The 111,360-nt window shown below is 45.2% G+C and overlaps 3 protein-coding genes across 4 annotated transcripts; all 3 read right to left on the reverse strand.

Moving 5' to 3' along the window:
• Positions 1–12,135: 12,135 nt before the first annotated feature.
• On the reverse strand, positions 12,136–35,919 carry LOC140916315 (cytochrome P450 4B1). Its single transcript, XM_073357797.1, has 12 exons — positions 35,355–35,919; positions 33,620–33,761; positions 32,417–32,461; positions 29,834–29,961; positions 28,102–28,226; positions 27,859–28,013; positions 26,935–27,041; positions 22,424–22,614; positions 21,504–21,637; positions 17,445–17,509; positions 16,677–16,759; positions 12,136–15,757 (listed from the first exon to the last, which is right to left on the reverse strand). The coding sequence occupies exons 1-12, from the start codon at positions 35,538–35,540 to the stop codon at positions 15,589–15,591; spliced, it is 1,530 nt and encodes a 509-aa protein (XP_073213898.1). The 5' UTR covers positions 35,541–35,919; the 3' UTR covers positions 12,136–15,588.
• A 7,833-nt stretch (positions 35,920–43,752) lies between these two features.
• Positions 43,753–67,155, reverse strand: LOC140916316 (cytochrome P450 4B1). 2 transcript variants are annotated; one of them, XM_073357799.2, is made up of 12 exons: positions 67,088–67,155; positions 61,745–61,941; positions 60,593–60,637; positions 58,789–58,916; positions 58,225–58,349; positions 56,935–57,086; positions 56,367–56,473; positions 55,233–55,423; positions 53,792–53,925; positions 49,886–49,950; positions 49,086–49,168; positions 43,753–45,276 (listed from the first exon to the last, which is right to left on the reverse strand). In XM_073357799.2, the coding sequence occupies exons 2-12, from the start codon at positions 61,818–61,820 to the stop codon at positions 45,108–45,110; spliced, it is 1,275 nt and encodes a 424-aa protein (XP_073213900.2). In that variant the 5' UTR covers positions 61,821–61,941; positions 67,088–67,155; the 3' UTR covers positions 43,753–45,107. The 2 variants fall into 2 exon arrangements, with proteins under 2 accessions (XP_073213900.2, XP_073213899.2); XM_073357798.2 differs by lacking the exon at positions 67,088–67,155 and adding an exon at positions 64,178–64,505 and having other exon boundaries at positions 61,745–61,886.
• A 10,445-nt stretch (positions 67,156–77,600) lies between these two features.
• LOC140916317 (cytochrome P450 4B1) lies at positions 77,601–105,763 on the reverse strand. The gene is made up of 12 exons (XM_073357800.2): positions 105,404–105,763; positions 102,891–103,029; positions 100,601–100,645; positions 95,773–95,900; positions 93,882–94,003; positions 91,621–91,772; positions 90,624–90,730; positions 89,654–89,844; positions 85,513–85,646; positions 81,423–81,487; positions 79,446–79,528; positions 77,601–78,572 (listed from the first exon to the last, which is right to left on the reverse strand). Exons 1-12 carry the CDS (start codon positions 105,608–105,610, stop codon positions 78,404–78,406), a joined length of 1,542 nt encoding a protein of 513 aa, XP_073213901.2. The 5' UTR covers positions 105,611–105,763; the 3' UTR covers positions 77,601–78,403.
• Between the last annotated feature and the right edge of the window lie 5,597 nt (positions 105,764–111,360).

Genomic DNA, 111,360 nt, shown 5'->3' on the forward strand with positions numbered 1-111,360 from the left:
CTCACCGTCTACGATGATGATGTGACACAATGGGCAGACAAATGGGATGGGATAGAGGACGAGGTAACAGGAACGGCAGGTATGTTTTCATAAATCAGCAGCTTTAGTCCTTGCAGGAGGCCACCAATGCCAGAGGGTCGTGATTTTGGGGCATCAGAGCAGAGGCAGGATCAGTGCAGAGTGGGTGTGAAGCCTTATCCCAGTTTGAATATGAGCTGCTTGTCCCCTTGAGCAGCATAGTCGCAGTTACACACACACTGCCTGGTGGCGTGACCTGAAGTGGATGTTCCAGGAGGCTGATTTAAAAGGGATGAGTCTCGCATAAATCTCTACCGCCCTTAGTCTCTGGCTGGCTGATGGGCGAGAACTCCCGTAAGTGGATGGTGTAAACTTGAGCAGGCTGCTCTAATTTGAAATGTGAAATTGGTCACCACTCAGTGACCTCTAACAATGTCACGCTCCATTCCTGCCTTTCCGCTCATGTCCCTTTGCATGGTCCTACCTCCATCCTACCCTTTTTGGATGAGAGGATTGCCTGGCATGCTGCCCATGGACACGGCAATCCGTTTGCCTTTGGGTTGTATGGAAGTTGGCAATATTCATATCCTAGCCACAGTCACTAAGAGTCTGCTCTCCTCTTGAGACTGCCATTAAGGGCCTGCTAGTGGAGTCTGTGGCAAGATTTCCAATGGGGATTGATTCTGACTGCTGCATACATAAGGTGTGACCCCAGTGAAATCACAGGAGTGACACTGGTTTTATTATTATTGGTCTTACCCTGCAGGTAGGAACCCCAGTAGTTGATCAGGACCTCGCTGTGCGAGGCGCTGCACAAACAGACCAGAAAAATGGTTCTCGCCCCAAAGAGCTTAAATGTTGCTTGGTACTAAGGACTGGGTACTTGGCTGGTATAAACTGGTGATGCCCCATTGACTCTAATGCATTAGCAACCGATGCAAATTGGTGTAGCTCTGCGGCCTTCAGTGAAACAACCCCGGTCCATACCAGCTGAGGATCCGGCCCCCAAAGAAATTTGGAATGTGGCTTTTCAAAGATTACAGAATCAGACCAGAACATTTCCTTGTATTTCAATGATCATTGCAAGAAATAGATCGATGATCTCTGTAAGCAACTTTTTGTTCCGCAGTCCTGTCATTGTAAAAATGAAGATGGGTTTTCACTGCTGCTAGGGTGGAGTATCCTGCATTATAGTCTTTGCATTGTGTGGAAGTTGCTTGGGGGATGATCATACAATCGCGGTGCCTTGAGGCCTTGGTGGATATGAGGTTTGTATCTCAAGAGGCTATTTGGGAGTCAAATGCACATAAAGATGGGGGAAAGTTTGTTTTGTCATAACAATGCGCATGCAAGAATTCCCCAAGGGGGAAAAAAATCAGAGGATCCAAACCACGGGCGGAAGAGAAGAGAAATGGAGCCGCATGTTTTTTAACCCACACACTGCCCCTGGCTTCCATGCATGGCTGCAATTCTGGCAGATGGCCGGACCAACCTGAGGTGAGCATTGCAGCTTGTTTGGAAGAGGTATATGTTCCCCATGTCCTGACGGTGGGCACGTCCTCCATGGCCGGATGGTATCTGGGGCCAGCGCAGGAGTGTGTGTGGCAAAGTGGCTCAAAAAGTTTTTGGTCTCGGTTCAAACCAATGAAAAGCCAGCAGTAAAACCCCATCTAGTGTTGGTTTGTATACCCACAGCAGTCAAACAAACATCCCCTGAGCCGTTCCTTATCACTTTATTACACCTGCTAGAACGGAGAGATTAAAGGGGGTGGGGAAGAGGGGAGAGAAACCATAAGAATCCTGCAGAAAACTGCGTATTGGGATTGTTAATTATTCTCTGGGGTCTCTAATCTTTAACCGGCAAACAGCATCACTAACTGTCTTAAACCTCCTCCTGGAGCACGCTGATAATAAACCATCTGCATGGAGGAACCAGTTATCTGCCCTCCTCCAGCCGCCTGTGACACGGCTGGAGGAGGAGATAATAAATGTGTGGCACGTAATAATGACACGTCTTTTGCGATTATCGGGCTGATACCTAACCTTTTAGCTCCACTGGTTGCGGTTCAAAAACAAAACAAAAAAAGAGAGGGGAATATTCGGTACTAAACACACAGCCCGGTTTCCCTAAGTGCCGCGTTACCATCTCATTAATGCCATCAGAGCTGGCGCTATCTGTGTCTTTAACTGGATTTATGGCACCAAGCCCCCCCCCCCCCCGTAACCCCCATTAATAAATTGCCATTTGATTGTGCAGTCGTCGTAGTCATGGCAATGCAGAGGGAGTGCCGGGAAAGTACAGAAATGTCATCATATTAGAGGGAGTCATTTGGGGTGAACACTTGAGCGATTAGATCTTTATCTCGCCACGCTGACCGCTTCTCACCCTGGTTTTCTTCTCCTCTAGAAGCCGTTGAACGTTGGTTTCAGAAAGAGATGAAGAGCTGTTTAATGTCATGTGAACATGCAGGCATCCAGACGCCCACAGCTTTAAGGCTAGAAAAAGGCTCATCTAATCAGACCTCCTGTATGGCCCAGGCCAGAGAATTTCATCCAGTTGCCCCTCCATTGAGCCCATCAATGAACCAGACATTAGCGTTTTTCGAGGTCATGCCAGAAGCACTGATCTTGCTGCAGGCAAATCTACAAGTCAAGGCAAGTTTGGTCCACGTTGGCTGCAGGAAAAGGCCGTAAATCGGCTTTTAAAAAGGTATTCACCTCATGCCTCTTCCGCAGTAATGACAACACCTGGCACTGCTTACCAGAGTGGGCTGGAAACTTTCAAGATGTTGATCACAAATGGAAATTGTTGTGCAACAAAATATTCTCTGACCGGCTTTCCTTATTACCTGTTATTTCTATATATAACGCCTTTAATCCAAAGGCTGGGGGAGAGTGCCAGAGAGATGCAATGGCAGCATTGAAAATAACAATCAACAACAAAAGTTAACACGGTAATCTTGGCGCACAGCGCATGTCATCCGAGGATCTCCAAGCGCTTCACGACCAGGCATCCACTCAGCCCCATAGCATGGCTGTGAGGTAGCGAAGTGCTGGCCGTTTTCCAGATAATACGGACACACCAAGAAGAACCCACGTTCACACAGTGAGTCAAGAACAGAACTCAAGAGCCGTGACTCCTAGTCGCCTGTTCTACGCTCCAGACAGCAATGCCCTCCCTGCACGCTCATCCCCACATTGAAAGAACCGCGAGGAAGTTCTTAGTTCTCTCTTTTAATCTTAGTTTTCACATTTGAAACCAAGCTGTTGCTCCTGAATATTAAAGGGGCTGGCTGGGTTAGAAGCTGATGGCTGAGTGAAGGGAAAACAACCCTAAATAAATGATGGCAGAGGGGCCTGTCACAGCAAGCATTTCCCCATATCTGTAGGTACCCAGATCAACCCAAACCACAAGAGTCCTTTTATGGAGCCAGATTTTCAGCTGAGGATCTGGCCCATTATTCTTCCCTTGTTCCACTGGACACAGATGGTAATCTCTGCGAGTGACAGCAGGCCTCTGTTTAAGTTATTGTGCTCAGAAAGAGTGGTAACCTCCTCTCTGCTAACTACTGACTGGAGTCTAGATGCCCCATCCCCAAGCAGAGCTGCATATTTGTACTTCGCTTCCTTTCCGGACAAAGGCTCACTGTCAATTTCTTTAACCTACCTGTTAGGGAAGGTGTCTGTCCCATCTCCAGAGATCCCTCAGCCTGGGTCCTTTCTGAATAAACACTGCAAATGATCATGATAGGCCACTGAGTCATTGTGAAATATAAACACACCCTCCAGCTCAGACTGGGTCAGTATTTGGCTGGGCAGCCTCGAAGAGAAACCTAGGGTGATGTTGGGGCACTGTAGTCCCAGGTGGTACTTCTAGGTGAGGATATAGAATGGAGATTCTTCCTGATTCTTGCCATTAAAATCAACCCAGGGCATCACTGTGCTGTTGGAAGTTAGCTCCTCACTATTAGGTAGCCAGCTGTTGCAGCGAGATGTGTGTTTCATGCCTTTTGTAGGAATCAGAGATGGAGTGAGACGATTGCTGAGGCACTCAGATCCAGATACAGAAAGTTAAAGGCCAGAAGGGACCATTAGGCCATCTACTCTCACCTTCTGCAGGACACAGGCTAGGGAATTGCACCCGTCAATTCCTACGCCTGGATGTGAACCGTGTAGGACAGCCTGCTTGTGAATCAATCACAAACTGAGCCCAACTTGGGTGAATGTTTTTTCTTCGTGACTATTCACCAAACCATTTGGACCGAGCCAGTAAACTGCTCTCACGCTGATAACTTTGATCCTCTGCTGTTCGCGATGTGTGATTGGTCATCTATGTCGCATGATATTATTTCTGCGCCCTGACTGGGTGACTGGAACTCCTTATTTCTGGGAACAAGGATTGCAGAAGGATGAATTCTGTTGATCATGAATGAACACCCTTGGTTTGGGGTGAATGTAGATGTGAATGTGAAGACTGGCCTTTCTCCCAGACAGTCATGTGATCACACACCCGGGGGTGTGAACGCTCCCCAAGAGCAAAGCAGAACAAGCAGTGAAATGGTTAAATCAAACAGCCAACTGGTGGCAGAATGCTGTTTCTGCAGGATCCAACAAGCTCTGCCATTTACTGTGTGAAGAAACTCTGCTTCATGCCAATTACCCAACAGTCCCAGCTGCATGTCCCATAGGGGACAGCAGACCAGATGCCTTAGGGGAAAATCTTTTCAAAGCAGCGACCCAGTAATGTATTTTCAAAGGCCTCCAGTAGCTGGTTCAGCCACCCCTGCTGCTCATCATTGAGCCCTTTGAAAATCTACCCCTCCTTATCTAATTCCATCCACCCTGCTGTGAGAGTTGGGTAAAATGAAAAGAAACCAGGATGAGAGGGAGGGCCTGCCGTAGCCACTGAGACAGGAGTCTTGCAGTCCATCAGGGAAACCGTTTCCATGTTATCAGCACAGCTGACTCACTCTGAGGCGGCCTCTTGGGTGGTGCAAAGGGGTGGAGGAGACAGAAAAGAGTCTCAAGCCAAAGGGGACGAATAGGTAATAAATTGCAAAAGGTCTCATGGAAACACCTTCCTTTGCTTTGCAGGCTGCAGACGGGGGGGGGGGGGGGGAAGGACCAGATTCTAATCTCTGAGATCCAGCGTAACCTCCAGGACTTTAGGGGAGCTACTCCAGATTTACGCTGGGGTCAGAGAGATCAGAATCCACGCTTGACTCTTAAAAGGCAGATTCTGCCCCCCCATCCCCTACCAAAAAAATAATTTAAAAAGACATACATTGCATGTGTGCCGCTGACATACTAAAGCATAGGTAGCTCAGAAATGGCCAAGACACTCTAAATAGATTGAAGGAAAGAGACCCAGTTGTCGTTTTGCAGTTAGAACTTTATACTTGGAATAAGAACAATGTATTGGCTTTGTGACCTAGTGGAAGGAGCAGTGGGCTGAGAGTCAGGCACTTCTGAGGAGTAAATCCCCAGCTCTGCACAGTGTGGCGTTGAGCAAGTCATTGCCCAGCTCCATGCCTCAGTTTCCCTCACTTGTACAATGAAGATAACAGATAATACTTTCCTTAGCTACACCAGAGTGTAGTGAAGGTGACAATGGCTTAGCATCAATTTGAACATGGTAAGTGCTACGTAGTAGTGCTGTCAAAACAAAGGAGTGGAAATATGGCCTCTTGGGTTTCCTTCCCAGCTCTCCCTCTGCAACACTAGCTGTGTACCCTTGTCAAATCATTGACCTCTCTGTGCCTCAGTTTCCCTGGACGTGCAATGGCTATTATACTTCTAGTACCTATCTCTCCTTGGGATGCTCTAAGGCTTAATGAATCAGTCACTGCAAAGCACACTAAGATCCTTGCTAGAGTGCACGGTAGATGGGAATTTTGTTATTGACTTCAATGGGCTCAGGATCATGGCCAGTATCCCAACTCCTCAAGTTCTAAAATCATGAGAGCCTTAAAATGCATGAGATTTTTTTCAGAACTATTCCGTTGAGGGCTCCCTTTATTCGCCTTCTGTTTTCTGGCCCTTTCGGGGTTGTGTTTTCAAGGCTTTCTCCACAACCATGAAGCCTAGAAGCTTAGTTGAGGTTCTCAGTTAAGCACCTGACTCCAGGAGTTGGGCCTTCCAGGAAAAACACCAGATATCGTGAGAGCCGGTCAGGGAATTGGCGTGAGATACAGCACATCTCACCTCCAGACTGAATGAGCTGGCACACGGGAGTAACAAATCCCATGGCTGCCTGATGGCATATGAGTAATGAGTTAGTGGTCTCCTTTGATTTCCTAAAGGGCAGCTTGCTATGCCATCAAGTGATGGGAGTGAAGGCTACATCTGAATGTATGTGTGTGGGTGGGGGGGTGAGGGTGTGTGTGGTTTGCAGGTAAAATAAGCCAATGGTAGGTGATTTCTGGTCTGGAAGCAGGGAATAGGTGTAGATAGCAAGACAAGACCTGGGGAAGAGGCCCTGGGAGAATTGTGGGAAGACACTGGCAGCCTTCAACTGCTGGTCATGGCACAAGCCTGTGGCCACACTACAGAGAAGTTATGTTAGCAGCTGATGAGGTGAGTCCAACTGAGGTGTGCCTTGTACCGTTGGTCGTCCCGGCCACCTCGCGTTGGCCCCCTTGCACATAAGGGAGGGAAGTTTTGTGTCTGGACAAGGGTCAAGATGATGGGAACACCAGAGCTTCATGGTAACTTTGTGGTGAGGACAAGCCCTTGGAGGGTTTATTTTCTGAGTCTGAGCTGAGGAAGCTTTACTCTTCCCCCTGACCTGTCCTGTGGCTGAGCCAAGGGCAACCGTCTCCAGGGCTTCCCATTCTCGAGTAACTGAATTCACCCACTGAATACATCCGATGAAGTGAGCTGTAGCTCACGAAAGGTTATGCTCAAATAAATTTGTTAGTCTCTAAGGTGCCACAAGTCCTCCTTTTCTTTTTGCGGATACAGACTAACACGGCTGATACTCTGAAACCCAGAAAATTGGCTTTCAAAAACAATCCAAGAGGATCCAAAGGTTTTCGTGGCAATTTAACATTTGGTCAATCAGCTCTGGTCACCCTAGGGGAGGTGAGTCAATAGTTGAGCTGAGCGAATGATTTGTAATGAATAATTTATCTCATGAATTTCACCTCTCGTTCTCTTCCCAGAGGGTGAACTTTACCTCTGTGCAGAGGGCTTAAATGGGCCTTAAGTGTCGACTGCGATCACCACTTACCAAGCTAATAAATATTGTCTCATTGTTTCCTTTTGCTGCCCTGTCTGTCTGCCTCCGTCCGTTCTCTCTTGTCTTATACTTAGATTGTAAGATCTCTGGGGCAGGGCCTGTCTTTTAGTTCTGTGTTTGTACAGCACCTAGCACAATGGGGTTCTGATCCATGCCCAGGGCTCTTCGGGTAGACTGAAATGCAAATAAGAAATAAGTTACAGAAGGCATTGCGCTGGCTCATCACAGAGGAACAAACGTTGCTCTTCATGGCCACAAACAGATCACAAATTTCTCAGATCGATTCGCTGTTCAGAATTATACCACATTTTCCCACCACACTTTTATTGCTTGTGTTTGAGCTGTGATCTACTGTAGTCCTAGATCAGCGCATCAACCGCACGCATTGTTTCTCTCCCTGGACTGGACATGGGTTAACTCTTTAATGGGGTTTTTCATATGACTGTTCAGAGAGAAAGAGTGAGTTTTAAATGCATGCTCCGGGAACATTAGGATAGCTGAGTTGACATTTTGATTTGCAAGAGGATTTCTGCTATTGAAATGCAGTCACACAAATACTCCGACAACATAAGCAAGCACAAGAAGAGTATGAAGAAGGCCACAATGAATTGATTTAACAATTCAAATGAATGATTATAGAACTATGCAATATTAGCCCAATCACTTTGAATTCAGTGACAAGAGGAGGGCTTTGCAGTATATCTGAATCTCTCTGCTGCCACCTAGTGTTACGTTGTAGATAACAACACAAAACATTGGAATATTTTCAGGCAAATATATTTAAACCTATTTTAAACCTCCAGTTACAATCCTGGTGGTGGACTGGGTACTTTCCCTCCTCCTATCTGAGTCAGAGCTGAATTTGTGCCCCATCAATAATGTCAGGGACCCTGTACTCACTAATTTGCTGAGTCAAACAGATCCTGACCAATTTGTCCTTTTATGGCATTTTTTCTCAGGAGTCAGGGATTAATCTGAGTGTCTTCGATCAGTTCCAGTTTGGCAAATCACATTTGCCTATCGAAAATTTCCTCTGCATGTTGTGATGAGATACATATTCTTTCACATCTTTAGTTAGACTGTTGAGTTGTGTGCTGTTAAACCACCGATGTGCTCCACCCCAGAGGGGGTGGCAGGTAATAGCAGGTTGAAATGATTTCACTGTGGTTTTTTATAAGGACTATTCTGGCCCATGTTGTAATTTTATTAGCAGATCAAACAATATAGCAAATCAAATCAACAAGAACCAAATGTAAGACATACACCTAGGAAAAAAAAATGCAGGGCTTACTTACAAGCCAGGGGCTTTATCCTGGACACAGTGACTCTGAAAAAGACCTGGGGGCCACAGTGGATCGTCAGCTGTGAACATGAGCTGCCTCTAATGTGACACTGTGGCCAAAAGGGCTAATGTGATCCTGGGATGCATAAACAGGGACATATTAAGTAGGCGTCGACAGGTTCTCCTACCTCTGTATTTGGTGCTGGTGTGACCGTGACTGCAAGACTGTGCTGAATTCTGGTGTCCACGTTTCAAGAAGGGGGTTGGAAAAACTGGAGATAGTTCAGAGAAAAGACACAAGACTGATTAAAGGATTGGAAACCAGGCCTTATGATGAAAGACTCAAGTCACTCAATCTACTTGGCAAAGAGGAAGGTTAAGGGGTGACTCAAGCTGTCTAGAAGGACCTACAAGGAGAACAGAAATTGAACCCAGCAGACAAACATCTAACAACTAATGGCTGGATGTTGAAACTAGAGAAATTCAGACCTGAAAGAAGATGTACATTTTTCACAGTGAAGGTGATTAACCGTTGGCTATCTGCAAACATAATTTCCCTAGGGTTGATCGTGTTACTCCTCTGCATCCCTCCCCTGGTTCTCTACCACATCAGACATAAGCTATTTGTCTTCACTTTCAAGGCCCTTCTGGGCTTACCCCCACCCTTCCTTTCATCTCTGATTCAGTGACAAGAGGTAATATCCCATCTCCAATCCCCCTGCTTGTTACATTTCCAAACCCTTCCTTCCCTTTGTGCTTTCTCGCAACCTGCTTCTCGTGCTTGGGAGGAGCTCCCTGTAAACATCTGCAAAACTAAGTCCTCCTACTCCTTCAAATCCCTCCCTAAAATTCACCTTTGCTGTGATGCCTACAAAAAACTTGACAACTGTAAGGTCACTGATGTGCTAAGACAGCTGCCTGTCATGCTGACCAATATCATTTAATTTTTGCCTTGTTTCCCCTCCTCTGTCTGTATCCATCTGTTGTCTCTTATTTCCTACTTACATTGTAAGCTCATTGGGGCAGGGACTGTCTTTTTGTTCTAGGTGCTACAGGAATACCAATAAATAATAATAACTGAAGCAACTTACCAAGGGTTGTGATGGATCCTCCAGTACTGGAATGTTTAAATCTAGAGCAGATATTTTTCTATTTCAAGCCCAGCTCTGAAGCTGAAGCAGGATTAAGACAGGGAAGTCCTAAGGGCTGTGCAGGAGGTCAGACTAGATGCTCATCTACGCTAATTACTGGTTTCTAAAAGCTGGCTGTGTCCTTGTACATTTTCACCGCTTACAGTCACCAACAGGGCCTGATGTATCGAGAGAGTTTCAAACCCTGGGCTGTTTTAAGTAGAGATTCATGGATGCCAAGGCCAGAAGGGACAATTGTGATCAGCTATTCTGACCTCCTGCATTTTGGAGGCAGCAGAGCCTCGCCCAATTAATTCCTAGAGCAGATCTCTTAGAAAAATATCCACTCTCGAGTTAAAAAATTGTCCGTGACGGAGAATCCACCACGATCCTTGATAAATGGTTCCAGTGGGTAATTACTCTCACTGTTAAATAATTAGGCCTTATTTTCAGCCTGAAGTTGTCTAGCTTCAACTTCCAGCCATTGGACGCCTTTTTCTGCTAGACTGAAGAGCCCATTGTTAAATATTTATTCCCCAGGTAGGTATTTGTAGACTGTAATCACGTTACCCCTTAACCTTCTCTTTGTTAAGCCAAATAGATTGAGCTCATTGACTGTAAGGCAGGTTTTCTAATCCTTTAATCATTCTCATGGCTCTTCTCTGGTCCCTCTCCAATTTACCTCCATCCTCCTTAAAGTGTGGGCACCAGAACTGGATACAAGATCCCAGCAGCGGTCGCACCATTGCCATACATGAGATCAATAAATCTTTCTAAGCCTGTTCAAAATTCCCCTGTTTATGCATCCCAGGATGGGCCTGTAACCATGAAATTCAAATCTGGGTGTGAACTTTTTCTTCAAGTTCATCTGGACTCTGGGTGCTGACTTGTGACTGCATTTGCAGAATTACTGAAGATAAAGAAAAATTTCCAGGGGGATGACAGCAAGGGTGAATTTTGCTTTCGTTTTCAGAACAAGGGGGAGAGATAGCTCAGTAATATTTCCATGGTTACTCATGATGCTGGGACACATCACAGACAGTATGGTTGCTCTTCTAGTAGACTGTTGTAAAGGTGCCAAATTCCACAGCAGTTTATGCCCTTCATTTGAGGGAGGCTTGAGAGAAATGTAGGTCAAGGCAGAATTCGGCTCTCAGAAATGGTCTGCACACAAGTTGTATTGTTTTAACTAGACTGGTCTTTGTGTATATTCATGCTGCATTTTGTGCCTGGAATGGCCTCCCCTGTCTCGGTGATTATATAGCCCTCATCACTATCATACAAGAGCACCTCATAATCTCTAGCACTCCTCTGAGGGAGGGAAATATCATTCCTGTTTTACAGAGGGGAAGCTGAGGCACAGGGCAGCTGAAGTCAGTTGCCCGAAGTCACACAGGATGTGAGAGGCAGTGCCAGGAATTGAGCCCTGGTATCCTGAGTGCCTTATCCAGTAGGCCATCCTTCCTCCCTATTCCAAGCAGCTCTCCTGCTCCAGATCCCTCAGCTTGAACCAGGGCATCAGACGGAATCCCAGTCCTGAACTCTGCAGAGATTCTGATCTGGATCCAGACCCGGCTCTGGATTTCACAGCTATGGCTTCTCTCTAAGTATGTAGGGTGGGCTAACGTGAAGAATCAAACATGAACACCCCTCCACCCATCTTTTTGGAGAAGATCAGATTCGGAAGCCAGCCTGGATCCAAAAGTCACATGTAAGCAGATCTCTGTTTAAAGAGCCCCACTGCATTCAATTAGCTGTCCTCCTCCAGTCTCCCCTTGGACACTTCGAACTCCATCTCTTATGCCCACCCATTATTTTTTGGGATACCCCTTCTCTGGGGCACAAGTAGATGTTTATAAAACGCCCTTCATGATGCTCACGAAAGCTGATGCTCAGATAAATGTTTTAGTCTCTCAGGTGCCACAAGTCCTCCTGTTCTTTTTGCGGATACAGACTAACACGGCTGCTACTCTGAAACCTATAAAACACTAGACGCTCTCGGCACCCCCAGTTCGTGCAGCAGGGAAATACTGCACAGGAGTTGAGGGACCTTTGTACCTGGTGTCCGAAACTGGCCGGACTCATGATGTCTCTATTTCTCTCAGTTCAGCGTCATGAAGGGTAAAGACACATCCCACGTTCGTGGTCGGGGCTCTATTAGTGACTTAGGACCCAATTTAAACAAAGCTAACATTTGAAAAGTTTTACCAAGAGTCTGATTTGGGGACAGGGAGAGATTTCCCATTGATTTTTCAAAAAAGAGTTAGACACCTAAGTGTCTCGTTTGCCTTTGAAACTCTTCCCCCGCAAATGAATTAGTTCAAGACAGAAGACTCAGACCCTACCCATGAAATAAATTAAATTCACCGGTGATTGTCTCCGATGGGAGGCAAAGCAGGTCCTGTCACAACACCCGGCACTTCTGTAGCTTACACTTTGACCTGCAAACCCAAGCAAGATGCAAGTTCTGGAGCATTTCCCACTTTATTCCGTTAGCAGTATCCACTGTCGGTTACAGAAATCACAGGTGCAGCTTAGGCCAAAGGTTCTTAGTGCATTGGTTAAGCAGGATGTTAAAACTTCAGTTATTCTGGAAGTCATTATTTTCAGTAGCTCATCTCCTGAAGGGGGCTTTCAGATTACAGCTTTAGAATTGGAGTAAATTAAAGGATTTTTAGCTGGATAGCATGGTGAGACTTCTTAGCTATTTCTCCAACCAGGCTTCTAATACTTAAGGAGTGTGGAATAATGTTTTAGTCTCTGTCCAGGTTTGAGACACGTAACTGGAGTCACAGAGCAGGAATTGATTCTCTACTTCTTAAGTCTGTCTTGACTTGGTGCTTTTCCCACAGGTTAGTCCCAGGCACGAGACACACAGCTTTCCCCATCTGGTTTCAGTCCCTGGACTCAGCTGTAGCCAATGGCCTAAATAAACCTCTAAAGGTGTAGAGATGCCTTTCTCTGACGTAGGGGGTGATTCTGTTTGCCGGAAGCTGGGAATGGGCGAAAGGGGATGGATCACTTGATGATTCCCTGTTCTGTTGATTCCCTCTGGGGCACCTGGCATTGGCCATGGTCGGAAGACAGGCTACTGGGCTAGATGGACCATTGCTCTGACCCAGTATGGCTGCTCTTATGTATGTTATTATATTCTGCCTCTTACTATTGAGCTGTCAGTCCTTGGCTTCTGCTGAACAAGGTCTGAGATGAGCATTGAACTTTCAGCCTGGGCCTTCACCCTGAGTCTGTTTTGTCAGCTACATACTGCCTTGTCTAGTGGCTGGATTTAGCTCTGTTATATTGAACCTCTTATTCTATTGGTCTGTTGTCTTCTAGGAATTTTCTCTCTGACTTCTTCTAAAAGCCTTTGCCGACTGCCCCCAAAGCACCTCTTCTCTTTACCCACTTGGCCAGAAAACACGGTTCAGTGCAGAAAAGGATTTTGAACAAAGACCCCTTTAGTTTGTTGTGGGAAAGGAGCAAATGGCCTTGCTTTATCTAGGAACATCCTGTTCAGTACACTCCTTGGTTCAGTGCAGGACAAACTCAGACTCCTTGCCTTGTGAAAATGGGTTCATACTAAAGCCAGGCCCATTTCAGCAGCAAGCCTATTCAGCTCTCATTTCCCCAGTTTTGAGCCTATGTGTCTAATCTGTAAAGGGTTTGATTTAGATCCAAGCATGACTCTGCAGAGGCGAGAGCCTTTACAATGGAAAAAAAATGGACAAACGTATTCCTATTCACAAGGCACCACAGCCAGCCAGAGAGAGAGAGAACCTCGGTCATCATCTCGCTCTCTTTCCCACATCCAACCAGGAGCTGTTGTGTCTCCCATGCATTCACCCAGCAGGGAGAATGGCTGAAGAGGTGCACAGCTACTTAAAGGGTCAGTTCCACTGTAACAGCCAGTGCCCCTAAGGTATGAGAATTCATTCTATGCCCGCATGGATCCCCCTTTGTTGTCTGTGATGCCTTTATGGGCATAGTCCTTCTCATGCCCACTTTGGGGATACCTGGAGCAGTGACCCCATCTGCTCTTTCCTTTCTTAGGGTAAGAGATTCTTTCAGATCTTGGGACATTTGGGCAACACCGACATCCCTGCAATAATGGCCACATCCAAACCAGAGCGGGAGTTGAACAACATCCTGCTCGTTACAGAACTAGAGAGGAGAAACATAAAGCCAATGGCAAGTTGTTGAACTGGTTTTCCTTTAGGCATAAGCTAGGGAAGGTGAGTGACAAAGTTCGCAGATGGGTAGCTATTAGGGTATACTGCATATTAGGGTTTGCTCGGTCTACAGCTCACAGCCTGAAAAGGATATGTAAAGACATCTTGACCAATTCATAATCTTTCAGCTGCATTCTACAGGGCATGGCTGTATTCAGGGCATTTGACAAGCTAACCTTCCTTCCTCCTTCCTTCTGAATGCAAACTGGTGTCTCATCTGGAAGGGGGTATCTGAGTCTCACCCTGGCAGGCCTTTCCGGCTCCAGGTTGCTCCAGATTTTTCATTCAAAGGCACAGCGTCCGAGATAGCATGGGCATAAGAATGCATAGAATGTTGCTAATCAGCAAACTGGCAGAGTTAGCTGTCACGTTCTCCAAACGAAGGACCCAAAGGCCGTTGAAGTCAATGGGAAGAAGACTCCTACTGACAGACTGGGGATCAGGCTCCAAGTGAGGAGGGAATTGCTGCACCTTTCTCTGGGCTGGAAGGTATCTTGATGTAATTGCTACATGGGAGGGGCAGTTTCCAAGGATGAATGCACAGGGAGAACCCTCAATATCTGTCTAGCATAAACAATGTGACAAGGAAGCTCTACTCTGGGGATCATGTAAGTATCCATCCTGGATTAGAGGGGGAATTAGAGGTATCTTGGCGCCAGCTGAGTGACTTTTTAGGGCCAATCAGAGCCGTGTGTGTAGTCTGAAGGCAGCCTGCATGGATCTTTGATTCTCCATGTTGCATCGTGTCGGTGTTTAAATTACAGAGAGCTCCGAGCCAAGATCTGAGCAGCCTCCACTGGAAGAAAGTTCAGAGTTGGAGCAAAAATTCTCACTGGCCTCTATTGCTGTAGTGGGCCAAACCAAAACTCCAGAGCTTCTCAGTGGGGAGCAGTGTCCACCCACCTCTCGACTGGGAGACTTGGCCCAGCTCACACTTCAATCTTCCCAACCAAGCGTTGATGATAATCCCTCATAAGGGATGAGAGTGGCCTTGGTGGTGGAATTCACACCTCCCTGCAAGGCTGGATGGATAGGAGATCAGTGCAAAACAGACCAATGTGCTTCTGTGTGAGGATAAGGGTTGGGCTCAGTCTACCCTCTGAGCTTAGGCATTAGGGCACATTGCAGTGCACCGGTGTAAATTGTGTCTACACTAGGGGTGCCTAAAATCCCAGTGTAAGGAGGCCTTAAATCCCAGCTAGATCACTGGCTCTCTTCCGATGAGAGCTGCAGAGACACCTGGACTCCTGTCGGGGAAGGAGAGCTAGCTCCGTCGCAGTGCTGCCCTCTACAGTTTGCATTAGGGAACGGACGTGAAATTGCACTCAGAGCTCTGTTTGTACCCTCAGTACCGCGTGAGGGGCTGTGGAAAGGGGAGAAGCGCTGCCCTCGAGCCTGCATAGCTCGGGTCCCAGAGCATGGCGCTGACAGGCAAGAGTGCTCCTTAGCCAGGGAGGGGGCGCTTGGGATGCTTTACTCCCATATCCAGGTCTCCTCCCAACAACATCCCTCCAACTCTGGGGATGGGGAAGGCCCCAGAGAAACCAGCTGGTGCTGAGAATTCAGGAAAGGTTGTGGAACGGGTTGGCTGAAGTGGGGCTATCCCGGGAAACACCCATGGATTGCACTCCCTTGAAAATGAGTCGATCCTACAGACTTCCAGTGCGGAGCTCCATGGTTTCTGCGGTGTCAGGGAAGTTTCCGTAAGAGCAGGTGGATCCCATTGCTGGACTTGAGGATAACCTGAGGTATTTCCTTGGGTGGTTTGGCTGGATCAGGAGACAGCTCAAAGCGGAGCAGAGTCAGGGCGAGAGCCACTTTCAGCTCGTACATGGCAAACTGCTTCCCGATGCAGTTCCTGGAAGAGGGAGGGGAAGCCTATAAGAACTTAGCAATCAACTTTCATTCACAATTGTATCCCAAAGCGCTTTGCTAGCTGAGTGGACCAACCCAGCTCTTTGGGTCAGTGACCATTTCTCATGTGTATGCACAGTAGCTAGCACCATGGGATCCTCATCTCAATTGGGGCTTTTGGCTGCTACTGTAATATAGCCTAGACGAATCCCTTTACCCATCACTGTAGTGCTGCCACTTCTGGGTTAAGACATGGCAGCTGTTTAATAGTGCACAGCAACCACTATCAGGCAGTTTTGGGACAGGTGTGGAAAAAGCTCTTTCCCATTGAACCTGCAAGGAGATTGATACAGTTACTCCCCCACTCTAATGAAAAGTGCCAAGAGATCTTTGCTGACCACAGGGGAGATTTTTCCAAGCCACATATAGAAATTAGGCACCTAGCTCCCATTGGCTTTTAATGTGCTTAACTGCCACACACCTGTGCATGGAATACCTCCCCCTACAAGTGATCCAGAATTCAGTCCCATGAGTGATGGCTCTGGAGTTGCTCTGTAATAATTTAGGGTGATGGTGTGCTGATCGGATTGTTGCAGGGGTTCTCAGATTTTTGTACCGGTGACCCCTTTTACACAGCAAGCCTCTGAGTGTGACCCCCCCTTATACATTAAAAACACTTTTTAATAGATTTAACACCATTATAAATGCTGGAGGCAAAGTGGGATTTGGGGTGGCAGCTGGCAGCTCGCAACCCCCCATGTAATAACCTTGCAACCCGCTGAGGGGTCCCGACACCCAGTTTGAAACCCCCCTGGATTATTGGGATGTTTACTGTGCGAATATATTTGGTGAAACTGAATAGGGGGCGGCTGAGAAAGTGAAGCTGACACGACCCCCCAGAGAGTGAACGAAATATTCCCCACCGTGCTCCGGCTGCGAAGGGCACGAAAGCATGGGAATGCATCTTGGACAAGTTCTCTGGTGAAAACCTCATGGGATCATATACCTGCGGGAAGAGAGTTCAAAGGTCTGTGGCAAAGGCTTTTTGTTCCCAAACTGCAGCGTTGCTTGGTTTGACGCCAGCACTGCGAAGGGGCGGTGATCTCCCCTCCCAGAAGGGGCCAGCACTGTCCCAAATGTGAGCTGTGCGAAGCAGGGAAATGCCATCACCCTGTAAGCTGGGGAGGTGCTGTTGCAACACATCCCCTGTGCAGCCCCCTAGCTAAAGAGTGAGCCCTTGTGCTGGGCCCAGAGTACTACTGCCCCTCACCACAGCTGCCAGGTGACTGGGTGGAGTTGCTGGTACAGCCAAGAGCATCATCTGCTACATTTGCCCCAAAACGCTTTGAATCCTTATTCCACCGGATGTACGTGACTATGTGTAAAAACAGACCGTTCCACACCCTCCTCTGTTGCTCTACGATACTCAGAATCTGTAGGGCAACCTCCTTTTTGCAGATCTATTGCACCTTTCATCTGGACAGATGCTACATGAATAAGATTGCAAAACACCTCGGTAAGGTCAATATTATCCCTGCTTTACAGCTGGGGAAATGCAGGAAGGGAGAAGTAAGAAATCCCTCGCTCAACGAAGTATGGGGCAGAGGCAGGGATAGCACCCATCTCTCTTGGTACCCGGTCCTTTGTTTTAACTACGTGACCACCTCTTCTTTCTGTAAAGTTAAAAGTACCTCTGGATCTTGCCATACAGCTGGGTTCCTATGAAGAGAATAAATATTCACTGCAGCCAGAGAACCTGTAAGAAAAATAAGAAAAATCTTGGTGACCTCACAGGGCAAACATCTATTCAGCAAAACACGCTATTCTGTTAAAGGCCCTTAATCTTCTTCACCAACACACCTGCTGTCTGAGAAATGTCTTGAGTCATTTCTACATACATGTTTTCACTCCCTTTAGCCCTGCAGAGGCAACATTAAACTATGGGAGAATGAGCTGGGTTCCATTCTGACTCACGTATCGCCAGCAAAAGCGATAGGTCTCAAAATGTAATTGTAAGTGGGGAATAGTCATTGAACTGTGTGTTTCTAGTGGGGTCCCGCAGGCCCTAGGCCATTTTTTATCAATGACCTGGAAGAAAAGATAAAATCATCACTGATAAAGTTTGCAGAGGACACAAAGATTGCAGGAGGGGTAAATAATGAAGAGGACAGGTCACTGATTCAGCGTAATCTGGATCGCTTAGTAAACTGGACACAAGCAATCAATATGCTTTGTAATACAGCTAAATGTAAAAGTATACATGTGGGTACAAAGAATATGGGCCGCACTCACAGGATGGGGGACTCTATCCTGGGAAGTGGTGCCTCTGAAAAAGATTTGGGGGTCATTGTATGTTGATAATCAGCTGAACAAGAGTTCCCAGTGTGATGCTGTGGCCAAAAGAGCTAATACGATCCTAAGATGCATAAACAGGGGATTCTTGAGTAGGAGTAAAGAGGTTATTTTTACCTCTGTATTTGGCAGCAGGAGACCACTGCTGGAATACTGTGTCTATTTCTGGGGTCCACAATTCAAGAAGGTTGTTGATAAATTGGAGAGGGTTCAGGGAACAGCCATAAAAATGATGAAAGGATTGGAAAACATGTCTTATAGTGATAAACTCAAAAGAGCTCAATCTATTTAGCTTAAGAATGAGAAGGGTAAGGGGTGATGTGAGTACAGTCTAGACTCTATAAGAACCTACATGAGGAACAAATATTTAATAATGTGCTCTTCAATCTGGCAGAGAAAGGTAAAACACAATCCTGTGGCTGGAAGTTGAAGCTAGACAAATTCAGACTGGAAATAAGATGTAAATTTTTAACAGATAGGCTAATTAACCACTGGAGCAATTTACCAAGGGTCATGGTGGCTTCTCCATCACTGATACTTTTGAAATCAAGATTGGATGTTCTTCTAACAGATAAGCTCTAGGAGTTATTTTGGGGAAGTTCTCTGGCCTGTGTAATATAAGAGGTCAGACTACATGATCACAGTGGTCCTGCAGGTATCTGGGACCGTGTCAGGTGAGTGCTGAGTGCAGACCTTCTATTATTAGCAACGATGTAATGGCAATAGTAAGCGGCGTTGTAATATATTAATCTTCAGCATTCGTGGAGAGAAAGAACTTGGAATGCCACAACGCTATTTTTACGATCACTTGCGTGACAATCATTCTACGTTCAGGGTGAGATTTTCACAGCTCGCATGGCTGCACACTTACATGTTTGGTTTGTGAAAGTGGAGGGCGGGATAATCTGGCCCTTAGTGAATTTCATCTTTTTTATTAATCTTATGCAATAACTAACTCTCTTTTTAAAAAAAATTTACACTCAACAGGCGTGCACGTGCAGGTTATCAACAGAGTCAATAGAGTTTGTGTCAGAAGCAGGGAATGGTTAGAAGATTGGGCAAGAGCACCTAATGATTAGGGAAGAATGACTGACATGCCGGCTGTACTTTGAACCTAGAAGAACAGACTGCAGTTAAAGCCAAGTAACTGGCTGCCTCAGGTGAATATTTCACTAGCATAGTTATTGGGGCTGGGGAACGTCTCCCCTCTCACCTCCTGCGGTGTGTTTATTGCACGAATTAGGAAAACCAGAAGGAGACAGCCACATGACCCCTACAGCCTACAACCCGAAAAAACAGACAAGAGAGACAGGGATGGGGGAAGAGGCAGAACACACAAGGAGAGGAAACAATGTGATGGCGGCAAACAAACACATTAGTTCCATGATTGTATTGATTGACTGATTTTGTGGGGAGGGGTTAGTTAGGAGGGGACCAGTTAAATGGAAGGAAGAGTAGTGAAGGGGGCAGGGCAGAGGAGAAGTGAGCAGGAGGGGCAGATGGGGTGTGAAACGGTAAGGAGACTGAGAGGAGGAAGAGGGAGGGTTGGAGCAAACGGATGATCAGCACAGTGCAGGAAAAGGCAGAGAACATTCTCCAGCTTTGACTGGAATGTCCAAAGGTCCTTGTTTTGGCTGCTTCTGCTCCTACTGGCTTGCATCTCTGGCTGGCTGCTCTGCAGTTCTCCCCCAAGGCCACGTGATGGGGGAAGGGGAGGCACTGCCTGGATTCTAGTGATAGCATGTGTGTAGGGGGGTTTCCTTGCACAGTTCTGGGTCTGGGGGATTCTGAGCCGGGCCCTGTTTCTCCCTCTCCCCGCTAGGGCAGCAGTCCCTGACGTAGTGCTACCCAACTGGCAAGTGGAGAGCATAAAGCCAACAATCCCCTACCTGCAACATATTTTTCTGCAAGTTCCCTGCTCTTTTGTGGGTGCCACTAGAACTGACGCTGCAAGGCGTATGCCTGGGACAGGACAGCACGCGCTGGCCATGGGCACTGCAGGCTGGAATTAAAGGCCATGCTCTGTTTGTTTGCTTTCTGATCGTTTTGAATGTTTTCCATTCATGTAGCATTTTTCAATTGGCAGAATCATACCCACCTCATTGAGTGAAGAGAGGAGTGGCAGCTAGAGAATTTGGTAAGATCAAGACAAGGTGGGTAGAACACTATGCCAGGAAGTACTGGGTGAAATTTACCATGATGTCCTAAATGGTCCATTTTATTCAGCCGAGGTTTGCTTAGGCAATACAGCCCCTATAGTCCTCCATCATTCCCAACATAACAGAAGATAGCAATGATAGGGGTACTCAGTTTGTAAATCTCCTGGGCCTACCCAAAGTGGGTTGAGTCAATGCGGGGGGTCTTTCCACTGGCTTTGAAAGGCTTTGGATCCAGTTCTATAACTGTTGTTCCCATGAAGCTCTCTGCTTTTATTGAGTCAACGAGACCGTGACCTGAGCAATTCCAGCTCAGTCCTACAATGTACGGCCAAGCAGTCTTGTGGTGTGATCTTGTCTGATCTCACAAGCTAAGACAGCTCAGTCTAGAGGTAGTAGAATTGTTCAATGCAAATATTAGTTGTATATTAGGGTGTGCTCTCTCTCTTTCTCGCCCTCCCCCCATTGAATGATTATTAGTAATAAAGGTTTCCATTAGATTGTAAGCTCTTCTGGGCACAGACTCTCTCAAATCATATGTATAATGTCTCATGTGTATGCAATAGTGCCTAGCAAATGGGACTTCCTTCTTGGTTGGTGCTTCTGGATACCTCCAATGTACAAATAATAAACAATAGAAACAATATCTGGGATTTTCAAATGAGTTTAAGGGAATTAGGCACCCAAATTCCATTCAACTCCAGTGAGATTTGGGTGCTTAATTCCCACGGGCTCATTTGAAGCTCTCAGCCAACACTAACAACATTCAGCCAGCTCTGGCTGGTGTCGAGATGGGAGATCACTAAGGCATGCACGTGTGCAGCAAAGGTTGCATCGATTCAAAGCATCCCCTAGACGGACTTAGTTGGCAGGACTCTCATGGAGTCTCAGGAGGAGACTGACACAGCTACTTTCTAGCAAAGTCTCTGAGGTAGGGCAGGCAGCAGTCCCAGCTGCCCTCCCTGGGGTGAATCGGCCCATGGCTCAGGCAGACAGGTTGGTACGGGAAAGTGCAATTTGTAATGGACAATCAAAGAGTCATGTTACAATTTACAATGGAGACAGAATAGGCCATGGGAGCACCACAAACTGCGCAACAAATCCTAGATCTTCACTTGGGTGTCACAGGAGAATTTCTTCCCCTCTTGTTGGCGTGAACCACATTCAGGGACTTCAATGGGAGTGGCGTGCGTGCGGCTGAAGGCAGAACCGGGCCCTTAAGAAGGAAGAGACTAAACAGACCTTCTGGTAAGGTACGTCCATCATGGAACGTGATGGGTTTGCTGAGCAGTCGGGACACTCCAGGTACCGGAGGGTAAAGGCGAAGGCTCTCCTTGATACACATGGTGCTGTAAGTCATTTTGCCAAGGTCATCCCTGAAAGCAACCATAGGTGGAGAGTATGAATGAATAATGGCTCCTACCACTCTGAAAATACTAGCCAGCAGCATCAACATCAGTGGGTGAAACAAACATGCCACACGCCTATTTCTGTTTGAAGACAGGAAAGTGATCTTGTGCCTAAAGCATAGAGGTGACCTAGGCTCTATTCCCTCTGCCACAGACTTCCTGCAACACTGAGTAAGACTCTTGATCTGTCAATGCTCCTGTAAACTTTTTGGGGCAGGAACTGTCTTTTTGCTCCATATTTGTACAGCACCTAGCGCAATGGGGTCCTGGGCCATGAAATAACTATCTGCTTCACAGGATTGTTGTAAGGTGTAATATATTAATTACAAGGTACTTTGATGTGTTTTCATGCTAAATTTAATCCCAAATATTAAGAGTTTGCATTTCAATAAACAGCTGCTGTCAGATTTGTTTTATTCTTAATTCAATTTCAAACTCCAAGGGCCGAATGCAGTCCTAGCGTAACTTAGGGGAACTTCCTCAACTTCAATAGTTTAAAGTTCCTATCCCAATCAAACTGCTGCATTTTATTAATGTAGAGAGAGATCTAAACCAAAGATCTAGAATTGAACAGCCCTTAACACAAGGAAAATTTGGATTTGGCCTTGGATCTGTTCTTCGTAGCATTGCTATACTAAGTGTTGATCCTTCATTGCAGAGCTTGGATACATTTTTTTTTTAATTCCTCAGATTGGATACATAAGAAAATAATCCAAAGCCAAAGGATATTAAACCAGTGAGGTAACATCTCACCATTGGATAGTCTCTCTGTCTTCCAGAATCTCCTTGATCTCTTCCCTGCATCTCTGCTGGTGCTCTGGGTACAGGGCCATGCAGTACAAGAGCCAGGAGATCCCACTGGCTGTGGTATCGTGACCCTCAAACATAAACGTGTCCACCTCGGCACGTAGGTCTTCATCGGATAATCCAGCTCCGTTTTCATCCTAGGAAAGCAGGGAGGTAAATAATCCCCAAACAAGTGTTCATTTCATGAGCAATTTTTGGAGTGAAAAAATACGCCTTGATTACTGGTGAAGTTCCCAGGCTTGATTTGTCTTGTTTACATCAGTGGAAATCAGGTGTCAGTCCACTGAAAGCAATGGAATTATGCAGTATCTACTTAGTGTAAGTGAGATCAGACTCAGGTCCATTGAGTACAAAGGCAGGCGTTCCCCTTTTAGGATTAGGAAGGCAGCAGAGATGGGCTAAGATCCAAGTTACTCAGCAACAGGGTATCAGGTACCAACCTTCAGTGCTTACAAACTGAATATGAGCCAACAATGTGAACCTCTGACCTAGCCCATCCTTGACAGGTGTTTGTCTCAGCAGCCCAGACCACCTACACAGAGCTAAAACCATTCTGGGGTGCATTAGCAGGAGTGTTGTATGTAAGCCATGGGAGGTCATTGTTCCACTCTACTCAGCATTGGTGAGGCCTCCCCTGGAGTATTGTGTCCAGTTCTGGGCACCACATTTTAGGAAAGATGTGGACAAATTGGAAGGAGAGCAACGAAAATGATAAAAAGTTCAGAAAACCTGGGGGCTCTGTGAAGAAAGGTTAAAAAACCTGGGCTTGTTTAGTCTTGAGAACAGAAGACTGAGGCGGGACCTGGTAACAGTCTTCAAATATGTTAAGGGCTGTTACAAAGAGGACGGGGACGAGTTGTTCTCCCTGTGCCCCGGGGGTAGGACAAGTAGTAACAGGCTTAATCCGCAGTTAGATATTAGGAAATACATTCTAACTTTAAGGATAGCTAAACTCAGGAACAGGCTTCCAAGGGAGGTTGTAGAGTCCCCATCATTGGAGGTTTTTAAGAGTAGGTTGGACACACACCTGTCAGGGATGGGCTAGGTCAGAGGTTCCCAACTTGTTTTTGCTGTGACCCCACTTTGGAGATTTGTCTCATACGAGCCCCCTCTTTCTAAGAAACAGTATTTTTGTAGGGGGTGGTATGCCCGGTACTCACAGGGGCCAGCGACGGTCCTCACCACGTAACAGTTGAGGAAGCCTTCTGCTCCCTGCCATGGTCAGGCAATCTCTCAGGGGTGGCAAACTGGGCCACGCTGAAGGGCCAGAGTAAGGAGGGGAGCAGAAAGCTGCACCCTGTGAGTACTGGTCCCCTTGTTAGGGTGGCCTGACATCCTGTTTTTAAAGGGACAGTCTCTGCAGGTGTCCCAACTTTTTCTTAAAAAATGGGCAAATTGTCCCATATTTTCTGTCTCCGCCCCATCAGTACTGGCGGGTCCTGCTGCTGGCCGCATCCCTGCTCACCAGCCGCCCGCCCACCAGTGCTGAGTGGGGGGGTCCAGTGGCCAATGATGGGGGTGGGTGTGCAAGGCTGGTAGTGTGGTAAAGCTGCAGCGAGCAGGTCCGGATGCTCCCCCTGCTGGTCCGCCAGCTGAGCCCCCACTGTGTGCCGGCTCTCGGCCAGTGGGGCCCCGTCTCGTTTCCGGCCAGCAATGGCTGTGAGCTGCGGTGGCTGGTGCGTGCGGGCAGGGGCTAGGCAGCGGCCGGTTACGTGTCACCTCTGCTGCCCACCCATCGGCTCTTGACGTGCTCCCCCTCTTGCTGTCCTCTCCCTTCTTTGCCCCTTCCCCCCCACCCAGCCCTGCTGCTCCTCCATATCCCGCCAGTGGGGTGTGTCCCGTTCCCAGTGCTGTGCAGAGAACCAGCTCCGGGTCGGAGCGCTCAGCTCACCAGCAACCTGGCCAGCAGGCTCCTTCCTTCCCCCCCTGCCTCTGGCTGCACCAGTGCCCCGGGAAAGCTCAAGATGCTCTGGCCTGGGGCGCTGGCCAGGAGGAGCCGAACAACACTGGCATGGGGAAGCCTCTCTCTGCCCCTCAGCTAAACTCTGGCCTGGCGCGGGGTGGGCGAGGGGAAGCTATTTCCCGCCCGTTTGCGCCCCGACCCTGCAGGCTTCTCAGCAGCCCCCCAGGCAGGGGCTTAGCACCCTCTTCACCTGCCCCCACTCCCCACCCTGGGTCCTGCCCCCAGGGAGCGCGGGGCTGCTCCGTCCCCTAGGCACCCTCCCCTGCTGAGCCACCTCCCCGGCCGGGTTCACTGAAGCCCCTGCAGTCAGGTTCCCTGGGCCCTGGTGCACAATGCATCCTTAGGGCTTAACCCCTTTCTGGCTGCACCGTAGCTGGGGAACAGGAGGTGGCTGGGTTATCTCTGTGGCCACCAGCAGCCTGGAGGTGTTAGCTGCCGGACAAGCTGCTTCCAGCCACAGGGGATCAGGGTGGGGGGAAGAGATGAGCTCTGCAAAGACACGAGCCAAATCATCCCTTCTCCCACTCCTCCTCCCCTGCAGCTGGAAGCAGCTCCCGTCCCTTCTGGTGTGAACACCACATTCTGGTGTGAACCTTGGCAGAAATCTGGGGAGGGGGGCATGCGACCCAGCGTGCCCCCCCACGTGTTGCCTCGCAAAGACATGGCGCCAGGTACCAGGAGAAGCGGGTCTGTTCCGGGGGCCCAGCCAGGCATGGAGGACACAGAGCGCAGGGCAGGGAGGGGAGGGTCAGCTGGCCACCCCCCTCCCCATGGGAGAGAGGTGTATGGGAGTGTGTTTGTGTGTCAACTCTCCCTGTGTGAACCCTAAAGCATTAAAGACAAGAAGGTAAATAAAAAGAATCCAACTACACAATATTTCTTTTTAACAGGGGCTCGGTCAACGTGATGTTAATTTGAATGTTTGTACTGCATAGTTCTGATTGATTGTCGGTGAAGTCGCTTAAATACGAGTAATTTTACCAGGTATCCTGTATTCAGCATAGGGAAGTAAAACCCCACCCTTGCTGGACAGTCCCTGGGCATTCAGCATGGCCCCATCCGCTCTCCCTGTGCGGCTTTTGTCCAGCAGGTGACGTGGATGGGGCTCTGTGCCCTGGGGCCCCACTGAAGGGCCAAGGTCAGGAGGGGGTTTGTCTGGCAAGGCGGGGGGGGGACAGTACTCCTGGGGTGCATCCTTCTGTCCCCGGCTCTCTGAGCCCTCCCTGGCGGAGGAGGGTAACTGCTGGTTGGTGGCTGCTGCAGGTACGGCAGTGGGGGAGCGAGTTGGATACGAAGCCTGGTCTCAGCAGCCCAGACCACCTGCACAGAGCCCCACCTTCTTCCCTGCCAGACAGAGCCCCCTCCTGACCCTGGCCCTTCGCATGTCCCCCCAGGTCCTCACGCCCCTCCAATAACCCCATCACAGACACCCCAGGTATACTTAGTCCTGCCTCAATGCAGAGATCAGCCCAACGGGTGGCCCAGGGGCCAGAGCGGGCCCACGGGCCAATTCCATCTGGCCCCGAGGCGTCCACTCCCCCAGCAGCAGCTGCCCAGCATGCAGAGAGCATTGCAGTGACATGCTGCATGTACCAGAGACTATCTGTACAAAATGGCATCCTCTGTGCAGCATGGCCTTGTAAGCACGGTGCGTGAGGTCACGCTACGTGGAGGAGGCCATTTTGTTTCTGTACCTGGCCCGCACAGGTGCCACACAACTGCCCGTATTGCCTGTGTCTCTGAAAAGGTTGAGCCACCCGAGGGCTCTTCCAGCCCTGCATTTCTGTGCTTTTGTGGCAACTATCATGCGCTGCCCACGCTCCTCGCAAGAATTCTTATTCTGTTTATTTTTTTTTATCTACACAAAGAGCAGTTATGTACTTTCAGCCAGGATATATATTTTTTTAAGATTACAAGACAAACAAACAATACAAGGAAGAATAAAAGTAAAATCCCTTGGGGGAAGGGGAGGGAGAGCGAGAGCACAGTGTGTGTCTCCTCCCATCCGGAAGAGTCTGCACTCAACTGAACTCCAAATGGCAGCTGTCTCCGGCAGACCAGCAGGCACGTAGAAATTTAAAGATGTCGTACATAGGAAACCAAAAAGGGAACATTTACCTTGTTACACACAGTATAGACACCACCACCTGCCTGGAATCCTCCCTAGAATATGCCAACCGTCTCATTCACACTTACATGCTGTCATGCCTCTGTTCCTGTACAGATTAACATGCTGAGTGAAAATCAACTCACTGAGAGGAAAGAGTTAATTTTACCCTCACAGCATGGTTACTAGCTGTAGTTATTCATTCACTGAGCACTGTCCTTTGCACACCCTTGCTTGACATTTCTTCCCTTCACTTCCAGCCCCGCTATCAGCTGACAGAATTAGACATGAGGATATATAGGATGGGGAAGCTATTATCAACAATAGCCAGGTGTGTCTGCTGATGACACTTGCTTGGCTGTTTACATTATTATTTCCATCACTCACCTTGGCACACAGAAGAATGTCCAGAAAATCCAAGTACTTCTTCTTCTGGATCTTTTCAAGTTCTTGCTGATCTTGGAGGAATGTCTTTCTCTCTTTTATTACTTTATCTGCATACAAGAGTGGCAAATATATTAGCTACACCTCAACATCACTGTGACCTGTCTGTCTGGAAAGGTCATGCTGCAGAGAAGTCAAAGGATCAGAGTCTGAGGCTCTTCTGCTTAATGCAAATGATGAACTGGACATATAGTAGACCAGTGCAGGAGATGAGGTCTCTTAGAACCAGTAAGACTTTGTATTTCTAAAGTACTATCATTGATGGATAGGTCCATCAATGGCTATTAGCCAGGATGGTCAGGGATAGTGTCCCTAGCCTCTGTTTGCCAGACACTGGGAATGGGTGACAGGGGATGGATCACTTGATGATTATCTGTTCTGTTCGTTCCCTCTGGGGCACCTGGCATTGGCCACTGTTGGAAGACAGGATACTGGGCTAGATGGACCTTTAGTCTGATCAGTATGGCTGTTTTTATGTTCTAATGTCCCTTCCACTGAAGGATCTCTCAGAACATTACAAACAATGGATTCATCATCTCTATTTTGCAGGTGATCAAACTGACCTGTGGAGAGACGAAGTAACTTGCCTGAAGTCCCACAGTAAATGAATGACTGAGCTAGGAATAGAAATCCATCCTCAGTGGAATTTCACTGAAGTTCATGGAATTCCACCAGCATTGGATATGGCCCTAGATCTACTGACTACCAGCCTTGTGCCTCAATTTTAAAACCATTCTTCTTCCCTGGAGAATAAGTTTCTCCAGGGTTTCCATTCATAGACAGACCAACTAACAGTAGGTTAATCCCACCAAACTAGGCAACATTCTACAGACAATAGGAAAAGAAAAGGAGGACACTGGGAAATACCTGTATGCTGGTGTGCTAGTCGGCAGGCCTCCTGAAAGCGACGTCCTTGAGGACTGATTCGATAGATGAAATCATTATGAAATGGGAAAAAGCGGATTCTATGAAACACCAGGTAGGTCAGGTCATAGACTGCTTTGACGTAGTAGTCTGAGTCACTGAAGGAAAAGAACAGTTAAATAAGGCTACTATGGGTCTGGTTGACAAGAACATTTTTGTTAGGATTTGAAAGCACCTGGCACTGACCTGTCAGTCTGGCAGTTGCTATGACAACTGAAGGCACATTTCATGATGCTGTCCAGGGTCATCAAGCTGACATGTTCAAAGAGCTCCACCGACTTATCCACTGTGATCAGCCGTTCCCATTTATCCTAACGGAGGAGAGTGAGATGAGGAGGGATGGGATTCCAGAAAAGGGTTTTGCTGACTATAGAGATCCCATTCAGTGCCCTTTATTTATTTTTGCTGCTTTCCATATCTGCATCCTGCCAAACCCCTGTTGCATGTTAGACCCTGGTCTGTAAACAAGGACTCTGATCTAAAAGGTACAATGTTAGCTGGGATTGGCATTCCCTTTCGGAACCAGATTACAGGATTATTTATTTATGGCTGGAGATCAGGCCAAAGTGAAAAACTAAATCTGAATTCTTCTTTCCCATTCTTTTGGATTGGTAAAATCTGGATTTTGTTGTCCTGGGCCTGAACTAGAAACCAAAATCCAAACACTTCTAAAGCATGTTTGGAACCAGACCTGGGGTGACTCACAGCCATCTCTATAGACAAATTGTTTTCATGATATCCTGAGATTATTTTCAGCAAAGTGAAAAAGAAACTGATCTGTGTAATAGGTTTTTAGGCCATTATTTTTGGCAGGAACTAGATCCAAATTTGAGGGGGGAAGGGAGAATCCACATACAGTGGTGCATTGTTGACCTAACGTATTTTCTATAACGTCTTTCACCACTGGCATATCTAATGCACAGCAGATATAACTGGAAATCAAGGTAAATTAAGACTTGAGTTGATTTTTACTGGTTTCATAATCGATGTGACTCAGCAACAAGTCTCTCCACATATATTAATGTCCTCTGAGCAAAAGTTCATTGACAATTGAACAGATATGCCACGCCAGAAGGATTTGGTTATCTGAGTCCAATCCAGCTGGGTTAAAGGATGTGTCTAAAATTTCTTTGATCTCTGCAACTGAGTGACTGTCTCTAGCAAACTGTTTTATCTGCCAGCATTGTACACAAACTAATGTAAGTTTAGCAACCACCCTTATTAAAAGGCGAGACATAATGGTTATTTCTAGGTGGTTAGAGTACACCTCACATGCTGGTTGAAAAGCTGAAGACATTTGGGGCCAAGTCCAACTCTTGATGTATCTCCACTATAGTCAGGGGAGTTACCCCAGAGATCAATTTGGCTCAGAGACTTTAATTATTATTAGGGACATATGATCCTTGTGAATTCACGGTTTCTAGCTAAAGAGAGTATTTTGAGATAAAAGGACCCTTCCAACAAGCTGGTCTAGTAGAAGTGGGCAGCTCATGGATGGTGCATGATAGTATATGAACTTCATTAGATTCCTTCCTGCCCTCCTCTTCATCTACTCTTCTTTCCCAGTTTCTGTGTTTGTTTTGGGCTCTCTTTTATACAAGCCCAAGTTTAGTTTCTTATCTGGCAGACAGCCTGTTCTCCTCATTTATCTTCTATGTTCACCATCCCCGGGCTGAGAAAAGTTACCGTATCACTTTATTGGAAACCTGGTGACAGAAAAATACCTTGGGCCACATTCTAAACTGATGTTTGCTGAGGTAGCTCCCCTGAATTACAGCAGCTGAGGGTCTGGCCCCTTTACTAAAGGGTTGTAGAGTGTGTGGGAAACAAACTGGTTAGAACATCTCGTTCCACTTTCTTCTAATTGTTCAACATCAGACCCAGTTATTTTCCTGGCTCTGCAGCTGATCATTCCTACCAGCATCACTTTGGTAGACTCTGCCATCAATGAGACATAAGGTTTCAGCACGTCATAGTGAAACCCTGGGGTCAGCAGCCTTCGATGCTGGAACCACTGTGGCCCATGTAAGATCAGTAATCCTTTGCCTGGGGGAATATAAATAGCAAAGAGCCAGTCAGATCCCTTCACAGCACAATGAATTACTCTATCACTCAGAGTAGTCTCGGTGCTTTGAAGAGAGGGAACATTTTAAACAGGAATACTTAATTCCATACCTAAGCAAGTCCTCAGTGGATTGCCTTCTGAGGGATGGTACCATGAGGAAGGAGAGGGAGTCTTAAGAACTTGATGAGGGATTAGAAAGAACACACCATTCGGGAATGGCACTTACTGAAAGAGGGCAGGGGCACAGGGGATCCATATTTGATGTGGTACCATATTGGTATTTTGATAGCAGCCACACAGGGCCCTTAATAAGGCTGAAATTAGTTATGCCCCAGCAAGAATGAAATCTCTGCCACACCAAGTAGAGCTGGGCAAAACCAATTTTCAATGAAAAGGGTAAAAAAACTGAAAACTGAAACTGAAAATATTTTGGTTTTCCAAAATGGGAAATTTGGGTTGTACACTGAGAACTTTATGGGTTTTATTTGATGGCAACCATTTTTTTTGGTTGGAAACCCAACATTTTAGTTATCTGCATTTTTTCCCCAGGTTTTTGACTAAAAGCAGGAATGTTTTGCATGGGAGAGAAAAATTTTGCCAGCAGCTCTACAAATGACACATTTCAGAGTAGCAGCCATGTTAGTCTGTATCCGCAAAAAGAAAAGGAGGACTTGTGGCACCTGAGAGACTAACAAATTTATTTAGTCTCTAAGGTGCCACAAGTCCTCCTTCTCTTTTTACAGATGACATAGGTATTAGCAATGTTAATACCCTGTGCCATGGAATGACACGGTGCAATAAACATCAGGAGCTAGGAACAACAACACTAATGTCCAGAATTACCCTGTGGGGGACAGTATTGTTGACCTGACCCTCTCCCACTTTGTGACAAGACCTAGGCACTATACGCAGCATTGGCAAGAGCAGTAACACAAGAGACCTACAGGCCTGCATCCTGTAAGACTTAGCTTAAGCTAAGAGCATATGCTGGGCTGTGGTATTTTGGCACAGATAACAAACTAGGCCAACCTTTCACCTAGCTCAAGTCCCTAGCTGTCTATTATGTACACATGCCCCCCCCCCCCCACCTGCAAAAGCCCCTAGACAAAACGCTGCCACAAGCAAACCGCAGATCTTGATAAAAAAGGGCATCAGCACAATGCTAATTATAAAGCTGTTTGCCTTGGCTCCTTATAAGGCTTTGTTAACAATGCTTGAGTGATAAAAAAAATTAAGGAAATATATAATTTGACTGAAATGTAAAAACTATATAAGACTGGCATTATAGGGGCAGGACAGAGGGAGACCAGGGTGGCACCTGGGTGTGACCATCTGTCTCCTTCTCCCTGCATGATTGTATTCAAAAATAAAAGGACCTCAGACTGTTTGAGCCAAACAGATGGTGTGACTCGTTTTCCACAACAACCCTGATGCACAGAGTTTGGTTCTACTCAGTAAAATCAGTGTTATGGAACTCAGTGCATATGCACCTTGCTGAGTCTACACACAGTTTGCTCAGTTTACCAGCCCTGTAAACTCAGCTTTGCTTCTGAGAGTCAAGCTGGGTTTTTTCCTTCTTAGGCATCCTCAGTGACACCTGCAAACCCCATTAGACTTCAGTGAGGTTGCAATGGTGGCACTGAGGGCATACTCTGAAGACCATGAAGTTGAACATGTGTAATTGAGGGCATCATTTGCTCTGCACAATCTCTATTGTGCATTGGTTGTGGGGGAAGATAATCACCGCCATCTGAAATATCAGCTACTAGTCACTGTGGAGCAGGATTCTGGATTAAATAGAGAAATGGTCTAGTCTAATATGGTATCTCCTGTGTTTGTCATGTCATCCCTAGTAGATTTCCATAGCAGAATGACAGGTTTCAGAGTAACAGCCGTGTTAGTGACCACTCTCCTTTAGATAAGCTATTACCAACAGGAGAGTGGGTTTGTGTGGGGGGCTAGGGGGGGGGGAGAGAAAACCTGGATTTGTGCTGGAAATGGCCCAACTTGATTATCATACACATTGTAAGGAGAGTGATCACTTTAGATAAGCTATTACAAGCAGGAGAGTGGGGTGGGGGGAGGTATTTTTTCATGCTTTGAGTGCATAAAAAGATCTTCTACACTTTCCACAGTATGCATCTGATGAAGTGAGCTGTAGCTCACGAAAGCTTATGCTCAAATAAATTGGTTAGTCTCTAAGGTGCCACAAGTACTCCTTTTCTCATAGCAGAATGGTCATCTTCTCTGGTTTTATAATAGCAAGGAATAAAGTAAATCAAATTACAAGAGAAGTGTGTGGCCCACCATGAACTGATGAGGCAAGGAAACTGGGGATGAGGGCTGAAACTCTGGGCTAACACTCCAGGGCATAACATGCCCTTGATTCATTCATGAAACTGTTCAAAAGGATGGACGAAGCATGATTCTACATACCAATCCAGGGAATTAAGAATTTGTAGGTTGCAAGACCCTTGGGATCTGTAAAATTCAACAGAGAAGACAAGTACAATGTTAAGAGTTGATACACCATAAAAAAAAATCTAGATGCAGTTCTGGTATGAATTCACTCTTCTAGTCACGGCGAAGGAGCTCAATTAATTAGGAAATGAGTGGTATAGAAGTTAGACAGCTAAATCTTTTAGTGTTATTTAGTATATTAAATATTTAAATAATGTTTCTTTTCATACTATTACTACATTTTAAAGACGGTCTTTTATATACATCTCATTAATTAGATGCACACGGGACTGGGGAGGATGATGGGAAGATGAGATTAGAGATATGGGTGAGGAAAGGGAAGGGAAGGCCATGGAAGCTTTTAAAGTTGAGGAAGGACATTTTGTGCTGGCCGAACAAGAAAGTGAATGGAGATGCTATTGCCCGATCAAGGCTTTGGGCCTGATCTTGAAAGGTATTAATGTGCCAGGTCCAAGCCACATCAGGGATCACATTGACATCAACGATCCACCAGGGCAGCTGTGCTCTTCTGGGATCATGATGCAACTGTTGAATCCAATCTGAGAGATGACCCTCATCCAGACTCTGACCGCATTTAGGATGTGCGGCAAGAACCTCCTTTTTGCAAAAAGCTTTCCCATTCTCATTGGAATAATATTGAGAAATACCTCTAGATAGTAATCTTTTCAGGACAGGGTCTGTCATTTGTTCTGTGTTTGTATAGCATCTAGTCCTAGAACAAAGTGGCCCCGATTTAGTCAAAATCCCTAGTTACTACCACAACAGTAATAATAATAATTAGAGCTTCCTACACTAGAAAGGGAGAACAACTGAAGACTCTGGGAGGTCTCCTAAGAGATGTTCTATGCTGCTTTTCCTAGGAACAACTTAGATACTATGGTGGTGGGTGCTCTAGGAAACCCTAAGACAGACACATTTCTGAGAGTGCAGGTGTTTGGTTCTCATTTCCCGTTGTGGGTGCGTATATAAAGTGCCCCAATTTAACGGTGAAGAGCTAAGCATTTGGGAAGGGTATAAAGGGGGGAATTACAATAGTCGACAGAAGAGACAAGCAGGAAGAAGAGTCTGAATGGTTCTCTGTGGAAATAACACGTGGCCTTTGCAGTGGGAGAGGGCATCAAGTGTGAAGCTTTCTGAAATAAGATCCAATGACCGTACCTCCATGGCCAAACACAGTTTTGGCATAATCAGGGTGGTTGACTACTAAGGTAGCCATGAAACCTCCAATCCATCTGGGGTAAGCATAGGGGTACTTTTTTGCCCAAGACAGCAACTTCTTTAATTCTTCACCTTGAGAAATCTGCAATGATAGCGAAGAGAGAGAGAGAGAGTGCTTAGGGAGAAAGGGGTGAAATCACTTGAGTGTGGAAAGTCTGCACAAGGCCATCTGGGCTGCTCAAGGCCTCTCCGTGGGAGATGGGGAGCAGGTGGAGTGGATTTGCAATGATGGGCTCTACACCTCGAGATGGAGGGAAGATGCTATGCTGGCCCCAAACTGCCTGGGGTAGAGAGGACCAAAATCTACACACAGTGGCTACACAAAAAGAAATGGAGGACTTGTGGCACCTTAGAGACTAACCAATTTATTTGAGCATAAGCTTTCGTGAGCTACAGCTCACTTCATTGGATGAGCTGTAGCTCACAAAACCTTATGCTCAAATAAATTGGTTAGTCTCTAAGGTGCCACAAGTCCTCCTTTTCTTTTTGCGGATACAGACTAACACGGTTGCTACTCTGAAACCAGTGGCTACACAGTTCCAGAGGGAACTGCATTGCAGTCCTGTCTCCTTTGCAAATCACAATGGTAAAGCTTAACACTCCCCTTGCACTGGAGAAATGATGCAGCTGGTTGGAAAATTTGCTATTTTTTCAGAGAAATTTCAAAAATTAAAATTTTTGTCAAACTTTTCCTCTGAATTTTTTAAATAAAAAACTGGAACCCAAAACCTGAAAATGTTGGGGGTGCTTGAAAGCGGTTTTAAGTTACAATTCTTAGGTTTAAAAAAGTTTCAGCTTAAGAAAAACAGTTTCTGGTTTTGCATGAACAAAGGAACACTGTCAAAAATGAAATTTTCCCAGCAAAATTTTTGCTTTAGACAAAAAGCCATTTTTCTGGTCAAAATTGCATGCGGATGAAAAAATATTGACATTGCAAGTGGCAAAGCACTGCAGAATAAGGCTCAACATTTTAAACCAGTGATACTCAGACCTCAGTGGTTCAGGAGCCAAATTAGCAATCAGCATTACCCAAAAGAGTCACAGTCGTGAGAATTCATTGCTTCATTTACTACAGTACTATATATTCATCTTTAAATAGTATGACAGGGGAATATTTAGTTTATATCTATCCATTTATCTATTATTATGATTGCAACTGGATGCAAAAATGCATAAACCCCCAAATGTCTGTATCATGAAACGCTGAAAATGTTTGAAATAAAAATTCCTCATGTTCACACAGACAGCAGGGCTCAGTAGCTGTGAAAACAAACAGAACCAACTTCCTAGAGAGTGGGTGACCCTTAAGTGGAGGCAAGAAACTTTTTTTATGTGGCTCCTATTAAATTTGATCACCAAAGTCCTTATCTTGGAAAGCATGTTTAACTATAAGTGTCAAGTCAAAGGGACTGTTTGCTTGAAGGACTGGAGCTGAAAATTAGACACAATTCTTACTGTGGCTGCATTTTTATTTGTCCCACACAAACATGACACTAACATGTGACCGTGGTGTCTGTTAGCGGGTAGGACAAGAAAACTGCCTCCTGCCAGGATCCTTTCCTAACAAACAGTTTTCACATACCCCACTCACTATATTTACCTTCCCTCTATCTATTCTCTGTTGAAACTAACCTGGATGGTGTATATAGCTGCATAACCCCACGTCTTTCCCTACCTGAGAGTTGTGTCCATACAGCCAGTGGCTGGGGGGACCTGGAAAACTTGCAAAAGCTTTGAGGAGCTGTTGTTTCTTCCGATACAGCTGGATCGCTTTCAGCAGGACGTAGATGAGACAAAACCCAGCAGTCAGGTACAAAAGCAGAGAGGAAGGGTTTGCTATTTTCTCCAGCACAAATGCCATGGTCCTGCAGCTTCTGTGGCAGTGACAGGCTCCGAATCTCTCACCGTGCTCACGTTCCTTTTGTGTCTGGGTTAGCCAATAGTCAAAGCAATATAACTCCCTCCCCTTTCCCACACAAGCTTGTGTGGAACGCTGTATGCCAAGTAACCTACTGAGAATGTACAGGAGAAAGTTCTGAAGTTCTCACCAGCAATTGCCCAGACTTTGCTTGGCAGGAGAAGACCCAACTGTCCTGCGAGTTCATCTGCCCTTTCCCCCTACTTCAGGAACTTAGAGGTTTCCTTAGGGCACTGCTAATTACAGAGGATTGAGAAGAAACTTCCCATGTGGACAGGTTATCCTATCACGGCAGGATTTCTTGCACCTTTCCTCTGAAGTCGCTGGTGCTAGCCAGGATTGTCAGAGAGGAGGATGCCGAACTAAATAGACCTCCGGCCTGATCCAGTCCATATTCCATCCAGTCCTCGGTTGTATGGTAGTTTGTATGTCACAAACTCCCACAGTGCTGCCTAGTGGTCAGGAGGGTGTCAGCAGGTTGTCTTCCCATTGAAAACATGGTGCTGCCTTTCAGCACCCTGCCCCCAGGATTACCCATCCTCTCCTTCAGCACAGGGATCTGTGGAATGGACCCTTGGGCAGTCAAGGTCTACTCCAGAAGGGCTATCACCTTAGGTCAGTGGTCCCCAAACAGTGGGGCACACCCCCCATAGGGGGGCTTGGAGGAACATTCCAGGGGGCATGGTGGGGTCTGGGCCGGCCCCCACTGGAGGTGGGGAGGGAACGCCCCCCCGCACCGCTATGCCCCCGGCTCCACTCTGGCCCTACCCCCTGATGCAGCGCCAGCCCCAGCTGCAGCCCTGCTTCTGGCCCCAGCTGCAGCACCGGCCCTGCTCCCAGCTGGAGCCCTCAGATCCCAGCCCAGCTCCTGACCTTGACTTCTGTGGGAGGCATAGACCAGGAAAGGGGTGGGGCTGACAAAAAAAGTTTGGGGGACCATTGCCGTAAGTGAAGGTCCCTGGTGCTGTAATGTCCTCTGGGAGTGGATAGGAGAGCCCAGGCCTGTGCTCTCCTCTGGATCAGGGCCAAATGGTGAGCAGCTACACTGGACACCTTGGGGCATCAAGCCGCTTCCCCTTCCTACCCCTTTAGCTTCACGGAGTAAGTCACTTCAGCCAAGTCTCTGACCGGCTTGTTACCATCATCAGCACTTATGCTCCTACCATGATGAATGCTGACAATGAGAAAGAAAAGTTCTATGGCGACTTGGACAAACTCATCATGTCTATATCGGCATCAGATACACTGATTATCCTGGGGGGACTTTAATGCGAGGGTTGGCAGTAATATCTGATGGCCTGCCATTGGACAGCATGAGACTGGGAAAGAGAATAGCAATGGAACACTGCTACTTTGTGATTGCATTAAGTGTCAATTTGCAATCCTGTGTACCTTTTCCCGCCTACCAGACAAAAAGAAAATATCATTGGTGCACCCAAGATCCAAACAATGGCCTCTTATCCTCTACATCATTGTCCAGTGGCAAGATCTACAGGATGTACAAATCACTGCAACCATGCGAGGTCAGACTTCTGGAAAGACCATCACATGATCGCTCCAAACTGTTATTAGTAATTCAACCAGAGTCATCATCTAAACCAATCAGATGGCTCAGCATAAAGTGATTACAAGATGAAGTGGAGCTCTGTAATAACATTACAGCATTCTGTCAGACCCTGCTGGATTGACTACCAGTGTTAATGTAAACAGTGAGTGGGCAACTCTTCTCGAGATGGTATATCAAGTTACTCTTTCTATCTTGAGTACAGCAAAACAATATCATCAAGATTGGTTTGATGAGAATGATCTAGAAATTCTACAGTTACTCACTAAAAACATGAGATGCATCATCAAATTCTTGTATGCTTTATCCTTGTAAGCACAGTTATAACATACAGGAATCTGTGTCATGACATCCAATCTAAGATTAGAGACATGCAGGAACAATGGTGGAGCACTATGGCAGATGAAGTCCAAGGCTACGCCAACCACCAGGAGACCAAAGATTTCTCTGCTGCTTTTAAAGACATGTATGGTCCGATGCATACTATTACAGTCCCTTTGAAGAGCGTGGATGGCCTAACACTGATCACTGACAAAGGAGAAATTTTTCAGAGATGGCAACAGCATGCCAGTGATCTTTTGAACATGCTGTCCAACATTACAGACAAGGCACTAATAAGAGTAGTAGAACATCCAATGTGTAATGACAACATGGACACAGCCCCATCCCTTGACGAAGTCCGCACTTCAACCGGTGCCATGTAGAACTGCAGGGCTCCCGGATCTGATGGCATGGCTTCAGAAATATTGGAATATGGAGGTGAGAGCCAGCTGAGGAGACTTCATGAGTTCTTATTCAATATATGGACTACTGAAGACATATCGTATGACTTCCAAGTTACCACCTTTGGTTTGTTAACCCAGGGTTTGAGCGTCCACACGCATTTGTAACCCTAGGTTAGGAATTATAGAACCCCAAACTGGGGCTCCAGTGTCTGCACTGAATTATTCAGGCTCGAGTCCAACCACTCATACCCAGACTTCCTAGTGTCCTCCCAAAATGTGGCTGTTCTAGCCCTTTGGTCATGGTGCACTGTGGGAAAACTTGGCCGTCCATCAAACCTGACTGCCCAGAGGACAAAGAAAGTCAGTCCATGGGATACTTCTGGGGCACTCCCAGAGCACGAGTCCAGTGGGGCCGTGTCTACACTGCAAAGCAATGTGGCCTGAAACCTGGGTCCCATCTTGACTTAGGCTCTGGCCCTCCACCCCCTGGGGTGCTCATGTCCTGAGTCTGAGCATGATTTGTGTATAGATGGAAGGAGGGTTAGGCTTGAGCCTGAGTTCGAACCCTGGGCTTACATGGCAGTGTAGACGCACACTAAAACAACATTAATTAACCCTCACACCCATGGTGAGGCTTAAGCGTAAATTCCTGGGTTTGGGGGGTGTTTGGAACAGGGGTTTTGGTTTTGGCCCTCTATAAAAATGAGGTCCATTGGTGGACCCTGATCAAGTTACAGATCTGTGGTTTGTCTGTTTTACTAATGGGTAACCGGAGGCACTCATACACTGGATTAATCTATATTAAGGCCAGAAGGGGTATCGGATCATTTGCTCTGATCTCCTGTATAACACAGGCCAAAGCATTTTACCCAGGGATTCCTACAGGGGAAGGAATCATCCTTCCCAGCTATGTACATAGATACTAGTGAGGATGATAGACTTGCGGTTGAACAGGGGTGACCTTCATAAGATTGCTTCCACAGTGGAAAAAAGATCTCTGATCTTGCCCTCTAGTACCTCCAGTGCTCTGACGGCTTATTGAAGCAAATCAGTCACATTCCTCAAAGAGTGTGTTTTACCAAATCAGCTATTGGGAGTACAGGGGAGTAGCACTGTATGTAAGGGAGCAGTCTGACTGCTCAGAGGTCCGGTACGAAACTGCAGAAAAACCTGAGTGTCTCTGGATTAAGTTTAGAAGTGTGAGCAACAAGAGTGATGTAGTGGTGGGAGTCTGCTATAGACCACCGGACCAGGGGGATGAGGTAGATGAGGCTTTCTTCCGGCAGCTCGCAGAAGCTACTAGATCGCACGCCCTGGTTCTCATGGGTGATTTTAATCATCCTGATATCTGCTGGGAGAGCAATACAGAGGTGCATAGACAATCCAGGAAGTTTTTGGAAAGCGTAGGGGACAATTTCCTGGTGCAAGTGCTAGAGGAGCCAACTAGGGGGAGAGCTTTTCTTGACCTGCTGCTCACAAACCGGGAAGAATTAGTAGGGGAAGCAAAAGTGGATGGGAATCTGGGAGGCAGTGACCATGAGTTGGTTGAGTTCAGGATCCAGACACAGGGAAGAAAGGTAAGCAGCAGGATACAGACCCTGGACTTCAGGAAAGCAGACTTCGACTCCCTCAGGGAACGGATGGGTAGGATCCCCTGGGGGACTAACATGAAGGGGAAAGGAGTCCAGGAGAGCTGGCTGTATTTCAAGGAATCCCTGTTGATGTTACAGGGACAAACCATCCCGATGAGTCGAAAGAATAGTAAATATGGCAGGCGACCAGCTTGGCTTAACGGTGAATTCCTAGTGGATCTTAAACATAAAAAAGAAGCTTACAAGAAGTGGAAGGTTGACATATGACCAGGGAAGAGTATAAAAATATTGCTCGGGCATGTAGAAATGAAATCAGGAGGGCCAAATCACACCTGGAGCTGCAGCTAGTGAGAGATGTCAAGAGTAACAAGAAGGGTTTCTTCAGGTATGTTGGCAACAAGAAGAAAGCCAAGGAAAGCGTGGGACCCTTAATGAATGAGGGAGGCAACCTAGTGACAGAGGATGTGGAAAAAGTTAATGTACTCAATACTTTTTTTGCCTCTGTCTTCACGAACAAGGTCAGCTCCCAGACTGCTGCATTGGGCATCACAACATGGGGAATAGATGGCCAGCCCCCTGTGGAGAAAGAGGTGGTTAGGCACTATTTAGAAAAGCTGGACGTGCACAAGTCCATGGGGCCGGACGAGTTGCATCCGAGAGTGCTAAAGGAATTGGCAGCTGTGATTGCAGAGTCATTGGCCATTATCTTTGAAAACTCGTGGCGAACGGGGGAAGTCCCGGATGACTGGAAAAAGGCTAATGTAGTGCCAATCTTTAAAAAAGGGAAGAAGGAGGATCCTGGGAACTACAGGCCAGTCAGCCTCACCTCAGTCCCCGGAAAAATCATGGAGCAGGTCCTCAAAGAATCAATCCTGAAGCACTTACATGAGAGGAAAGTGATCAGGAACAGTCAGCATGGATTCACCAAGGGAAGGTCATGCCTGACTAATCTAATCGCCTTCTATGATGAGATTACTGGTTCTGTGGATGAAGGGAAAGCAGTGGATGTATTGTTTCTTGACTTTAGCAAAGCTTTTGACACAGTCTCCCAGAGTATTCTTGTCAGCAAGTTAAAGAAGTACGGGCTGGATGAATACACTATAAGGTGGGTAGAAAGTTGGCTAGATTGTCGGGCTCAACGGGTAGTGATCAATGGCTCCATGTCTAGTTGGCAGCCGGTGTCAAGTGGAGTGCCCCAGGGGTCGGTTTTGTTCAATATCTTCATAAATGATCTGGAGGATGGTGTGGATTACACTCTCAGCAAATTTGCGGATGATACTAAACTGGGAGGAGTGGTAGATACGCTGGAGGGCAGGGATAGGATACAGAGGGACCTAGACAAATTGGAGGATTGGGCCAAAAGTAATCTGATGAGGTTCAATAAGGATAAGTGCAGGGTCCTGCACTTAGGACGGAAGAACCCAATGCACAGGTACAGACTAGGGACCGACTGGCTTGGCAGCAGTTCTGCGGAAAAGGACCTATGGGTGACAGTGGACGAGAAGCTGGATATGAGTCAGCAGTGTGCCCTTGTTGCCAAGAAGGCCAATGGCATTTTGGGATGTATAAGTAGGGGCATAGTGAGCAGATCGAGGGACGTGATCGTACCCCTCTATTCGACATTGGTGAGGCCTCAACTGGAGTACTGTGTCCAGTTTTGGGCCCCACACTACAAGAAGGATGTGGATAAATTGGAGAGAGTCCAGCGAAGGGCAACAAAAATGATTAGGGGTCTGGAACACATGACTTATGAGGAGAGGCTGAGGGAACTGGGATTGTTTAGTCTGCAGAAGAGAAGAATGAGGGGGGATTTGATAGCTGCTTTCAACTACCTGAGAGGTGGTTCCAGAGAGGATGGTTCTAGACTATTCTCAGTGGTAGAAGAGGACAGGACAAGGAGTAATGGTCTCAAGTTGCAGTGGGGGAGGTTTAGGTTGGATATTAGGAAAAACTTTTTCACTAGGAGGGTGGTGAAACACTGGAATGCGTTACCTAGGGAGGTGGTAGAATCTCCTTCCTTTGAAATTTTTAAGGTCAGGCTTGACAAAGCCCTGGCTGGGATGATTTAATTGGGGACTGGTCCTGCTTTGAGCAGGGGGTTGGACTAGATGACCTCCTGAGGTCCCTTCCAACCCTGATATTCTATGATTCTATGATTCTATATTTCTCTGACCTCTTGCAGTAAAGCCCCAGGGAGGTATACTGAAATTCTATAAACATACAGAGCCAAATTTGATGTAAACACCCTGGTTGCACCAGGGCTGAATTGGGTCTAGAGTACAAAGAGCAATGAAATTTTTAGCGGTTCTTTGCGTCCTATTCTTGTTTCAATATAAACTGTGAGGTTATTAGCATGAATATTTCTATAGCCTTGCAGACATAAAGGGCCAAAAACTGAAGATAGACTCAAAATGTGCCTGCATTTACAGCTCTTTACCCCCATAAGGGCCAGAAATGTACTTCTAATTGGAAGATTACATGTTTTTCAAAGCATACAGAAAAATCCACACTAAAACCAGAGCCTTGGAGTGACCAGGAAAACTGATCCATCAGTTACTGAACATAGCAGCTTTCCACCTAGTTGGCTTCTCTGTTTGTTGTGTAACTAGTGATAGTTTATGTAGAACCTAAGCCAAATAGAGATAATTTGTATTAAAGTCCAAGGGTGATTTAAATGGTCTTTTCAAGAAGTAGAAGGAATGACGCAGACTGCAGCCAGTCTGTTCCAGAAAGTTTTATTGGGAGCTAAATATTTGCTAGGTATCTCTATGGTTTGTTACTCATTTTGTATCTGCCAACTAATTGGTAGCTTATGCTGTATGTTCTAGTTAAATAATACCATACACTCGAGTTTAAACGATTAAAGAATCACAGCCCCTTAACATAACCACAGATGCACTGGCATGTGACCAGTAGTCACATTTCTTGGATGAATTAAGGCACTCCATAGAATCATAGACTTTAAGGTCAGAAGGGACCATTATGATCATCTAGTCTGACCTCCTGCACAACACGGGCCATGGAATCTCACCCACCAACACTTTACAGAGTCCCAAAGAATCCAACCGGTTCCAACGCACTTGAGCGTCAGCAGACAATTGTGTGCGTGAGACAGTAATGGTTTACAATGAGTGTATTTGGAAGGTAGGTGTAACTTGATGGCTAGATGTAGAGTGTGCACTCCTTGGATGATAGAGCCATCTCTCCTTCCTTTTAGTGTTCTTTTGTAAGAGGCAACCTTTGTCACAGCTCCAGCTGAGCACCTCCTCTTGGTTACTCACCAGACTGCTGTGAGGGGATCCAGACGTGGAATCCCCTGGGTGTCCTAAGCCTCCAGAGTCTGAACAGAGTCCAGGCACTGTCCTCATCTTAGGGTCTGGAGTCCTCCTTGTGTTCTGAAACATGGAGCCTTCTCCACACAGATCTCCTATTCTGCCCTTGGCCACTCCATCCTCTCTCCTGCCCCAAACTCCTCTGGGCTCTCAGTCATCCCCCTGTGAGTCCTTTTATAACCTTTCAGGCCCTTGGTCAAGTGACTCCTAGAACAGCCTTAACAAATGATAGACCTCTACTAGGCAACTTCATTGCCACACATCCTCTGTTCTGACAAACCAGTTTTCCTGGTTGAGATCTAGACTATTGTTTAATATGTTTGTATTTGACTAGAGGACCATCCTGAATTAATGACCCCCTATTGTCAGCCCTGTCAGAATTTCAGTTCAACCTGGAGGTAAAGAGGGAACAGAGAAGACAGCACTTAAAGCCCTCACATTCAAAATGGAGTTTTCTGCTTGCTAAAGATATGCACAGAGTTCATAATCTCACATTGAATCCACAAATCATACAGATTTCCCAAAGAGTCATACCCTGACAATCAGCAGAGTTCCTTGTTGGGGTGGCAGTGTTGTCTAGTGGCTAGGACACTACATTGGGAGACTTGGGTTCTACTCCCAGCTCTGCTACTGACTGACTGCATGACCTTGGGCAAGTCACTTCCCCTCGTTTCTCACCCCATCCTTTGTCCGTCTTGTCTATTTAGATTCATCCGGACAGGGACTGTCTCTCACCATGTGTTTCCACGGTGCCTGGCACAATGGGGCTCCAATCTCTATTTGGCTCTCCAGGCATTAGAGGGATGAGGACATTGCATAAGGCCACAGCAAGAGACACAATCCGCCACAGGATGAGAGAAGGGGATCTGAGAGCATGAATCCCGATACATTTATATTTGGAAGCCGAATGTGCTAGTAAGTTGGCATGAAGATATTTTTTAATGCTCACTATTTAATTTATGCATCACTGACACAGCTGTGAAATCTCAAGATAATTTAGTTACAAACAAGTTGAGAAAAGGGGTTACACTTGAATTTAATCCTTACAAACACTGATTAAATTGCTTGCTAGGTCATTGGGATGCCTGTTTTGCCACACACAATTTTGTTCTACAGTGTACAGTCGAAACTTGTACCACTTTGACTATGCCACTACAGTTAAAGTGGGACAACTCCCTTCCCTTGTGTGGATGCAGCTATATGGGTATAAATGTGCTCTATACCCATGTTGCTATTTTTGTATGGGAAGGGAATAACTATACGGGTATAAGTCACTTTAATAAAGGTGTCAATGCATCCACATTAGAGGCCTTTACTGGTATAACACCAGCAGTGAAAATCACATCCCTCACCTCCATGATTGGGGCTTCTAGGCACTCATGTAAATAAACAATAATTATCATTACCACTAGGTAGGGCTTCTTCCTATTAAGCATAGCATCCCCCTGGGGGGTAGTGTGGAAGCACACTACTCCAGCAGGAGTTGCAGAGCACTCTCGTCCTTTGGTGGACTTACTGCAATACCCTTTCTGGAGTACACCAGTACAACTCCCTACCTACTAGTCTCGCTCCCTCAGAGGAAGTGGTCCCTGCACAAGGGCTGGAAATCTGTCAAAAATAAGGAGAGAGGGAGAGGAAGTCTCCTTATTCTCTCCTGTCCCTCCTTCACCCCTTGTGTCAGAGTCTGGCCCCACTGCAAGTCTCTCAGAGCTGGGATGCTGTCCTTGCTCTCTTCTATACAACGCTGAGCCCTTGCTAAACTATTATGATCAATAAAAATACCCAGCTGCATCTCCACGGCCCTCCCCATCCCCAAATATTTTTTTAGTTAATCACAAAGGAGAGTTAGCAGGGCTACGTCTGCAGAGATAAAACACAGCCTTTGTTTTGACTAGAACCAACTGTGAAAATTTTGACAGAAATTGTTGCATTTGACAGAATTTGTTTTGAAAAAAAAAATCGATCAATGTTTTTTTACACCGGTACAGGATTAGATTTGTTTATTTCAGAACGGCTTTTCATTTTGCGTTTTATTTAAAAGTCAAAAGCAGAACAAAAAGTTTTGATAATCGCAGAACAATTTTTAAAATTTTATTGAAATGACCTTTTTTTAAAAATTCATTTTGTGGGAAATTTTGAAATTCTGTTGTTTCCATTGCAATTCTGAACGAAAACCTTTTGAAATCACAGAATTTCCCGCGAAAGGGAAATTTCAGTTCCCACCCAGCTCTAGTTATTCAACCAAATGTAGATTCAACTCTGTCATGTATCACACACATGTCCCAGTCATTTAAGTGTCACTGAAGTTTCTTCAGGTGCAGGTGAATCCCGTTCTTGGAGCGCAGGACGATCTGAGGTATTTTGATGGGAGGCTTGGCTGGGTCAGGGGAGAGCTCAAAGCGCAGCAGAGTTAGTGCAAGAGCCACCTTCATCTCGTTCATGGCGAACTGCTGCCCGATGCAGTTCCTGAGCAGAGAGAAGCGGCAAATATTTCATCGCTAAAAGTTCTGACCAAACTGACCAAAGCCAGTTAACGTAGTAAGCAGAGCACAAGAGGCGGCCACAGAAGATTCACTTCTATTGAGCATCAAACTGAGCCCACTTGATGGGTTAGTAGAAATGGCTGGAAAATGGAAATTCCTTCCCACAAGAAAATGTCACCTTTTGGTAATTTTTTTCGTCTCAAATAAGCCTGGGGATGTGACAGCCTGGGGAGCCGACCAGCCTCCAACCCCCAGTTCCCTGAGTAGACTGTGGAGCAGAGAAGCGACTAGCGGCTGCCCTTTCTTCACCAAGTAGAAAAGAGATGGCAGCAGAGCTGTAAACATAATTGTCATCTGGTGTTAAACATCTTCCCCAGCTCATGCCTGCAGCCCAAGAACATGCCTGTTTTATTACTTATGTCAGGCAAGAAAAATACTAAATGCTGCACTTTGCTCTCTCCGGTCACAGTATAAAGACCAGGTGCTAAGCCAGTTTAAAGTGGCAAAGAGCCATCAACTTTCCTATGTGGATTTAGACTGGCTAAGCATCAGCTCTCTACCTGTATTTGTTTTGGATAAACTAAGCAGTGAAGCTGGTTGGGATTTTTCCACTGGAATGATTTTCCAACCGAAAATGCAGTCTTCGCAACAATGAAATTTTCCTCAAGAAATTTTCCAATTTTTGTTGGAAAATTTTGAGGAAAATCTAAATGAAAGCTCCTGTAAGCCAAGCAGGCCGTGTGAAGAGACTGGGGAGCATTTGTTTAGACGTTCCAAAGGAAAATTTCAATTTTGAAGAAATTGCCTCTATCGTCAGGAAATTATTCTAATGGAAAATTCCTCACCAGCTCTACTGGGTAGTTTATCAGAAACAAACACAGGCAGAGGGCTGATGGGAATCAGCATAGATATAGTGAAGTTGATGAAACTATGCCATCTATACTGGCTGAGAATTTGGTCCCTGTGGTGGAACTGGAGAGCGCAATTCGCAGCACCTAACGGTGTTTCTCTTGGCTGATTTGTAATTAAACAAAAGGTTTGTTCTTTCGTTGTGGGCATTAGTCAGGGAAGAGGATTCTAGACACAGGTGACAATTACACGTACAGTTCTGCTGTGAATACAGCAGGAAAGCTGCCACCTCCTTTCTCCATAGTGAAGAATAGCTACAGGGTTGGTAGTTCTTCACAAGTCACACGACTTTGGCTTGGACTAGAGTCCGGTAATGCCAGAATCTTAAGCCCTCTAGTGAATTTCAGCTCCCCCTGGGGGGTGGGGAGAAGCCTCTGATTGGCTGCTCTCCCCACTGCCCCACTTCTTGGGGAAGAGCAGCCAATCAGATCAGCTTCAGGAAGAAGGCAGAGCTCTCTTCTTAGTAGCTGACATTGTTTTCACTGGATGAGCAGAAAAAGCCCGGCAGCTCAGGGCTGATCCCTCGTTTCCTGCCTGCGAACAACAGGGATGGCTCCTCCCATCCTCTCTCCCTGCCTGCAACTCCCAGCCCTGACAAGGGAAAGGGGACCTTGCTGTAGTCCTTCCAGGCCTGGGAGAGGAGGTTGAGGAAGCTGCAGGAGGAGCAGAAGGGAGGCTGGGAACGGACAGAATTGATGTGGAGGCAAGATTTAAGAAGGCAGTGGAGTGGGGGGAAGAATTGATTGCTTGGCAGGGGGATGGGTAGATGTCTAAGTAGGAACAACTGCAGCAGAAGCCAATATCTCCTAAATAAACCTGGGAGTGTTGGCCTCACTAATTGTCATACAAACAGTGGGGTTCACACATCAAAAGACAGACCAAAAACCACACTATAATCTGAAAAAAAAAACCCTCATGATTTTTGAGCCCATCTCGTAGTGGTATGAGTCTGATTCATGATTTCTGAATCTTTGGGGTTGGAAATACTGCTGGTATTTCTAACAGTATCCCTTATGCTGATGCATTTCAAGAACGGAGTATGAGCTGATACTGTCTTGGGTACTACTGAAATGTGGGAAACGGTAGTGCTGTCCTTAGAAACGGGATGTTGATTTGAGAGCAAGCAGGGTGGGTTTTCTCTTGCTGGGATTTTCTCCATTCGGACAGGATGACACAGTAGCACTAACCCTTTTGTTTCATACATTCTAAGGCCAGAAGGGACCATTGCAATCATCTAGTCTGACCTCTTATCTAACACAAGTCATATAACTTCCTCAAAACAATTCCTAGAGCAGAACTTTTAAAAAAACATCTAATCTTGACTGAAAAATTGTTGGTGCTGGAGAATCCACCACGATCCTTGGTAAATTGTTCCAATGGCCACTTGCTCTCACCATTAAAAAAGTACGACCTATTTTCAGTCTGGATTTGTCTAGCTTCAACTTTCAGCCATTGGTGCATGTGAAATTTTCTTTGCTAGATTAAAGAGCCCATTATTAAATATTTGTTACCCATGTAGGTATTTAAAAACTGTAATCAAATCACCATTTAATTTTCTCTTTATTAAGCTAAATACATTGAGTTCCTTGAGTCTATCACTGTAAGACAGTTTTTCTAATCCTTTAATCTATCTTGTAGCTCTTCTCTGAACTCTCTCCAATTTATAAACATCCTTCTTGAATGGTGGGCATCAGAACTGGACACAGTGTTACAGTGGTGGTTGCAACCGTGCCACACAGAGAGGTCAAATAATTTCTCTACACCTACTCAAGATCCCCCAGTTTATGCACCCCTTTTAGGCCAGAGCATCACACTGGAAGCTTATGTTCAGCTGATTATCCACCCGGCCCCTAAATCTTTTTCAGAGTCACAGCTTCCCAGCATGGAGTCCACCACTCTGTAAGCATGGCCTACATTCTCTGTTCCCAGATGCAGACATTTACATTTAGCCATATTAAAATTATATAATTTGCTTGCACCCAGATTAGTAAGCAATCTAGATCAATCTGAATCAAGTAGGAACATTATATTGCAATATTTTCTTACCTGTTTTGTCCTTAGTAGTAATATCTGAGCAACTTGCAATCTTTAATGGAATTTATCCTCACAATATGTGTATTTTATAGACCGGGACCAGAGTAGACTGGCTTGCCCAAGGTCCCACAGCACATCCGTGGGTAAGCCGGGCATAGATCCCAAGTCTCCAGACTTACAGTCCAGTGCCCCTGTCCACTAATATTATTGTGCAATAGAGCCTACAATGTGCTAGACACTTGGTAAGATAGACAACAAAGGACAGTCCCTTCCTCCAAAGAGTTGACAGTATAGGGACAAACAAGCAGACAGAGGCCAGGGCAGGAAAATAATAAAACAATTTTCTATAACAATCAACAAGGTTCCCTATAGGTAGCACAGCAAAAGTGGGATTTTAAGAGGGACATAACAGTAGAGAGAAGCAGGGGCCTTGCAGATGAGTTCAAGGTCAAACCATGTATAGGGAACCACACTGAAGGTGGTATGGAAGTATTGTTCTGACATGCTGTGGATTTAAACAGACATAAGCCTGAACTGTAGCATTTGGATCCAGGTCCAAGAGTTTCCAGAGGTTGGGGATGTTTGGATTTGGAGTTTTGCTTCAGTCCCAACTTTCATTTTAAGCACACACTATTGAATACTTGGAGAGCATGTGTAAGACAAGGGCACTCTGACATGGCACATGGCAAAGACAAAAGGTGAAATTCTATTCCCCTTGAAATCAATGGCAAAACTCCCACTGACTCCATGAGAACTGGAATGTCATCCCAAAGAGGGAGTGATTCATCAGTGTCCAGGGAAGAGGATTTTATTTAACTAAAGCGACGTATACAATTAAATATACTCCACCTGGGTCCAGCTGCAAAAGGCAGAAAAGCATAGGAATGGCGTCTAGTTGAGTTCTCTGGTGAGAATCTCAAAGGGTCGAAGACCTGCAAAGAATAGTAAAGACACGCAGTTATGGAACTATTGCTTAGTGTGGCAACCGAGCTTAGCTAGTATGGGCCGGATTCCACTCTCAGTTACCCCTGCACAAGCCCACTAAAGTCAAGTAAATGGCCTTATCTTAATGACAGGGCAATGTGTACCAATGGTTTGGGAGGGGAAAAGGGACACAATTTCCATCACAATCTCTCTACATAGCTAATACCTTGTATTAGTATATGGCTCCCAGCTTACAGCAGAGAAATGGCCCCATCCAGAAGATCCTTGAGAGACCTACAAACTTCCCAAAATGAAGATCGGTGGGTGTGGGCCCAAACAAATATGGGAGGAATCAGGGCAATGAAATGTATTATGTCAGCTTTAGGGTTTGGCCCAATGCATGGGTGAAACTGGTTCTCTCTTCACCTTTAATTAAAAATTCACATAGAAACAAAATTTAGTTTTGTCTGGATCTCCCATTATCCAAAGGTCTTCACATATCCTCTACAATCTATAGTTAACTGGAGTCCTCGTACAGCATGAATACTATGTTATCTACATACTTCTAGTGAAAAATGGTCATCTACCCAAGAAAAAGGCCTGCTTGCTGCTTCCTGTGCACATAGGAACTTCTCGTTGATCTGACAAGTGAGTATGCACAAGGAATAGATATCTCATATCCAAAAATATCTTATCAGTCTCAAGTACTGTAAAAAAAGAAGTACCTCTGGATCATGCCAGACTGTGGGGTTTCTGTGAAGACCATAAATATTCAGTGAAACCAGGGAGCCTGTTAAGAATGAGAGAAATAAATCAACATAAGACGGGAAAAATGTGTCCTAGACTATGGTGTTCTGTCCATCTACACTGTAAAACTAGACTAGTAACAAATCTCCTTTTGAAATCCTTTTGTTTTCATTTGCCACCCATGTGTTTACTGAGTAACAGAGTTTCATCAGGGGACCACCTCATCCTTTACTGACTAATAAAACAAAAATTGGCCAAAAATGTCAAAGAATTTTTACAGAAGGTGAAAAAAGTCACTTCAGGTAAGTGTCAGGAGAAGGGGAAATGTTGAGTGGGGGAGGAAGTCCCAAAAGATGTTAGAGGTGGATGTGCTCCATGTCCTTATCAATGCAAGGTTGTTTCTTGTGGTTTGTTCTCCTGGTCTTTGTCTTATCTGCTTCTAAATGAGTCCAATGTCGGGCCTCCACCTTTTACCTTTGAAGATTGTGGAACAACTTATAGACCACATGTCATAAATATAAAGGGAAGGGTAAACCCCTTTAAAATCTCTCCTGGCCAGAGGAAAAATCCTCTTACCTGTAAAGGGTTAAGAAGCTAAAGGTAAACTCGCTGGCACCTGACCAAAATGACCAATGAGGAGACGAGATACTTTCAAAAACTGGGAGGAGGGAGAAAAACAAAGGGTCCGTGTCTGTCTGTATGCTGCTTTTGCCGGGGACAGAACAGGAATGGAGTCTTAGAACTTTTAGTAAGTAATCTAGCTAGGTATGTGTTAGATTATGATTTCTTTAAATGGATGAAAAAAGAACTGTGCTGAATAGAATGACTATTTCTGTCTGTGTGTCTTTTTTGTAACTTAAGGTTTTGCCTAGAGGGATTCTCTATGTTTTGAATCTAATTACCCTGTAAGGTATCTACCATCCTGATTTTACAGAGGTGATTCCTTTACTTCTATTAAAAGTCTTCTTGTAAGAAAACTGAATGCTTTTTCATTGTTCTAAGATCCAAGGGTTTGGGTCTGTGGTCACCTATGCAAATTGGTGAGGATTTTTACCAAACCTTCCCCAGGAAGTGGGATGCAAGGGTTGGGAGGATTCTGGGGGGAAAGACGTGTCCCAACTACGTTTCCCAGTAAACCCAGATAAAGTTTGGTGGTGGCAGTGGAAATCCAAGGGCAAAGGGTAAAATTAATTTGTACCTTGGGGAAGTTTTAACCTAAGCTGGTAAAAGTAAGCTGGTCAAAGAATCAATCCTGAAGCACTTGCATGAGAGGGAAGTGATCAGGAACAGCCAGCATGGATTCACCAAGGGAAGGTCATGCCTGACTAATCTAATCGCCTTTTATGATGAGATTACTGGTTCTGTGGATGAAGGGAAAGCAGTGGATGTATTGTTTCTTGACTTTAGCAAAGCTTTTGACACGGTCTCCCATAGTATTCTTGTCAGCAAGTTAAGGAAGTATGGGCTGGATGAATGCACTATAAGGTGGGTAGAAAGCTGGCTAAATTGTCAGGCTCAACGGGTAGTGATCAATGGCTCCATGTCTAGTTGGCAGCCGGTATCAAGTGGAGTGCCCCAAGGGTCGGTCCTGGGGCCGATTTTATTCAATATCTTCATAAATGATCTGGAGGATGGTGTGGATTGCACTCTCAGCAAATTTGCGGATGATACTAAACTGGGAGGAGTGGTAGATACGCTGGAGGGGAGGGATAGGATACAGAAGGACCTAGACCAATTGGAAGATTTGGCCAAAAGGAATCTGATGAGGTTCAATAAGGATAAGTGCAGGGTCCTGCACTTAGGACGGAAGAACCCAATGCACAGCTACAGACTAGGGACCGAATGGCTAGGCAGCAGTTCTGCGGAAAAGGACCTAGGGGTGACAGTGGACGAGAAGCTGGATATGAGTCAGCAGTGTGCCCTTGTTGCCAAGAAGGCCAATGGCATTTTGGGATGTATAAGTAGGGGCATAGCGAGCAGATCGAGGGACGTGATCGTTCCCCTCTATTCGACATTGGTGAGGCCTCATCTGGAGTACTGTGTCCAGTTTTGGGCCCCACACTTCAAGAAGGATGTGGATAAATTGGAGAGAGTCCAGCGAAGGGCAACAAAAATGATTAGGGGACTGGAACACATGAGTTATGAGGAGAGGCTGAGGGAGCTGGGCTTGTTTAGCCTGCAGAAGAGAAGAATGAGGGGGGATCTGATAGCTGCTTTCAACTACCTGAAAGGGGGTTCCAAAGAGGATGGCTCTAGACTGTTCTCAATGGTAGCAGATGACAGAACGAGGAGTAATGGTCTCAAGTTGCAGTGGGGGAGGTTTAGATTGGATATTAGGAAAAACTTTTTCACTAAGAGGGTGGTGAAACACTGGAATGCGTTACCTAGGGAGGTGGTAGAATCTCCTTCCTTAGAGGTTTTTAAGGTCAGGCTTGACAAAGCCCTGGCTGGGATGATTTAACTGGGAATTGGTCCTGCTTTGAGCAGGGGGTTGGACTAGATGACCTTCTGGGGTCCCTTCCAACCCTGATATTCTATGATTCTATGATTCTAAGCTTAGGAGGTTTTCATGCAGGTCCCCACATCTATACCTAGAGTTCAGAGTGGGGAAGGAACCTTGACACCACACCACTAGGAATTTACTCTTGGTATTTATCTGTATATCTGTAGTGTTGAGGAGCCCCAACCATGGCCCAGGACCCCACTGTGCTAGGTGCTGTACAAACACAGAACAAAAAGACAGGCCTTGCCCCAGTGAACTTACAATCTAAGTATAAGACAAGAGACAACAGATGGAATCAGACAGACTGCTGGGGGAGTTCACAGAAGTAACGTTCATCAGAAGTGGTCTCAGCACATTAGCAGCCAGTTGTGAATTTTTTGTAGGGTTTATGGCAAAGGGAGAATTTTAATGATGTGATGTGATTTTAATGATGCCCCAAGTGTGAGGGGCATCATGGGAGAAAACCTGAAGATGCTTGTTGTAAAATTTAACAAGTGGTTGATGGAGGCTGATATCATGGGCGGGCTGGAGGTGGGAGTTGACCTTTCGATACTGTACAAGGGATGATAGGTAGGGGTGAGGAATGCGATAGTTCATGAAGTAAAGACAAGTAGCTTATGTTTGATACAATAGAGAAGAGGGAGCCAGTGGAGGGACGCAAAGAGGGATGACAAGGTCAGAGTGACAGGTTAGGAAAATAACCTTTGCAGCAGCATTCTGAATACATATCAGTGAGGCAAGATTGTCTTGTTCATGACATGCAAGATAATGAGAGCATTGGCTACAGTTTTAGCTGTGTGGCTGGGTAGGATACTCCAGATTTTAGAGCCATTATACAGAAACAATCTGCGAGACTTAGACATGGACCTCTCTAGATTCTCACATCGAGTCTGAGTCAAAGATGATGCCCAAGTTGCGGGCCTCAGTGATGGGTAACAGGGTGGTCAAGAAAGGAGGTAGCAAAGATGGGTTTGGAGGGAAGAATAAGAGCTCTGTTTTGTCCATATTGAGCTTGAGCTGATGGCTAGACATCCACAAGGGGAAATCAGAGACAGGCTGAGATTTTTTGTTTGGACAGAAGGAAACAGGTCTGGAGTAGAGAGGTAGATCTGTGAATCATCCACACGGAGATGGTAGTTGAATTTGCGTTAACAGATGTTCTTGATATTTAGCCTAAATCAAGTATCACACTATTACTCCTAATAATAGTCCCCATGTCTCCCTGAACAATTCCCTTTCCTCCTTTCAGTTTATATAAGTATATAGAATGCTTTTGGAATGAGAGGCAATATACAAGTGAGAGACATGAACATCACTGCCATCGATGTACAGGCATACAGCAGCTTAATTAGCATTTAAAGAGGAGATAGACTAAGCAGACCTTTTGGTAAGGTACGTCCATCAACAAATGTTACAGGTGCACTGAGTTCTCGTGCTACACCAGGTACCGGAGGGTAAAGACGAAGAGTCTCTTTGATGCACATGGTGGTGTAAATCATCTTCCCAAAGTCATCCCTGAAAGGAACCAGAAGCAGAGACTGGGGACAACTGACAATGGCCAAAAAGATATTGTTCATATTTTCTACAGAGATTTACCTGCAGGCAGAGCTGTGACCTGGAAAATAGAAAACTGAAAGGTGAATGTTATAACCAGTAAGTCTAGTAGATTACAAGCAGATGGGAGTTCTCACTGTGACATCCAAGGAGGAGGGAGAGCTGTGGGGAGGCAGTGTTTATGCAAGCCAAGTAGAGGAGGGAGAGTTCTCCCTCTGGTTTTATAAGAGAAGGGGGAGCTGTACTCTGCCTGGCTCCCTTACTTTAAAAGGAGCTGAAAGGGGAAGGGTGGTTACAATGGACACACTTAGGCAACCTTCTCTACCTCTCCATCTATAATATATAGAGTTCTTAGGTCTTAAGGCAAGAAGGGACCATTAGATCATCGAGTCTGACCTCCTATATATCACAGACCATTAAATTTCACCCAGATCCCTCTGAACTGAGCCCAGTTGTTCCCAATAGCTTATATTTGACTGCAGCATATCTTCAAAAACACATCCAACCTTGACATGAAGACATCAAGAGATAGAGACTCCACCACTTCCTCTCATTCTTTGTTCCAATGGTCAATCACCCTCACTTTAAAAAATGTGTCCATTTTCTAATTGCAGTATGTCTGGCTTCAGCTTCTAGCCACTGCCTTTTGTTATGTCTTTCCTCACTAGATTAAAGAGCTCTTTAGGACCTGGCATTTTCTCCCCATGAAAGACACTGTAATCAAGTGACCTTTCAGTCCTCTTTCTGATAAGCTAAACAGATTGAGCTCTTTAAGTCTCTCATTGTAAGGCATTTTCACCAGCCTTTGAAGCATTTCAGTGTCTCTTTTTAGCACTCTTTCCGACTTTTCAATGACCTTTTTAAAATGTGGACACCGGAACTGGATGCAGTATTCCAGAATCAGTCTCACCAATATTCTATGCAGAGATGGGACAAATGTCTCACGTCAAGCTGCAAACGCCATTCTGTTTTGTGAATGCCATTTTGACTATAAACTGCCACGTGCCCTCTGATTTGTACTGTGGCCTCCGTCTTGGGCTGGGCCACCCAGGAGGTGTTGGGAGAAATCAAGAATCATGAAACTTGATGGTCCTCCATTCTAGTGGGTTCACCCCAGAACAAAAGGTTGCCTGCAGTCCAGGAGAACTAGCTTTCCCAGTTGGGAACTGAGGGGTAAGGGGAGAGACAACTGGGGTTAATAAACTGATCACCTGATAGGGGTTTCAAAGTTATTTGGGAGGTAGATTAAAAGGAAAATAAGTTCTCACCATTGAACAGTATTTCTGTCTCCCAGAATCTCTTTGATCTCTTTCCTGCATCTCTGCTGGTGCTCTGGGTGCAGGGCCATGCAGTACAAGAGCCAGGAGATCCCACTGGCCGTGGTATCGTGACCCTCAAACATAAACGTGTCCACCTCGGCACGTAGGTCTTCATCAGATAATCCAGCTCCATTTTCATCCTAAGAACACATGGCTTCTATCAGGGTTTCATGGGCTTTCCCAGGAAACAGACATGAGGTTTCCTGCTGCTCAGAGCTTAAGTGACAAACACGTTAGAAAGGAAACCCTGGAGCATTAATCCCAGTGGGTCAGATCTTCCCGTTAGGTTGGGGAGAAATGTAAGGAACCCTGCATGAACTCCTGTGATGCAGACAGGTAAAACTGCAGTCCTTGCTGTTCCTCGAATGCAGATACTGCTTCCTGCTTGCTCATTCTGGAGGACAAGAAACCTCTGGGAGGATGGTGAGTAGTAAGGAGGAAGCTGGGACATACCTGTCCCCTCCCCCTTCACTAGCCCATGGAAAGGGCATGATGCACCAAGGGAAACACCGGAGATTCCTTGCATCCCTTAGAAGGGATGTAGCAGTGGACTTACTAGTACCCCATGAACAGTGCAGCAGCGGGCGGAAATTTCTCTCTACTCCTGGAGCTTCCCCAGACTAACACAAAGCTATGCTTAAATGGTATGCACAGTCCTGCGTAATTACACTGCCATCCAATCATCGCTGCGTTAAAATGATCTTTTCTATAAAACGATCACTCTTTTGATCTACAGGAGTCTGCTTATGTCTTGCCAGTGACTCCACTTTATGTTAATGGAACTAGGTGTGGTTTATAACCCAGACTGCACATGAACAAGGCTCCAGTGTTTCTGTGGCTTGAACTATGCACACAGGACTCTGTATATTGCCACGCTCTGCAGCCACAGAGTCAGGGCAGAATCCATCCCTTGCATCAAAACTATGCTTCTGAACATTGATGAAGCCGGCTAATCAATTGTAACCTTTTCCCTGAAGGAAACATATTGTTTGGAAGCTGCTGTCCACAATGCCCAGGCCTCTCTCAGTGCTGCTACTCGAAATGCTCGCATACTTGGCTCCGATCAGGTCTTGCAACACTCACTTTAGCACTCAGAAGGATGTCCAGAAAGTCCAGGTGGCGCCTCCTCTGGATCTTTTCAAGCTCTCGCTCATCTTTAAGGGACTCCTTTCTTTCTCTGATCACTTTATCTGCATCAAGAAAACATTAAAATAATTATATCCCATTTGGAGCAATGTGTGCACTGTGATTCCCCAGAACCCCAATGGATCCCAAAATACCAAGGAGCCAGAATTCTTTGATTCTCATTATTTCTGAAATGAGATGGTCACTCTGCGTGGCTTCTGAGGGATGTAAAGAATCTGGGCCACAGCAGAGCTGCCTGAACTCCCTACACTGATGAGAGCATCTCCTGTTGGTGTAGGTACTCCACCTCCCTGAAAGATGGTAGCTATATCAATGGGAGAAGTTGACTTAGGGCTGTCTACACCACAAGTTAGGTCAGTATAACTACCTTGCTCAGGGGTGTGGATTTTCCACATCCCTGAGTGACGTACTTATACCAACATAAGTCTGTAGCATAGACTAGGGTTTATCTTGGAGCCTGGCACAAATCCTTAATGAGAGGTGAGAAGAGGATACTGGGAAATACCTGTATGGTGATGTGCTAATCTGCAGGCCTTGTGGAATTGACGCCCTTGAGAACTGAGCCAGTAAACGAGATGGTTGTGATACGGGGGCGACTGCAATCTCAGATGCACCATCAAGCTGAGGTCCATGACCGTCTGGATATATGAATTGTCACTACACAGAGAGAGTCAAGGGAGAGATGGATAAAGACTGGGCAGTGAGTTTGAGCGTGCTGGGGGAGAGATTGCAAAGATTTCAAAATTGGTGATTTTAATGGTAAGTGTGTGGTTAGCGCAAGACCAGGCTCAGCTAGCATGACAGCAATGTGAACAGGCGGTAATGTAGTAGACTGCCTCAGAGAATGGACTTTTCCTTCCAAAGCATTCAGACCAGCCTGCACAAGGCAAAGCAGTGTTCCCAGGGGATAACTTGAGTGTTTCTAGTTGAATGTCTTGAGCTTGCAATACTTTTGCCTGGCCTTGCACCCGCAGTCTAAACATCTGATAACTATGTGCCCAGTTCTATGAGGTGCCAAGTGCCCTCAGCTCTCCTTTATTGGAATAGGAGTGGCGGGCGCTCGGTGCCTTCCCAGTTCAGGCTTTTGGGTTGTGAGATTGCGGAACCAAAAGTCACTAGTCACGTGAAAACTTAGGGCTGATCTTGATCCCATTGAATTCCATAGCAACCCCCCACTAACTTCAACAAAGCAAAATCAGACCAAGGGTGCTGGAACAGTTTGTATAGTGGGGGTGTTGAGAGCCCTTGAACCAAACTGTAAATCCTGTATATAATGGAAACCACTTCAAGCCAGCGGGTGCAGGAGCACCTCCAGCACCCTAGTTCCACCACCTCCAGATCAGACTCATTATGATTTTACCTACTCTTAGATCTAAATAGCTGTATAATATGATTGACTGTACGTGAAACAGCTTTCTTGGTTTGCCTTGAAAGAATGCCCCTTGTCTCAGTTAAACAACAACTGTCTCACTTTTGTTACCACCTCCACCAAACAACGCCTAATTCTCATAAAGATCAGCTGGTGGCATCAATAGTCTAGTAGCTTCTGCATTTAAAAGACACCAGCACTTCTCGATCCTGAGGCAGGCTGTAAGAGGTGCTGAATCGGTCCCAGCACCCCTGATCCCAATATTCCCCTGTGTTAGAGACATGAAGATCAATAGGCTAATGCATCCACTACTTCTATCACATCTGTGTAGTTCCCAGTTCGGACACAATTGCACTGCACTGAATTTAAAGTCACTTAAGGTCAACAAGAAAATTTCATCAGGATTTGACATCACCCGGTACTGACCTGTCCATCTGGCAGTTGCTCTGGTAACTGAAGGCAGATTTCATGATGCTGTCGAGAGTCATCAAGCTGACATGTTCAAAGAGCTCCACTGACTTATCCTGTGTGATCAGCTGTTCCCATTTATCCTATTGGAAGAGAGTAACGAGAAGGGAGAAATTTTCCTAGGAGTACAGAATCCTGGTTACAGCCATTCAGTTGGGTCTGGGCCACCTCCTACATCAGGGGACCTTGGGCCTGTGGGCAGGTGGCTGTGATCTTTAATGGTCGAGGCAGTTTCACTGACAGTCTTGAGATTAAACCCTGGGCTGCACGGGAGGCTGGGAGATGGCAGGAGCACCTTTAACAGAGCTCAATGTCTGCCAAGTCATCACAGGTCACTGTGTGGAGATGTGCAGTGGGTTAGCATGGGCTCTCTTCTGCTCACTGTCCTACAGTGCTGCAGCTTTGGGAGCCGACCCAGCATGCACCAGGGAGAACATTCTAAATATTTTTACATCCTTCTCATCTACTAGGTAAAGGTTCTTAAATCAGGAAGGAGCACTAGGAAATCATGACAGTACCTACCAACATCACTCGGACAGAATCTGCCATCATGGTCACGTAAGGTTTCAAAATATCATAGTGAAACCCTGGCGTCAGCAGCCTCCGATGCTGGAACCACTTTGGCCCATTTAAGATCAACAATCCTTGCCCTGTGGAGGAGCACAGTGCATAAGAGCTGGTTAGATCACTTCCTACTAAGCAATTGATCATTTCAGGTGGCATGATTACAATCCAGCCATAATATGAATGAATATCTCTTCAGTTCTATCCGGTGTATTCATGAGAAGGATGAGAATTTTTCTTTAGAACATAAGAACATCCATACTGGGTCAGACCACTGGTCCATCTAGCCCAGTGGTTCTCAACCGGGGCATGCAGAGGTCTTCCGGGGGCACATCAACTCATCTAGATATTTGCCAAGTTTTACAACAGGCTACATAAAAAGCATGAATGGAATTAGTACAAACTAAAATGTCATACAATGACTTGTTTATACTGCTTTATACACTATACACTGAAATGTAAGGACAATATTTATATTCCAATTGATGTATTTTATAATTATATGGTAAAAATGAGAAAGTCAGCAATTTTTCAGTAAGTGCTGTGACATTTGTATTTTTATGTCTGATTTTGTAAGCAAGTAGTTTTTAAGTCAGGTGAAACTTGGGGGTATGCAGAACAAATCAGACTCCTGAAAGAGGTAAGTAGTCTGGAAAGGTTGAGAGCCACTGATCTAGCCCAGTATCCTATCTTCCAACAGTGGTCAATGCCAGGTGTTTCAGAGGCTATGAACAGAACAGAGCAATTATCCAATGATAAAGTTGTCTACTTCCACCTTCTGAAAGTCAGAAGTGAGGGACACCCAGAGCATGGGGTTGCATCCCTGAACATCTTTGCTATTAGCCATTGATGGACCTATCCTCCATGAACTTATCTATTTCTTTTTTGAACCCAGTTAGATTTTTAGCCTTCACAACTTATCCTGGCAATGAGTTCCACAGGTTGATACTGTGTTATGTGAAAAAGTACTTCTTTTGCTGAGTGACATCATTAAACATCCTTGATTTCACTTAGAGCTTTTTGGAAAACCATATTTTTCCCCTGTGAGAAATTTCAAATGAAAAATCTTTGTTTGAAAATTTTTAATCAACAATTTTCAGTTTTCCTATGGGAACCAAACCAAAATTCATTTTGAATCAACTTTTCTGAAATTAAATGTAAGCTTTCAATTTTTTTAAACTTAAAATGTTGTTTTGTTTCAACTCAAACAACCAAAACAAAATGGTATTTTAAGATAGAACAGAACATTTTTCACTGAGAAATTTCCTGCTGAAAGCTGAACATTTGTGTCAGAATCGATATTTTTCCACACAAATTTCAGTTTCAACAAAGCCATATTTTTTGAGGAGAAAACTTTATGTACAAAAAAGTGTAACCAGGTCTAATTTCAATCCAGACAAGGAAATTCAAGGTTAAGGCTCAAAGCTGATCTGATACTTGTTTACGTTTGTCACGTTTTACCACATAATATCATGTGAAAAATATTGTATCTAATGTGCTTGGAATTAAACCTCTGAAATAGCTAGTTACAATGATGACATGAGTAAAGGGATGGAGCTTACGCCTCATTTCTCAATCTGAACTCTGATTTCCCCACTTTCCTGCATTTCATTCACACCTTTCCAGTTACTGTCACTGTCTTTTTTGTGAGTTAGCAATTAAATGCTATCGCTCTGTATCTATGTGGTGCTGCTTCCCTCACGAATATCACCAGCAATATTGTTACATGAAGTAAATGAGAATGAAATATGACAGTACAAACCAATCCAGGGAACCAGGAAACTGTATGTCACAAGAGGCTTAGGGTCTGTAGAATTCAATAGAGAAGATAAATATAATATTAGGTTAAAATGATATAGAAGGTGAATAAGGCGCTACTCACGGTGAATAAGGCATCAAAATCTGATCCTACGTTAGTCAAACAATTATTAGAATTACTTCTAAGCTTTAATCATGCTCTCGTTAGTAGCAAAATGTGTATTGGGAAGGTCAATCTCCATACAGGAAAACTGTTACATTTTATATTAAGGTTCCATTCATAGATTCTAAAGGGTTAATAAATGTCTGACAGACTTTGTAAGCATGTAACAGAGTAATATGTGGTGTTATAGGGGGGTTATAGCCACATCAGAAAAAGGCAGAATAGGCTTGGCCCACTGAGGAAGAGGCTACAGCTCTAGTGAACACAAGCTGTCATTTTCCAGGTATTTTCCAATGAGCCAACCTTTCTGGAGTGTGGGCAATACAGATTGAAATGGACATTAAGGGCTGCATTTTCAGACTGGTCTAAATAAGTCTACCTTCTGCCACCCACAAATTTTCAGGCATAAATATTTGCAGGTCCTGTATATTAGGAACCAGAACCTGCTTAGCTGGTGTAAATTACACTCATTGTTTGGACTTCAGCACTTATTAATTGCTCTTCAGATGGAGAGTGATCATTTTCTGTGTGAGTATTGAAAACAGTTGATCAAAATGCTCACAAAATACTCTGATTTCATTATATACCAGTTTCCGTCTTAAAACAATGGAATTTTCTTTGAATAGATGCTTTTCACTTCACCCTTAAGTAAATATCCATTTCTGAGACTTCTGCTTTACAGATAACAGTATTCAGTGGCATTTGCAGTGTGGAATGATATCACGATCACTCAGATATAAGATGTGTTATATTTTTGGATCCAGCAGAGAAAGAGAGAGACACACAGGGAGATGCTAGAAACATTGCTTTTTGCTGTGTTTCGGGGGTAGCCGTGTTAGTCTGTATCCACAAAAACAACAGCTTTGTGCTGCGCTTGCTTTATTGTTCTGGCTGAATAACTGAAACTAACAAGAAAGTGAGGCATAGCGCTGGGAAGAGGGGACTGCTCAAACATTTAGAGGGACAGGACATCACAAGACGTAGTGTCTTTACCTCCTCTGCTGTATACCGCCTTAGCATATTCAGGGTGGTTGATGCACAAGAATGCTAGGAAACCGCCAAACCACATGTGGTGACATTGTGGGTATTGTTCTGCCCAGGACGCTGTGTTGTCTAGTTCATCCTCTTGTTGAAGCTGTGTTGTAAATTAAAGGTAGGTGTAGTTCATGACAGATATTTAGCAGCACTATCTGAATGGGGAACAGTCCAGGGAGTTGATTAGTTAGATAAGACAATAGTTAATAGGCCAAGAACACATACACATCTACATTTTAATAATGCTACTGACTAGGCTTTTAACGTCACTCAAAGTGCAGAGGTCCTCTGTTCATTAGAAAGGCAGATCAAGGTGGATGAATATGGCTAAGGCCAGGGGGAACCATAAGAATTAGCCCAGAGAGTTCTTATTTAAGTAATTCCTCTTTCAACCCATCCCCTTTCTCCCTGTTCTGCCTTCAGATCTCCATCTGGACCTTACCTCCCCCTCCCATTGTGTTTCCTCATCCCATCCCCACAGAACACCTGGCCGAGTCTGTCCTGGACCTTTGAGCTTTCCGCCTGAGTTCTCCCATGTAGCACATCTAGAATCTAGCTCAAATGAGCATTCAGGGCAGATCCTCAGCTGAAGGACATGGGAAAAGCCCTATTGAAGGCACTGAAGCGATGCCCATTTACACCAGCACCTGGGATTTAAGCACAGACCTAGTTGTGACTGACAACTTGCGTGGGGGTTGTCTAGGTTTTCCTCTTGTTGAAGCTGCATTGTTAGTTAAAGGGAGATGTAGTTCAAGACAGATCTTTAGCAGCACACTCAGAATGGGAAAGAGCCGTGCTACAGTCAGGGGACTGGATTAGTCAGATGAGACAATAGCTAGCGGGCCTTGGCAGGACTGCATGTATGTATTTTTGTAAAGATGCCATTGTACAAGCTTTGCAAGTCACTCCAAGTGCAGAGGTCCCCCCTGTGCATTAGAAAGGCCGGTAGAGGTGGATGAATAAGGACAAGGCCAGGGGGAACCATAAGAACCAGCCCACACAGTTAAGCGTTGCTTAAGGAATCCCTCCTTCAACCGGTCTCCTCGCTCCCAAAAGGAGAACTCTGAATTCCAACAGTCCTCCCACTCTTAAATAGGATTCTAGGTTACAGCACCCTGTGGATCAGCCATGCAGACCCCATTGGTTTTGGCAACCGCAAGTTCTTCCCTTTGAGAGCTAGTGACCAGACAGCCTGCTTAAACCAAAGTATAGTTTAATGTTAACAGCAGGAATGAAGCATAGCATAACTCAGACAGGATTTTAAAACAATAGTCTATAGAATCATAGAATATCAGGGTTGGGAGGGACCTCAGGAGGTCATCTAGTCCCACCCCCTGCTCAAAGCAGGACCAACACCAACTATGTGCATGTCTATCCTACCTAAAGGCTTGCCATCCTGTGATGGAAGCCTTAACTTCCTCAAGACACCCCCAGCTCAGACATTGTCTCTCAGCCACCCAGAAGTGTGTACTGGATGGCAGTGCTTAATTTGTGCCAGGGCTAAGCCCCAGCAACTCTAGGCTTAGCAGTTCATAGTCCTGGCACCTCTGGGCCTGCTGCATCGGTTATGAACGTTAAAAAAATTGCTTGAGCCCTGGCAGCTCTTTCGTTACAAATTAAGCACTGCTGGGAGGTGTCATATCTCCAGTCATTGTTTTGCCTTCCTGTCTGTTTCCCAAAGAGCTTGATGGGATATGCTGATGTTCCGAATGCACCCATGAAAAACTTCATAGATGCGCCTTTTTCCTACCTTACAGGACCCAGAACTCACTGAGGTCTTTCAGATCAACCTCATCTGAAGTGGCCCAGGACAAGTGGCTTGGGAGAATTTTCAAAACATTGCCAGACACCTCTCTTTGTTCTGAGCCGTGTGCTGGTAACTCAAAAGAGAGTGAAAAATCTCTCTATAGGCTGCAGAGCATGCATGCAGAATCTGAACTGGCCTTTTCTGGAAGGTTTAATAGGAGAAAACAACCCTCTGCCTTAACCACAGAGAGCCTGTGACCTCTCCTTAGCAAACATGACCATAATGCAATCAACTCCTATTCGTGGGAGGGTAGAGGAAAGTAAAGAAACTTCTTGCTTATGGAAACAAGGAAGACACATGTGCGCGTTTGCACACACACACTCACTACAGTCCCAGTTGCTACTTTACCATTTTAAGGTGGACACACACACTACAGTCCCAGTTGTTACTTTACCATTTTAAGGTGGACACATACACTACAGTCCCAGTTGCTACTTTACCATTTTAAGGTGGACACATACACTACAGTCCCAGTTGCTACTTTACCATTTTAAGGTGGACACATACACTACAGTCCCAGTTGCTACTTTACCATTTTAAGGTGGGGACACACACACACACTACAGTCCCAGTTGTTACTTTACCATTTTAAGGTGGCCATACAGCCAGTGGGTGGGAGGTCCTGGGAAACTTTTAAAGATTTTGAGCAGTTTCTGCTTCCTCCAATACAGCTGGATTGCTTTCAGAACTACACAGACGAGGCACACCACGGCCGTCAGGTGAAAAATCTGGGCGACAGCTCCATGCAGCCAAACCCCAGAAGGGTTCATTACTGTCTCCAGTACAGATTTCATGCTGCTGCCCTCATTGGCAGGCACTGTATAATAAAGCCCGAACCCTGTCAGCTTCTGTTACACTCTGTACTGACTGTATGCACAGAGTCAGACACACTCTTATCACATCTGACTGCAAAGATTAGACTCTCAGGTGCTTTTCAAATGGATTATAAGCACCGCCCAAATCGGAACAACCAGGGGTGAAGTTTGCTGAAATAATAGCCTCTAGAAGGCAATGAGCATTTTGTGGGAAGCTTGTCTCTGACTCTAATTCATGCAAAAGAGGCTGGATAATTGTATAACTGATAAAGCTCTGGGTAGCTATGTAGCTGAGGTAGGAGTAATCATTTTTCTCTGCCTCAGAACATAAACAGATCAGAAAATGCACCTCACACAGCTCTTCATGGCAGCGTAAATCCTGCATGCAGAGTTGTAGCTGTGTTGGGAGCAGGATTTTTAGTGTTTAGCAAAGTTAGAGAAGTATGGACTGAATAGAGACACTGGATTTATGGCTTATTATAACAATCTATAACCCATTAAGCCCCCGCCGCCCCATCTTTTTTGCCCCTATAACGGGAGAGATGTTAAAGGGCCACATCACCTTGAATGCTCCCTTGAAATAGTGGTAACTCCTTATGCTAAACCATCTGTTCTACCTTGTATTTAGCTGTGACACTCTGTGTTTCCCACACCTGAAGGAGAGCTCTGTGTAAGCTCGAAAGCTTCCCTCTCTTTCTCTCACCAACAGAAGTTGGTCCAATAAAAGAGATTACCTCACTCACTTTGTCTCTATAGTAAAACCTGTGAACTAGATCCTCCGCTGCAGCTACGCTGATTCACAAGTGGAGCAGATTTAGAAAATGATAGAACCATTAGCAGCCCTGGTGAGTTCAGCTCTGAAAAATCTGCTGACAGACAGGGTAGATTAGGAGATTCTAAAGTCAGCAGGGACCATTAGATCATCTAGTCTGCCTAGGGTGATCAGATGTCCCAATTTTATAGGGACAGTCCTGATTTGGGGGGCTTTTTCTTATATAGGCACCTAAAGCCCCCTATCCCTTGTCCTGATTTTTTACACTTACTGTCTGGTCACCCTAAGTCTCCCCTCCTGTATGTAGCCTCTGCCATTTTGGGAGCATTATAGATGCTGCTCCTACAGAAAGTAGCACAGAGATATAAACTGGGACTGTCTCTGAGCCTGCCTGGTTTGGCTGTCCTGGAGGAAGACACCCGGATCTGTGGCAGGAAGACAAACCTGCTTGACAATGCTTGGTGACCAACAGGGCTCGGGGGGGATTGCCAGCCATTTTTACTCTCTTGGTCACAGGGTCTGAAGACGACCCAGAGCCCCCCGATCCACAAGAGAGGCCGAGTCCCCAGAAGATGCAGCAACTGTGGAAGTGGAAAACCCACAGAGACCCCACTGCACTGGCCGCCGGGACTCGATCCTGCCTGAGATCCCATCCAGCTCTTCCTTTATATAGCTCCCTATTCCTAGCGACAGTTTCCTCGCTCGCACATGCTCGGTTACCTCAGAATTGTGATTGACAGCTGTGAAACAATTCTGACTGACAGCTCAGAATTGACCGTTAGCTCAGAATTCTGATTGACAGCTCTGAAACAATTCTGATTGGCAGCCCAGAATTGACCATTAGCTCAGCATTCTGATTGACAGCTCTGAAACAATTCTGACTGACAGCTCAGAATTGACCGTTAGCTCAGAATTCTGACTGACAGCTCAGAATTGACCGTTAGCTCAGCATTCTGATTGACAGCTCTGCCCTTGAAAACCAGCTAGAGGCTTAACTGACTCACCCCTCTGTCACCCCTTACCGCACATGCTCACTGATGACCTTCACCTCCGAGCTGTGATTCTGCTGAGCCGTGCCCACACCCACTCGGCTCTTTGCCAGGGCACCCTTTTCTTTTTCTGGTTCCTGGAATCAGGCATATCGGCAGGCAGAGAAGGCGGTGGGAGAGGCATTGCCAGAAGAGGGCTGAGAGAGCTAATCCCCGAGACGGCCAGCAGGAGGTGCCGCTCTGGTGAGTGTATCCCATCACGGTGCTCCAGAGCTGCTGAGAGCTCCAAATAACAGAAGCTTCACCGGGGAGGGAGCTGTCTGCTGGCATTTCTTGGTCAGCCAAGGGAAATGACAGGATGGGCCAGGCTTCGTTTACATTTCCCATATGTGGCAGTTTGGGGAACTGTGGTCAAAATTCAGTTAATTTGTAAATTTAGGGGTAATAAAACACTGTTATCTCTGTGAGTAACAAAAGAGCAGGAGAACTGAACCAACTGTGCCTGCAATTATGGGTCACCCTAACCATCACTGCAGTCCGGCAAGGTTGGGTACTGGAGCCCCGACAATATGAGAGAAGGAGAAGGGGCTGCTATCTTATGGGGGCAATGCCATCTGTGGTGGCAAGACCTGTGTCCAGGTGCTATGTCACTGATCTGTATCTGAAGAGGTGGTGGAGAGGTAGCTTTCACGAAGAAGAGATGGTTTTGCAGACAGTGGCATACACAGAGGTGTTATTGAGGTAGGTCAACTGAGATACTCCAATGAGGGTCCCAGCTACCCAAGAATGAGAGGAATAATCAGTTCAGCTGGGCAAAGTGGTGTAGCTCCTGGAGCAGATCAGGCAGCGCTTTCCTTTGGGGCTGGACATAGACCTGCCTGAATTCTGCCAACCCGTGACAAAGAAAACTTTACTCACAGTTTGTTGTTTTGTACAGTGGACTCGGTGCTTGGGAGGAGAAGTATTGCCTGTCAGGGGCACCTCGGGGGTATGTAGTTTTCCTAGGTTTCTGGGCTGGGGCGTGAGCCAGTGTTTGCTACATTTTCAAAAGGAACCTTAGACATTTGAACCAGCCCTTTTTATTGCCTATAACCTCTGGTATAAGGTTCACACTGATTTTTGTTGTTGGTTTTCAGGAGTTATTGCAAGATGGGTTAGGTCCTTATTTATTTACATCCCTGAGTCCTTTCCCTGTTCTCGTCCCCTTGTTTTAGCTTACCTTGTTCCTATCCAGGGATTAAACAGTTTGTTTTTATGTGGACTTTGATTCAATGTACTAGTTAATGAATGTCCTAGCAGACAAGGGGTTGTTAGTCCTTTGTATACCTGGCCACTAGGTGGAATCACTAATTGCTGGGAACCCAGGGCCCATTGGGTGGGGGTGGAGGTCAGAGACATCCTGAGGAGCATGGAACAAAGGACTCCACCACCGGTGGGGCAGGGATGCCCCAGGAAGTGGTTACATGTGTAACATAGGCCATAGAATTTTACAGTTACCCCTGCCTTGAGCCCAGTAAAAGGTGAAAGTGCAGTGTAACCTTTTACAACCTCTACATGGATTTAAAATAAATCTGCATTTAGGGGCTAATGCAGCCCTCACTGAACTCAATGGGAGTTTTTCCACTGACTTCAGTGGGCTCTGGATGCAGCCCGCAAATCGAGCATATTATGTATTTGTGATTCTCTGCAGGGGTACCCAGGGTTGGAAAGCACCTCACTGCTACATGCCCTTAGAATGATGCAGTCTTGTCCATGCTTCAGCTCCCTGAAACCAACAGCCTCTGGTAGCACAAGCACAGCCTTGCAGCCCCACAGGCTTCATTCCCTTTGTGCAGGTTAGCGAATGGCACACACCAATGTCCAAGCACTCTCTGAGCATTCCCTTCAGTGTCAAGCCTCTTCTCCACTGAATACTCACAAAACTAGCAGGCCTGCTGTGACCAAAGGAACAGTTCAGACCAGCTTGTAAGATTCTGCTCAGGACCAGCATTCTGCTTAATATTACAGCACTGAGATATGTTTATAGTGAAAACAAGAATAAATTTAGGATTAAAGTATAGAGATTCAGGAATATTTAGTAAGAATATCAGAAACAGGTGGTTACATATAAAACGAAATCATAACACGTTTTCTGGAGACTAAACTTAACTAACAGTTTACCCGCATGTCTAAAGCCGTTTATTGCACTCCAAGTCCTCTGCAACATTTTTAGTCAAGGCAGGAAGAGATCCCATTTTCATGAATACAGATACGTTATTGAGGCAGGTCAGCTGAGGCACTCCAATGAGGGTCCCTGCTCATTTACTTCCTAACCATAGGATACCATGATGCCTTCTTTGCCTTTTAGAAATACACCCAAAGTTCTTTGTCTTTACTCCTAGACATGACAACCCTCCAGGGATGGTTTTTTTCCTGCGTGCTCATTTTTTGTTGAGTTCACCTCTCTTCATTAACATGTGACTTCACTTGTAAATGCACAGCCATTGTGTCCCCTTAAAGTGCTGAATTTACATCCCAGCAGAGAGATGCACGGTTTTACCTCCTGTCTGGAGGAGCCAGTCTAAGGCATGTCACCTTTTGGTGACCTGCTTTTACTTTACATGGTCTTTACTTTACAACAGTCTTGGCTATAAGTGAAAATGTCATGTAATTAAGCAGCAGTGTATGCACCATGGGTCTGGAGCAGAGGTCCTCACTATGGGTTGCACTTCCCTGGGGAGGAACGAGCGTGTGCCAAGGGAGGCACAAATCACCTGTCTTTTGGCCGGGGCATTGTGCTGCCCCAGCAGATCCAGAGCTCTGCTTGGCCTGGGGACTGGACAGAGGGAGCCAGACCTCAACCAGGGGCTGGCTCAGAGATGCGGGCTGGCCTCAAACAAAGAACTTCAGAACTGTTAAGTTGTTAAAAAGCACATATCTGCTGAGCAGAGGGGAAGAGGCAGGGCTTGCAGGAAAGCAGACAGAACTCAGGTCCCTGGAAACAGGGTGTGTGCCTATGAAGAGTTGGGCCTACCCAACTCTTGAGGGAAGTGCTAAGACAATATTTATGTAGGCCTGTTGTTGTTTTAATCCTTTCTGCTGATTTCTATGTTCCTATGGATAAATATATTTTTGCTTTGAAGAAGCTGTTTGCAGTCACTGTATCACCTACTGGTCAGAGATGCTGAAGGGAATCCATGCAGGTGGCCAAACACAATCAGGACAATGAAGTAATTACAGTTGGTGCATGAGTTCCGCAGCCTCAAGACCCAGGCTAAAAGTGGGGTCACTCATGGGAATCCACTCTGAGAGAAGTGAAGGCGCAGATCCAATCACTTGAACAGGTGCCCACAGAGCAACCGAGGTCAAAGGTGTAACTAGTCTTGAAACATGAGTGTTCTAGGACAGAGGTTCTCAAACTGTGGTCCGTGGACCACCCGTGGTCTGCGAGCTCCATTCAGGTGGTCCGCGGATAGTTCCCTCTAATGTGCGCACCTGGGCTGCCGCACACAAGAGATTGAAGGGCCACCCACCTAATTAGTGGAGCTGAGCGGGCATAACTAATTAGGTACCTGGAGAAGATACATATGTAAGGTGAGGTGGTGGCTTTGGAGGGAATAGAGGGTAGGTGGGAGGGGGTAGTGGGGTGGGAAGAGGGGGTGGGGGGAATTTGGGAGGTGCAGGGCTGTGGTGGCAAGAGAAAGAGGCAACTTTCCCCAGCTCCAGGGCTGCGGCTGCCAGGGAGAGATGGCCCCCCTTCCCAGCCCCAGCTCTGTGGCTGCTGTGGCGGGGAAGAGACCACCTTCTTTCCCAGCCCCAGCTTGGGGGCTGCCGCAGTGGCGGAGACACCCCTCCTTCCCAGCCCCAGCTTGTGGGCTGCTACAGCGGGGGAGAGAGGGCACATTCATTGCATTAGAAAGGTAAGACTACTGATATTAAAATGCCTTTATTTGTAGAACCAAAAATGTTAATTGTTAGTCAGTTTTTTTATATAGTGCTTTTATCCAAAGTGCTTTGCAATAGTTAGCTAATGGTACAAACAACATGTGGAAAGATCATTAAGTGGTCCACCAAGACCCTCAGCAATTTTTCAAGTGGTCCACGAAAAATAAAGTTTGAGAACCACTGTTCTAGGATTTTACAGGGGTCCTCCTGGTCTGCTGCTGACATATTCAGATGCTGCTGGAGCTTGGGGCAGCTTTCCTCCATTACATCTAATGATGTGACAGTTCTTACTATCTTTTCCTTTTCATCCAGTCCCTTGCAATTTTGTAGGCTTCTCGTCCAAATAATGTCCAATAATGTCCTAAACACATCCGCTTTCATGTCCATCTGCTCAGGGACAGGAATCTGATATGCAGCCATGTTTTATTGTTTTCTCTGGAGCATCCTCTCCTCCCCTCACTATTCTTGGCTTCTAATTTCATGGACCTGCAGGAGCCAACACACACCTGACACCATGGTTGGTGTGTGAACATAAAGAGAGAGAGCCAGGACTGTGCAACATTCTGGCTGTATTCCTTCCTCCATATTGAGAGTTTATTTATACTGCAATAAAAAAAACACCCCACATTTCAGAGCCTGGGTCAGGTGATGTGGGCTTTTGTTATGGCACTAAAAATTGAAGTAAAGACGTTTGGTGTCAGGCTGCAACTTGAGCTCTGAGACCCTTCCCCTTCATGAGGTCTCAAAGCCCGGGCTCCAGCCTGACCCTAAACATCTGCACGACAATTTTATATCACGACATGCCCCAGCCTGAGTCAGCTGACCCAGGCCAGCCGCAGCCATGCTGCGGGGCTTTTGCCACTTGTAATGCCAACAGATCCCCGGTCGTCGGGATCGAACCTGGGACCTCTGGAGCTAAATGCATGAGCCTCTGCTGCATGGGTTAAAAACCATATAGCTTCTAGCTAAGGCTGTAGAGCAGACTCATTAATCTCGCTCTAAGTGGTCTAAGCGCCAGTACATGGGACTGAGCACCACACCTGGAGGTGTGTGGGTTACAGACATATCTAGAGTTTCCTGGATTTTCAAGCAGGAGTCTAATTTCCAATACATAATCATAGTGTAGCACCTCCTGTTGGGAAGTTATTTACCTTAACACTGTGTTTCTACAACACCTGTGCCCCAGTCTCAGCCGGGGCCTCTAGGCACTACTGTAGTACAAATGATAATATTGCAGCCTTCCAGGTACTAGAGGGGGTGAGGACATCACATAAGGATACAGCAGGAGCATCGATTTCTTATGAGAGCCAAAGAGTAGATCTGAGAGCCTGAATCCTGCTCAAGTTGTATTTGGAAACCTAAAGTACTAGCAGGAGTACATTAGAATTTGTTGAATACTCACTATTGAATGTGTGCATCAGTGACACGGCTGTGAAATCCCAAGATAACTGAGATGGATACAAGTTGATAATAAGTTTCACCCTTGAATTGAATCTGGATGAACAGGGCAGATCTCTCATGTTGATGAAATTGCTTGCTGAACATTTGAGATCCAGGTTCTGCCACACACATTTCTGCCCTACAGTGGGACTTGCGTACACGAGAAAGTTGTACTGCTTTGACTATGCTGGTAAGCAGTGTTTTTCAACCTGGGGTATACGTACCCGTAGGGGTACACAAGCTCTCATCAGGGGGTAGGGAAGAAAAATCCTGTAATGTCAGACCACACATTTTAATTGGTAAAACCTGGTAATCTAATCATAGGTATATTATGACCATATCTCAGATGAGGGTATGCAGTAGATAACATTATTTGGAAAAAGGGGTATGTTATTTGAAAACCACACAGAGTGAAATCGCCCCTTTCCCCCGTGTCAGGTAGAGTTATATCCGTATAAGGGTACTCTATACTAGCCTAGCTACTCCCATACGGGAAGGGGAATAACTACAAAGATGATAAATAAAAATTAATAGACTTATCCCCAGGCCCACTTCCCATTTTCATATTTTGGGTTAATCACACAGAAGAATTATCAGAGCTGTGTCTGCAGAGCTAATGCACTGACTATTTTGACAGCATTATTCAATCAAAATTAAGCCTATTGTATTTCACACCCCTGTCCTGGGGATATTAGTGTCCATGAAGTTTCTTCAGGTGTAGGTGACTCTCGTTCTTGGAGCAGACGTGTTTTCCTTGGAGGGGGGGGGGGGAGTTAACTGGATCAGGTGAGAGTTCGAAGCAGAGGAGGGTGAGAGCAAGAGCCACCTTCACCTCGTTTATTGTAACAGAATTAGAGGAACCATTAGAAAAGGGATAGAGAATAAAACAGAAAATCTCATAATGCTACTATATAAAGTCACCTTGAATACTGCATAAGGTTCTGGTGACCCCATCTCAAAAAAAGATATTTTAGAATGGGAAAAGGTGCAGAGAAGGGCAACAAAAATAATTAGTGGCATGGAACAGCTTGCATAGGAGGAGAGATTATAAAGACTGGGACTGTTCAGATTAGAAAAGAGGTGACTAAGGAGTGACATGATAGAAGTTTATAAAATCATGACTGGTGTGCAGAAAGTGAAGAGGGAAGTGTTATTTACCCCTTCACATAACACATGAACCAGGGGTCACCTGATGAAATCAATACGCAGCAGGTTTAAAACAAACATAAGACAGTCCTTGTACACAAAACACACAGTCAACCTGTGGAACTTGTTGCCAGGGAGGTTTTGAGGCCAAAAGTATAACTGCATTTAAAACATAATTTAGATAAGTTCATGAAGGATAGGTCCATCAATGGCTATTAGCCAGTACGGCCAGGGATGCAACCCCATGCTCTGGGTGTCCCTAAACCTCTAACTGCAGAAGCTGGTGCTGGATGACAGGGGATGGGTCACTCAAAAATTGCCCTGTTCTGTCCACTCCCTCTGAAGCATCTGGCACTGGCCTCTGTGTGAAACAAGATACCGGGCTAGATGGACCATCGGTTTGATCTAGTATGTCCATTCTTATGTTCTTATAAATAAGAATGAGGAAAGGATTCTGTGCAACATGGAGTGAGTTTGAAATACGTGTTACTTCCCTTCTTTGTGTAACTGGCAATGTGAAAAGGGGCACTCACCTCTTGACTACCTCCTAGTGGCTATGTGTGGTACCACCAGTCTTTTCTCATCCCTGGCACCCTCTGCAGGCTGCCCGACAACCTTGGCAGGTCTTCTATGGCTTGGCACTCCAGCCAAGCCACAAACTCTGAATGACCCTTCCGGGGTATTAAAGAATCTAGTAAATAAACAGTCTGTTTGCCCTCATTGGGGGCTTCAGTCCCAGCTCTGGGCCCTTTAAATTCAGCCCTTTGTTTGGGCTCCCATACAAATCCCACCCCTTTCTGTGGTTTAAACCATTTTACTTGTGGCCAGTAAGGGAACCTGGCTCACCCACTTCTCCAGGTTCCAGGCCGGGGCCCCTATGTACAGCAGCCACATACTGCCTGCTCCAATCCATTGCTGATATTTCCCTGGGCTTCTTCCAAACAGGCCCTTTATCTCCAGCACTAGGTCAGAGCCAGCATCCCCAGATTCCTCTCTCTGCAATCCCAGCTGTGCAGGTTCAGATAGCCATGAACTTCATCTATTGTCAGGCCTCTGTGGCCAGAGAAGGGCACCTGACTTCTCTTCTCTGGTCCCAGTCAGGGACTGCCCCACCAAGGACAGGCAGCAACTTTTATCTACGGCATCAGGACCCTGACTGCCTGTTGCTAGCCCATCTAGCCCTTGGAGGACCAGATCTCTGAGGTTTTCCAAAATGGCTGCTCCAGAAGAGAGTCAAAGAGGCCAAACGCACCCCATCACAAGAGGACTTCAATATTCTAGCTGGATGCTACGATGCCCAGCCTAACTGACTGTGGTCCAAAGGCAGAGAGGCCTTACTGGCATTGGCATGAATGTTGATCATATTAGGTGTCTGGAAGAGCTGTCAAAGAGGGGTCCTTGCCATTCCTGCCTCTTGAAGCAGCCTTGCCCTAGAGAGCTGGCTGTTGGGACAGTCAGGAGTGGGGAAGGCTGTGTTGTGATTGAGTTTGGGGGGTGGGCAGCAGGAGAAAAGCAGAAGAGGGAGCACTTTGCCCTTCCCCTGCCTTCTCCTGGTTCTTAATTCTGACAGACACGAGACCCTGTCTAGTGAGCTTAGCATGCACGTAGACTATTTTATTATATGTTTTCTCTGTGTTCCTTTTGTCCTAAAATGAATGCACTGCGCTTTGTGAAAGTTGTCTGGTCTCTGGTAACACCATCTATGGCCCTTGAGAGAGTGCAAATCACAGGTGCTGGATTAACGGCAGGCCTATAGTCACAGGGACCTCAAGTCTAAATCCCTGGTCTGGAGGGGATAGTCCCCTCCCCAAGAAAGGTGACCCTTTCTTGCTAAGAAGTCCAATACCTAAAAGGGTGACCCTGAGCAGACCGCAGAGGGGGCTGAGGTACAGTGTGGCCGCAAACTCTTCAGGGTCCCTGAGAAATCATGGAGCAGGATCAAGTAGGGTGCAAGAAGCCACAGCGTTTATTAAGGCAGCTCCCCACACCACTCTTGGGCCAAGATTCCTTGGAACAATCTTTGTAGACCCCCTCAGTCCTCTCCCAACCTGAGCAAAACAAGCAAAATAGTCCCCTTAATAGATCCTTAATAATGCGTTGGAGGGGTTTTAGTTGGGGGCTGAAGGTGACGGCTAGTGGCGTTCTGTTATTGCCTCCAGCTTTCACCCTGACCACACCACACGATCCATCGTCTACAGCCAAGCTCTGCGATACAACCGCATTTGCTCCAACCCCTCAGACAGAGACAAACACCTACAAGATCTCTGTCAAGCTTTCTTACAACTACAATACCCACCTGCAGAAGTAAAGAAACAGATTGATAGAGCCAGAAGAGTTCCCAGAAGTTACCTACTACAGGACAGGCCTAACAAAGAAAATAACAGAACGCCACTAGCCGTCACCTTCAGCCCCCAACTAAAACCCCTCCAACGCATTATTAAGGATCTACAACCTATCCTAAAGGATGACCCAACACTCTCACAAGTCTTGGGAGACAGGCCAGTCCTTGCCTACAGACAGCCCCCCAACCTGAAGCAAATACTCACCAACAACCACATACCACACAACAGAACCACTAACCCAGGAACTTATCCTTGCAACAAAGCCCGTTGCCAATTGTGCCCACATATCTATTCAGGGGACACCATCACAGGGCCTAATAACATCAGCCACACTATCAGAGGCTCGTTCACCTGCACATCCACCAATGTGATATATGCCATCATGTGCCAGCAATGCCCCTCTGCCATGTACATTGGTCAAACTGGACAGTCTCTACGTAAAAGAATAAATGGACACAAATCAGATGTCAAGAATTATAACATTCATAAACCAGTCGGAGAACACTTCAATCTCTCTGGTCACGCAATCACAGACATGAAGGTCGCTATCTTAAAACAAAAAAACTTCAAATCCAGACTCCAGCGAGAAACTGCTGAATTGGAATTCATTTGCAAATTGGATACTATTAATTTAGGCTTAAATGGAGACTGGGAGTGGCTAAGTCATTATGCAAGGTAGCCTGTTTCCTCTTGTTTTTTCCTACCCCCCCCCCCCCAGATGTTCTGGTTTAACTTGGATTTAAACTTGGAGAGTGGTCAGTTTGGATGAGCTATTACCAGCAGGAGAGTGAGTTTGTGTGTGTATGGGGGTGGGAGGGATGTGAGAAAACCTGGATTTGTGCAGGAAATAGCCCAACTTGATTATCATGCACATTGTGTAAAGAGTTGTCACTTTGGATGGGCTATCACCAGCAGGAGAGTGAATTTGTGTGGGGGGGTGGAGGGTGAGAAAACCTGGATTTGTGCTGGAAATGGCCCACCTGATGATCACTTTAGATAAGCTATTACCAGCAGGACAGTGGGGTGGGAGGAGGTATTGTTTCATATTCTCTGTGTATATATAAAGTCTGCTGCAGTTTCCACGGTATGCATCCGATGAAGTGAGCTGTAGCTCACGAAAGCTCATGCTCAAATAAATTGGTTAGTCTCTAAGGTGCCACAAGTACTCCTTTTCTTTTTAAAGAAAAGTCTGGAAGCACTAGAAAGACTTCTTCTGCAGATCATAAACCAAACTATGGCTGATGGGAGTGAGGGAGAAACTTTCCCTGTAAGAATGTTATTCCATAGCTGCCTACTGTAGGGTTTCTACATAGAAGCAGGTACTCGCTGGTGTGGAAGTCCAAACACTGGACTAGCTGGACCATTGGCAAAATGTGTAATAGGATCCTGGTTGCAATCTTAACCCTGGAGAGGCTACTAGGTCTGCACAATGAACTGAAATTAGACCATGAAGTAAAGAAATGCTGGAAGAAAGTCTCAGTCCTTAAAATTGAACAGGTGTATTAGACATTATTGTAGGAGAGTCTTGCAGAGGTAATCAAAAGAGCCATGGAATAGTTCACAATTATTATTAGCCCACTTTAAAGATAGGAAAAATGAGACAGAGAGAGACTGTGGATGAGGTTTTCCAAAGTGTCCAAATAACTTAAGAGGACAAGTGGCACTGATTTCTATAGGACTTGTGCTTGTAAATAACCTAGGTACTTTTGAAAAGTCCCATTCTGTTTGACTTAGGCACCCTGGTTCAGTGGATCAGGCATGCGTCAGGGACTCAGGTAAAAAGAACAGGAGTACTTGTGGCATCTTAGAGACTAACGAATTTATTTGAGCATAAGCTTTCGTGGGCTACAGCCCACTTCATCAGATGCATCGAATGGAACATATAGTAAGAAGATATATATACCTACCGAGAACATGAAAAGGTGGAAGTTGTTATACCAACTCTAAGAGGCTAATTAATTCAGATGAGCTATTATCAGCAGGAGAAAAAAAAAACTTTTGTAGTGATAATCAAGATGGCCCATTTCAGACAGCTGACAAGAAGGTATGAGGATACATAACATGGGGAAATAGATTCAATTTGTGTAATGACCCAGCCACTCAGGTAGCTTTCTCCATAATCGTGCAAACAAAATGAAACACTCTATACTGGTGTTGAAATTCTCCAAACTCATTCTTCAGGGAGACTTCAGCATCCCCGCCAACAAGGCCTTGGATGTAAAACTCACCCATCATTAAATTCATTTATTCCTTAATTATTTATTGCTTATTAAGACATTCATTGGTCATTTCTGGCTCAACCCCCACAGCTGGCCATACCTGACACAGTCTTCAGCCTAGATGTTAATAATGTTGTTTCCAAACTTAGGTTTTGATCATTGATGTTACTTTGTTGTCCTGCTCCCCTAACAATGCAGGGTTTTGCTTCCAGAAAAGTCTACTGACCTGAATCAGGTTGTCACCCCTGGGAACAGCAAACATCTCAGCATTTTACATCCAGAATATGTCACCTAGTGGTTGAAGATTATTAATGTATTTATTGAAATGCTCTCAGCAAAACCTGGACAAGTAATTGAGGATTCAAAAAACACCACAACTCTTTATTAAGGGATTCAACTCTAGAAGGGATTGTCAGACCCATTCCTGATAAAACTGCACCCGATTTAGTAAATATGGATCTCCACAAGCAACTTTTATAACACACAAACCCTGTTCTCTGTTTGCAAATCCAGAGCAACGCCACTGACATCAATGGAATTATACAGTGGATTTACAACTGGGTAAGTGAGATCAAAATCTGGCTTTTACCATTGACTAACTCAGATTGCATATAACAGGAAAATTTTGCTCCCACCAATTTTTCCATCTTGGCCCAAAGATTAATGGGAAGCTCACCTCCTAGTGCAAAGAAGAAAATACTCCCCCCTCTCTACACTGGCAGACATAACATTAAGATCCTCATTGCTTTGTAAGATGGGTCGGAAGGAATAGACAAAGGGCATTGGAAAAGACAAAAGAGAGAAAAGTTTCTCTGTACAGAATATAATTATCCCCTCCATCTACTGGATTTCAAAACCAGTGATTTCCTATTGTAGTTTCGCTCGTGTCACTGTCTATGGCATATCTAAAAACATCATAGACCAAATTCTCACCTGGTGTATATCGGCATAGCTCCAAGTCAATGAAGCTATGTCACTTTACAGTGGCTGAGTCTCCACCTAGCCTCACCCTTAAAGAATGTCTCTACCCCGCCCGCACACTAGTATGGTAACTTGCTGTTTCTCAGATTTAAGATGAGCAAATCTACTAAGAAAGTCTTGTGACTTGCAAGCTTTGCTGAAAAAAGTATCAAAGATAGTTTCAGCATGAAATATCAAAGATATTAGGAAAGTTTCTTTAACTGCAAGTGTATTCCAGTCGTGGAGCGCAGGATAAGCTGAGTTACTTCATTAGGAGGTGTAGTCAGGTCAGGTGTGAGTTTGAAGCGGAGGAGGGTTAGGGCAACAGCCACTTTCAACTCAGTCATGGCAAACTGCTGCCCGATGCAGTTCCTGAGAAGAGAAGGAAAAACACTCAGGCTGTAAGGGAGATTTATGGGCTAAGTTATTAATGGTCTGACCCAAACCCACCAGAGTGTAAAGAAAGGAAGTTGCTCTAGTACACAGGGAGTGAAGGGGACCTGGGTTCCATTACTGACTCTGCCACTGACTTGCCATGTGACCCTGGGCAAGTCACGTCCCTGTTCTGTACCCCAGTTTGCCCTCCAACCCTTTGACTATTTTGATTTAAACTCTTCCAGGCAGGGTCTACTGTGATGGCCACCACCTTGACTGACACATCGGGAATTGACTCAGGGACCTCCAGAGCTAAAAGCATGAGCTGATACATCTTGAGATAAATACCTGGGCTCTCTAAGTGGGATTGTAACAGACTAGTATCTTCTGCAGATTGGGCAGAGAGGGGAACGTCTAACATACTCTCATCAGTGGTTACCCTGTCTCTTACTATGTGTATTCAGAGTAACAGCCGTGTTAGTCTGTATTCGCAAAAAGAAAAGGAGTACTTGTGGCACCTTAGAGACTAACCAATTTATTTGAAGTGAGCTGTAGCTCACGAAAGCTTATGCTCAAATAAATTGGTTAGTCTCTACGGTGCCACAAGTACTCCTTTTCTTTTTACTATGTGTATATACAGGTCCTAGCACAATGGGGCCCTGTAATATTGGTTAGTGCCTCTAGGTACTACTGTAATAAAAATAATAAATTTATAGTCAATGGACTTGGGATCAAGCACTAAAGGACAATCTATCATAATGATCACTTCTGAGAACAATTAGAGGTACACGAGGTAATTTTCTCTCCCCTCATTGTGGTTTTTGGTTTTCTGTTTGTAGTTTTCACACAAGTAATTAATTAATACTTCACCGTGGTCCAGCAGCAAAGGGCATGAAGGCGAAGGGATGCTGATCAGACAAGTTGTCTTGTGAAAATCTCAGGGGGTCAAACACCTGGAAGAAAAGATCATTTGTACTCTAAAGACCTTTAATTACAAAGCTACTGCTGAGTTTGGCAACTGTGTTCACACAGCAAGGGTCCCATTTCTTCCCTCAGCTATTTAAATTATCCCCCATCTCCTCTGTAACTGAGGGTACAATTGGGCCCTATTCTGCACTGACTTGCGTCTAGGGGTAGGCACCACCTGGACACTTGACAAAATTACCAGACTTAGTGACGGACATTGGTGGGGGGTTATGTCATTCAGTCATTATTCAATCTGTAAAATAATGCACAATTTTCCACCCTGAAAAAAAACAGTAATGTAGCTAGCTAGTTAATAATAATAAATTCAACTCACTTTAATGTTTTTGAATGTACCTCACCACCGCAGTCAATATTTTACACTGTTAATTGAATTTTACTGTTAATTGAATTGTCTTGTTAGACTGACCTCACACTTGGTGAGGCAACTCCCATCTTTTCATGTATTTATATCTGCTCCTGTATTTTCCACTCCATGCATCTGATGAAGTGGGTTCTAGACCAAGAAAGCTTATGCCCAAATAAATGTTAGTCTCTAAGGTGCCACAAGGACGCCTCGTTGTTTTTACTTTTTTATTGTTCTTGTTTAAATAGTATGTTTTATGGGAGGATGTGTGTGTGTGTGAGCAGGAGGAGGATGAGCACCTCCCACTGACCAGGGTACACCATTGACCCCGTGTCTGAGACCAAGGGGTCCCTCTCCCCTGTTTGTGTCCCTTACACGGGAGTTCCCCCATCATGTCACAGGATTTAGGAAGCAGAGGTCGGGGGAGTCTCTCAGTGGAGCAGGGTTTCCCTTCCCCTCACTGTAACTAGGGCACCCCCCTCTGGGCAGGGGTTATCCCGGGGTGGGTGAGCATCTCCTCTGCCTCCTGACCAGGGCATCCCCTCCAAGGGCAGGCCCCAGTTGTGGGCAGGGATCTGTTGTGAGCAGGGGCCAGGGTGGAACAAATTCTTGAGGGAGGGGCTCACCTCTGTTGTCCCTCATTCCTGCTCTTGCTGGGGAGCTAGGCTGAGGGGGGCTGTGCATCCGGGGTTGGAACTGAAGGGCTGGAGCTAGGCTGAGGGGGGCTGTGCAGTGGAGGGCAGCCAATGGGCTGGGATCTGGGTCAGCGCTGCGGGGGGTGGAATGAAGCTCAGCTCCGGAGGCAGCATGCTGCAGAGCGGCTGAGACAGACACTCCCCAGCTCAGAGGGATGCAGGGAAGCCGTTTGCGGGGGGCAGGGGGGGCTGCCTCTGGGGGGCGGGGAGGTGTCTTCCTAGTAAAAAATTTTGAAGTCCGTGCCCATGGACCTCAAAATTTTTACCACGGACACAGTGCCGACCCATGCTTGCATCTCATATATTCAATCATACGTGCAATGTGCCAAAACTACCTGACTGGGATAAAAATGACTGCCTGATGTACAAAGCTGTATGATGGAGAATGAGGCCTCATGTTGCTAAGGAGAACCTTCATTGAGTAACCTAATGGGGATAATGGGATTTAAAAGGTTCAGAGCAATTACACCTTTCTAAATGAATAGAAGTCTGTAGTGCAGATAAAGGGCAAGAGATTCTGATCTCAGTTGCATTGGTGTAAATCCTGAATAGCTCCATTGGGGTCCATAAATGTATTCTGGTTTTACATTGGTCTGACTGAGAGAAGAAACTAGCCCTAAGCCTACATCCGAAACAAACAATCCAATAAAGAACTTCCGCATATATAGAAGGCCAGACTGTACTTTTAAGGCCTGGCCCAAGATGCTGGTGGTATATAGTCACGCTACCCCAATGGAGGGTAAGGAGGGATGGTGTAGCAAGTTCCTTCCATTGTGCCCAGGCAAAAGGAAACTAAATATCACAAGAAGCAAAGTAACGTACCTCTGGATCTTTCCATACTGTGGGGTTTCTGTGAAGAGCGTAAATGTGCAGAGACACTAAGCTACCTGGTAAGAATGAGAGAAAAGATCTCATGAGAAGAAAATCACCTGCTAAAATATTTTCTTTCCATTTATATTTTTTGCCCCACCACACAATTACTGACGCTCAGAAGTTAGCCATTATTGATTGGTTGACTGAGTCTTTGTAATCCCATCATATGGCAGATTTATTTGTTTTTCCTACAGTTATTAAGTATCTTAAGAAAAATCATCAGAGCGGCTACCAGCAAGAGTTGGTGGACGCACTCTGAGGCAACCATAAAAATTGTTGTGATAACCCCTGGCCTAGCGAGTTATTCCCCAATGTGTTGTTGATTTTTCCTTCCTAAGTACAGTACTTGTCTGCATTGAATTTCATCTTGTTGATTTCAGACCAATTCTCCAATTTATCAAAATCCTTTAAAATTCTACTCCTGTCCTCCAAGTGCTTGCAACCCCTCTGCCTTTGTGTCAGCTGCAAATTTTATGCGTACTCTCCCCTCCAGTATCCAAGTTGTTAATGAAACATTGAATAGTAGGGGACCTGGTATAGACCCCTGTAGGACCCCATGAAATACGTCCTCCCAGTTGGACAGTGAGCCATTAATAACTACTCTTTGAGAACTGTCTTTCAATCAGTTGTGCACCCATCATGTAATAGTTTAATCTAGACCACACTTGTTTGTGAGAATGTCATGTGGGACTGGGTTAAAAGCCTACTAAAATCAAGATATATCAAATCTACTGGATCCACTCTATCCACTTGGCCAATAACCTTGTCAAAGAAAGAAATTAAGCTGGTTTGGCATCATAGTTTAATAATTTGTTTCAGAATCTTTCCAAGTAATGAAACTACTCTGGTCTGTTGTTTCCTTTTTTAAAGATAGGTGCTATGCTTAGCCTTCTCCAGTCCTCTGGGACCTCACCCATCCTCCATGAGTTCTCAAATATAATTGCTAATGGTTCCAAGATTGCATCGACTCTTTAAGTCCCTGGAGTGAATTTTGTCAAGCCCTGCCAAGTATGTCCAGTCCATCCACCCAAAGTATATGGGGTTGCTGCTTTATTTTTAATGGTATGCGAACATCTATTTATTCATCTCTCTAGCACGTAAGTCACGCTCAGCACCGCCTTGTCTGAGCGACTTACCGGTCGCTGTATAAATGGAATATAATATAATATAATTAATAAAAAGATAAATGGAAACACAGAAGACAGCTACAAGAATGACCTGAAGTTTGAAAAACATGCCTTATAGTGAGAGATTTACTAAGTTCAATCTACTTAGTTTATTGAAGAGAGGGTTAAGAGATAACATGGTCACAATCAGAGAATCATAGAAGATTAGAGTTGGAAGAGACCTCAGGAGGTCATCTAGTACAACCCCCTGCTCTTTCACAGGTGCTATTCCTAGACAGTTCTGGATAAAGTCCACACATACTGTATCAGGTTAAGCTCACCCTCTTTATGGGAAAAAGAAAAGGAGTACTTGTGGCACCTTAGAGACTAACCAATTTATTTGAGCATAAGCTTTCGTGAGCTACAGCTCACTTCATCGGATGCATACTGTGGAAAGTGTAGAAGATCTTTTTATACACACAAAGCATGAAAAAATACCTCCCCCCACCCCACTCTCCTGCTGGTAATAGCTTATCTAAGGTGATCACTCTCCTTACAATGTGTATGATAATCAAGTTGGGCCATTTCCAGCACAAATCCAGGTTTTCTCCCCCCCACACACAAACCCACTCTCCTGCTGGTAATAGCTTATCTAAAGTGATCACTCTCCTTACAACGTGTATGATAAACAAGGTGGGCCATTTCCAGCCCAAATCCAGGGTTTAACAAGAACGTCTGAGGAGGGAGGGGTAGGAAAAAACAAGGGGAAATAGGTTACCTTGCATAATGACTTAGCCACTCCAAGTCTCTATTCAAGCCTAAGTTAACTGTATCCAATTTGCAAATGAATTCCAATTCAACAGTCTCTCACTGGAGTCTGGATTTGAAGTTTTTTTGTTGTAATATCTCAACTTTCATGTCTGTAATCGCATGACCAGAGAGATTGAAGTGTTCTCTGACTGGTTTATGAATGTTATAATTCTTGACATCTGATTTGTGTCCATTTATTCTTTTACCTAGAGACTGTCCAGTTTGACCAATGTACATGGCAGAGGGGCATTGCTGGCACATGATGGCATATATCACATCTTTATGGGGTTTGGCTTAATGGTAACACCCATAACAATGAAGTGACATAAAGCTACGCATTTCCCCTAAGCCCAGCTGTTCAGAGTGTGTCCCGCCATGTCTCTGCAGTTAGTTCCCTCTGATCAGAGAGCCACACCCCACTTCTTACGCCTCTCAATGGAGCACATAGATTTTGTCAGCTGGCAAAGCAAACTCATCCTCCTCCTATGAGTGGACCAGATCATTCCCCACATCCTCTGGAATTAATGTCCTTCCCAGTCCATGACTTCTCTTTTTCCCCAGTCTCTTTATGATCAAAGTGCCATTGTTTCCTTGCAGTAGATTGCTGTGGTCAGAGGGATATGTGAAATATGGCTGAGACACCTGGCTGGTGATTAATTAATGACTGAGATGGATATGAATTCAAGGAAAAGCTTCCTGGATTTTTGGTTCAGCTGGCATTATTAGACTGTCTCTGTTTTGTGTGATTGCAGAATATTTGTCCTAATCCATTTTGGGCATTGGTGCCCACTTTGGGAACCTTCTCCTGCTGATAGTGAAGTTGGGTATGAATAAAAATCTCAGGTCCAAACTCCCTGACTTTGAGGGTACAACTCCACTGCAGATGGGAGTGTGATTTGTGGCCTGTGTTGACATACCCAGGCCAGCTTTAATCTAGCTCACTAAAAATAGTAGGTTTCAGAGTAGCAGCCGTGTTAGTCTGTATTCGCAAAAAGAAAAGGAGGACTTGTGGCACCTGTTAGTCTCTGAGGTGCCACAAGTACTCCTTTTCTTTTTTAAAAAAATAGTAGAGAGGACATGGCAGTGCGATCTTCAGCATAGGCTGATGCCACGGGTACGTACTCACTTGTACAGCCTGTACTGCAGCATCCTCACGGCTAATTTTAGCAGGCTAGCTAGGTTACAGCTAGCACAGGGATCATAGAATCATAGAATCATAGAATATCAGGGTTGGAAGGGACCCCAGAAGGTCATCTAGTCCAACCCCCTGCTCGAAGCAGGACCAATTCCCAGTTAAATCATCCCAGCCAGTGCTTTGTCAAGCCTGACCTTAAAAACCTCTAAGGAAGGAGATTCTACCACCTCCCTAGGTAACGCATTCCAGTGTTTCACCACCCTCTTAGTGAAAAAGTTTTTCCTAATATCCAATCTAAACCTCCCCCACTGCAACTTGAGACCATTACTCCTCGTTCTGTCATCTGCTACCATTGAGAACAGTCTAGAGCCATCCTCTTTGGAACCCCCTTTCAGGTAGTTGAAAGCAGCTATCAAATCCCACCTCATTCTTCTCTTCTGCAGGCTAAACAATCCCAGCTCCCTCAGCCTCTCCTCATAACTCATGTGTTCCAGACCCCTAATCATTTTTGTTGCCCTTCGCTGGACTCTCTCCAATTTATCCACATCCTTCTTGAGGATGTCTACATGAGGTGCAAATCACACCACTGGCTGTAGTCTAGAAGTACCCTGAGTCAGGGGCACGGAAGTGGCTGGAATCAGAACCTTTAGCCTGATCCGAATTTCATGGCTTGCTCTTCTCTGTACAAAGGGCCAAATCAGAACCTGGGTCAGACACCTCCCTTGACCACCGCAAATGTTGCAGGGTTCAGAAACTAAACCAAGATTCAGACTCTTATTTCTCTGCTTACCTTCCTAACTGGAGTAAACTAAAACTCTGGAATTAAAACCCTTTTAACTTTAGAAATGGGTTCTTAATCCTGATCCAAATGCCATGACTTGGGTCCATAATTAGCTGATATATGCACATACAATGCCCATTAGCTACTATATATAAAGTTGCACCCCTTAAACTTATAAAGAACACAGAGAAAGGGATAGAATCAGACCTTCTGGCAAAGTCCTTCCATCGAAAAACGTGACTGGTTGGTTGAGTTGTCGATACACTTGAGGTACTGGAGGGTAAAGGCGGAGGCTCTCTTTAATGCACATGGTGGTGTAGGGCATGTTACTAAGGTCATTCCTGAAAAGAAACCAAAGATATGCCTGAATGTGGGAACCTCCTCCCCAATGCAGAAGTAGAAGGCTGCCTGCACAACCTCTTGTTTCTCTAGGTGAATCTTTTAAGATTGCAAACCCTCAAGGCAATCTACAGTCTAAAAGAAGTTCCCTCTTGTCCTCTTCAAATGGAAGGCTCTTGAGTGCTGACTAAAACTGGGAAATGCTGTTATGTTTTTCCATATCCAAAGAGCGGTAAGGCCTAAATTCTGCTCTCACCAGCAGTGTGTTCAGCTGGAGCAATGCTACCAACTTCAGTGGGGTTCTCAATCTGTAACTGAGTACCCGATTTCCAAAAACAGGATCAGTTACTTATCTGATACCATGGATACAACAGCTCAAAATTATTTCATTACAATATTTTTAATGAAAAATGCCTTTTTGATCAAAATGAAAGTTTTTGAGGAAAATTTTGTATGGGTTGACCAAACCAAAAAGTGTTGATGAAAATCTATTTTGTTGTTGAAATTTTCTGGTTTTTCAAAAGCAGAAACTAAAAACTGAAAAATGTTCAAAAGTTTTTTTCAGGTTTTGGTACACATGCTTGGGTTTTAGCTCGTGAAAAGAAAAATCTTTTTCGGACATTTCTTCAAGATTTGTTTTTGTTTTGTCTTCAAAAATCAAAACAAAATATGGGAAATTTTGAAAGTAATGTTCTTAAATTTTCCATGAAAAATTATTTGCATATTTCAGCCAGCTCCCGTTCTCTTGTCTCAGGAACTCTGTTTGGGACACCCACAATGTCCTCTGTTTTCATTTCATCCATATCAGACATTTTTAATAACTTACAATGCTTTGTCCAAGACTTATTGCTACATCAGGTACCATTTGTTCTGTTTTTTCCCAGAAGCCCCAGCCCAGTGGAACAAGCATTCAATGTAATGAATGCTGTTTGCAGTGAAAGGAAAAGTTAAAAACCGCAGGTACAATCAAAGCTGTTCTTTTGCTCAAAGTGCATGTTTAACAACATTCCTTCAAGGTTACACAAGAAACTCATTCAGGGCACTAAGTTACTGGGAGGGAAAGTCCTCCACTCTGAGACATATGTCTATGTAGCTGTGGAGTTAGAAGTTAGAAATAGGTGAGATCAGTACACATATTAAAAAAATATGTAATTTCGATGAGTATTTCACAATTCCAAAAAACGTCACCACAAAAGGGTCCAACTTTTATGTTAATTTTTAAAATATGGTCACCTTGTCCCTCTAACGTTATTGGACATCTTAGATTTTTTTTGATAAAATGCATCCTTCATGGAGCCAGTGGGAAAATTTCTGATGAAACCGAGTTTAACTGGAAAATGCCAGTTCATCAAACCTACAATTTTTCACAAATGTGATTTGAGTTCAAAGACCATTTGCTGAATCTCAGGCAGTTATATTGGAAAACTACCGGGGTCCCTGCCAGGTGGGACTGCCCTTGGAGACAGTCCTGGAGCTAGGGAACTCAAGCTTTTGTAGTCTGAAGCTCTGGAGCAGCCCTGCCATACCAGGACTTCTAGGCTCTCTGTTGGGGAGCTAGGAGTCTGGAAGCCTTGGGAGACCCGGATCGGGCTCTCAGATTCTTAGCTTAGAATCAAATGAAGTAAAAATCGTTAATGAATCAAACTGTACCATAGAATCTCTATGGATAGAAATTCCATACTCTAATAATAAGAATATAGCGCTAGGGAGCAACTGGTCCTGGAACCCACCAGAGGAGAGGCAATTCTTGATTTAGTCCTAAGTGGAGCACAGGATCTTGTCCAGGAGGTGAATATAGCTGGACCTCTTGGTAATAGTGACCATATAGTGGATATAGTGTACTTAGATTTTCAGAAAGCCTTTGCTAAAGTCCCTCACCAAAGGCTCTTATGCAAAGTAAGCTGCCATGGGATAAAAGGGAAGGTACTCTCATGGATTGGTTAAAAGATAGGAAACAAAGGGTAGGTATAAACGGTCAGTTTTCAGAATGGAGAGAGGTAAATAGTGGTGTCCCTCGGGGTCTGTACTGGGACCAGTCCTATTCAACATATTCATAAATGATCTGGAAAAAGGGGTAAACAGTGAAGTGGCGAAATTTGAAGATGATACAAAATTACTAAAGATAGGTAAGACTCAGGCAGATTGCTAAGAGCTAAAAAAGGGTCTCTCAAAACTGGGTGACTGGGCAACAAAATGGCAGATGAAATTTAATGTTGATAAATGCCAAGTAATGCACATTGGAAAACATAATCCCAACTATACATATACAATGATGGGGTCTAAATTAGCTGTTACCACTCAAGAAAGAGATCTTGGAGTCATTGTGGATAGTTCTCTGAAAACAACGTGTAGTGGCAGTCAAAAAAGGGAACAGAATGCTGGGAATAATTAAGAAAGGGATAGATAATAGGACAGAAAATATCATGTTGCTTCTATATAAATCCATGGTACACCCACAGCTTGAATACTGCATGCAGATGTGGTTGCCCCATCTCAAAAAAGATATATTGGACTTGGAAAAGGTTCAGAAAAAGGCAACAAAAATGATTAGGGATATGGAATGGTTTCCGTATGAGAAGAGATTATTAAGACTGGGACTTTTCAGTGTGGAAAAGAGAAGACTAAGGGGAGATATGATTGAGATCTATAAAATCATGACTGGTGTAGAGAAAGTAGATATGGAAGTGTTGTTTACTACTTCTCATAATACAAAAACTAGGGGTCACCAAATGAAATTAATAGGCAACAGTTTTAAAACAAACAAAAGGAAGTATTTCTTCACACAATGCACAGTCAACCTGTGGAACTCTTTGCCAGAGGATGTTGTGAAGGCCAAGGCCATAACAGGGTTCAAAAAAGAACTAGTTAAATTCATGGAGGATTCGTCCATCAATGGCTATTAGCCAGGATGGGCAGGCATGGTGTCCCTAGCCTCTGTTTGCCAGAAGCTGGGAATGAGTGACTAGGGATGGATCACTTGATGATTACCTGTTCTGTTCATTCCCTTTGGGGCACCTGGCACTGGCCACTGTCAAAAGACAGGATACTGGGCTAGATGGACCTTTGGTCTAACCCAGTAGGGCTGTTCTTACGTTCTTATTTTCTTGGATGTTGTGGGAAAGCCTTTCCATGCAGACTGCCACAGGGCCAGGGATCCCAGGGACTCCAGACTCCCAGCAGCCCAGGAAGCCAGCTGACCCAGGGTACTGGAAGCCCTGGGGTCCCCGACTATATGTCAGTGTTTTCAAAACAATGGTTTGGGGGATTTCCAGTTCACAAGAAATTTTGAACAATTTGGTTTTGTTCTGATTCGGAACACAGTCAAAATTCAAAGTGCCAAAATTTCTCAAACTGGAAATCCCAAATTTTTGCCAGCTGTAAACTTTAGAAAACTGTGACAGATCTGTGCTTCCCTATTTATTTTCATTGATGACTTGGGCACTAACTCTGCCATAGACTGCTTTCATCTCATTGATAATTCTTGGCACTTAGTGCATTTCATTTGTAGTTGTTTGTCAATTGTAAAACCTATGGCAGTTAATGCCCCAAACCAACAATTATCATGAGTAGGGGATGACAGGCCTACCACGAAACCTTAAGATGCAGTTCATCAATAAACATCTAAGGTGTCTGAGATGAGACAGAACAGGCATGTTAAGCCAGATGCTCAGTTAATGCATGTCAGCAGGAATGCCCTGGAGCACTAAGTGTCTTCAGTGGGGTTGATTGAGGGTCTGGCACATTATTTCTTAGAGCCAAATTCTGTTCTCAGTAGCACCAGTGTAAGTCTGGAGTAACTCCACTGAAGTCTGAAGAGTTACTCCAGATTTATATTCTCAGACTCTGCACATGCCTAAAATTTAACTTGAGATGTTCACAAAATTTCAAACTCCCATCCCAAGTGTTAATGTGTAATGATTAAAAGCAGAGTCTGGAACATTCTTAAGTCTCAGCATTAGCTGACCCAATCTTCAAGAGGAAGCAATGTGCAATAAATGAGGTGTCTCACCAGTGAATGGTCTCTCTGTCTCCCAGAATCTCCTTGATCTCCTCCCTGCATCTCTGCTGGTGCTCTGGGTGCAGGGCCATGCAGTATAAGAGCCAGGAGATCCCAGTGGCTGTGGTGTCATGACCTCCAAACATGAAAGTGTCAGCCTCAGCACGTAGATCTTCATCAGGTAGTCCTTCTCCATTTTCATCCTAATTTTGGAATAGAAAAATTTTGCAATTAAACCCCATGCTTCAGGGTTTAAGACAATCTCTAATTATTAGAGATGAGGATAAGACCTGATGTGGTGGGCAGATTATCCCACACCTGCTATTGCAGCGTTCTTACAACTTCACTTGAAGGAGCTGGGAATTAATTAAATCCAACCACTTAGACACCCTGTGGCCACACTGCTGTGTAATGAATTCACATAGGTGGAACTTAAGAAAGAGGGTCAGGTTTCAGGAAGAACCAATTTTGGTGTGACCTCAGGTAGTGCAGGTCTGAGCCAGACAAACATAGCCCTTTTAGCTAGAGCTGGGTGAATAACGGATTATTCAGTTCTCTTGCACTTCTGAAAAAAGTTTTGAAAAATGATTTCATGATGAACCAAAACCAATTTTTTTTTGAAAATTTTTGGTGAATTGAAATGTTCAGTTGAATGAAACATTTTTTCAACAAACTTAAAATATTTCATTTAGATTTCAACTGTTTTAAAATATTTTGATTGACTTTATTAAAAAACAAACACATCCAAACAAATTCACCCCTGGTATGAGACTCAATAGGACTTGTGCCCATTTATAGCATGTTTGAATTTGACCTATTGCATCCAGACATTCCAACCACACCCAACAGCCAATAAGATTAGAAAAGGGAGTATTTGGTGAGGAAACTGCAGTCAGCAATGCTCAGGTATCTGCCAGTGATAATTAGTGAAATGTGCACATGGTATAGAGCAGTTTGTTCATGTGTGTTCTTCAGGACTCACCTTGGCACATAGAAGAATATCCAGAAAGTCCAGGCGCCTCTTCTTCTGGATCTTTTCGAGCTCTCGCTCATCCTTGAGCCACTCCTTTCTCTCCCTTATCACCTTCTCTAGGGAAAGAATGATCAACATATTATTTAGTTAAAATGTCACCGTGATTCACTAGTAATTCAATCACCTTGGAAGGCAAATGGTGGAAGCCGCATCTCTAGATACATTTAAAAATGGACCGGTCAAATCACTAGAAAACAGAATACTTTGCACCTTTCAACAGAGAATCTCCAAGTTCTTTACATTCAGTATTCTCAGAACTCTTTGACGTATGTACATTATGTGGTATTTCCCCCTTTTCCTGGGTAAGGAAATTTAGGCCACAGAAGTATTACGTGATTTTGTTTCAAGGTCACATGAGACGTCTGTAGCAAATGCAAGAATATATCTCAGATCTCCTGACTCCCAGTCCTGTTATAATCACAAAACCATCTCATGAAATAGATCCATAGATTCTCCTACCTTTTTGTTCCAGGACCACTTAGTAAGAGAAGGATTTTCTCATAGGTCATATTCCCATCCCATTGCAACATTCCAATTCCACCACTGCCTGATTCTCAGTATATTTCATTCTGCAGATTGCCAGGCGGGTCTCTGTGCACTGCTTGTACTCCACGAGCACAGTTTGAGAACCACTGGATTAAATGACCTAGTAGTCTAGATTTCTTTCTTCTCTGATTCCACTGTATGATTCAATTAATGGACCAGAATCTGAGGTTCTCCTAGGCAGTGGAGTTTCCCTAAAGCATAAATTTCAGGATCCAGGTAATCTGAGGAACATTCAAGGTCTCTTACCACCACATAGCCCCCCCTTTTTTAATCTAATATCCTCCAGTGTGTCCCCTACACTGCCCAGAAGGCCATCCCTCTTAACAGACCCAGTATCTTGAGCAGGGTTAATGTCTCAGTCATACAGACGAAAATCTTGAGTCAAGGAGGAAAGAAATACCTGTATGGCAATGGACTATTCTGCAGGCATTCCGGAAGCGACGCCCAGGGGGACTGAACCAGTAGATGAGGTCATTGTGGTACAGAAACGTCCTCGTTCTCTCTTGTACCATGGCTGTGAGCTGACGTATAGCTGTGAGAAATGTGTTCTCGCTAAAGGGAAGACAAAAAAGGGGAGTTTAATGTGTGTTAATTAGGGCTGTCAAGCAATTAAAAAAATTAATCACGATTAATTGCACTGTTAAACAATAATAGAATACTATTTATATAAATATTCTTGGTTATCTTCTACATTTTCAAATATACTGATTTCAATTACAACACAGAATATAAAGTGTACAGTGCTCACTTAATATTTATTTTTGATTACAAGTATTTGCACTGTAAAAAAACAAAAGAAACAGTATTTTTCAGTTCATCTAATATGAGTACTGTAGTGCAATCTCTTTATCATGAAAGTTGAACTTACAAATGTAGAATTATATACAAAGAACTTGCATTCAAAAATAAAACAATGTAAAATTTTAGTGCCTGCAAGTCCACTCAGTCCTACTTCTTGTTCAGCCAATCGCTCAGACAAATAAACTGAATCATAGAATATCAGGGTTGGAAGGGACCTCAAGAGGTCATCTAGTCCAACCCCCTGCTCAAAGCAGGACCAATCCCCAATTTTTGCCCCAGATCCCTAAATGGCCCCCTCAAGGATTGAACTCACAACCCTGGGTTTAGCAGGCCAGTGCTCAAACCACTGAGCTATCCCTCCCACCCCAAATAAGTTTGTTTACATTTGCAGGAGATAATGCTGCCCGCTTCTTGTTTACAACGTCACCTGAAAGTGAGAACAGGCATTCTCATGGCACTGTTGTACCCAACATCGCAAGATATTTACGTGCCAGATGTGCTAAAGATTCACATGTCGCTTCATGCTTCAACCACCATTCCAGAAAACATGCATCCATGATGATGATTGGTTCTGCTCAATAACAATCCAAAGCAGTGCAGACCGAAATATGTTCATTTTCATTATCTGAGTCAGATGCCACCAGCAGAAGGTTGATTTTCTTTTTTGGTGGTTCGGGTTCTGTAGTTTCCGTATTGGAGTGTTGCTCTTTTAAGACTTCTGAAAGTTGCCCCACACCCCAGATTTTGGAAGGCACTTCAGATTCTTAAATCTTGGGTCAAGTGCTGTAGCTATCTTTAGAAATCTCACATTGGTACCTTCTTTGGTTTTGTCAAATCTGCAGTGAAAGTGTTCTTAAAACAAACAATATGGGCTGGGTCATCATCTGAGCCTTCTATAACATGAAATATATGGCAGAATGTGGGTAAAACATGGAGCAGGAGATGTACAATTCTCCTCCAAGGCGTTTAGTCACAAATTTAATGAATGCATTCTTTTTTAACGAGTGTTATCAGCATGGAAGCATGTCCTCTGGAATGATGGCCAAAGCATGAAGGGGCATATGAATATTTAGCAGATCTGGCATGTAAATACCTTGCAATGCCGGCTACTAAGCCACGTGAAAGCCTGTTCTCACTTTCAGATGACATAGTAAATAAGAAGCGGGCAGCATTAGCTCCCGTAAATGTAAACAAACTTGTTTCTCTTAGTGATTGGCTGAACAAGAAGTAGTACTGAGTGGACTTGTAGGCTCTAAAGTTTTACATTGTTTTGTTTTTGAGTTCAGTTATGTAACAAAAAAATTCTACATTTGTAAGTTGGGTTTTCACGATAAAGAGATTGCACTATTGTACTTGTATGAGGTTAATTGAAAAAATACTATTTCTTTTGTTTATGATTTTTACAGTGCAAGTATTTGTAATAAAAATAATATAAAGTGAGCACTGTACGCTTTGTATTCTGTGTTGTAATTGAAATCAATATGTCTGAAAATATCAAAAAAATCCAAAATATTTAATACATTTCAATTGGTATTCTATTGTTTAACAGTGTGATTAAAACTGTGATTAATCAAGATTAATTTTTTTAAAATTAATCGCATGAGTTAACTGCAATTAATCGACAGCCCTAGCGTTAATTAAAGAGGGACATTTATGCTACCTCAGTGCAACTTCATACTTTCCTACCACCACCCGCCACAGGAATTTGTGCATTTTCTTTGCTTTTATTGAAAATCCCAGTCTAAATTGCTTTCCCAAAGTCACACAAGAAGTCTCTGGTTTAGCCAGAAATTAAACTCAGAGCTCCTGAGTTTGAGTCCAATACCTTAAAGGCAAAACCACAGTTCTTCTCATACAGACCTGTTCTGGCAGTTGCTTTGATAACTGAAGGTGCATTTCAGCATGCTATCTAAAGCCATCAAGCCAACGTCCTCGAAGATATCCAGCGACTTGTCCTTTGCTACCCGCTTTTCCCATTTATCCTAATGTAAAAAAGAGAGGTCAGCATTCATAAAGCAAATGGAATTTCTAGATCACTAAAATCCCAGCCATCATCCTTTGAATAATTTCTTTGTCTGTAGGATCCAAGATTCATTTGCAATCTGTACAGCATTAGGGATATGGTGTGGAAGTGAAGAAACGGAGGATTTGTGGTTGAATTTGAGCATATCTTTTAGAAAGACATCCAATCTTGATTTAAAGATTCCAAACAAGGATGAATTAAAAATTTCCTCACTAATCTGTTCCAATAGTTGATTATGACTCACTCTTCTATGTATGTAGTGTAGTTGTAGCCATGTCAGTTCGAGGATATTAAAGAGACAAGATGGATGAGGTTGGGTAGTTAAGGAATTATCATGAAAGAGTTAGACAAGGTGAGGTAATATCTTTGATTGGACCAACTTGTGTTGGTGAGAGAGCTTGTTGGTCCAACCAAAGATATTACCTCACCCACTTTGTCTCACTCTTTTATGGTAATTCTTCAATTACCCAACCCTCGGATACGGCATAGCTGATTTTAATATCCTGAGTCAACTGTTTTGGATATTTACACTCAACTTGTGGAGTGACAGCATTAAACAAATTCCATTCCATATGTTATTCATAATACTTTATTCTTGTTGAGAGAGGCCATGTCTACACTAGCATTATGTCTGCAAAACTTTTGCCGCTCAGTGATGTGAAAAAACACCCCCTTGAGAGGTATCAGCGTTTCCAGCATAAGCAGTTGTGTGCAAAGCGCTATATCTGTGGAGGACGCTCTCCCGATGACATAGCTACTGTCCTTGTTGAGCTGGTTTTATTAAGTTGACAGAAGAGCTCTATCCTATTGGTATGACGTGGCTACCCGAGCGATCTTACAGCGGCATAGCTGTATCAGTATAATTGTGCCACTTTAAGCTTGTAAGTGTAGACATGGCCAGAGACATGGTAAGTGAGGAATATCTTTTATAGGACTAACTTCTTGTTGGCATTTCAAACACATTGGCAATACAAATTTTATCAATAGGTATAGAGCCCAGCATATTGCTATGCAATCCCAAGTCCTTTGGCCACATGAAGCAGAAGGAACATCTGGAAGATGGTGAATCAGTGTCCAGAGGGGGAGGGGGATTGCCATATTGAATTTACATTTATTTTCTTAGCAGATCATGTGTTAGGTGGATCCCTTTCATCTAGTGGGGACTAGCTTCACACTTTATAACAGTGCTGTTTAGGTGAGTTAATTAAAATAAAATGCCAGCGGTGATTAGAACTGAAAGCAGAGGCGATGACTAAAGACATATTAGGCCTGATTCTCCTTTTGCATACACCACTGTAATTTCACTGATGTCATTGAGCTTACTACTGATTTTTACTGGGATAGAGGAGAAGAAAATCTGGGCCTTTGTTACGCACAGGCTATAGAATGGGCTGAGGACTCTAATTCGAATCACAATTCACTATGAAGCAGTAATGTTAACAGGGGCCCACCCCTGCTCCTCTTGATGCTACTGTCTCAGGGGTAAGAAGACAGTGTTGGGAACGTACTCTACTAGGCCATTGCTGGATGGAGTCTAAGGCCGTCCCTGAGACTGGCCCACATCCGTACCCAGATGTGATTTATTTCTAGGATGGAAATGGTGAGGAACATCTCACGCCAGCTTGTCTCACTGTATCGAACGAACATAAAGTGCAGCTTGACAGGCCTTACTTTTCAAAGTGGAAATGGGTAGGTTAAGGATGACGACAGGAGCAGAGGGTTACCTACCAACATCACCTTGGTGGAATCCGCCATCAATGACACATAAATTTTCAAAATATCATTATGAAATGCAGGAGTCAGCAATCTACGGTGCTGGAGCCACTTTGGTCCATGTAAAACGATTAATCCTTTCCCTGAGGAGGGAAACACACAGTTTTAAGCCTTCTGGATTGTGGCAGAGAGTTTGGACTTCTGTCCATAACTTACAGCTCATGACAAAGGAAATTAGACTGCTTATATGGGCTTAACAAAAGGCCTCTCTGAAACAAGATTAAACCCAGACAATCTGGGCTGTGAAAGGTGGAATCTGAGGGCTTGTCTACACTATAGGTTGTATCAGCATAATTTATGTCGCACATGGGGTGTGAATAAGCCACTCCATGAGTGATGTACATTACACCAACCTAAACATTGGTGTGGACAGCACTATGTCGCCGTGGTGGATTTATTATGCTGATGGGAGAGCTCTGTCCCATCGTCATAGAGTGTCTTCACCAGACGCACTATAGCTGCATCCGTGCAGATGAGCCGTTGTAGCATTTCTAGTGTCGACTAGCCCAAAGAGACAGTGTTATGCCCTTGAAAGACAGTTGTTAATCAAAAAAAGGATCTTTGTATTCATAATGGTTTATTTTTCACTCCCCCGGTGATGTAGTTATAACGAAGTAATTCCCTAGTGTAGAGCTGGCCTTAGGCAGGAAGTTGGAAGGTGGTTTATAACCATCAGAGAAGTGAGGTTCTGGAACAATGTCCCCATAGGAGTTGTGGGGACAAACAACCTAACTGGTTTGAAGATGTAGCTTGATACATTTAAGAACAGGATTATATGGTGGGGTTGCCTGCCGTGTCTGGGGACTGTACTTGGTGACCCAAGCAGTCCTTTCCAGTCCTATGTTCTATCTCCCTATGAGCTTTTAGGATTCTAGCTCAACAAGAACAGGGACTTTAATTGCATCAGTCAATCACCCTTGTGCAGCCATCTCTACTATTTGGGTCTGTTCTTGTGCATATATCCAGTTTTATTTAGTTCACGTAGGTATACAGTGGTGCTCACAAAGCATCTAAATGCTAAGCAACTAAATTGTGTGTGTGGTGACAGGGGGGTGTATACGCTCTACAAAGCCACATCCTATCCTGGGCCACCTTTGTGCTCCCATTTCTCATGGAGGAGGTGGCAGGAGTCCCCGGCCATTTTTGGCATGGCTGTAATGTACAGAGCATACGTCAGGGAGATGGTGTGCAAGGATGGCTGAAGGTTCCCTTTTGCTTTGGCCTGAAGCTGGGGGCCTTACACGGAGAGCCCTTGTGCTCACTACTTTAACTTGCACTGGGCTTTAACAGCTACAGGGAGGCAGGATTAGAGCTTCTGATTCCCAGCCTTTTGGTCATTGCCGTACACCAGGACTTCTCAGTCAATGAGATACAAACTAGGGTGGACCATAGTGGGGTGGTGGAAAGCAGCAAAATCTCATGGTTCCTATGGGATCCCTGGGAGGTTAGGAAGGGGCAGCTTGCTCCCTCACTCTGTCCTCCTGATGCTCTCATCCCATCCCTTCTCTGGCCCTCACCAGGTCCTGAGGCAGCTGCTTCCTGCTCTCCCCACCCACACAGACTCATCTGCAGGGGAGGGGATGGATGAATCTTCAGTACTGGGTCTTTGAGCAGGTGGAGTGAGTTTCACCCCATAAGATCTCTTCCTCTTTTATTAATTTAGATAGAATAAATGTGCCCAAGAGCCAAGCGTGTTAACATAACCCAGTCACTGTCCAACGTTAACCAGTTTCAAACAAGGTTCAGGGTTTGGTGTGCAGAAACCTCAGCCTGCTTAGTACCAGGGCAAACACACCATTACAAACCCTTTTAAACCCTTATTAATGATGCTGGAAAAGAAGAAAAAACAGTTTAAGCATTTGAAATGTAAAGTCTCAAGTAAGGCTGTCATAAATATAAAGGGAAGGGTAAACCCCTTTAAAATCCCTCCTGGCCAGGGAAAAGCTCCTCTCACCTGTAAAGGGTTAAGAAGCTAAAGGTAACCTCACTGGCACCTGACCAAAATGACCAATGAGGAGACAAGATACTTTCAAAAGCTGGGAGGAGGGAGAGAAACAAAGGGTCTGTGTGTCTGTCTATAGTCTGTCTTTGTCGGGGATAGACCAGGAATGGAGTCTTAGAACTTTTAGTAAGTAATCTAGCTAGGTATGTGTTAGATTATGATTTCTTTAAATGGCTGAGAAAAGAATTGTGCTGAATAGAATAACTATTTCTGTCTGTGTATCTTTTTTGTAACTTAAGGTTTTGCCTAGAGGGGTTCTCTATGTTTTGAATCTAATTACCCTGTAAGGTATCTACCATCCTGATTTTACAGGGGGGATTTCTTTATTTCTATTTACTTCTATTTCTATTAAAAGTCTTCTTGTAAGAAAATTGAATGTTTTTTCATTGTTCTCAGATCCAAGGGTTTGGGTCTGTGGTCACCTATGCAAATTGGTGAGGCATTTTATCCAACATTTCCCTGGAACGGGGGGGTGCAAGTGCTGGGAGGATTGTTCATTGTTCTTAAGATCCAAGGGTCTGGGTCTGTAGTCACCTAGGCAAATTGGTGAGGCTTTTTACCAAACCTTGTCCAGAAAGTGGGGTGCAAGGTTTTGGGAAGTATTTTTGGGGGAAAGACGTTTCCAAACAGCTCTTCCCCAGTAACCAGTATCTGTTTGGTGGTGGTAGTGGCCAATCCAAGGACAAAGGGTGGAATATTTTGTACCTTGGGGAAGTTTTGACCTAAGCTGGTAAAGATAAGCTTAGGAGGTTTTTCATGCAGGTCCCCACATCTGTACCCTAGAGTTCAGAGTGGGGGAGGAACCTTGACAAAGGCTTTCATTGTAACCACGTCCCTTGTTCCCTTTCCCTTTAGCTGGAGAGAGGCTTTTAAGAAGGAAAAACACCCTTGTGAGACAGTCTGTTACATGGTACCAAAGACGGTAATAACTGTCCTTAGGGGGGAGAGAGAAGTTAGTTGAAATGGCCTGGAGCTGTCATTGTTGTTGTAGTTGTTAAAGTCCAATCCCATTTCCTAAGAGACAAAACAAGACAAACCCCAAAGGGGAGTTAAGAACAGCAAAGATAGACATTGCAGCTTCTGTCTCTGGTGTTGACTTTTACTTGCAACCTCAGTGCTGGAAAAACACTAGCTGATAAGATTGTAAGCTGTGCCTCTCAGAGATGTGGCAAACACGTACTAGCTTTGGGCTGTTTCGGTGTTGAATCATATTAAAGAAGTTCTGTATTAAAATCACAAGTAAGTTTGATTCCCCACAGTTTAAATTCTAGGGCATTGCTAATTAAGAGGTCTCTTGGGGTTTTTTGTTTTGTTTTGTTTTTTGTTAGTGTTTCTCTCCCTCTCTGTGTGAAGCTTTCAAGCTGCTAATTGTGTTAGTAGATCCTAAGACAAAGAGAGACTCAAAGCGATACTTTGTAACAACAGAGACAGCACACAGAGACTCCCCATCCTTTTGTTGTATTTATCTCGCTTTGTTAACAATTGTGATTAAAATAGAGATAAAGGATGTATGTGGATGGATGCTTGGTGTAGATAATAAATGAATGATCAGGGAGGTGCCAGCCTAGGAGTTCAGTATCGATCGGCCAAAGAATGGGCAGAGTGGAGACAACCAGATGACCTCCGGAGGGCAGACTGGAATCCACCCAACAGCCTCAAGAATGGGAGAACCGAAGAACAAGATAACATCTGGCAGCATGGAGCCATCAGGAATGTGCCATCTTCTGACTGATTCAGCAACAGCATGATGAAGCAATTCCCACAGACTGGCATAGGAAGAAATTCCTATAAAAATGGACTCTAGAAACTGAGAACTTTGAGTCTGGTTTTGCTACCACGCTCCAGGAGCATCGGATGTGCATCTGACAAAGACTCGGCTCCATCCTCATGCCCAAGTTACCTGGCCACTAACTTAGCATGAGCAACCTCTAGGCTGGTAACTATAACAAATTTGCAGAACCTCTGTGTGTGTGTATGAATGAACGTGTGAATGAATGTGAAACTGAATGAAATGTTATAGCTATAACTGACTGCCTACTATGATTCTGTTTGTATTCACAATAAATGTGACATTTTGTCTTATCCCCTTTAATAAGCTTCTGCTGGTTTTCATTTTGTTGGTATAACATTGGACATTGCCGTTAGCTGCCTTTTTGGTCATAAGCTCACAGCAGTGTTTCAAAGTACCCATGATTGGCCGACTAAGCCATAGATTCATAGATTCCAAGGCTAGAAGGGACCCCTGTGTTCATCTAATCCCCGGGTTTTCAAACTTCATTGCACTACGACCCCTTCTGACACAAGGGTGCCACACTGGAGAGGCAGGAGAAAGAGGGGATGGCAGCCATGATGGTTAAGCTCACCCTTTCCCCTTCTTTCCATCAGTCATCATCACACTGGGTGGCTTTTTCCCCAAAATGTCTCTTTCTTTTTAAGGACTTCAGAAGGGAACGAGGGGCTGAAGAGCCCAGCCCTTCATTATTTCATTCACCAATTAGGCCTAGTCTCTGACACAACGATTTTGGTCCTTTGATGTCTAGTCCCCCACTTCTCTTGTTTACCAGGCATGATCTGAACACAGCCCTTGAGTTATATCCAGAGGCCTTTTTGTGTGGACTAGTTCAGTCTCTCTCCATCAACGTTTATTGTTATAGGTTGTTGTGACACTCACTTTTCACAGTTGGGCTCACAAGTAGGGTAAATTTGCACACCCAGTTATCCCAACAGTCCCTACAGAAACGAGTTATGTAATGTAATGTGAGAGCCAAAAAGTATACATACCAGTCCATGGGACAAAGAAATCATAGAAGTCACCAGCCTTAGGATCTGAAAAATGCACCAGAGATGTGTGTTTTAATGGAGACAACTTTGCCTTCTAACGCAAGCCAAGTCAGTTAAATCAAGGGGTCATGCAGGGTGGTAAGTTCTCGCCCTCCCCTGACATCCTATACTTCAGTAGGGAAAAGTAAAGCATTTACATGGAACCCCTTAAGGGCTTTTAAACTCCAGTGGGTGGAGGTATTGTAGATCTGCCATGCCCCAACAGGAGGTTGTGCCATAGACAGGTACAGTGGTCAGGATTCTCCGTGGTGCTCCAATAGCCTGCATGCTCTGATAACAGCCTGCACAGAGGTGGGGGTGTATTACCTCCATGAAGGGAATCCACTGGGCATTATCCCTGTCCCTCTCCCGCAAGCCCCCGTGCATGGGGTGTGCCCTGGGGGGGGGCTTAAGCTGGCACCAACGCACCCATTGTGGCTTGCACCACCAGCCATAGGAAGTCCTGGGGATGACTGCAGCATTTACACCAGAGGCAGTCTTGGTTGCTGGAGCAGCCCATAGTCAGGAGGGCAGAAATGTCAGTTCAAGCCCACTTTGCCTCCCTCGTCCCTGAGCAGGTGGCCCAGAATCTCAGCCAGTCTCTCCCAGGGCTGCTGGCTGGGCTGGGGAGGAGGCGAGCAATCCGACAAGACGGGCGGGGGGACGGGAGCAGAAACAAGCCCTATGTTTAGATCGATGTATAGGGAAAGGTCATTGAACTTGAGGTCGGATTGGGACAGAAGTGCTTTCCCTAATCTTGGAGCAAAGTCCACATGTGATAGGGAGGGATGACAGGTGATTTTATCGCAGAGCTCAGAAGGCCGGGAACACCTGGCAGCCTCACTTGAGAGTACTCTCTTCTGCCTCTCGCCTTCCTTCAGAAGTGAAGTCCACCAGCTCAAGGTGCGTGAAAGGCACTAGGTTGACAGTCCTCTTTAGAGTTACTGATCGGGTAGTGAGTGCACAGGTCCAATAAACCTGCGGCTGCCGACACACAAACAGCACAAATGTTCACCCCTGAGACCTTCAGCAACAACACCACTTGAATTAAAGAAGCACCTTCTTTGGCTGTGATGAAGGAGAGTCATATCCTCACAGCAGCTAGCTGCTAGAGGCCAATATGTTCACACAAATTAACTCAATGTGCCATGCAAGCTTCCACAGTGCTGTGCCTCAGAGCCATTGGCTAGAGGGACAACCTCTAGAGGAGAAAAGGGAAATCCAAACCCTGTGCCTAGTCAATCCAAGGCTGAACTGAGGCGACCGTGTCCAGTTGGGTCCCTTTGTTGTCAGAAAACTATTCAGAAACTGGGCGGGAGTTCAGAGAAGAGCAACAGAAATGATGTATGGGGGTCATTAAGGAAGCTCAAAACAGCTGGATACATGTTGCTTAGCTAAGCAACAGCCTGCAGGGGCTGAATGGTCTCCAAATAAGTGAACAGTATAAACCACAAAACCACAAGTCAGGCTCTTCAGCTTATGCAAGATTCAATTAAAAACCAAAGTGAACTCAGAACAATAAAATTAATTCATGTGCGGAGGGCAGGCCAAGGGTTATGAGGCCCTCCAAACAGGCTAAAATGGAAGTTAAGTTGTGCATAGGCTAGATGCAAACCCTCTGTATGGGAGTGAATTTTACCCTGTGCAATTATTTGCATAGTCTTCTAAGAACACAAAACATCTGTCAGCAGATTGCCTGTGTGATGGTCGCCACCTTGGCTGACATACCAGAGATTGAACTGGGAAATTCCAGAGCGAAATGAATGAGCCGCTAAAGCAAAAGATGAAGAGCCTGCCTCCTTAGCAGTGTCTGTACTTGCATCCTCTGTGCATCAGACCCAGAGGGGGACCGTCCATCAACACTAACTGCCCAGTGTGTTACACATGGAAAGCAGGTCTCGCTGCTTCACTTCTTTATTTCTGGTGCTTAGCTAAGTCACAAAGAAAGATCAAAACAGCTGAATATGTGTGACTTAGCTAAGCACCAGCCTGCCAGGGCAGAATGGTGTCCAAATATGTATAGAGAGTAAACCCACCAAACAGGAGAGGAATTTTCTATAAGGATACAAGTTGGGGTGTGTCTGGGGCAAGGGATGTTAATAGGTAGGAGCAAATAGTTCTATAACAAGGCTACAGATTTAAAGATATCAGTGCTCCACTAAAACTGGACTTTGGTGGCATGAGCACTTAGCAACGGTAATCCTAAAACGATTTTTCTGTATAACTCAGAAATAAAGTTGCATATTCTCACCTCCTCTGCTATATACAGCCTTGGCGTATTCGGGGTGGTAGATATTCAGGAATCCTAAGAAACCTCCAAACCATACAGAGTGAGCACCTGGGTATTTCTCTACCCAAGATATGATCTTGTTGAGTTCTTGATCTTGAAGCTGTAATGATTTTTTACAAAGAAAAAAAAATACTGTTTATGGAGAAAATAAAGGTACAGGAAGGGATGGTCTTGTGGTTAAGTATTAATAAAGGTTTATATTATGGTAGCACCCAAATATATCAGGACTGGGGCCGCATTGTGCTGGGAGCTGTACAAACCCAGAAAAAAAGGCAATCCCTGCCCTGAAGAGCTTAGGGATTGAACTAGGATGCAGATTTAGGTTCAATTCACAGTTCTGCTACTGACTCCCTGTGTGACCTTGGACAAATCAGTTAACTCCCCTGGGTCAGTTTTTGATAGTCTGAGTAGCACCTTTCCCCAGCCCACCAAATAGTCCCATTGATTTCAGTTGCTGTACTTGTGACAAAGTTAGTAGCCTACATAGGAAAGATCATTCCAGTCTGGACCTCTGTATCTCAAAGGGGGATAATATGATTTTCTTTCTCCTACTGTTTGCCTGTCTCATCTACTTAGATTGTAAACTCTTGGCAGTGCCTAGCACAATGGAACCCTGAACTAAAGAGAGGTCTGTGGGTGCCCCTATAAGAGAAACAATAAATACCAAGTATTAATTAGTATGATTCACATCTAGGGTTGCCAACTTTCAACTCGCACAAAACAAAACACCCTTGCTCCATCCGTGCCCCGCCCCTCCTCTGAGGCCCAGCCCCTTCTTCAAGGCCCCACCCCCTGCTCACTCCATCCCCCCTCCAATCATTTGCTCTCCCCCACCCTCATTTGCTTGCTCACTTTCACTGGGCTGAGGCAGTGGGCTGGGCTGCGGGAGGGGTTGAAGGCTCTGGGTGAGGGTGCGGGCCCTTGTGGGTGGGGCCAGAAGTGAGGAGTTCAGGGTGTGGGAGGGGACTCCAGGCTGAGGCAGTGGGTTGGGATGGGGTGGGAGAGGGCTCTGGCTGGGGGTGCAGGCTCTGGGGATAGGGCTGGGGATGAGAGGTTTGGGGTGAAGGAGGGGGCTGCGGGGTGGAGCTGAGGGGTCAGAGTATGGGAGGGGTCTCTGGCTGAGGCAGGGGGTTGGGGTGTGGAGGAGTATGGGCTCTGGGCTGGGGTTGCAGGTTCCAGATTGGGGCCAGAAATTGGGGGTTCATGGTGTGGGAGGGAGCTCTGGGCTGGAGCAGGGGGTTGGGGTACGGGGGGGGGTGAGGGCTCCAGCTGGGGGTGCAGGCTCTGGTATGGGGCTGGGGATGAGGGATTTGGGGTGCAGGAGGGTGCTCTGGGCTGGGGTTGAGGGATTTGGAGGGTGGGAGGGGGATCAGGACTGGGGCAGGAGGTTGGGGCATGGGAGGTGGTGAGGGGGGCAGGCTCCAGGCAGTGCTTACCTCATGCAGCTCCCGGAAGCAGCTGCATGTCCCCCCTCCAGCTCCTACATGGAGGCATGGCCAGGTAGCTCTGTGCACTGCCTCATCTGCAAGCACCGCCCCCACAGCTCTATTGGCTGTAGTTCCTGGCCAATGGGAGCTGCAGAGCTGGTGCCAGGAGGCAGTGCATGGAGCCTCCTGGCTGCCCCTATGCGTAGGAGCCAGAGGGAGGGACATGCCGCTGCTTCCAGGAGCCACACGGACCCACAGCAGGCAGGGAGCCTGCCTTAGCCCCACTGTGCCACCGACCAGACTTTTAACGGCCCAGTCAGCAATGCTTCCAGGAGCTACCAAGGTCCCCTGTCAACCAGTTGTTCTGGTCAAAAACCGGACACCTCACAATCCTGTTCACATCTGTAGAGTCTAAGGCAGCCTCCTGGTGCTTAGGATGGCAAATACAAGTGTTACCAAGTCCAGTCCACACACACACAAACATTCACACTCACGAGTACAAAATATTCAAAGCATTAAATACAGCGAGATCAGCATGAACAGTAAAATAGAGAGGGGTATGAATTCCAAAACCCGTTAGGTAAAATTCCAGCTGGGATAGCTCCCCTCTGATGTAAGACCCCTCAGGAAGCCACTGGCAGCTGCTGATGTGTCTGTGAGAATTGGCACTGATCCTTGTTACAGCACAGCCTTGCAATATTTTGGCCCAAGTTTTCAAAAGTGGCCTCTATTTTGGGGGTACTTCCATTTTTGGGTGCCTAAGTAAGGTACCTTGAGCCTGGTTGAATTGGAGTTGAGGATGCTCAGCACCTCTGAAGAAATCGAGCCCTAGGTATTGAAGGTTGGGCACTGAAAAATGCAGCCCCCCTCCAATGGTGACGGTGTCCTTTGCCATTCACACATAAAACCAATGACATCTCCCCAATTCTCTGCAAGTACAGGACAGCAAGGAAGTGTGCTGAGATTACCAAGACTTCATTCGTTTGTAACACACACTCCGACACGCTCCCTAATACATTATCAAGTAGTATCATAAGTAGACTGTACCTCATGGGCATGGCCATACAGCCAGTGCCTTGGTGGGCCTGGGAAACAATCGAGGGCTTTGAGCAGTTGCTGTCTCCTCTGACACAACTGGATCACTTTCAGCAGCACATAGATCAGGCAAAACACAGCAGCCAGGAAAAAAATCTGATAGATGTTCACATGCGGCCAGGCCCAGGAGGGCCCCATGCTGTCCAGCACAGATGTCATGGTGCTGTCAGCCTTTGTCTCTCTTGCATATACACAGACTTCACAATCTACACACACGCACACCTATCCCTCTGTGGTGGAAGCTGGAGTGAAGAGCCAGAGCTGGACTGGCCCTGAGATATCCTGTTACAGAGCTAAACCACCCAGATGGAAACTGGAGCAACCTATCAGCGATCACACAGGGATGAGGAGAAATGCTCAGTGGCCAGAGGTAAACTGATACCAGTCCAGTGCTGAGCCCCTCCCCACAACACACAAGTAAACAGACGGACTTTGCAGCATGGTCTGAAGATCAGTACATTCGTACCCTGTTAAACCAGCAGGGGAAGTTCTTTTTACATATATAGACAGAAACCTTTGTATGTATTTATACACACACACATACAGACATGTATATATATGTAACCCTTCTGCCCATCAGAGTTGGCAGCAACAAGGGCCGGGTTCAATATCTAGGGGATCCATTCCAATAACACAATGCAAACCGGCTCGAGCCCCCACCCAGTGACCTGGGACAAATATATACCACCCCCGCTGGGCGCCTCCAAGAGGCAATACTTCCCTTCTCGCAAGCACATAGTCTGAGTGTAGCAAAAGCCTTTTAATAACAGAGAGAAACAATGTGGCATTATGTTGGGGAAACACCACCCACAGGATTCATAACACAACCCATGAGCAAAAAAAACCCACCCCAAGCAAATTGGGGCATGCCCTTTTCCCTTTGGTTCTTGAGTCCAGCAACCCCAAATCACCCAAAGTCCCAAAAGTCCAATGCCCCAAAAGTCTCTGTCCCTGGTCAGGGCAGCCCCAGAGTTCACAAGTTTATCTGCGGAGCTTTACCTCCCAACCTGGGTGGAAATGGGACGGGGGTAAGAGGCACCTTACATGATCTGAAGCTGACCGCCCCATAGCTCCATAGCGGCGCTCCGCCAGCCGCCCCACGAACTCCTTCGCTCAGCTGCGCTCCGCTCCGTCAGCCGCCCCACGAACTCCTTCGCTCAGCTCCACAGCCCACAAGCAGCTCCTGCCATCCACAAACTGCTCCGCGTCGAACTGCTTCACCAGCCAGTCCGCAAGGCAGTCCAGCCGTCCCACAAACTGCTCCACAATCTATCTTCAGGCTCCCCCACTACTTAACACAACTCTCAGTGATTTCAGCTCTTAGGTGAATTCAGCTTGTAGTAGGGGAGCCCCAGTGCTGGTGCACTGTCAGCCCAAAGTGAGCTCAGCAGCCTATAACTAGACTTCTAATGAAATCAAAATTAGCTCTGATATTCCACAGTGGAGAGAGGAGGAAGTGCAATTAGCATGTAAGGCCCTCACCAAGGGGCCCATGCCACCAAGTATTAATACTTGTCCCCAACCTCTCTCCATTCACACAGTTTTGGAACCCATGACCCCTGCCTAGCGAGTGCTACTTAGTTGATGGTGAATCCCTCCATCATAACAAAAGGCCACGTACAGTTCCAAGCACAGTTCCCATAGTCAGGGTAATAACAATTTATTCTTCCTGCCCCAGTAACAGAGACACTGGGGATCCCACAGCAGCCAAAGTGACCATTTGGGCAGCTATGGTCTCATTCTAGGCATGGTGGGTGTGTCTATGCAAATGAGATCGGCCCCTGAAGTTCTTTTCCACAACTTGCCACACCTCACCACCAGATGTCAGGGTGGAGCTCATCCTGACACTGCTTACATATATAATATTGGGGGGGCTGATAACCTCAGTCATTGGCGGTGCTATCCAACACTTCCCATTATCAGACCATTTTCAGTTGCTTTACTTAAACTGTTTGGGCTGACATTCGCCATGCCGGTGTCTGCCCGCTGGTTGCAGGCTCTGTGGGGGAGTGACCTCCCTGTTTAGAATCAGGGAACAAGACTCAGATCCTAGGGAGAGGGGAGCAGTTTGGAACAAGGAACCAAGAGGAGGGGGAAGAGAAACATGGACTTGTAGCGATGCTGGTTCTGGTGGGCCCCAACTAAGAGTGCCCATTCAGGGCAAACTGCTTAAAGCAGGGTAGTTACAGCCCAAGGCTGGGGTTCCTTTGAACAACAAGGCAAACCAAACCAGCCAAACAGAGAAGACTTTGGTTTTACCCCACTGGCTAACCATAAGTCACAGAAGCAATTCCCTTGGACACTCCAGTTTTCCAGTATCACCACCAGTGCCACGCGTTATGGGGACAAATGGTTATGAAAACCAATACCCCATAAATAAAAAAGGTTTTCTCGATTCCAAAGGTCCCCCAGACCCAGGTCAATATACAAATCAGATCCTACCCACAAATCATGCTGTTGCCAATCCTTTAGAATCTAAAATCTAAGGTTTATTCATAAAAGGAAAAAGATACAGAGGAGAGCTAGAAATGGTTAAATGGAATCAATGACATACAGTCATGGCAGAGGTCTTGGTTCAGGCTTGTATCAGTGATGGAAAAAACTGCAGGTTCAAATCAAGTCTCTGGAGACCACCCACAGCTGGGATGAGTCATTCAGTCCTTTGTTCAGAACATCAGTTTGTAGCACAGTCCCTCCGGAGGCAAGAAGCAGGACTGAAGACAAAATGGAGGGGTTTCCAGGGCCTTTTATATCCTCTGCCCTGTGAAAGACCACAGCAGCAAGATGGAGCCTGGAGTCACCTGGGCAAGCCACATGTCCATGCATGACACAGTTCTTTACAGGTGGCAGCCGTTGCTCACATGCTACCTTGAACGTCCCCAGGAGGACTTATGTGGACTGGAGTCTTCCAAGGTCTTTTGTCAGTTAAGTGTTTCTTGATTGGGCCCTTAACTTGCAAATTCCTTTCTCAAGAAGCTGACCAAATGCTTCACTAAGGTTACTTCAGAATCAAAACACATTGATATACAAGTACATAGCCAATATTCATAACTTCAGCTACAAAAATGATACACACACAGATAGCATAATCATAATTAGCAAATCATAACCTTTCCATAGACACCTTACACAACAACCTTTGTACAATATTTGCTGCAAATATATAGCAGTGGTTGCACCAATGATCTATACGGTCACAGGTTATTATTAATAAAGTCACAGGACTATGAGTGGTCATGAGACCACTGGGACTGGCTGGGCAAGGAGACTAAGACTGTAATCCAGTGCCTAATCTTAGATGCCAAGGGCCAGATTCTCCAGTCTCTTTCACCAGGCGTATAGCAGTGTGACCCTATTGGCTTCAGTGGAGTTTACACCAGACTTACATTGTTGTAAGTGAGATCAGAATCAAGCCCCCAGTTTCAAAAACTTGACCTACTGACTTTCCCATGGTCATGTACCCAGTCCAGTAGCTGAAAGGTCTCTAGGCCCCTGCGCATTCCTCAGCTTAGAACAAACCAGCAATTAAAAGTTGAGTTAAAATTCTTTGTCCTTCTGAGGCCCAAGGCCAGACCCTCAACTGACGTAAATCAGAGTGGCTCCATTGAATTCAATGCAGCTGTATCAGCTGGGGAGCTGTCCCATCCATCTGTTATTTGCTGTCTTTTAAGGCTAATGGAACTGCAGGAATTTACAGCTGTTACTTACTTAACCTTAAAGAAGAGGTGAGTGTTTGTGTTCGAATTCATTGAAGCCTAGACACAGTGTGTGCTCCTGTTTTACAAAAGGCTAGATCCTGTGAGAGTCAGTGGGCCTCTTGTAAATGACCGGGCATCCTCAGAACCAATTCCTGGTCACTTTGTGTTTGCCTGGTGGTACAAAGGGCACAGACATCTCTCCCAACGTGTCGGCTCTGACACATGATGAGTCGCTGGGTACAGCAAACCTGGCATAAACTCTTCTATGCCACCTGCTCACCCAAAGCTGGATGGGACTTTTCTGGGAGGGCCAGAAGCATGAGGGGCAGAACTGAAGTATTTTTTACTATTACTTCTTTGTACTCTGTCTTCCAGTGATTCCCAGTCCGTAGGGAAATCCCTATGGGACTGCTCTTGCCAGAGTAATTTAAAGCAGCCCTTAGGCTGCTCAAGGCAGTGGAAATTTCACGTAGATAGCATTTCTTCCCCTGCCCTGGGTTCTTTAAGTGCAGTTCATCTAGACGCAGGGACCTTGCCCTGAACTCAGTGGGAAGATGCTCTACATCCTCCACAGATCTAGGGTTAAGATCTCTTAGGCCTCTGATACAGTCTCATTTTCCTCTTAGAAATTTCCTATTGTAGATACTCCTAGTACAGCTCCAGTGGGGGCAGGAATAGTGGGAGCACTTGTGTAGGCATGGCCACCCCATTGTTTATAACCAACAGGTTGTCTATGCCTACTTGGAACAGGATGAGCTGACCCAACCTCATTGTTTGAAATGGACTAGATTTGCCTCTTGAATGTGGGAAGATCTCATTCAGCAGTTAGAGCTTCTATTCCTTGTGTTTTAGAGAATTTAGTGTACTGAAAGTTTGAAGGGTTATTTATTTCCTCTCCTAAGAGTTCACTGGGCAGCTTTCTCAGCTTAGCATGCTTTGATTGATGGTAGATCATTGTTTGTGCAGAATACAGTTAAAGGTTTATGAAGGAGTTGTATAATATGTGTCCCCCTTTGAGGGATCTGGTTCCACAAAGGGACCTTAAACTAATCTTATCGGTGCTTATGAAGCCACTATTTGAACCCTTAGCACAGTGTTCTTTGTTTTATTTATCTCTCAGAACTGTTTATTATTGCTATAACCATCAGCCAGAAGGGTGAGTGAATTGCTTGCTGTGATGGCCGATAAGCCTTCACAAAGTCAAAGTGGATCTTAGGCCTGGTCCTGGATTTTTAACCAAAAATAGTATCTGAGTTCAGGTCAGACTAAATTTACTGGTATTTTTCCCCAAATTGCATACTAATAAAAGGGAATCTGTGTCACATACCTCAGATGTTAGAAAGGTTTTAGCATATTATTTAAATAGAACAAAGGGTTTTAGAAAGTCATCTAGGTTGTTTCTTATGCTGATAATTAAGGCTAAGATTATGTCATAGAGGTTACGGAAGTCACAGAGACCTCTATGACATTTTCCACTTCAGCCCCATGGTGGTGGGACTGCAGCTGTCAGCTGGCAGGGTCCCTAGAGCTCTCAGCCATTGTGTGTGGCAGGGGGCGCCTGCAGCTGTCAGTAGCCACGGGCGATGGGGGGGACCCCGGAGCTGTCAGCCACCATGGTGGTTGGTGCTGGACCCCCCACTCTCCACTACCACAGCAGGTCTTGAGGTCTAACACACCCACCCCCCATCAGCCCCATTTTGTCACTGTTACTTTTAGAAAAAGTCAGGGGCAAGTCACAGGGACAAGTCACAAGACCTGTCCCTGACTATTACTAAAAATAACAGTGACAAAATCTTAACCTTACCCATAATCACATGTGTCTTTCTTCTCAGACTATTTCCAGATGGGTTAAACAACATACCATTGAATGGTACAACTTAACAGCAGTCTCTGCGCCTACTTTTTTAAGGTCTCATTTTGCTAGGCCAGTTGTGGCATGTTTTGCTTGCCTTAAACATGTTCCTATCAGAGAAAATCTGTTAAGGTTGCTCACACCTTTCCTAAACTTTGTGCTTTGGTTCTGCCTTCGAGAGTGGATGCTAGACTTGGTAGAGCAGTGCTCCAAACATTATTTAATCAGGGATTCCGCTTCCCTCCTCCTGCATCTTCAGCACTGCTTGGCAAACTACCCATAAGTGGGAATATGCTGAGCCACTTGAAGAATAAATGAGGGTTAATTGCTTGTAAATGGAGTTCTTTGAGATGACTCTG

Source organism: Lepidochelys kempii, chromosome 8 (assembly GCF_965140285.1).
Source record: "Lepidochelys kempii isolate rLepKem1 chromosome 8, rLepKem1.hap1, whole genome shotgun sequence".
NCBI lineage: Eukaryota > Metazoa > Chordata > Testudines > Cheloniidae > Lepidochelys > Lepidochelys kempii.

Excerpts from the sequence above, each read along its gene's own strand:
- LOC140916317 (XM_073357800.2), bottom strand. The coding sequence starts at position 105,610 with ATGACATCTGTGCTGGACAGCATGGGGCCCTCCTGGGCCTGGCCGCAT. Across the intron at positions 103,030-105,403 it reads TGTATGGCCATGCCCATGAG|CTTCAAGATCAAGAACTCAA; the intron begins GTACAGTCTACT and ends AAATCATTACAG. Across the intron at positions 91,773-93,881 it reads CAAAGCAACTGCCAGAACAG|CGAGAACACATTTCTCACAG; the intron begins GTCTGTATGAGA and ends TCTTCCCTTTAG.
- LOC140916315 (XM_073357797.1), bottom strand. The coding sequence starts at position 35,540 with ATGGCATTTGTGCTGGAGAAAATAGCAAACCCTTCCTCTCTGCTTTTG. Across the intron at positions 32,462-33,619 it reads AACTGTGTTTGGCCATGGAG|ATCCCAAGGGTCTTGCAACC; the intron begins GTACGGTCATTG and ends TGAATTTTACAG. Across the intron at positions 29,962-32,416 it reads ATTCTTAATTCCCTGGATTG|GCAAAGGATTACTGATCTTA; the intron begins GTATGTAGAATC and ends ATATTCCCCCAG.
- LOC140916316 (XM_073357798.2), bottom strand. The coding sequence starts at position 64,387 with ATGAAATCTGTACTGGAGACAGTAATGAACCCTTCTGGGGTTTGGCTG. Across the intron at positions 58,917-60,592 it reads TTTCCTGGTTCCCTGGATTG|GGCAAGGATTGTTGATCTTA; the intron begins GTTTGTACTGTC and ends GCTCCTCCACAG. Across the intron at positions 45,277-49,085 it reads CCTTTTGCAGCTGGACCCAG|GAACTGCATCGGGCAGCAGT; the intron begins GTGGAGTATATT and ends CTCTCTGCTCAG.